General features: G+C 45.7%; 1 protein-coding gene across 5 annotated transcripts; it reads right to left on the bottom strand.

The window, feature by feature from the left end:
• Nucleotides 1-37,201: 37,201 nt before the first annotated feature.
• bnc2 (basonuclin zinc finger protein 2) lies at nt 37,202-143,916 on the bottom strand. Of its 5 annotated transcripts, XM_061274620.1 has the most exons (7): nt 100,864-101,108; nt 100,232-100,576; nt 69,285-69,387; nt 67,940-68,175; nt 45,051-47,428; nt 41,446-41,519; nt 40,384-40,524 (listed from the first exon to the last, which is right to left on the bottom strand). In XM_061274620.1, the coding sequence occupies exons 1-6, from the start codon at nt 100,864-100,866 to the stop codon at nt 41,489-41,491; spliced, it is 3,096 nt and encodes a 1,031-aa protein (XP_061130604.1). In that variant the 5' UTR covers nt 100,867-101,108; the 3' UTR covers nt 40,384-40,524; nt 41,446-41,488. The 5 variants fall into 5 exon arrangements, with proteins under 5 accessions (XP_061130601.1, XP_061130598.1, XP_061130602.1 ...); XM_061274617.1 differs by lacking the exons at nt 41,446-41,519; nt 100,864-101,108 and adding an exon at nt 143,397-143,916 and having other exon boundaries at nt 37,202-40,524; XM_061274614.1 differs by lacking the exon at nt 41,446-41,519 and having other exon boundaries at nt 37,202-40,524.
• Nucleotides 143,917-144,179: the final 263 nt, after the last annotated feature.

Raw genomic sequence — 144,179 nt, 5'->3', positions numbered from 1 at the left:
GCCAAAGTCAACAGATGAGCTGGTCTGAACTGGCTCGCTGTGTGTTCAGATTGTAAATTGTGCTGGTGATGATTAGAGAACTCCAGCACAGGATGTCGACTCTTAAAACTGTCCAGAGAAAATAATTTTCTACCATGTTCAGGAAAGCTTTTTATTTTTTTTAACCTACCCCCCCTCCTCCTCCTCATCCGTCGTTAATTTGAACATCATGTGGACGGAGTCGGTGTGTAAATTGGTGTAAAGCCTCCAGAGTAGGAAAGAAACAAAAGCCAGACAATGAAAGCGGTTTTGAGAGTTTCATCTTGCAAGTGCAATACAATACACCAAAAAAAAAAAAAAAAAGAAATTACAGCGGCACCTTGACGTATGAGTGGCCTGACTTGCAAGCAAAAATGTGAGCGAACCCAACTCCCCAAAAAAAGCAGCATTTTGAACAGATCGGGAACAAAAAGCAAAAGAGACCTGTTAAATGCGACTCACAGTTTTAAACCAAACTACCATTCACAATCGTGTTTCTCAAACAAGCACATAACGTAGCATTTGGAAAGTTTGCTAGCATCAAATGGCAGGCGACGCTAATTGCATTCTTTGTAGCTTTTGTCTTTGCTTCTTTCTCCGTGGCCCTTCTATTGCACACGCTTGTTCATACACCCACAAGTATCCCGTTTATGTGCACATCTGTGATCGCTTTGCCTTATTTGTGTATGTTTGAGCAGAGGAAAGTCTTCCACTTGCTGCGCGCAGTGTTAATGTGTGCATAATCAGCGTTATCTCCCCTTTTGTCATTATTATTCCAGTGTAGCTGTCAGAAGCGAGAAAGATCAATGAGGCCGCGTGTGGAGGATAGGCAGAGCTTGATGGGATGATTTATTCTCGTTCCGCCGTTACCTCCCACTCGCCGGGTCATGATGTCATCACCCCGAAACGCACGACTCTGACCACTCGGAAGATTTGTTTGTCCAGAGAAACAAACTAACAAAGATGGATGACTGTTGATATGTTTTTGCAGCTCTGGCACGTTTTAAAAATTTTTTTCTTTTTGGCGTGAAAAATAGGCACCAGTAATCCAAACTGGACACGAGTTGTTGGGCCAGCTGGCACTTTGGAGTTTCACATTCTTGTTCCCCTGCTGCGTCTCCTCGACTTTGGTGGCCGGGAATGTGTTCGCCACGACCGAGACCCCTCACCACATCCGCCTACCTCGTTTAGATTTATTCCCCCTTGTTCAAAACATGAAGCACTTTGTAGGATTAAAAGTTAAAAATTTTCATTGGGGTATTTGGTAAATATTGGAAACTTTCTGTGGAAAGTTTGGGAATTGTTGTGAAATTATTTGGTTAGGTTTGAGTTCCCTTTCGTACGTGTTTCTGTGGGGACTAATTTTGTGACGGACAGGTCAGCCATTTTTAAAGTTTTGGCATCATTTGGAAATGTTTGTTTAGACAGGCAAAAATGCAGGTCACATGCAAAGCAGGTAAGAAATGTTTGGCTTTTTGCTTTAGTGTGTTGTTAAAAGCGTTTGTTTATACTTTAAAGTGGTTTGTGTGTGTTTGTTGCTGAGCATATAGTCATGTGAATATTTTGTGTCGTTTGTAACATTTTATTATAAATTTGATAATCTGCTTGAAGTTCAAAAAGGAATTGCTGTAAATTATGCCAAATTGCTCTGAGTTGTCAGATGAACAGTGATACTGTTTGTTTAAATTTGTTTATTGTCCTTTTAAAGCAGTTTCTACTTTATTTATGCATTTAGTTATTTAAATTTTCATTCAAGTTACTTTGTTATATTTCGTTAAACATAATGGAGTCCATAGAAAAGCATGTGAGCCCGTCATTGTAGACATTTGGACCTAAATAGGTTTTAAAACTGATCTAGATTTTGAAAAAAATAAATAAAATTGATCTGATTCACCATCTTACCATTACAATGACTATAGTTGTTTCAGGTGAAAAATATTCCCTTAGGACCGTCTCAATCTCCCTAAATGACAAAAACCAAATGATTCTGAATCATTTGGAAATGCAACATGAGGACCATCCAAGTTCTGAGTTCAACATTCCAATCAATATGTTAATAATGAAACCTAGTCCTCTCGAGTCATGTGGCGCGTTTTGAGCCGTAGGAAAGCAGACATGACTCCTCGCAGCAATTTAACATTGTGGTACAGCAGTGGAGTTGAGGGAGAGCCCGAACGATGCTATTACAATGTCAACACGGGCCGTCCAAAGTATGTATTCCGACTGCGGTCCCGTGTCTGTGGGGACCGGCCGGCGTCTCGCCTTTTTCAACGTGCACGAGAGGGACTTGGAAAGAAAAAGCCAGATTTATACCTTCTACGCCCAGAATGTCCTGGAGATATATTAGGCGCGACCAGGGTGGATTTTATGAAAGTCCACTCGGGTTTCTCCGCTTCAGCATTTTGTCACCGTGAGGATATTAAGTAGCGACAACGGCAGCCATTAAAATATGACCTCGCCTCGTCCCGTTTACACACCCATACGTCTTGCTGTCTTACTCATGCTCTTGGCTAATTGTTTTCCGTGTCTGGCTAAAACGCAATCGATTTGTATTTCACAGAAAAATAATAAGGCTCAGGCAGCATTCGGGAAATCCTGCCGGCCCGTTGCAGCTAGTGTGTAAATACTAAAGTTGCAGGCATCATTTCAAAGGCCTTTTTTTTCCTTGAAGCTAAATACTTGTTTTATTCTAATGGCACTCCTGAGAACCGTCTCGCGTCTCCTGATATGAATGTAAAATGTGGAACTCTGCGTTTAATATAAAAATGGATGTAATAATATAGGAATTCCTACAAGAATCACATTTAACTATTCTTAATGATGGGCAAAACTTTTTTCCCCCCATCCTCGGAAATTAGAATTTATTCAAATTTCAACTTTCTTCTTCTCCAATACATTTTTTCAAAACAATATTTTCATCATAATATTCCAACTTAATTTTCCTAAAATCAGAAATGTTTTGTCAATAAAATGATTTATTTGTTCCGGTCTCTGGAGTCTATACCAGCTGACTTTGGACAAATGGCGGATTGCACGCCGGACTGGTTGTTGTTGGAATCAGCGGAGAACGTCTAATTTAGTAGGAGGCAACGATACGGTGTCAGCGATGCCGTGCGATAACACGGCAAATTGTATCCAGCGAGTGGTCAATATCCTCAATCGATGCTGTTCAGATTTTGACCTTGCAGCCATGAGTTGTTTCATTTCCGGCAGCATTAAGTAGAAGGGACGGAACGGGATGGTCGGGCGAGGGGAATTTTGGAAAGTGATGTTTGTTTTCTTTGCAATTGCGAGGTGGAGCTCCCAAACGCGAGGGATCCGAGGCAAATCTTTGGGGTCAAAACACTTGCAGGCAAACAAAAGAGGAGGATAGGCTAGCTGTAGTGTAATTTGGAAAGATGCACAGGGCGCACAGGTGCCATGTTTGTTAGCGGCGGGCGAGGTGTCTGTCAAACTTGGGCCGGGTTTGAAAGAATAAATGTTATCCTCAGTTCAAAATTTTTTTTTTCTAACTTTATTACACCCACAATTAAACAAGAATTAAAAGAACAACTACAAAACACAAAACGGAGAATTAATCCAGGGCAATTATTTTATAGTTTTTTTCCTAGTTGTTTTTTTAAGCGGTCTTTCCTAGTGGAATTATTTTATAGTTTTTTTTAAGTGGTCTTTCTAGTTTTTCCTAGTTTTTTTTTTAAGTGGTTATTGATAGCAGAATTGTTTAAGTTTTTTTTTTTAAGTGGTCCTTGCGTATGTGTGTGTGTACAATAGGTATTTTTTTTCCTCCTATGTCAATATGACCTGCAACATACTGGAAATTAGGAAAACAACAATTAGGCTGTCTTGTGCCCCATCTGTCAATGGAATGTAGCAAGGTGCTTCACAAAGTGAAATCAAGCAGCAGAGCAAAGGGAGAGGAGGCAAAGTGCGATGGAGATGCCAGTGGACTACACGGCGAGGAACTGAGCGCCGGGCAGGGAAAACACCGTTGCGCTGTTCGTTCGGAGACATTCTGTCAAAGTCGGGCCCGGGCCTGACACCGCAGATCACAGTTTGACGGACGGTAAGAGTAGCATACGCTGACTGGGTCCTATTAAGGTGGATGTTTTCAAAGTTTCAGCCCGGCACTGGGGAAAAAATAGGAAGGACACAGAGGGGAAGCGGAGCCTGAGTGGAGCTGACATGCTTCAAGACCCTCTTCCCCAAACGCGCTGTCGGGGGTCAAATGGTTTTTCCGTCCTTCCTTTAAGTCCTTCGCCCAACTGACTACACGTCTAATGGAGAGCTGGGAATAGCCACACTTCTTGCAGTCACAAACAAGTTCCTGGATAGCAGAGGTGTTAGTTAGTAAGTTACATATTGAAGCTTCACGTTCAAAGTTGCTGTGTGGGGAAAAGTCAAATGGAGGAGGCGATTTGAAATTCCTAGCAGGCCGAGTTGAGGCTTCATCTGAAGGAAGGCATATTTTTGTGTTGAGTATCTATCTTTAATTGAATAGAAATGAAAGAAGCCACTTGCATTGGCAGGGAAGCCAAACGACTGTGTTCACGCCCACAACGGCGCAAACACCCATAAGTCACCTCATGCGTCACCTCTACCAAACACGCACGGCGACATGTGAACAAACGCACGCAAGAGTCCACCCGAGCGGAAACCCACACAAACGTTCGAGTCGCCACGTGTCGTTTTAGTGCTCCAAGACCAGCGTGTACTTTAGGCGGGACGCCAGGCGAGACCTTTTCATAGTCCTCTCCTGGATCAATGCTCCCCTGCTGTCACAGAGCTGTGAGCAGACAGAATCAAGCATGAGAGGCACAAAAGCATTGAGAGCAACCGGAGGGAAGGAAGGGAGGGGCGCGCCAGACCACGCCACGCCACGCTCGGCTGTGTCTGCGGCGGGTCGTCAAGCGAGAGGGCCGAAAAAAGCAGACACGCCGCACCTTGACCACCTATTATGAAGCTCTTTGCCACGATGTCAAGTGAAAGCAAGTTAATTGGGTGAAGCTGTAGAGCATGCGAGGGCGGCGCTGCAAGCCTCTGGACCGCTTGACAGTTGAGTGTCAGCGGGACCCACTCAAGTGTGGCTGAGAGACAGAGCCCTGTCACCGGGCCTAAAGCGGCGCCGCTGGGGCCGTTAAAGCGGTAAGAACCCCCAGCCCCCCCCGCCCCCCCCCCCCTTCCCTTCCACTGCCCACATGCGCATGCACATGACACACACCCAATTATACTCACTCATGCCCTTTTGGTGCACGCCCACTCTTTGTCCCAAATGATTATTTTGAGACATGCAACCTAAAATTCATTCAGTTGCTTTTTTTTTCTTTTCATATTTAAGCTGTTTGAGCGGCATGGTGCTTTACATGTCTGCTTCACAATTGGAATTGCCTGGATTTGAGTTTAGGATGCATGGTGGGGAAAATTAATTGGAGAGTAAATTAGGGGTGTCCAAATTATGGGGCGGGGATCAGTTGTGGCTCGCTGCTTATTTTCTTAGCGGCCTAAGGTATATACAAAAAATAACATTTGACACGATCCAAAGTTAAAGATATAAATGAAATTGGAAAAAAACAATTGTGGCAAAATAAGAGCTCAAAAAGAAAATAACCGAGGTTGCATTTTTAAAACTAATAAATAAATACAGTAAATAATATAATTTTTTATTTTTCAATATCATTTCATCAGTTAATTTTTAACTTGTATTTATTTTGGCATTGCTGTGCAGCCATTACACAATACTAAATGACCATTCTTTTCTTTGAATGGACAAATTAGAAAAATAAATCCTTAAATTAATACTTTGCCTAATTCAAAAAGAAAAACTGCCATGTCTGTGATGTCATGCATAATGAAAACAAATTTGAGACCCCCAAATTAACGATCCTCATTCATCGTCTTGGATGGGATTATCTTGGATTTGAATCCAAACATTTCATTCCAAATACATTTAATTCATCCCCCAACATTTTGCATTTAATTGCGTGGGCTGAGATCGGACTGCCTGCTCCGTTCTGCGCAGCGCGGCAGACGATTCCACGCAATTAGCCAAATCGGCGACTGTGCCGGGACAAAGTCCTACTAACAACCTTGTCAAATGCTTTGTGCCCTTCAGAATAGAGACTGTGTTCTGGCCCATCAGTTTCATAAGGCCTACATTATGGATGGTTGAGTATGTTGAGGCACCCACGGCTGGGGGAAATCTCCTGCCTTCCTCGGCGCAAATATTCTAGCGCCGCCGGTGTGTAAACCGCCACAAACGCTAAACTCTCATCTATCATTCAATCCTCTTTAATTAGGCTGTTTTTGTCATACGGCGGGAAGGGGCGCCGTGTAGCACTTGCGAATGATACAAAAGAGATGGTCTCATTTCCATCTGAGAGCGTGATGGAGATTGAACGTGAGCTTTAGGAAGATAAATGGACTCTCCGCCAAACCCTCCCTGACATTGTCAACAACGCGGCCGTCCCCGGGGAGCCGCTTAGCGCTGAATATTTGGGGGCCTCTTTCATTAAATTCTGCTTAGGTTGGCCAGTGGCACGTCAGGTTCGGGGCTCAAGGCTCATTTGATCGTCAAGTATCTTCAAGGGGAGGAAGAGTGGGAATCAAAAGGGGTAAAATGTTCAATATCGTCCGGGAGTTTAGCTAGGAGTAAGCTAATCTGCTCAGAATCAACAGCGGCGTAGCTAGCGCTAATCTGCTCAAAATCAAGCTAGCAAGTGGTTTAGCTAAACAACTTGAGGTGTTTTAATTGGTTTGTAGAGGAGCTGAAGCCAAACACAGCTGACTTTGGGCTGGAGTTGGACTGATCAAATTGTATTTAATGGCAGCATCATTAGTTCCAGAATTTTTCTAACGCAGACCAAAAATAGGGTTTCACTTTGCTAACTGCTAGCGTTTGCTAACATTTGATCTCAGTCGTTCCCTTTTTAACCTGAAGACTCATCACTTAAAACTTGAGTCTCATCCAAACGCAATTGGATACGCTTCGAAAATCAAATTCCTCTGCTATTTCACCTATTGTTAAAATGCCAGCAACGACTGCGAACCGCTTCATGGCTCATGAAATGACGCTAACAGCTCAGTAAACTGCTTAAAGGACCATTACGTCTTCTCGCTTCCTCGGCCTTAACAGGTTGAATGTACTATCAGACAGTCAAGTTAATTGGCAATAAACATTAGGACTTGAACAATATCACAATGTGTTATTTTGATAGCCATTTCCTCTACGTTTATTTTTCAGTCTTTTCCACAAAGGGTCTCGGGGCCAATTGGTGATTTATTTTATTTGCCTATGTACAAAAATAGTAACTGTTTAAATGTGTTTAAACATTTTTTTTGAAGTCATTAAAAATGTTTCAAAATTGCCTTTAGTGTTTGTAGGGCAAGCTAGGACTGTCATTACGAATTTCAATACTCTGGTACGTTCTCCCCGGCAACATACAGCGTGTTAAAAAGGTAAGTTTGTGGGATCACTGGATTCCCCCCCCCCCCCCCCTCTAAGTTCCCTAACAAAGGGCAACAAAAAGAAGGAAGGAAATCAATAAGCCATTTTAGTCTCTATCTATCAACGCGGATTCCTCCTTGTCTGTTTTAAAGCGGGGGGGACGTGGCACTTTAATAGGATAGCGCAGGGCGGTTTGAAATGTATGCCAATGATTCCTGTCATTTCATGGCAGCCCGGCCATGGTTCACTGAGCGCCCACTTCCTCCCTGTCAGCTCCACTGGAGACAAGCATTTAGTTGCAAACTTTCAGCAGGTTGCACAAACCAGATATGATGTGACTGCTACTTCCAATCCCCATCCTTCTCCTTCATTCATGCCGCCATGCCACCGGCCGGCAGGAGAGTCTTTTCCCTCCATTTACCTGGAAATAATGGTGAATAACCAATCAAAGGGGGGCAAAAACAGTCAACCAACAGGTTACGTGAGAAGAGAAATTTGGCTTGAGACAATTTTGGGCAGATCACTGAAAATTAAAAAAATAATAATCATTGCATATGCTAAATAGTACGTTTTTTTGCATGGGATTTTACGACAGAAGTTGACTCTCCTTATTAGTCCCATCTTACTGTATTAATTCTATCATGTAAAAGTTAAGACTGTTCAATTAATTTTCAATTAAACCTGGAACGAATCATTGATCTGATTTCCAATGGGAAACTTTTTTTGGGTAAATATGAATGAAAATTGGAATTTTATTGACCATTTATTTCGTCCCGTTGGCTTTTGTTTGTAAATCATTTCACAGCTATCGATATAAGGTCATAGCTAAGCATTTGACCGACTCCCGCGTCCCAACAGCAGACCAGTTTAGTCAGCATCAAGTTAGCCCTGCTTGGCCCCAATGACAGTTTGTGCGCGTCAAGGCCACGGGCCCTGCATTTTCTGCCTTGTAGCACACCAAAGTAAAATCGCTTGTCAGGCCGAGGTGTCTGTGAGCTGACAAGATGCCCCAGTGACATTTCAGCTCGAAAGAGCAAGTGTCTTGCAACCGAGTGGTCAAATATCAGAGAATAGGTCAAGCAGGGCGGAGCGGAGTGCTATGCGGAAGGCCGCTCTCCCCGCCGAACGCCCCCTTGACTTTGACAAGTGGGACTGCTCGGGGGGTCAGCGGGGGCGCCGTTGCGACGGTACAAAGTGATGTTCTGTTGGGCATGGTCAGACACTGTGCACCTTATTGGCTTCAAAAAGGAAAAGACATTGACATTGATTAATCTTCTTAACCCCCCCCCCCCTCCCCGACACGAAGTGAGTAGTGTATGTGCTCGTAGGCGGGGTGGGGGGGGGTTATGGCAGCCCCATCAGATGGGCCACTCCAGTGGTTTGTACGGAGCATGGCCCCCTGAAATGTACTCTGGCATTCATTAGAATATCCTTGACACCTATCATGGGGGGAGTCAGCCAGGCTCGAGGGCCAGCTCCTCGTCTCTTGTGATCGCTGTCACCGCCAAAGTCTTTTCAGACCGCTTCACGTGGCGCAAAGTTGCTGCTCACTAAAATACGACAGTCGAGTAAGAACAGGTATTGTGAACTTTCCTGTTCGTCGCTTTGAAAATCCACGTTATGAAATATAGCTTAAAATCACGTCACTATATACTTCACTCGTCATACCCAAAGATGTACATTTAGAAATGAACCTAAAGGCTTAAAAAGCAGGATTACAGCGGATAACGTTCAATATATTTGATAAGAAAAACTGCGAGAATAATGTCCCATTTGTTTATTTTAATTTTATTGTCTCCAACTAGATAAGTATCCCAACATCAATTGGCAGAAAGTAGAAAAGAAATGCACCCAATACAATCAACCCCCATTCCATTGTGGCGTTTGTAAAAGTTGTAATTCCACTTTTGACCAGTAGATGGCATCAGGCGTTTTATTTGTTGACCGTAATCACAAAAGGATTACGACTGTATCTTATGTCTGAATGTGTTTGTATATTCGTAAAGTGCGATACGTGTGACATTTGAACTGCCGCAGACTTTTAAGAAGCCGCATTTTCACGCGCTTATTCCTTTCCGGCATTCAAATGAAAGCAGCCCATTTATTACGCTTCAACTTTTCCCGTCTCTCTTTGCCGATTTCCTTTTTTTTCCATTTTTGCTGCATTTTAATGCGCACGGAAAGAGAGTGAAATGGAGAAAGAGAGCGCACCCGTGTCAAAGTCCTGACAGCCATCACGGCATTACAGCGCTGCTGACATAAATATTTAACACTGAGGGGCAACCTACAGCATGTCATGTCACGGCCGTGATTAGGGTGAACGGTGACCCCCTCTCATAGTAACATGGTTTCTTGTTGGAGAGTGGCGGACAGATGGTTGGAAAGGGGAGAGGAGGGGGGGGGATTTTGGGGCGGGGGCACGTGTCAGTGCTTCATAGGTTCCTATCACAGGAAGGACAATGCTCCCTTTAACCTTCATTTCCATAAAGCCATTCCTTTGGAACAATGTTCCCCCGCTGCTCTTTCAACTCCCTACCTGCTTCGGAACTGTTGCCGATCCCTCCGCCTCTAAATCGTACACGGCCGGGGCCTGTCGGACGCATGTTTGTGTGCCATGCCCCCACCCCCAAACACCCTTAAGACCCCGATAGAGAGAGCCGTTAATCGTTGAGCCAACATCATTTGTTTGTTTATCATCGATTGGCTCAAAGATGTTTTTCCAATGTTATGTCATTGTTTGCGTGCCGTCAAGAGGGATCCCCCCCCCACCCCCTGTGAATAATTCCAACCTTAATTGGAAAGAAATCCATACGTGCAGGATCTACGTACCGAGGCATCGAGGGCTAATCGATGTCTACTTTAGCCTTCACCGTCAAAATGAGTCCAAATACCCGATTCACGCCAGCAACATTATTATTTCATAAGGAAACTGAACGGATGGTACAATTACAGGTCAAACACAGTTAAATCTCTGTTTGACAGATCCAGAATCAGATCCTTTGACCCAGCCTTTGAATTTGCACAGGTTGATTGTGAGAGGTAGGTCGGTCCAGTACTTCCCCGTAATGTCGGAACCAACGTAAACAGATTCCTTGTACCGAAGATTCTAACATGTGGGACTAAGTATCTTTGATTCCCTGCGATTGGCAGTCGACTGCTTTTCCATCGTCTGATGGCCCTTCCGGTAGATGCCACATTACACCGGCGCTGCGGTCCGGGCTCCATCTCGTCAATTCCGCGTTAAGTCACACGCATCATTTTGTGGCCTCCCTTAAGTGCATCTGTGTTTGTTAAGTGCCCCGGGTCATACCAGTGTGGCGTTAATCCAATTTGGCCTGAACATTTTGTGAGACGGAGCGGTCGCCTCGTGGTGGACGGAGAAAGGTCGGGACATACCTGGGGGAAAAAAACGGGGGCAGCGAGTCTCCCCCAGGTGGACCGAGGAAACAAATAAGAGGTCTTGAGTGCTGCTACCTGTCCCTGTGGTCATTTAGGCACACACAGTGAGACAAAAGTCGCTTGTTAAATTTTAATGGGAAGCCTTTCTAGGCCAGCTCTATTGTCTTTCCCATCAAAGACTCGGGAATACTCGGATCTCTCCAGTGGACGGTGACAATAGAGAGCCCTCTCTCGATCCGCCGTCCAGCCCACCTCTTTAGCGGGCGGGCGGAAGTGGGATGTTATTATTATTTCATGCCTCAGAAGAGTTGGCCGTTCACTTTAGGGCCCGGTCGTTGCCGTCGGAGACCGGCGCTCAAGAGTGCACACGCGATTGTTCACTCGCCGTTTTCTTACATGCCCCCCGAGCGGAAAGAGACGCGTTCGTTCAACCCTGTTTCACTTGGTAAGACAAGAAAAGCATTTAGTGCTTTGGCGCAGGTCAAAGGTGGCGGGCGGAGTAATGGGCAAGCAAACGGTGGAGTCCCATTCATGAGGTCTACCCACACACACTGGAAATAAGACAAAGCCAATTTTACCTGGAGGAATTGAGGGAGTAAGAGAAAGTACAAGTAGAGTACGAGCTTAATTTTTATTTTTAAGAGGAATGATTCGATTCGGTTCGATTTGACAGCGTATGATGATTTTTCATACATATGAAAGAACCTGTCAGTAACTGTAGAACTTCCCCCAACGATATATTGCTCCTATAAAAGACGATACCAAACGTGGATCAATTCGAGTCAGTTAAATCAAACCGATTCTCCAATTGAAATAATGTTTTTGTTACAACCCTAATATATTTACTTCTATATTTATTTATTTATTTGTATACTTTTCATATTTCACCACCGGCCATAGAGTAGAACACGTTTTGTCCTCGAGTCCCGCTCAGACTCCGGCCTTTCTTCGAGCCGCATCAAACTTTAATGATGTTTGCATCTGGCTATCTGCGAGTGCGAAAGGCATCGGGCTCATTATAGCGCCACACTCAAAACTGACTTCCCGGAATATGTGCGGACGCAATGAACGGAAATGGATTTTGCGATCAGGAAAGAAATACAATTCCAAAGTAGTACAGTCAACTTCTTTCAACGTCTTGGAGCACGTTGTCACAGCTATGGCTGAACCGACGTGTAAATATCAATGTATTTATGCATTTTCCGGTTCCAACCTTTCGCCGGCCATTTACGCCGAGACGTCTGTGGCTGTAATTAACGAAGGAAAATAGAGTGGCTCTGACCTTTGGAGCCGACTGACTGACACACAGAGACACTTACAATCTCCTAACCTTCCCAAATGTCAAAAGAAACCTAAATTCTGACACCTGTCCTCCCTCCTCGCCCGTACTTTGAGTCTCCTTATGTTTACTATCACCTTATTGATTTGTTTGCCAGGAGTCTGCGGAGCCCCATTAAATATTCACAGCTTGTTTTTCCCCCCTTTCGCCATCACTTTATTCTAAAATGCAATTTGTCTCCGTGGCTCCTCTTTATAAGCCGAGTTCAGCTTACAAGTTGTAGATACATGAAGGAAAATCCTTTCCGCCATTAATTTTTAAATCTCTATTTCTTTGGATCTCTAAATCCCCTTATCTCCTTTGGCAGTTAGCTCGTTTTGTCGAGGAGCCGAGGTTCAAATAATAGCGGGAGCCCCCCAGCCCCCCTTGCGTACTTATACGCCCGATAAGTATCACTGTCTGGAACGTGGTTCATAGGAGGGACCATCCCGTCCGGCCTCGTAATTGATTCATGGCCTCACGCTATGATTTTCCAAGTCAACTTTGCGCAAAGTTTCCCGGTATTGATTTGGTGGCGAAACTTTTTGTTTGGAGAGAGCGTTGTTAAAAACTATGGCAGCCTTTTTTTTTTTTTTTTGCCCCTTCTCTCAGTTTTAATTCCGCCTCCCCCCCCCAGCGGGGGCGTGCGCTGACGTCTTTGCTACCGTCAGAATGATTAGGTGTGGCTGAGGAGGGCAGCATCCAACCCCTCGTCTTCGCCGCCGACTAATTTCATTTGACGAGCAGAGAAGATGCGTTTGGGTTGCGTTTGAGCATTTTAACGTCGGAAAAACTTCAAAGGGTTCCCACTCATCTGCAGCGATTGCGAATGACAGACGACACAGCTCTGATGAGACGGACGGAGCCACGGAATCGCTCGTCTGAATTATCTGAAATATTTTGGCTGTATCGATCGATACGAGTGATAGGCCAATTCATTTTGCGGTATTGACGTGCCGAGATTCTCACGAGCGTATCGGCTACATAGCGTTGATGCAAAGTACGGTCAAAACGCATTTAAATTGTTGGTTGGTTGGATGTTGTCATGTGTACACAAAAGTATCTATCAAAAATCCTTTAATTTAAAAAAATATATCTATCCATTCATCCTGCCAAAATTAATGTATATGTTTTACTTCAAAATCAAAAAATCTTTTTAAAAAATCTAAATTGAGAATTTATTCTCGTCCAATTGCAAAATTCCGTTTATAAATATGAATGCAATCCTGTTGGGCGGGCCCCTCAAGATGGGCAGTAATCACTTTGTTCCTGTCGGCTGACTTCCTGCGAGAGAGAGCCAGCGCTAATCAGAAGTGGCGTCGCTCACGCGAACCTGGACTGGAAAGGAGGGGAGGGCGGGCGGAGTTGTGTCTGAGATGACACCTCACAGATTTATTACCTCCATCCCAAGATGGGAGAATCTTTCAAAAGAAGGCAAAATAAATAAAGATTACTTTCAAGTTAAGTAAACATGGCACACGCCGGGCTAAGAAATCTGAATTAAAAGACACCTTGTCCATGCTCGACTTGGATATTTTTTTTTTGATTATTTGTAAAATAAATTAATTAATAAATATTTGCTCTTACTATTGAATTGTTTTATTAATTGACATAAATCACATTTAATTATGAATACAAAAGTTGTCAGTGACATCATCTTTGCAAGTAAATTATAACAAAATAATGAATAATAATTTTTAGAGTAGATTTTTTTTCATTTTACTGTTTTCATATGCCACATCATTTATACAGTGACATTTAAAATGTTGTCTCAACTGTAAAAATAAAATAAAATGAAAAATAAACACGGCGGTAAAATACGAAAATGTTTAAAAATTTATATGTATAAAAATGAATGGTAAATTTTAAAATAAATTTGTCGGTAAGAAACTTGTATATTTAAGTTAAACAATTATTCAATCTTCTCCCAAATAATTTCTTTGGTCATTAAAGGATATTAAAGTCCATGTTAGGCCGTTTCCCCCATCGTGCCTCCCATTAAGGCTTTGACCTTTCCATGTAACTAAAGTGGCCTTTTCACCCACTCATGTTCACCTTTGACCCCCGCCTCTCAGCACAGGTTATGAATTGCGTATTGATCCCGTCTTCAAGATGGTCACCTATCGATATAGCGTTGGCTTGTGTGCCTGATCACTTGTCATAGGTTGTCATTACGACTTCCGGCCATCGTTTTTCAACCCATTGTCATGTTTTCTCCTCATTATGTTTTCCTCATACTTAATTTTGATTTGATCTACACCTCCTAATTAGCTTACTTTCATTTTATTCCAACTTTAAATTAGTTAAAAAAAAGAATCCAGTCTTTCACAGCTTCATTCAGGCATAATCAAATGGGGATGACATTTTGTAACGTCTTATAAAATATTTTTTCCTGATTAAATTCACATAACCAGATTTTCTTCCCTTGTTTACAAATATGTGAGATATGTGAGTATGTATACAGACAATTGTACAAAATTAATTTTGTGCTCAGCCAGTGAACAGTCAAGCCAGACACACACACACATGCTCACGCACACACAATTGTAGGACAGGGTGGTAAAGGTCAGCCCCATGAGTTGAGGAATGACAGGAAACAATGAACCTTCCCAGGTCCAGTAAATTAACCCGTGTCACAGGCCGCTCATTCCCACTGATCAATACTGAACACTTTGCTTTCAGAAAATGAGGGTCATCCTCCGCGGGCCGCCCACCTCCCAGGGGACGGACAGGAACGCTGATAAAACAATCACCATAAAGAGGTTCCAGCTAAAAAGGTGGGTGGATAAAGGTTCGGGTTGGAGGGGGGGGGGGATACTCGGCGTGCGGAGGCTTCCTCGTGTCAGCGCGCTCTTCGCTAAGAGCCGCTTGCCAGGGCTCTGACAGCGGCGCGGTCGATAAAGTGGATTTGAGATATAAATGTTTCCCAGAGCCCTCTCCATCACGTGAAGACACCTGCAGGGCAGTGACAGAGTCTCTGTCACCACCAGGGCAGCCGTGCTGCATCTTTAACCCTTACATATAGTTCGACTTAAACCGGTTTTGACTTTAAATGGCAATAAAAATACCCACCGTAGAATTTGAGGTCATCCAGCTAAAAAACGAGTTCAATACTTTTCACCAAAACTGAAGATGCCTTTTGGAGAGTCAAATAACATCTCCTTGGACGGAATGTCATTCCTGAAAAATAGTAAGAAATGCAAACCGAAGTCTATATCCCAACCCATACCGCTTGGCCGCGTTCCCGATTCTACAATATTAGGGAGTTGGAGGAAAGTTCAGCTGTCATTGTGACCAGACACTCACGTCCGCACTCAATCCACTCCCCCCACTCTTGTGCCTCTTGACTAACCTCGGTTTGCGGCGGCTGCAGTCTTCACCAGAGCATATTAACGGCTTAGATGAGGGGATCTGGAATCTAGTCAGGGCTGCTCCATTGGCCAGGAGAAAGTGCTTGAGCAGCAAATGCAGTGGCGACGAAGGGTAGCGCGACGAACCCCCCCCATTAGGACTCATTCTCTCTGCCGGTGACAAAGTGGCTCCAAGTCTTGATTTTCTGCTGATCCAGTGTGTGCCGGAGGCAGGGAGGGAGCCGCTGTCATCACTTACACGGGGGCCGCCGTTGGCTAATTGCAGCCGACTGTCGATGCATGCATTTGGTCCTTTCTCAGGCCTACATTATTTATCGGTGAGAAAATATGCTATTGATTTTGAGATGGCACGGCCAGATATAAGTGAAGTTGCTAAACAGCTGACAAGACACTCAGTAACTTTGATGCGAGTGTCATTGCCGTACAGTAAAACGCTCGATAGGATGTGAAATGATGTTACCGGGGCTCATTGTGATTTGCCCGCCGTCTCGGTATTGACTCTTGATTTTCCTTTTTGCTTAGCCACATTAGCCTATGAAAACTGTTTTTAGCAAAACAATAGCAAGACATATATAAACACCCTATCAAGACTTTCAAAGCATTTCGGAGTGAAAAGTAACTTTATGAAGGAATCTTTCACGATTAGCAACTCAGAGCTAGCGGCTACTCGCTGTTGCTAGCTAGCCTTCTTCTGCAATGACGCCTTGGTAGCTGAGACAGCTCAAAACAACCCAAAATGGCAAATGCGAAAACGTCAGAATATTTCGAAAAACTAAATTCTCGAATATTTCAGAGAGGAGTCACAGTTTTTACAATTGATTGAACGTTTTATTGTTTTCCCCAAGTTCACGGATGGTCCGCATCATTCCCAGGCACTTTTTTATCTTCGGTCAAAGGGGGCTGGCAGTCGTCCTTCAATTTATGTGCATTTTTCAAACCTGCCATCTCGTGCCTTTCGCTCAGGTCACATCATTGAACCGTTGCCTTGATCACCTTCCAGTGCCGTTACCTCATGACTAATAAAGACTTCAACGGTGCGCATATGAGTGCATTCGCTTCAGGGGCAACGCGGAGTTCTCCGCAGGAGTCCCGAAAACATGGCTCAAGTGGCGCCCCGCATCGCTACGATTGCCAAACGTCGCTAATGAGACGCATACATTTGCGGCGTGACACGTAATCCGGCTCCGATGCTTTCAGACATTTTAACAAGGCCGACAAGTTGCGTCAAATCAAAGCGGGAACTCTAATCGCAACTTCTACGCTTACTGTAAGAGTTGGAAGAGGAATCGCGTTGTTGCTCGGCCAAACTACCACTTTTCTTTGTCAATGTTTTGCAATCGTCCTCCAATAAAACAAGGCTGGCTTTCACAGGCGATGAGGGAGGCAAGGACTTTGTAAATCCCGCTTTGCCTCCCTTGCCGTCTTCCTATAAAGCCCTTTGCGCCTAGCATACCTGCGAACTTTGATTCCGTGTAATTGAAACAAGGCGAGAGCGGGATCCTCGCCAGCATATGGCCGCGCCTTGTAAGGTAATGTTTGCGGTGCAGAAAAAAAAAAAAAAAAAAAGCGGCTAATGAATCCAAGTCTCAGGCGCTGGCACGGCCACTCGGCTCTCAAAGTGAAAAGCGCCTCGGGATGCTGTCCCCTTTTTCCTCTCGACGCAGCTGTGAAAAGTTTCAAACGCCTGACCCCATAACATGAAACGGTGAGGGCAAACACGGCTACAATTAAAAAGCGCCGGTGAATATATTACATTGGCATCCCCGGGTCATTATCCAGTTTATTGCCATTTGTACAGTGTTTTTACGTGCGTAGGATTGCCTTATAATTGCACTGTTTGCTTGTTTTGCTCAGTGTTTCTAAACTCCGAATGTGTCGATGCCTGTGCATCAGCCCCCCCTTAGCTTCCCCCCCAAAAAATATACTTATTAGGCCAACTACAGCATGTAAAATAGATTAGTCTGTACTAAAAACTTTTTTTTACGGATTCAAAGCAACCATAACTAGGCCCTTACTCTTAGCATTTTAGCATCACTACTCTAGCGACACCAAAGCTAGCTTGCGGCTGCGCTACTAGCTATCCATCGAACCTCGTGCAAGGAGATCTTAATCCACTAACCAGACCAGAAAGCACCCTAACTGTCCTAATGCGGAGGCTCTCTGGGGGCTCTCGCAGGTACTGGTGGGCTGATTGGTGGAGATGGATGCTATCTGGTGTTGCGCGCCGCTCCGCCGGGCATTTAAACAGCATTACCGTCGGCGGCTAGGCAGAGAAGCCGGGCGGGAGGCCATTAGAAACGATGAATGATGGTCTCCTGACGAATCACTACGTGTCGTGACAAATGCGAGTTTTATGACACCGTGCGGTTGTTTGTGTCAGCGCGGATGACAGATGTAGCCACTCTTCTTTGCGTGTGGCCGGCTTGATGCATGGCTGCCCGCCCGCTCGGCGTAAAGCAATACCGTCGGCGCGGCTTTCTTTGCGTTGGTTTAACTGCTTCACTAGTTTCTCTTGATTGTGAGAAGAAAATTGGACGCGTTCAGGTTACGTCGTCCACGTGAGGTACAGGAAATAAACGCCTGCCTCAAATAAAAGTCTATTTTTGCCGTGAGTAGCTGGGATTTATTTCAAAAAAGAAATACCATTTTGTTTTTAGTATACGAGCTAACAGATCTTGGGTTTGGTTGCCGCCGCTTCTATTTTCTTCATCCAAGTGCAAGTCGATGCCGATTAGCTTGATATGATTACGCGCGGCTGGAATTGACGTTTACTCTTAAAAGCGTCAATGAAGGTTAGCTTTGTAATGCGCCGCGCTGGAGCTCATTAATAACCAATCATGCCGAAACTCCATGCCAGTAATCTAAACTTTGCGTGGGATTTTTTTATTTTTATTTTCTTTGTCATTTTTAGTCTGTTGCTCATTTCTTCTTATTTGTAGTGCTAAAAATTAAAGATCTTAATTTTTCCACTTTCAAGGGCTCGCCTATTTTCATTTATAGCAATGAAAGAAAACAAAATCGCAGACAAAAAAAAACAACCTTCCTGGCCGGCCTCTTTTCATTTCAGACCTCGGTGAACTTATCGGAGTTGAAGGAATAACGCAACGCAGTAACGTTTTTACAACGTGTAAAAGCTTTGAGGGGAGCCTTTAACTTTAATGGTCCGTGAAAAATAAAGTTTGGGACCTCTCTTTTTTTTTCCTTCCCGCCTCTCATGTCAATCACCTCATAAAATCACGTCGAAATAATAAATCGTCCTCCGTATTCTCAAATATTTTTCAAACAAAGACTCTGTTGCTATTTGCAAACAGTTGCGGCGTTTCTGTTGTCATTCATTTCAGATCTGCTTTCCATTTTTGGAGCTGGAAGTGTGGGTGACTTTTAAAATGCGCACATGAGAACAAAAGGGTCAATGTTTTGTCCATATAATGAGATCGAGCGTTGTGGTCCATTTTGTGCCCACCTAATCACACGCTCGCATAGATTGCTTGAAACCTCATCTTCCCGTTTGAAGCCCCCCCTCCTCCCTCCCTCGTGTGATCTGATTAGTGTTTTTACATGGGACGCCAGCCCGGCCCAATTACGGCGGCTTGACCACAATGTTCCAGTCGTTTGATTGGGACGGAGATTCACTGAGGTGGAATGGTAATTTCGGGCGGTTAAAGGCAGAGCCCCCCGGACACGTGGCTCCCATAATGCAGCGAGGCGGGGAACAAAGGTGGCCCAATTAGTCCCCGGCCAAGATGTCTTAGATTGCTAGCGTAGTCGTACATTAGAGCAGCGGAGGGGAATTTTTTTTTTCCTATCAGGGGCTTGTTCACTTTTTACAAGACTTTCAAGGGCCCCTAATTCATATGTGCAGAAACAAAGTGTAAATGTTAAACAAGACTGTGAAACCTTGCCTCATTGGAATTCAACAATTTGCCTATTTGGAGATTTACTTTTATCATTCTTAACTTGGTCATTTCATATATAGTATGTCTGCACAATTTTAATAACCCGAGAAACCGTTTCAATGCTTCAGTGGGTGCTGCTGTTTTGGTTAGCAACACGATACAAACAGGATCCGGAGTTAACTTTTTAAACAGGCTGCCAGTTCAGCAAACACAACCAAATTTTTTATTTTTTTTAAAAAGATGGTTGTGTATTGACTCAGCATTGTGGACTGTAGACAGTAAGAAATTGTGGCTCCAGAAGAGGGTGCCACAGATCACAGAGCAAAACATTTCAATGCTTTTCTATTTATCTGTGACGCACACACACGCGCGCGCACACACACATTTGGCCATAGTGGACTTTTCTGGCCAGTTCATAACTGCCATTTCTCCAAATACAATACAGTGTAGCATGTAATTATCATTGAGGACAGAGGAAGCAGGAAGCCTCAAATGGAAGCGGCACAATACTTGGAAAATGGGGACTGAAAATGATTTTGTCTGTAAAGAGGAGTAATTATGCTTTTATCCCCGCATCGTTCTCCTGGTTTGGTCTCTTTGTCCTCTCTGTGTGTGTAAGTGTGTGTGCGTGCGTGCGCTCCCACTCGACTCAGGTGAGTTATTTCTACATCTGGCTTGAGGTTCCTCCGAGGTTTTACATAATCAAATCAATATTGCCGTGATTCAGCCGAAGCAACGGCTGCAAGTTGTTGGCTTATGAGATACAAAAAAAAAAAAAAGAGGACAGTGAAAAGAACCAAAATAAAAGCCTTAAAAAATAAAAATTCCCGAGATATTGATTTTTCTGATGGTGCTTCTACTATCACCTATTTACGTTTGGTTGTCGCTTGTCATCCAGCCCGTAGGTCCTGTAAAAAAAAAAAATCAAAATAAATCTACGCTGATGAGTTGACTGACCGCAGCAGAATTGTAGCTAAAAGCAAATCTGACTCGTTGTGATTTAGTTGAGGAGCATCATTTCGACAAAAGTAGTCATTTGCCACCGTCTGATGACATTTATCGTCAGTGTGACTCGGCATTCCGATAAGCTCTTGCCATGAATGAAAATCAAACACTTGCTTTTAGTATCCTTTGCTCGTTTTAAAATTCACCTTCTCGGCTCGCTAGTCGAACGTTCATAAAAACTCTCCGGGCCGCCGTCCATGACAACAACATTTGAGGAGTATAAATACAGAGACGAATATGAATTTTTAATAACACCTGTGTTGGGTGGATATCAATCCATCCTCTTTGTCCCTGTAATCGGCATCTCTGCCTTCTCTCTTTGTGAGAAATTTGAGAAGAAGGGTGACAGCGTGGTCGAGAGATGGAGCACAGGGGGAGGTGACACAATGTGTGTGTGTGTGTGTGTTGTATATAGCACATATCACATCACATTGATTTGCTCCATTTGGTGGACTGAACATGAACCCAATAATCAGATCTTGCTTAAGCACGCGCTTCCTCAGTAATTGACTCTCACGTATTGATTAAGATGTTGATGTGTCCCAGTCCTGCTCCTGTACTAATGCAACAGAGAATGAGCGGGGACCCCCCCACCCCCACCCCACCCAATTCACCGCACCCACCTACTCGCACTTTGACACTCCACGCGCACACCGTCACGGACGATGCCGGAACGAGGCTGTCGTTGGCCTCCGACTAATAGATCAAGCTGTCATGCCGACGTTGCGGCGTCTCTCAGGGCCCGCGGACCAAATTAGCCAGTCAATAATTTATGTAGAAGTGAAGACACCGAAAGGCCAAAGTGAACAACGTTCAAATGGTGGTAAAAACAACATGCAGATGACTTCTTACTTCCTTGGCTACTTAACCAGTTTGTCTGGATCAGCAAGTCTGATTGCAACTAGACTAAAAACATCTGTGGCTTCATCACGTTCATGTTTGATAGTTTGCGAATATCTATTTTAGTGTCCGACATTAGTTTCCTTTCGTTTGGTATTTTCGTAGACAGGAAAAGGGTGGTTGCGTCGTTGAGTGAACACAGCCGACTTATTTCCCGGCCAATCAAAGCGGCTGAATTCATTTCCTTTAAATTCGTGAAGTTCTTGACATTGCAAAATCAGAAATAGACTCTCCACGCAGAAGATCAAAGCGTGCGGAGTCCATTTATTTTCCGACGAGCTTTGCGGCGTTTTGGTCCGCGTCGCCTTTTGCACGACCGCACACATGCATACATTGGTCGTTTCCAAGCGCGGCTCGCTCCGGGTGCTGGCGAAGAAGCGTACGGGCTCTCTTGTTTGAGATTAACCCTTCGCTCCTCGGGACCGCCGGTCCCTCGACAAGGAAGCCCGCTGCCAAAGATCTGCTCAAAGAAACTTGTTGGGCGAGGATGCGAGTGTGCTCCTCGTCGAGTATGCGTGTGGCCTTCGGGCCTCCACCGTCCCGATGGGAGGTCCGCCTGTAGCGAGGTGAACCAGCTCACCAGACCTTGCGTGTCTCTCTGGATTGGGCCCACACCTCTGTGTAGACCTGAGGGGGGGTGATTGTGAGACGCGGCCTCTCCTGGGCCTCCAATCAGCCTTCCCTGCCGTGGCCTTAGGCTCCGAAACCGTGCGATAATCTCTTGCCGCTCGCGTTCCGCAACGGCCCCGCGTGAATTCATCCTGTGACCACCTGGCACTCGCTGTTAAGAATCCGAGCGCTGTTTTTTTGCTTAGCTGTGAGGGACTGTCTTCCAAAAGCCCCCCCCTCGCTTTCCTCCTGCCTCCTCGCCTCTTCTCTTCCAGCAGAATGTTTTAACCTCTCGCAAAGACCCCGTCGTATCTGCCGTTCCGATGGCAGGAGTGGGCTTCTTCTTCACCTCGCCGGGACCTGTGTGGGAAAAAGGCCACGGCTTGCGCTATTTAAGGCTTTTTTTTTTTTTGTTGCTCTAAGACAAATTGAAATCCGTGGGGGGGGGGGCGCCAAGGAATGTGGCTGTCCGCCGTCAACAGCTGCTCGTTTCTCTCTGTGAATAATCAACGAGGTTGACCCATGGAAGCCGAGGATTGTGTAACACGCAAAATGAAAGGTCGACGGCAAAATGTGGCGTCGATTTCTCGTCTTCAAAGCCACTTTTGCGACCCCAATTACATTATGGTAATAGAAACGAGAGGCGGGCGGATGACTTGCTGTTGTCGGGCTCAATAATGCGTCTTGAATGGAAATGGTGTTTTAAGAGATACATTTTTCATCAGCCTTCCAGTCCACAATTAAATACGGGTCTCGTGCGCGCCCAGAACAGCCGGCCGGTCACACCGCACGCAAATAGCTTGTGGCTTGCAACATTAGAATTTCATATTTGTCTTTTGTTTGTGTAAGAAAGAAAGAAAAAAAAAAAACAAGTGCAAGTTTTTAGGCAAAAGTGTGCTTGGCAACGTATCAGATCCCCAATCTGTACTTTTCCATAATTGGACTTTGCCGATTATTGATTTGTGCAACCTTCTCGTTTCCTTCAAGCAAATATTTGGAAAATAACAATAAACAGACACGCTTTTTAGGTGGGTGAGACCATCGTGTTTATCATTATTTTTATTTATTTGTTTTACTCGTAGTCCCGTCCTGTAACAGCACAATTTTGAAGACAAATGCCAGGGACATACATATATTTAATGTTTAAGCACCTTTTTAAAAAAACAACAAAACCATAAAAAATATATGAAATAAAAGGACTTAGAATATATTGTATTGAAGTAAAATTAGAAATAAAAATCCAAAATACAGAAATAAAAATATAAAGTCCAAAAATGAATCTATTGATTTAAAATATTTTATTATTGAAATTTCAATCAAAATATTGCCACTATACATTACTACACCAAGTGATAAATAAGCTAAAATGCTGTAAAAAAAAATCTATATTCAATTTCACTAGCAAGATTGAGATTGATCCTGGCATTTCAGCAGGGTGTGTAGACTTTTTCTATTCACTGTACTTCCTCCAGATCAAATTAGAAATGGTGCAATTCCATTACAAATGTATTTGCCTTTTTGAGAAAATTACTGGAATACTTTTTTATTATTCACATATTACAAGACAGCAATAGGCAACTGCAACAATCAAAGCAGAGTTCTTTGTAGATGAAATATTTGACCTGCTTGCAAAAAAAAAAAAACCCCGACCGATTCAGGAAGAGAGGATTGACACGTTTGACTTTTGTAGCCTCAGCGCTAAGTCATCTAAGACAAGTTTGGAGACATCCGAAGGCCCAAGTTCCGAAATGAAATATTAATCAGAGGATTCTTTTTTTTTTTTTTTTCTTTCCCCCCTCCATGATGCCGAGCCCCCTGTCACTCTTCTCTCATCCGCAGGACGCCGTTCTTGTTAGCCGGGCAGCTAGCGGCGACGCGGCCCCCGTGGCCTTCCAAAAAAAAAAAGAAAAAAAAAAGTGAGCGTTGAAGGAGTTGCTGAGTGGGCAGGTGTCTTCATGTCAAAGCGCTCTCCCACTCCCTCGCTCTTGTTTTCCTGGACTAACTGTTTGTACGGCGCCGCCTCTGATCATGAAGGCTAACCTTAATCGCGGTGGGTGAAGCCCAGTCGTGGCGAGCTTGTCATTAAAACATCCCCCCTGGGCACTGGAGTGGGCTTGGAAATTTTGGCACTCAGGGCGATGGAAGGCGCCATCTGAGGAATCGCTCGGACGAGATGGCTTCAAAACTTTTCATCCTCGCAATGGTGCCTGATTGAACGAGGCCGCCGCGGTGCTGAACATGAAAGGGGGGCCGTGGATACATGCTGCGGTTGCGGACAACTTTGAGCGAGGAAGCAGCATCAGCCGCTTTTCTTTTTTTTTTTCCTTCTCCGCAAAGTTTCAATGACTTAAAGTAGCTGAATTCATGTAGAAAAATTGGTGCAAATGATCTAAAATGGCAAATTCATCAAAAGCCCTACAAAAACTGCCATTGAAATGGAAATTTCGTGGAATTGATCGATATAGATTTTGAAATGGAAATATTGTGGAATTAATCGATTTGAATCGCTCGCGATAAAACTCTTCTTCATTTGTCTATGTGATTGAATTATACTGCCCCCGGTGGCCAAGAAGGAGCACGCGAGCTGGAACAGATTAATGAAGTTGCCGTTCACTTCGGAGGGAAAAATAAGAATTAAGTCGAAGCTTACTTACTTACTTTTTTGTTGTTACTTCCCACCATTGCTCATTTTATTTTATTAGTTTAGTTTTGTCAACTCGCACTATTCAACAATGCTTGTGGTTTCAGGCCAGTAAGTAAAAAATAAAAAAACCTGAGTAGAAGTAAACAAAACTAAGACGGACTCGGGGCGCTGATACTTAATTGGGAAGACTGGTTTATCCCCGGGCTCGTCAAATCACCTCTGCCAGTTGACTGTGATGTGGCCAAGCGCCAGGACTGGATTGATGCCATCGCTGCTGGCGTGCGATGAACTTTGCCTGCGCTCCAGCTCGTGCGCTTTCTCCTTAACCAATCCGTTGTGCCTTCACGCTGCCCGGGACCGGAAGGACCCAAGACTTTTCCAGAGACTTACGATGAGTGATCAAAAATAAGAGTGCACATTTAAACTAATGGTACCAGTTAGACCAGAATAGAATGCGGTAATCACTCTCCAAGGTTGCGCGTATTCTCATTTAGGGTCCCCCCCCTCCTCCCCTGCTCGCCGATGCTACTACAGGCTAATAAGCTTGTCCCGTAATCACGTTAGCCGCCCTGTCGGCCCCAGCCAGGGGACCTAATTGGGACAGAGCTTCGGACAAAGTGAAAATTAATAACTTCGGCGGGGCTCCTGGCGCATTGTCTTCGCCGAGCAGCGCGGCTCAATTAGAAAGCGTGATACGATAAGGCCTGAGCAGCGCCGGGGATATGACTCAATTAAGACGGGGACTGGACTGTTGAGCGTCGATCCGAGAGGAGACGCGGGGCCATTTTTTATCCCTAAACTGCGGCTTGATGCGCCGCAGCCGTGGGTTGTTAGTCGCATTTGAACGTCTTTTGTTAAGTTCAATGAGATGGCGGTGTCTCGCAAATTCACTCGAGATGGTCTGGAAACGTTTCGCCAACATGATGTATTTTTTGCTGAGTCAGTGCTCACCAGGCTGTTTTTACTGCTGCGCCTATATGGAGGCTGATTTAGCTACCATTAAAAACTAGCGACAACGCCAGCGTTGGCTATTTGAAACAAACCTGGACGATGTTTTGATTTTAGAGGCGGTACTTCTTCACTTAAAAGTCAAATTACACGTTTGAATTACTTAATGAATGTATGTGATGTATACAGCGGACATATTATATCTGGACCACCGTATAAAGAAAAGCTAGCCTTATGCTAGCATTCTAGCATTTCCCGCTGTTTTGGAGACACAAAATAATTCAAAGTAGTCTGCAATATTGGGAAAATATCTTGCTCAGTTAAAAGCCGACAGGCAGATGCTAAACCTCCAACACTTTGGATGTTCCCCCTCTTGAAAATCTTGGAAAAGCGTCAAATGATAATTTGCGGGCTGAGGCGGAATCACTGACTTCCTTTCCGTTTTTACGACATCATCATTAACAGCCTTTGTGCTCTGCGTTTTACTTTATTATTCATCCCAAGTCGATCCGAGCGTGCGTTCCCTCTTCCTCCTTCCACATGTGCAAACCATTGCGACCACAACACGTGTAATTTAATTATCAGCTTTTTTTTTTTCGATAGTTTGTACGCGGCGCGGTACAAGCGGCCAAAGAATGCCGGAGCGCAGATGCTTTTCTGAAGTGAAGCACAATGTTCTTATCTTTTATTCAACATATTGTCCCGCCGTTTCCTCTCTGACCTGCCTCCCTTGCTACCTCCGTCTGGGCAGGTCATCTCAAAACCTGTCTTGTTTGCCTCCCCTTGTCACACGTTTTACTGGGCCATTGTTTCAACTGGGCCGCTCCTGGAGAATTGATGGCTTGCATTCGACGTAGGTTGGAAGGCTGTGTGAACATAAACATTCACTTGTTGACCCACATTAAAATACACTTCTGTCGTAGAAGTGTCAGGGTGGCCATCGGGAAATTTGGAAAACTCCCGAACGACCGATCCGATTCTGGTGTTATGTATCCTTGGGGGATGATACAGCTAAATTTGCTGATCTGAGGAATTGTTAGCTTTGGCATCTTAGGAAAGCTACATCCCATTAGCATTACCACTGCGTCACTCTACAATCGGACCCGCCAATGTTGAAGACGGTCACGGTCGAAAAGTATTTTAGGTGATTGGGAAGCTCGTAAATGTTGACCAACAGGCCCACGAGATGTTTTGGATGAGTTGGTTCTGATTATTTTTGGCAGTCGCGAATGCAAAGGACAAGTCACGGCTGGCGGGAAAGTACATTTGAGGATTTTCCGATGCCTGCGACCAAATCTGATGTTCTTTCGACTTGATCGTTCCGAGGTGAATCTTTATGGTCGACTTCTTCTCTAAACTTTCATTGTTTTGAGAAACACCCTGAACTGGTCCAATATTGCGATCGGACTGTTGACTTTTCAAGGAGTGCAAAGACCAATAATTTAGCAGTTGTCAAATTATCGAATGGGATTGGGATTTTGCGGCGCACGACGTTATCGCTTCCTCCCTCGTTCCCTTCAGGCCTTCGTTTACCGCTCTGCCGTTTTGTGTGCCAAAGCATGTTTGTCATCACTTCATGAAACAATACGGCACGTCTGCAACCTTCCTGACTTAATGCTTTGTATTGTGTAGCCGTTATTATATAACAGTGGTTAAAAAACACATCTGGCTTGGATCAGGGCGTTCTCAACGGGGAAACATTTCAAGTCAAAATTATACAATTACCAAAAGGTCACGGAGAAACGAACGCAGTGGACCCCTGCGTACGTTTAACATGAGTGAAGTCACCTATTGGATGTTATTTGGATGTAAATTGAATGATACGGAATTATATTTATTATGGTAAATGGGATTAAATGGGGATATTTTTCCTTGTGGGAAGTAGACATTTTTGGCATGTTGAAAATCATTACCAAGCCGACCTAAATGTGCTGAATGTTTTGAATCTGTTAAGTTGAATGCCCCATTAAAAATGAATGGGTCGTTTTTGGTTGAAAATGTTAAATCTTGAAAAAACTGTACATTTTTGGAAAGAGAAAAATAATAGCCTGCAAAGCCAATTTTTTTTTAGAATATATTGAAATAAATTGAGTCTGACAAATTATGGAAGAAGTTGCATGGCAAAATAATTCGCACATGCAAAAAATAAGTGTGAATGCTGAAACAAAGTGTGTGTGGCTGGCTGGGCAGAAGTGCTGGACCATAGCAAGTAAGAATGTCTTAAAGTCCTCACATCGTTTCTAAGATGATTCTGTACACATCACGGTGTAACATGAGGCAGCGGCGTCCATCGTCTCAGGCAGTACTTTCCAAGTAGCCAGACGCTGAGCAATTCAATCTTCGGGGTTACATCTGTGCGTAACCTTGTAAAGTAGTCCCTCCTGCCACCGCATTATTGTTCTCACTCGCCGCCGTTCCAAGTCTCTGCTGCCTTTCACGCAGGTAATCCGGACAAATGGGCCTTTAATGCGATCCATAGTCACGTCCGACATTCGCTCGCTTTGTCGTCACTTTGCCGCCGCTCACTTTTTTTTTTTTTTTTTAAATGGGTTCCTCCTACTTTAAAGCAGCACTTTATTGCGGCGTGTTATTTTGTCCAATCGGATTAAACGGACAATAACGAGGGATCCATTTGAACTCGATCCTTTTGCTCGAGCTTCCTCGGACAATTCCATTAGCTGTCATACTTGTCGAGAAGCCTTCGGAAGCAAACGCGTAAATTGATGCACGGTCAAGCCGGTCCAGGGCGCGAGTTGTCTTTAACTTTTTTTCCAGTGAGGCGCCAGAACAAATCAACGACAGCGCCGGCTCACCGTTAAAAGGTTTAATGTGCGATGAAAAGCAATTCTACACTCCCGCCTAAATGGGAACAAAGTCCTCCATAAAGATAGGACATGCTACGCTAGTTAGCCGCGTTAGCGGTTTCCTCTGAGCAGCATTCCACCCTCCCACGCCCCTTCTGGTGTCCCCATCCTGAAGTCATTTTTCCGCATTCAATCATGAAGCCTTAAGAAGGGTGAGGCAGGAACTTGGGCGTGCGACTCCCTGCGGTGAGCGCTCCTCTTTTGGGCGTGTTCTGTGGACCCCCCCCCCCGCTTATCCCCCCACTGCTGCCTACTGGGACTCTCTCTTGAAGCTGAAGAGTAAAAGGACACCAACGCCCTGAGCAGCCTCTCAGATTTATTGAAACTTCATGTCCCGTCTCGGTAGTTCATTTGTCAGGAGACCTAATTTACACCGGCCCTTAAGACTAATTGCAAATTTGCGAAAAAATGCTGATGTCTTAGGAAGCGAGCGGGGATTACCCCGCTCGCCCCCACAGTGTCCCTCGCCATGCATTTGCTAATGCGTTTCATCTGTGGAGCAGAAAGTCGACAGCGTTCCTGTCCTTCTGCGAGAGACCGATGCGATGTGTGCAAGAGAGCAAACGCACCAATGGGACTTCCAGTAAACAGGAAGTGGGGACAAAAAACACAAACAGTATTTACTGTTTAATTCAATTCAGGGAGCTCGGTGTCTTCTCGAAAAGCAAGCCGCAGGACACCCGACGCATTGTGGCTTGCTAGAGGACAAGCATGTGATGATGATTTAAGGGAAAAAAAACCAAACCAAAAAAACGTCCGCTTAGGCTGCTGCTGAGTTTCTTAATAAAATGCCCGTGATATGCTTTGGTCAAAAGACTCATATCGATCAAGGATAATAACATGCCATGCATATATATATATATTTTTGAATCAATTTTATTTATTCATTCATTCATTTATCTATCTATTTATTTATATTTTGTTTATTTATATTTTGTTTATTTATTTGAATTAGCCTGTTTAGAAGGAGCTATTTAAAGACAATCCTCCCAATGGCTTTTTTTTTTTTTTGTTACCATGACAACTCAAGGGTAAAGCTCTATGGTTAGTTGTAGAGCCAGCCCCAAGTCTTGAATCTTTTTATTTTTCTCCAACTTGCAGCCAGTCACAAGGAGTCATGCCTACTGGCTTGTGACAACACGCCTGTCACATGAACCTCGACGTTAAATTAAACGACATTAAAATGGCAAGAGAGCAGATTATTTGTATTTAATTACGTCCTCTGGGGGGGGGGTCGGAAAATCCCGAAACGAATCGTCTCGGACCTCAGCGGCTCGGCTGTATATTTTCACAAAGTTTCCGGGTAACTTGTGCTGTAAGCAATCTTACAAATTGTAATCATACATTTGAGTCGACGCTACAAAGCGGCTCAATAACAGAAGGCCAGATTCCTGAGGTTTTCTTCTCCAATCTTTCACAGATCTTAACACATGAGAAGAAGCGAAGGTCTGCTCCTAAAGACATATCACGCTTCCAGACCCGACCATTAAAGTTCATTTCTCGAGCCTCCAAGAATAATGTTTATATCTTTAAGAGGATGCGCGGAGTATTCGCGGCGTTGCGCATATGGAGGCGAGCCGGCCGCACAGATGTGAACGCCGAGCGCCTGCTGCTTGATTGAGTCATGCGGCTGCATATCATCTCCTCCAATCAGGAGATCTGCCCTCATCGCCGTGCTTTGCGGCTCTTTTCATATGCAACTATTTAGACACTGACAGATTCTTGTCGCGGACGACGCGGTTCTTCCTTCCTCACGTAATTATTCTCATTGGTAATTCTTACAAAATGTCCTCAAGGAAAGCAAAAAAAAAATTCATCCCTCCTGTGTCGAGGAAGCAGTTTTGGCGCATTATTTCACAGAAGAGAGCGAATGGGGGGGGAAGAAAAAAAAATCTGTTTAGCTTTAGCTTGAAGGGTCGAGCAATTATCTGATTATGAAAAACATTACATGTCAAAAAGAACAACAATATGTAATTGGCACGATGCATACGCGAGCTGCGCGGGAACAGATGTCGAGATGTCGGCGTAATGGCTTCCAGCTTGACCGCACGGTGCAGACAAAAAAAAAAAAAAAAAGGGCCTCAGACTTTAATAAAAGATCCACTGGTAGGAACAGGCGCTTCCATTTGATGGGTAAAATTCTAACGGGCTTATAAAAGATCGGAACAATGACCTTGAGGGGCTCGAGCCGTGCCAGGTTGCGGACTCCCGGGGGATTCACAACCTTAATGGGCATGCTTTGTTTCCTCCACCGGTTACGCATTTGACTATTCAGACCTCCCGTGTTCAGGTTAAGATGCCACTCCCCCGTAGTAAACACCAATTACTACTTTACGATCAATCAGAGCTTTGGCGCCATCCGGTGGTAACTTGCAGTGTTACAGCGGGCGTAAAAACGCAAAACAGGTGTGAGTATAAATCCCACGATAGAAAAAAAAAATCAAAATCGTGAATAAGCGGGGGTTGACTCCAAACGGTAAAAGAGAGCATCTGCCTACGTCTTGCCCCGATGCGGCCCTCACATAGGGAACGCATTCACCCAGGCGATGGTCCAACACCTTCACATTCCCGGATGATACGCTGTAAATATTCCCGATTGGATCGAGCACATCCCATTACTCACGTCTCATCTTCCTCCCCTTCCATCCCATCACAAGTTGCCGGCCGGATTTGATGCCCGTTGGCAGGCGGCGATGGTGGCCAAGACGGCGAGTTCAAAACCAAAGCCAGAGACGGGCTTTGGACGCGTTTCATTTTGATTTGTGTTGCAGCAGGAATGTTCGATGTTTTATGCCCTTTGTCCTCAAAGGACGGCCAAGATTTTACCTCACGGTTCAGACATGTGAGGTCCGACAAAACATGCCCCTCGCCCCCTCCCCTCCGGTGAAACCATGTGTTCTCTATGTTGTGCATGTGGCCATCAGGGGCTCTCGGATGCCTTATCGAGTCTCGCAGGTGCTAACGTAGCTTATTTTACGAAAGGAACGAGTTGTCGCTATTTGAACGTGTTTCCAAAGTGCCATCTTCAGCTCGGCACTACGATCTTTCAAATGTATCCGCAAATCAGCCCATCTGGAATCGTCAGGGCTTTGTCACGTTAAACGCCCGACCAAGACAAAAGTTCATGGCCTTTTTCGTTTTGTTTTTGGCATTAACATGCGTGCATGTTACCAGCAGGAATTTAGTATCGCATTTATTTGATCTGCTGTGTGTCTTCTTCCCAGCCGTGGTGCGATGGTGGCTGCGGTGGGATTTTGGAGTGGGTGTTTGCTCCCTTTCAACAGTCTCTCTCCACATGGCCTCCCTGTCTCCTTTGTCTTTTTATAGCCTCCTTCTGGGAGAAGGCTGCACTCTCCCCGAACGCAAGCCAAGCCAAAAACACCTCTCAGTTCCTTCGCCAGGGCCCGTCACCCAGGGAATAGCGAGCGCTATCCCTCCCTTACTCCACGCCTTCTATCATCTCCTCCACCCCAGCCCGGGCTGGACACAGAATTTTGTTTTTTTGGAGCGCAACTTTTGTTAGGTGAATCATGATGTTGCACTCGGAAAAAAAACTCAAGCGTGGGCTTTTGGGTTATTCCCGTCACCTTTCTGTCATCTTCATTTCATCGTCTTCCCTCCGCAGTTCGAAAACGGAGCCGATCCTTCTTTGCGCTATGAAATCATTTGGACACGTTTATTGAAAAAGTATGCTGACCGCTGCGTGCTCCTTACTACCTTTTTTTGACAAAATGGCCGCTTTTGCCCTCACTGTCTGGAAGGCCATTTGAGGAAATACCAACACAACTTTATTTTGAAAATCAGTCCATTCGACTAGTTTTAGTTTTTCTCGTTTATGAACGGACGTGCTCGTTTATCTTCTCGGGCCGTTGTGGCAGAGGTGGGGGGGGGGCCTGGCACGGCACAGATGTCCGCCAAGTGCTGACGGAGGAAGCGGTCCTTTGGCCGTGCTGATGCGGCCGGACGGCACAGTGAGCGGCGTGAGTTAGCATATGTTTGCGTTTGCTGTCCCTCCGCAAGCGTAATGAGCAAAAGGGGGAAGGGAGGGGCCGATGGGAAGAGCAGCTTCAAAGTCATCGGTCCTCACGGGTGCCACGGCGTCAATGGGAAGTCGGTCGGAGGAAAGACTCGGATAATGACATCGGCCCGGCATCTTTCGCGGGTTCGAGCTCCACTTTGAAGTCCCCCCTTGACGAGGGGCTTTGGATTGGCCGCAGAAGCCACACCGGTGGCTTATCAGATTTATGGAGGCTTAATGGGAGATGTTCAAGGGTGTTTGTGTGTGGAAGGAGAAGCAGGGACCAGGCAAAGAGGTCATCTCTTGAACAATTCCACCCATCCCGCTAATTTACACCACAGCACTTCCTGTTTGGTAAATCTTATTGTCCATTGTTTGTTTCGATTGACAGGTTAAAATGACCACGTCGTATTTTTTCGCGTAGAACTAAGCATTTCTACACACTAAAAAAAATAAATCCATTGTGGTCCTTGTCATGAGAGCGAATCCAACATATTTATCCAACGCCTGTAATGTCTTTTTACTTGAGAGGCAACAAGGTCAAAAATGCCGTTTTGCCCCAATGAAAGCGTCTGGCTGGATCCAATTGGTACGTTGACCACAAGCTAATGGGATGTGGAAATGTTACCTTGAAAATGTCTGCTCTTGGAGAAGAACGTGCGGAACCGCAATCTTGTCTTGTCAGATTTCCACGGCTAAGGTTTCCGACACGCACTTCAAGCTTCCCTCTAATGAGTGGAAAATCATTACCAGCTCCCGCACGACATTTTTTTTTTTCTTTTTCGTCCGCGTGTTGCACGCCTGCCTTCAGTTTCACCGGCTTGTCTTCCTTCCAAATGTTAGCAAATCTTTTTCACCTCCAGCACAAACAAACACTCGAGTATCGCCTATTGCAGCGGGTATCAAAGGCAGCATTTGTTTGCAATAAAACGCTGGCTTGAAATGGCTCCAGCGCAGATTTTTGTGCTTCAGTGGCGGGCCAACATTTTTCATGCCACAGAAAGGTGGGGGAGATACGACTCAGAGAAAGTGGAAAAGAATAGCCTGACAGATAAGGGTTGTATATTTTCTCCTGTTTCCAATGGCAGTAGTTCAAATGCTACCATGCTAACCGTCGACGTGCTAGCATATAACAGACTACTTTGGTTTAGTTTTAGCTTATCAGTGTGTTATTAGTGCGAATGTTACTCTCTAGTATGGAATCATGTGATAAAGGGTTCAATTAAGTTGGATTTAATTCAATCCAATATGACTGAATGCTAACTTGCTAACAGCCGGCAAGCTAACCTGAAGCCGCTAACATTTAGCATCATTTCAGTCGCAAAGGCTTGCTGCTGTCTTCTGTTTGGAGGCCCTTTTAAGAGCGTATCGAATTTGAGACGAGCTTCCCAGTCTCCGTAACGGATACCGACAATCGATAGGCGCATTATAAGGCTGTGACACGCTCGTCTTCGTCGCTAGTGTGACAATGGCTCTCGGCTATTCTCCCGAGAGCTCGCCTTCGGTGCCCTTCGGTGACGTTGTCCTCTTCCTCTTGTCCATTGTTTATTATACTTTGATTTTACATGTAGACACACGGCAATTTGGTGGCTCTTCCAAATGTTTTTTTCTGGCTCCAAAATGCTTGCGACACGTCCATGGGGAGTCCAACTGACTCGGACAAGCATCCGTCCCGATTCCATTTAGGGTTTAAAAATGTGAAAGCCAAGTCCCAGGTGGTGCTTTGTGAAGGAGGGAGGGGAGGAATAATTCACGGCGGATAAAAAATGAGCAGTGGGGTTTGTCCGGGTTCAAGATGCGCTGTGTCTGTTGGCAGCCCGTTGGGCCAACATTGTTTGACGTTCTAGCCCGCGTGCCTTTTTGCGAGCATTTGAGGGCTTTATGGCTCGCTGTGACTCTGCCGCCAATCGCTTCCAGATGCCGCCGGTGTGGGAACCGGCGAGCGGAGCGAGAGGAGGGGGTGGCCAGGGGGATGAAGAAGCATAACCAGGTGTGACCCATTGCAATCTGGGATGTTCTCCATGACCATTATGCGTGTGTGCGATCAGGCAATAATGGGCCGCAACGTGTTTGCAGTCTGACACCAGAAAGTCAGGACAAAACATTTGGCGACTTTTTTGGGTAGGGGGCTGGTTGCAAACTTCTTCGAGGCTCATGCCAAGGCACGGATTTCATGGATCGAGGTCTGTTGTTCAGCACGTTGGCTGCTGGCATGGGCCAGACCAACATATGGCAGCAGTCTGGGTCGGCGTTTGTGCTACCATCACCGCCCGTCAGCCCCGCGATGGCCGACGGTTTTATTTTTGGGGGCGATTGAACATTTCAAGTCCCAAAGCACCAATGATAAATGTTCATGTTTCTCCCTGTAATTACCTTCAATCTGCTCCCCCCCTCTTCCTCCATCCTTTTATTTTTCAAGAGGCCAGGGAGGAAGCGCTCTTAAAGAAAAACATGGAAATGATAATGCTCTTCCTGCTGGCTATTTGGAGGAAAGCCCGAGTCATTGTTTCTTGTTTGAGAGAACGAAACCAATTTTTCTCGGTTTACATTAGATAAATATGTGCCCAAAATTATTCATACCGTAACCAAATAATTTTTTTCCAGCAGTGCATTGCATTGGAAAATAGCAAAAGACAAATTTGATCATAACTGTAGTTTATGTAAAAAAATAAATAAAAATACATCACAGTCAATAATTTGACTTTGTGAGGGTAGACTTCCCCTTAACCTTCTCCGGCGGGCCACCATCTCCAATTCCCCCCTGTAGATGAGTTCGGGTACTCTCCCGTGTGACCGATAAGAAGACGGCAAAGAGGGTCAAACCCCAACTATAATCATAATAACAACCCAAAAAAAAATAATTCAAGCAAATGGCAGGAAACTATCTTCCCTGCTTTGCGCCCCGAAAGTTCTCCACGGCGGCGCAAGGCTATTACCCTGATAGAAATTCTCCCGGCCGCTCGGCCCAGAGTGCGAGCCGCATCTCAAGCTAATTTACAAAGATCCCGAATTATTCTCTTATCTCGGGCTTTAAAGGTTGTAAGGTTGATTAACAAGGCTCCCCGTCCTGTTTATCAGTTCGGGCGCGGGCGCGGAAAATAGCCGGCGATAAGTGCACAGGCCATTAAACATTCTATTTCCCCTAATATTTGTCGGCATCCATCTGCTTAACTGATCTGCCTTCACTTTAATTAAAAGGGATTCCCGTCTTGTCGGGGTCATTATGCGCCGGCGGATGCTAGCCGAGGAGTTTGTGATGAGTTCAGCGTTCCCTCTGTCCCAGGGTTGCCAAAGGGCTTTTTTCATTTCTCCTCTCCGGCTTAACCCCTTCATTTCCCGCCGCGCTAGCGTAGCCTCGTTGAAGCCGAGCTAACTCGTGCGCTAGCCGAACGTATGAAAGGAGGCAACGGCTTTTTTAGATGATTAGAGGCGGGAGTGGAGTGAATTTATTTTTGTTACCATCTGGCGTCTCCTCAAGCGTGTTTCTCGCCGGCGTGTTGTTGCCGCAAACTTTTCCTGCTCACCCGAGTGCGTCTCGAAACGTTGCGGGCCGCTAATGCTCTGAATTGCCCGACACTAGTTGGATCGATGCGGCTGTTTACAGTTTCTCCCTCTCATCCCTTTTGTCTTTTTTCTAATTTAGTGTTCCCAAACCACGGACAGGGTGTGTGAGTGTTGCGTGCTGCGCTTGCATCTTCGCCCTCTTCCCCGCTCTCCATCACTGTCCATTGATGTTCCCTCCGCCCCTCCTCCCCTCCCAGTTCTCCTCCTCTTTCTCCCCTCATCTCCTTCTTCCTCGCTCGTCTTTGACTTGGAAGGAGAGCTGCAAGCCTCCACACTTCTGGACAAGACTGATGGCTCGTCAATAGCATTAGCCAGCATTGCAGACCTCACTGGTGTAGAACTAAATCAATGACATCTAGCAGGGGGGGGGGGGGGGGGGGGTCAGGTCAGGTTAGGCAGGAGAAAATTAACTTAAAGTTTACTTTTCAGATGGAAAATCAAGTGTGTCGGCTCAGAGTCGTCTTTTGGATCGCACTCTGGGATGTGAATGAATACCTCGGGGATTAAATCAGTGACGGTGGACTGTATTTCTAAATTTGTCTTCTAAATTCTTGTTCTTTGTCATCTAGTTTCAATCAGTTACATTCAGTTAGTTCGGGATGGAAATTGATTGCCACGCATTAGTCACTCGATGCAGTTGTGTGTGTGTGTGTATGTGCCTGAGCGTGTGTATTTACACTGAATTAAATGTCACTGTACTATTACTCACAAATTGATTATAAGATAATTGTATATAATTGTATAATATATATATATATAGAACAAAATAATAAATAATAAAATTATATATATATATACACATATAATAAAATAATAAATAATAATAATAATTTCATATACATATATATAATAAAATATAATAACATAATAAAAAATAAATAATGAAATTTTATCTATATATATGTCGTATTTATAGTCTGAATTTGAGTCATTCTGCGGTATTTGCCACCTCCAGTGACCATCCTGCTAATTTGCAAACACCAGCAGCGGCGTTGCCTCATTCCGCTTAGCCTTTTACCAACGCTTTTAATCTAATCGTCCACTAATTGGTCAAGATAGCCTGTTCCCCGAGGACTTTTATCTTTAGGTAATTAAAGGGCCCTAGAAAAGGTGCTGAAATATCACACTTTGATTGACACCTGGCAGTGGGTGTGCATTTTGTGCAGCAACATACAAAAAGCCAAATGAGGTCCAGTGACAAAATGCCAGTGACTGATAAATCTTTAATATAAAAATTGTACAAGAATTCTGATACAAATTACAAGAGGTATTTGGACAAAATATGAATAAAATTCCATTTACATCCCAAAACCCTTATGCATTTTATGCAAAAACAAACAAACAAACTAAACATGGACAGTTATGATACAGAAACAAACAAAAAATAAGAATTGAAATTTTTGGAATGACTGAGGACCACTTTCTGCAAAAGGGAAACACATTTTTCGGTAACTTTTTGCAGTGTCGACGAGTTTTCTGAAATCACCATTTTCTTCCCGGCAAAGCACACAAAATACATCCCGCTTTGCATTGCCGCGCGGCTGTGACTCTTTTTAAGACATATACGCAGGTCCTTAAGTGTACTACCTAAAAACATTAAAGCATGATTGGCACAAAACATCAGCAATATGAATTTACAACATTTTTTATTATTGTTTTTTAAGACTGGTGACTTTTCACAGGTTCCAGTTCAAATTCAGACGGGCCTAAAAGAAAAATCACAAAAAAAAAAACCCCGAAGCATCTATACAAACCAATCTGATCTCGCGTGAGCTACATTAAGAACTTAAGCACTCGCTCAGTGACGTGACAACAGTAATGAACAGTCCTCCTCGTTCAACTGGGTGGAATTTACAGACTAAATGAAAATAATTGAATAGAAAGGATTCATTTGAGTACACATTGATTTAACGGACCGAAAATGATGTTAAAGACTCAAGCAGGTCCATTCCAACCCGTTCCACTGCCAGCCCAGTTAAAATAGATATTTGACGTCTATAGCCGTCATTGGTAGTGAATGAGTTAAAGTGGGAAAATTCAATTCAGTGGTTTTTCCGATTTGATATATATGATATCAATTGAGAGTGCTCAAATCCCGGCAAATGGGAAAGTAGTAACGAGTGATAAGGAAATACTGTGTACTGTATGTTGTGATGTAACATCCTTGTATGTTGGGCAAGAGTTGAAGTTTCAGTTGAGTTACTTTTCAAATGTTCAAGCTTACAAACCATCTTGTTATTGCTTGACAATTGCAAAAGCGATATCAACATGCTATTCCGGTGCAATATTTTTTTTAGTATGTAAGACTTTCAAGGGTAATCATGTTTTTGAAATGCTAATAGTTTTGGAATCATACTTTGCGGTATATTCGATAAATATAGGCAATTCTAAACATTTTGGGGGACTTGGTATTATTTTATTACTCGCGGTGTGTACTTACTACGAAACAAATGGGTCGGAGGCCTCGTAAATACTGTACATACGTAACACTGCATATTTCGTCCTTCTTTGTGTAGCACCAAGTCAAGAAAGACAAAAAAAAAAGACTGTTGTATAGTAGCACATGACGTTGCTCAGACACTTAAAACCAAGGAGGATTTTTTTTCTTTTCCCGAATAAAAAAAGGAAAAAAATACTGGACTTAATTAACACATCTCTACCCACCAATAAATACCCCGTTCCCTTGGCTACTTGGACCACTGGATGCAATTGTACCATAAGACGTGTGTGTGTGTATGTATGTGTGTGTTATTTTTCACAGATTTGCAACCGATGTCACAGTAAAATGATTTTTAAGACTCAAGTGCATCATATCAGTCGAATGGGGTTTTAAGTACGTTGATATAAAAAAAGAGCTTTTTAGTTTGGTCCCATTGGAAGGACAATTTTATTCCGAATCCATCGAGTGAGGACGGCTCTCGTTTGAGAATCCAGTTGATCGTACGGGAATCGTCTCATTTGTATTATTTTACATTTGGCCACGTGCAAAAAAAAAAAAAATTAAAAAAAAGACCGGCGTCTTTGTTAGTTTCGCATCAAACGACACATGGCTTCGCTCACCATTGCAAAGAAGTCCTCACTTGTATTTTATATTACACATCCCCCTTGTATAGATGCAAAGTGCAAAAAACTGAAACGTAGACTAATAAAGCTCATAAACATGTAAGGGGAAAACAAAAAAAAATCAAAAAACAGAATATCAGTGTAGGAGCCTCAAAGAGCATGCCGGCCACCTTGGAATATCTAACAAAGTAATTCACATGATTTTTTGATTTTTTTTTTTCCCGCCCATAGTGATAAAATGACTCAAGATAGTTTGGATGCTACCTCTTTCTTGCCTATAGCTGGAAGTATTGTACTGGACTGTAACATAAAACCATAAGCAAGAGAAGCCCCCCCCAAAAAAAATCATCACGAGTCTTTTACACCAAAAAGCCTCTTTCGGGGACGTTATTTACAAATGAAGCTGTCATGCTTGGTCCCTCCGTTTCAAGAGGGGGTTCATTTAAAAGCTATCATTACACAAATACAACAAGTTTTTTTTTTTTCCTCAATACTATCTTGTCTGCAGGCAAGGTCACAAATAAGAGGTTTGATAGATTCTTTGGAGAGAAAACCGGAGGGGAGGGGCGGGTTCATGAAACTCCAACGAACAAAACGAGTTTTTTTTCCGATCACGAAGCAGGAAGTCCTCGCCGAAAGTTGTTTGTTTTTTTTCGGTGGTGGGCGGCGCTGGAGGAGGAGGAGGATTTTAGCCTATGAGTGTAGCGAAGGGCATGTTCTTGTGCAGGTTGGGGTTCTGCGAGTGTCTGTTGCGGCTGCGTACGGAGCTGAAGACCATGTTGCAGCCGGCCACCTTGCATTTGTGCATCTCGCGCAGGTGCACCGTCTTGTAGTGCACGCGCAGCGTCCCCTTGTTGCTGTACATTTTCTGGCAAATGTTGCACACGATCCCGCCCCCGCCGCCGTTCTCCGACGAGAGGCGGTACGGGGACTCCGAGCGCGCCAGTCCGCTCTTTTCCCCGCTCTCGTCCTGGCGGCCGCCACGGCAGCCCTCCCCTTCGCTGTTGCCCTCGTCGTCATCCTCCTCGTCCTCCTCCAGGTCGTCCAATAGGATGCCTTCGTCGCTGCCCTCGTCCGACTCGTGCGAGGAGTGGATGCTGCCGCCGGATTGGACGATGGACGCGGTGCTCAGGTCCAGGACCACGTAGTCGTCCGGCCCTCCTCGGGGGAAGCCGCCGAGGTGGTGGTGGTGGTGGTTGTTCTTTAGGTCTTGATGGAGAGGGTGCCGAGGGTACTCGTTGCCCGTGGGGGAACGCTCGCCTCGCATCAGGGCGGCGGGGCCGAGGCCTCGGAAAGCCATCCCGCCCATGGGGTCCAAAGCCATGTGGTGGTGGTGCCCGGCGTAAATCTTGGCCAGTAACTCGGCTCCAAAGTCCTTGGGCAGTGGCGTGAGTTGGGGGTCCAGGACAATGTCGTCCAGCTCTTTGGTCAGCAGTTTGCGGTGCAGGTTAATGTTGGAGCTGTGCCTGACGCGAAGAAACAAAAACAAACCGCAATGAGTATCAATCGTCCACGTTGGGCAGTTCAATTCCTCAAATGTCCTCCGCTTTAAACCCGCCATACTAAAATAGCGTAATTGCTCATCCACTACAGTAGGTGGCAGTAGCGATCTTGTCAGGAAAATGGATACAATTCAAATATTCTAGAGTAGGGAGGGGTGCAGGAAATGTTTTCTTCTGTAGCAAAAAAATAAATGAGAAGCGCTGCCTTAGGAAATAACAGATGAAAGCATCATTCCGATGTCTAAGGACGAAGGCAGCGCTTCTTAGCGTAGCGTAGCGTAGCGCAGACAGAGCGAGCGAGCGAGCGAGAACAAGAGCGCATCCTGACAGTGTTTACTGCTGTCAGCATGCCTGCAGCTTGCACGGCGCTCAAATCCAATAGACTGTGACTCAATTAAATAGTCGCGGCATATTGAATGGGAGTTTATCAATTGATTCGAGCCGCTGTAATGTGATAATCAAGGGGGAACTGGATAGCGGATTAGCACTAGGCCATGGCTCTGGCTTTAATTAAGTTCAACATTTAGATTTTTTTTTATTTTTAATACAGCGTGCTTGATATGATGATGCCGGGATGGGATTTTTTTTTTCTTTAGCATACAAAAAGCCATGCCAAGGGGTGCAAAATGCCTGAAGAAAAAAAAAAATCAATGCTTTTGCTTTGCCTTCATAGTTTGCCAGGCTTTATAAGGAGGGGGGGGCATACACTTGTCACAATACAAAAACTGCAACAGACAGAAAGCCAAGGCCCACCATAACCGAGACACCTTTACATGTAAGGGAGTTCCATGCAGGGAGGTGACAAATTAAAGTCCAAAAAAAAAGAAAAAAAATACACAGATGGGCACATACTGTATGGAGTCACAATGGATAAGTCGAGCTTACCAGCAGTGGCAGGGTTGGTGCAGTCAAAAAGGGTCCCTTTCCTTTAATTATTTACTTCCCTATCCGACATTGTCCTGCAAGAGGTAGAAATACATTCATTTGAGGGACCCTTTTCCGGGCAAGCGCGAGCCCGTCCACTCGAGCATCGTCAGCATGCCGTGAGAGTGTGGAACTGTGCCGAGCAATATGGCGCATCGAAAAAAGAGGGATGAGCGGCCGCTATCGTGTTTTAGCTTAGCGCCAAAATGAATCGGGTGTTCTTTTGAACCAAGTGGGACACCACTGTGGATCCTACGTCGGTGTTGAAAAAGCCACAAACTCTGGATTTTATTTTATTTTTATAAATGTTAAAGATGGCGATGCTGTTCGTGATGCTCGGGTAGGCGGGCCCTATTTTGGGCTTTGAAAGACAACAACACCTTCACTGCTAATAAGCTCAATGTGAGTCTGCAGTAGCCCCTTTCAAAACGTCACCATATTATGTTGAAAGGAAATCACCAAAATTATATCAACACAAGTGTCAGGGCCACACTGGTCTCTATTTTTACGAGAATGTTTTTGTTTGAAAATAAATAAATGGAAAATACAATGTTTTTCTTAATCAACATAAGGCAACATATTTTCTAGATAGGAAAAAGTAATACATTTAGTTTTCAAAATTAAAAAAAATGTTCAAAAGGAAAGTCAACTTCATTTTCGTAACGCAACACATCTTTCCCAAAATGTGACCCCGATACTAAAAATAAACGGATTAATAATTTTCCAACTACACACACACACAGAGCTACAGGAAAAAAAATCAGATATTTTCCAAAAATATTTATTTTTTTCAGAAATAAGAATCCACCTGCACAGTGCACTAATCTCCTCATTTATCAGATTTGGACTTTCTGCCCACATGTCCCACCCCCTCCATCGCTCTGATTAGCTCACTTCCAAATTCGCCTCTCTTCCTCCCGGTCATCTTCTCGTTTTTTTTTGTTTTTGGACGATGCAGAGGAGGAAGAGAACGAAGAAAGCAGGAAGGAACATTTTCACTTGTCCCGCCTCGACGTTAATCATCTTTCAAGCTCATCTTGATAGTGTCGAGTCCGACACTTGCCGCTTTGCTGTCGTTTGGGCTTTGTTCTCAGGTTTCGCCGCAAGTGGGAGGACGTGGATTTTAATGATATTTATCGTTTCCCTCTGCTGGTTTTCCCCGCCGTGCCAGCTATGATGAAGAGCTCCGACTTAAGTCTTGCGTGTGACTTGGAAATAGAACGCTCTGGATGATGTCAACCTCTTTGTGCATTCTCTTAGATCCTCACAATACATCACAAGTTGTATTTAATGAGAACTATTATAAAACGAATAATAAGGTTGCGCATCTCCCCAATAAGACGATTTGTAACTCGATACATAAAGCGGAATACGATTCAAGAACAATTCCATTCCTTTCGATTCATTGGGATTTCAATGGATTTCTATGATGCAACGGATTTCTTGTCCTTTTGCAATATGAATGAACTCAGTCGTCTAGATTTGGCATTTTCTTCAAAGAAATTTTCCGATTCAAATCGTCCCCCCCCCCTATAAGTAACATAAAAGGGAGAGCGATGAAGAACAAACAGACTGCGAAGGAGCCTTTACAGGGCCCCTCGCATCCCGTGTGGGGACTTGCGGGAGGACGAGGGGGACGAAGACGGGGTGTGCTCTCCAACATAATTAACCTTCACTCTCTCTCTCTCCGTTGCCGCGACGAGGGACCGGCCCGCCGGAACGATGCGGCGAGGAAAGAACAAGTTCAAGTACCTAAGCGAAGGCTAAAAATATGCAAAATTAAAATGAGATGAATAACTGGTGTCTACATTAATGGGTCGAATAATGATGACGCTTTGCTGCACTTAATAACACGCCGTCCTCTTCCAACTCCCCGCGGTAAATAAGGAATCCTTTTTAACTCGCCGGACGGGGCTAATATTCGGGAAAAAAATACGGTAATCCGAGCGCAAGAGTCGTCTTTGTTTCACACCGCATTGCATTAAAAACAAGATGACGATGCAGCCTAACACTTCCATATTGCAAGATTTTAAAAGGCAAGACTAACACGCAGGCCCGTGGACCTTTTCTATTCATTGCCGAGGCGAACCGGCAGAAACGAGTGCCAATTAGCTGTTATTGCCGCGCAATTGGCTGTAAATAAAATTAGCGGCGAGAAGAATGGAACCTGATTTATCTCCGTTACAAGTAATAACGGGCATTGTTATGTCAACATTTCCTAATCTCTTTGGACTTAAATGGGTTTTATGAAAACAAGCGCATCGCATTGGCGTTTTATTGCCGTCGTTACACGCAAACGTGCATTATGTCATTAGCGCGCTATCAAGGGACGGAGACGACGAGAGCCCGCATATTCCTCATCTTGTTAAAGTCTTTTGAATAATATGTCCCATATGCTCTCAGGAATTTATCCCCCACTGAGAACAGTAAAGCCATATTTTAGAGGTATAAAGATTTATTAATAAATTATTCCTTGGTAGATTTAAACAGTTTGTCGTATGAGCACACAGTGGAAAAAAATAATGTTTTTAATTCGTGTCCATTCATTTACATGACAAAATTATTTCGGAGCCCAAAAAGAGTGCCTTGATTTTTGTGTAGACGATGTTAATGTCTCTAAGTCCCCCCCAAAAAACGTAGACCATAGCAAAGTGTTAAATTGCTAAGACGATGGCAGCTATGCTAGTAGCTTGACGTCAACACCCAAAAGGTCAGTCTCTTATATTCCCCCCCAAAGATACTGCTTTGTATTCCATTCACGGGTGCGCACTCGCCTGTGGCAACAACGATGCGCCGCGCGTTCCACACACCATCGATGTGGCCCGGCCGTGCTCCCCCGTGCTGCTACCGTGGACGTACTGTATGATCTGCGGCGGGGCGGGGGACCGCTACGTGTTAACAAGCCCGGGGGTCTCTGTTCACCTTCCCCCTGACGTGCTAATAAATGCAGCGGTTTGACTAACAGCTGTCAATGCTAATGCACGCGCCTTCACCTCTGCGACAAGGCGGGAGGAGAGAGGGCAGGTAAACAAAACTGCAGCTGGAGGCTGGAGTGTTACTGTGTATGTGTGTGTGTGTGTGTGTGTGTGTGTGTGTGTGTGTGTGTGTGTGTGTGAGTCATGCTGACATCTGCCTCTTCCGAACTTGACGGGGAGCAGATGTCACGGAATTGAGCTTATTTATTCATTTATTTACATTTGAGACTAACTAGCAGCTAGCTAGCTAGCGCTATAATATGCAGGTGTATATAATAGACTTTTGAAATGAAAAACGTCTTTTCGTGGGTCACGATTCAGTCGATACGATACGTCACTGAATGGCAGGATGCGAGTATTTCATTTTTGGAGGAAGCAACAGAGCCATAACGGAGGCTGGCAAAATCTTGGGTTTCAATCAACGATTGTTTCGTAGTACGCATTAATCTTTCTGGTTATAGAATGCAAAGATTCTGAAGGCGGTTTGGTGCCAGATCTTCTGTTACGGCTCTGATGCAACAGTTTTGCGTGATAAAGACTGTTCAAGATCATACTCGTGACGATACAAGGAAGTAATTATCAAGAACTGACCTGTCTCGACTCCGCCGGGAAGGGAAGGCGGCGTTGCAGCCAGCCACAGTGCACACGTGCATCTCTTTGAGGTGGACGTTCTTGTAGTGCAGTTTCATGCTGTAGGAGCTTTTGAAGCTCTTCTTGCACACGTAGCAGATCTTGGGGTCCGGACTGGAGCACGGGTCTCCGTCAGGCGATTGGGAAGTGGGGAACTTGGGCGGGCTGGCGCCGTAGCCCATCGAAGAGATGAAGCTCCCGTGAAGGGCAGCCATGCTGGCGGCGGCAGCGGCCGCCGCCGCCATGCCTCCGTTGTAGAGGCCGTACTGGCTCATGCAGAACATGTCGTAAGTTGGGTCATTGAGTTCTTCCTTGACCTTGATGGAGTCCTGGTGAAGGGATGGCGAAAGGTGATCCTTGCCTTCAATTTCTTTCCTCAAATGGCCTTCTTCGCGGCCATCGTCGTTGTGGTCTTTGTCGCTTTTCGAGTGTTTCTGTTGTTCCTCCACATCCATCATGTCGTCCCGGTAATAGAATTTGGAGTCGGAGGTTTCTGACTCGTTCTCAAAGTCTCTTTCGTGGTCTTGGTCCTCCGAGGTGTAGCTGTCCATACAGCGTAGGTCGCCGGAGCCTCGGAGCTCACCCCTGCCATCGCTGCCAGCCCCCTCTCGGCATTCATCTTCGCTTTGTCTCATCATGCCACGCAAAGTTATGCCGGGGCTCATCTCATCTTGGGAAGGGGATTGCTGGCCGCTATCACCGCTGTGGTTCCCCGTGCCGCCGCCGTTGTTGTTGCTGTAGTTTCCGTTCATTTTGATGTGCGTGTTGTAAAGGAGCGGCGTGGAATGGTGGTGGTGGTGATTGTGGTTGATATGATCATCGTCATCCTCGTCTTTGTCTTCGTAGACATCCCCCACGTCGATCACTTCCTTCTCAATCTTCACGGGCATGCTGGATTTACGAGGCTTTTTCTTGGGCATGGGGTCAGCGGGCCCCGTCGTGGCCTCCTGATTGCCACCGGACGTGTTGACGCCGTGAGACGTGGCTCCCATTTCGGACGCGTGGATGTTATTGTGCGAAGCCACGGCCGCGGCCAGCATCTGCTGTTGCTGGTCCATCAGTGTGGTGCTGTTGGTGGTGGTGGGCAAAATGGGGCTCGTTTGCAGTGAAACCGGTGGACTCACTAGGTCCGCCTGGGAGAGTAGCGTACGATAGAACGGAGGCACAGGTTGAACTGGCTGCACAGACTTAAGAGAGGGGAACACCAATGGGCTTTGCAGCGGGGACTGAAGCATAGGATCTATTGGCGGAGTGGTGAAGCCCAGCGGTGGCCTGCCAGGGCTGGTAAGTGTGAAGCCACCGTTTTTGGTACTTGAGATGACTGGTGTACCAGAGTTGGAGTTGGCACGGATGAGGTCCTTGTCGCGATTGTTGCGCAGCATAGGCATGTGCAGCCGGGGATTCGGGTTGGCGCTGTGACGGTTGCGGCTGCGCAGGGAGCTGAAGACCATATTGCAACCCTCGATCGTACAGCGGTGTTTGATCTTCAGGTGCACCGCATTGTAGTGTATCTTAAGTGTGCCTTTGTCGTAGAAGGTCTTGCCGCAAGAGTTGCAGCACACGCGGCCTTTGCGAGGGGTGGAGGCCATGCGGCGCATGCGGTGCAATTTGGAGGAGAACGGAGTGTGACTGATGCACTTGGAGTGCTCTTCCTTGACAAAGTGGTGGTGACCCTGGTGGTCGCTCAATGTGCTGGGTTGCTGAGACTGGTTTTGGGACTGCTGCTGACCCTGCTCCCGTTGCTGCTGGCTCAGCTGCTGTTGAGCCTGCTGCAGGGACGGAGACGGCGAGATGGGCGACGCCCTGTTGCTCGACTCCGTCTTGGGTTCGATGTTGTTCATAGTGCCGAGCGGTCCGCGGCTCGGACTCTGGCCGGTACGGAAGGGCGACATGGAAATGTCCGACTCGCTTGTCTCCACCTGTTCCACTTGGTTGGGCAAGCTAGGCTCCCGAAGCCGGAGAGCGGATTGTTCCATCGGCAGCCCGTTGGGGGGCAAGCCGAGCATAGGGGCGGACACGGGGTTGATGTACTGGAAAGGTAGAAGGAAGGCTAAGCTGTTGGGGATATTCTCAAAGTGGTGAATGCTAGATGGGCTGCTGTTCTCTAAATGCGTAAGCAGTCCCGGACTGCGCGTCCTGTTGTTGCTCTCAATGAACGTCCTAATCCCGGAGTCGGTCTTGGCGGAAGGAACAGTGACTGCCTGTCCTTCCTTCTCCTGAATGGCCATCAGCTCCACGATGGATTTGGTCTCACCGAAGCGCAAAAACTGCTGCAGGGTGATGATCTCCTCTTCCCGGGACATGATGGTCCAGCGGTCCAGCACCTTGCCCGCAGCATCCTAGAAGAGACACCAGAAAGGAAAAAAAAAAAAGAAGAATTATTGATTGGCAGTTGTGACAAAAACTAGCAGCTTTTTCTGCTTTTGGCATTTCTTTTTTGCTTGGTCTTTGAAGGTTCCTTTGCTTTACAAAAAAATCCGTTCCCATGTTGGCGACATGACCCTGGATTCGTACACTCATAGTTTGTTGCTGAACTCCTTTGTCAAGGTTGTGAACTCTCGTGTCCGACTTCCTTCGTACAACACCGCACCTTGGGATCATCAAAACCGTGCGAACCAAAGGTCTAAGGGAGTTCAGAGTAGCTTTGCTATAATACGGGACATAAATACCAATTGACAAATGTGCTCATGTTTGACATTTCCAAACGGTGCATTTATCTTCTGAAATGCTTGGGAAAGGCTTGAATTTCTCCAGTGGGACTTGGATAATGTTCTAAATTGAAGATCCCATCCCTGGTTGGGAGATTATCAAGCTTTCTCATTGTCAAACAAATTGCGCAGGAAGAAAAAAAAAATGCCCGCCAAGCCTCAGCAATAGCGAGTAAAGTTCCTATCTGCGCCCTGTAACAGTTTAACAACTAATACCCGACTGATAAAAATGGTGCACACAAAGCTTCCTCTGAGAGCAGGCACAAGCGACATCAAGGGAATCAACATAAGCTTACGACAATTAGTCACATTGATATGAAAACATTTCCCGCGTTCCTAGCTGCTGGCATCTATGAAAGATAAATGGCGACCACGGCGCACCAAAAGCTGAAAAAAAAAAAAAAATCAACATCACAAAGCACAAAGGGGCCTGTAAGGAGAAACAGAAGATAAATGTTTAAAGAGAGAAAGCGAAAGAGACACTGAGGAAGAAAAAAAAAACCTGAGAAATAAGTGTGAGGGGTTTGATTTCACGCCCTCAGATATTGGAGCGAAGCGGATTCTTCTGAGACCAAACATCAATAGTCACGAGGGGATTTGTTGTTAAATATACATTAAAAAACATTTTACACTTTCATTCTGTGTGCACTCCGGTTTTTGCCCCGAGGTATGACTTTAAATTCCAGACCAAGCCACTATTATTTCAAACTGCATGGCCATCTGGGCATAAGGGGCTTCTATTGGATTTAATTGAAACAAAATAAATAGGCAGCATTATCTTTTCAATCCCTTTTTTTTTTTTCTTTCATCCAAGAGTTAGTTTTGTTTTAGTTCAAGCAAGAGGAGTCGAGAGTGAAGATAATGATTATAAAATGTCTTGACTAGAAGAGTGAACCGAATAACACTGACCTGTGTGTGCATGTCATTGCTTAAAATAATAAACATCTATCTGCAAGTATTAAAAGAAATACATTTAAAAAAAAATACTTCAACATCATCTTCAACTTCATTTGTTGCTATTAGATAAACTCAACAAGAAACTCACTCTAAAGCTACATCCTTTTCATTTTTTATATACGAAAAACTTGTTCTTAATTGCTGTGACACAGTTGGTAAACAAAACAAAATATGTCCTGACCCCACTGTGGAAAAATCCAGACCTGAAGCCACTCAGTCAAGTCCACTTCCTTGCTTTGGCTTTGCAACAAAACTGCCATTAGAAGCACTTTTTACAAGTAGGCACTCATCTCCCAATTAGCTTAATGTGGCCCTCTTCCTTTCCTTCCCCTTTCCAGGCATGCCCCACCTCTCTACCAGTAAAATCTCATCAATCGTCCGACCCTCCCCCATGTCCCCGAGCGCTATGACATATTAGTCTGTCATTACGCGTCCCAGAGTCCTATTGAACAATGCGGCTAAACCGCTGTTTGCCAGGTTAATGACTATTAGCAAATAATTACGACGGCCAAGACGACAACGGGGGGGCACCCCGCTTTATCGTCTAGACGGCCCGCCGCTGTTAGTTTATTTTATCTGCCAGCCTCCATGTCGCTTAGAATTAATCTAGCGACGGCTGTATTTATTAATCTTTCTCGACGTCTGCCGAGCATTCTTAATTCACCGCTGTCTTCGTTACGAGGTTGGGGGCCTGAATGGTGTTTAGTGGCGGGGGGTTGCTCGTGTTCACCTTGCAAATCGCTGACGACGACGATGAGCAAATGATGGCCTTGTCATGGACCGAGGCGCAACTGTCAGTTAAAACAAATCAGGCCGCTCGTGCAATTAGCGGCGGCGGGCGTCGAGCTGTGTTAAGATCCTCGGTGTGCGGCGATGTTAGGTTGCCAAGTGTGAAGGGATTAACAATATTATACGCATACGCCAGAAGTAATTACTCATCGGATTCTGTGATCGGCCATTAACCGCCGAGACTTTTGCCAGAAGAATTGGTATCGTCGTATCGGATCACGGATTGTTCCGATTTGTATTTTTCAATACATCTGACATGTTTTGGTAGCGTTTATATTTGAGGTCGAATTCATACTCTGGGGGGATCGGATCGATCGCAACTGGACTGGTCTGGTTTTAGAGGACGTTTCGGTTGTCATCTGAGGAGGCTTCGTCAGGTTACACCACAAGGCTCGGTCACGACGGCTAAGCAAGTTTTGTCGTACGAACTGATGACGTCTGCTCGACAGGCGAGAATCAAATGACCTGGTTGAAATGAATATCCGTTTTTCTTGTCCAAACTGTACAATGGCGATCAACTCTTGACTTGGCTCTGGAACGCGGGACTTGTGGTCTGTAACGTTTTCTACGAAACCCGAGAAAGATACTTGGAATTCTGAACACGTTTCCATCGGTCGTCTGGGTAGTCTCGATTGTACATGCAGGAATACAAAGAATCTCATTATGTTAAAGAGCCAGCGGACTCGGGATGACAGCACAGTTCCACCACGAGGGCGGTTGGACTGATCACGTTAGGGACGCGGCGTTCTCACAATGGCAAAGTGAAGCATGGGAACCGCATTGATTCACCAATCACCTTGGACTGGATGCGATCTCCATCCAGCCCCGAGGGAACCCACATCGATTTCCAGCCCTGCTCTCAGATCCAGTTTCTTAAAAAAAACAAAAAAAAAAACATTGCTCTATCCCTGTGTTCGTCACTTCAAGGAAGGTTAAGCAGAAGTTCCTTGTGATCTGAGAAGGTCTTGAACCTTGCCTCTTCCCTGTTTCCATATTCCCGTCCGGCTCTCTCCCCGCCCCGTCTCGGGGCCGTATGAATAATGGAGTGGATCGAGTGGCGAGCGAGTTGCCACGGGGGATGGTTTCGCACAAAGCTCACTGCCTGGAGCCATCACATCAGAGGCCAAGAGCTCCCAAGACGCCAAGCGTTCCCCCATTGGTTCCCTCGTTGCGGGTCAGAGGTGAGCGGCGAGCAAGAAGCTCTGCTTCTTCCTCTGTGATGGACCGCTGGGAAATCACTCGCTGTGTCCAGACGTGGGTGGAGGACATTTGTAAGAATCAGAGAGGTTAAAATTTGCACCGTGTGATCATGCTAAATAGCTGGTTGAAGCCACGCGCATCAGAAGCTTTTGACCTCCGCGGCTACCTTGAGTGGAAGCTGCTCTGCAACTACATTGTGCTCTTTGTCCTTTTTGTTCGACTGCTGCCAAAAAATTGGTTTCCAGATGTCTTCCATTACACAAAGAGAAAAGTTTTGTCGCCTATCAAAGATAGGTTTTCAATGCCCGTTTTCTGTGATACCAAACATACTCACGAAATTATTCTCCATTTTTCCGAGCCGGATCGTTCCGCTTGGTATAAAAATGAGGAAATTGTCAAAAAGACGGTAGTTTTCATGGCGCTGAGTCCGAGGCTACTGGACTGGATGAAAAGAAGCCACGGGGCGATTTCAATGCTCGCTGACACCGAGCGGCGGGCCTCTCCGTTCAACCTGATTTAACTCATGGCTGTGGTTAAAAATTCATGGCTGTGTGTTAGTTGTTAAGGTGCTAAAGGCACACCAATCGACTCAAGGAAGATTTATTGTCCAGTTGCAGACTGTGAAGAGAAGGAGGGGTAGATTTCACCACTGAAGGATAAGTCACGCTCTATCCTTTCCCATTATCCAGGTGGCCTCAGGTAAACTTTTTTCCCCCCGTCTCCGCTCCCACTGAGTTGTCTTTTTTCATTATCTGCAACGGAGAGTAAATCTGTCATTTTGGGGGAAATACAAAGATTTCCTAACCCCTGATTCATCTAACCCCTCTGACCCCCCCCCGCTTCATTTTTTTTATTTTTTGTTCTCGAGCCATCTTTAAAAAGTGGAAAGGACAGTCGTTTGGACACAGCCCAGCGTGGATGCAGATGGACAGCACATGGAAGCCATTTAAGGCTCCGGTGTGCAGCAAGAACAGAGCAATCCCTCAGAGTTCAGAACCTCTGCCGAAGCTCTACCGGCAACTTCCAATGGGAGCGGTGTCTGCTCTCAACTATTGATTGGCTCTTTTCACAAAGCCGTGTTAGTCCGCCTCGCCCAGCTGCTCACCCTAGACAAAACTCAGTGGACCTCGCGTCGAGCCAGGGGGAACGCCTCAGAGAATAAGAAGAGAGGTGGAATGATGGGAGCAGCCTGATGGTTGCCATATAATTGAGGATGATCCGTGTGATGTGCCGGATTCCGGCCAGGTCTGTCGCGGCGGTCTGCGAGACAGATGTGGGGGCCGCCGAGCCTGGGGGGGGAGCAACGAGGCGGCTAAGAAATGGTGGCTGACAACCTGCTTTTCTCCCCCCACTACTCTGGGATCACATCTCCTTTGTTCTGATTTCTTTTCTTTTTTTTTATTCGTCGGTTTCCGTGACTTCTGCACGAGATATTCGGCTCTGATGTTAGTCCTCGTACAAATGACTTTGTCGAAATGTTAATCGCTACACGATGCCGTTATGGCTCGCATGTCATTTTAGCAGCTTACGTCAAAGTAGTACTTCATTATGTTTCCTCATCGGTCTTTGATGACTCGCAGTGCATGGCTTTCTTATTTGTCCCAAACAAGCTACTTTTGCGTCTAAAGGACATAGAACCGGGGCCCCTCCGAAGTAAAACCCTGATACGTTTAGAGTTCTTCTGTGGAAAGCATTGGAGAGGCAAAGAGAATAAGCTAATGGACTCTTTACTTAATGTGATCAGAGCCGTTATTGACATGCTGCCAGGAAGATGCAAGACCATTAACTGGAGCCTCTCTCTCCCTTTCTCTGTGCTACTCACCCTCACCCCTCCCGTATTTCACACCCCGGCCGGCTCACATGCAAAAAGGCCACAGGGGGGGTCGCGGTGCCCCTAAGGAGCCCGTCCGTGTCTGTCACATTAACAAGACGTCGGTCTTGGTGTAAATTGTTAATAGGAAATCCTGTTTGGTTTACAGATGGGAAAACAATCCAACGGAATTGGTAAATAGCAGAACTACTCCAAGCGTTGGGGGTCAATAGTCGAAATAGACTTTCTTTCTCTGGGTGTCTTTGAAAAACCCAAATTACTGTAACGTGATTCTTATCAGATGGAGATGTTAGCTTCAGTTTCTCTAATGACCAACTCTGTTTTTAAAAAGTCTGCCTGCCACGCAGCTTGGCTCATCCATCTTGGGAGGGCGGAGGCGGCGTAACGTACACTGCGTGCTGGAATACATCAACCCCCGTGGCCGGAGCCGGCCGGTACTGTCGGCGTGTTTCATGCCATTGTACGACCGCGGCAGGAAGCGGCGCTCGGGTCTCTCTCTCGTCGCGTGTTCCCAATACGGTGATTACTAGCTGCAAAAATAAACAGCCGTACCATCTGGCGCTACGTCCTGTACGGTAACTTACACGGCGAGAAAAGCTGTGGACCATCAAAACGTACAGAACGGAGACGGCGTCACGGCAAAAACACGTGGATTGGACCTGCGTGTGTAAAGTTATCCCCGCAGAGGAATTGATTCTGATTCCGATAGTACAATAATCAAAGCGGAGGAATGCGGACGCTATCGGCTCAACGAATGAGGTCATACCATATTCGTGAAATGCAACTTCAAAGTTCAATACAACTGAACTTAAATGTTTTTGGACTGAACCCTTGGTCACATTTATGCACTTTGAACATTTCAAATTCTACACTGGACTAAAAAAAGTTTGAGAACCCCCGGTATACGTAACGCGGTTCGAACGACGGGGGTCAGTCGAGAGCGCCGAGCCGGCAGATGTTTGATCCATCCGCTGCACATCTGGCCCTCAGCACACTCAATCTATTTCACTCCACTTCTCCTTTTGAGATGTTCATTGTTCCTCACGGTCCACTAAACTCAGCATCCCCCCCCCCCTATCGCCCCCCCTTCTTTCACTCTCCCTCCGCGGCCCACAAATATTCATCTATCATCATTCATTTGAAGAGGGATTTGGATTTATATACTTTTTAAAACCGTGTTTTTAGACCGGTCGGTTACGGTGGCCTACGCGGTGGCACCAAGTGGCAGGGCGGTTAATCAAAGTGGGCGGGTCTTCAAAGCCACCAGAAACTGACGGCTCAGCTCCAACATCAGCGCGCAAAAAATAGAATTTTGACGGGTTCCAACAAAGGGGCCAGTGTGAAGTTTATCTCGAAAGGCTTATAATTCCTTCAAAATGAAATGGAAGCACTCAGTCGGCATGCGTTCATCCCCCGTCCCGTGGCGTCGTTTTCTGCTGTTTCTATTTAAAAAGTTATTTTTCTAGTCACAGTTTGCTCAGTCATACTGTTTGGGCAGTTTACCTGTCAGTTAGTATTGGCAGCACTTTTTGGCCACCCGGGTTCCAATAGTTTGGGATTTTTCGGTATCGTTCGTTTTCATTTCGCTTTGACTCATAAATGACCTGTGTCATAATTCGGTTTTAGAGCTGCTTTGTTTTATTGAAACTCATTTTTGTTTTGGTTTGATTAGATTTATTTTTATTTTTATTCACAGAATATTTGAGTGCAAAGGTCACAATCAGTAACAAAAGTCAACCATTTTAAAAAGGACTATTTGACCTCACCAAAATAAGTACATTAGGTTTGTTAAGCTAGCAACGCAAACCACCTCATTGAATCATAGCGGACACATTTGCACACGATGACGACGACTCTCCAGGCATCTTTTGGCTTCCGTGTGTGTGTGTGTAACGCTATCTTCCCTTGTTTGCGTCTAGCCTCGGTGCTGTGCAGCGTATTGCTATTGATCCTCAGTATCCTTGCGGTCTTCAGGGTTCCTGTCAGCCGACCAAGTAGCCCTGTCTGCCCTTTTGTAGCGCTACAAGCTAAACAGCCATCACAGAAATCCAATACGGGCGTATTCGACGGCGGCTAGCACCGCTAGCCTAGCGCCAGGTCCCGCGAGGCCTTCCAGTCAATGCGATGTCAGCGTAGCGTCTCACCTTGTGAACTTGTTGCCGGCTTAATATGTCACGCTAATACGTCTCGCTGTATCATCCTAAACGCAATAAGTATGGATTCGCTAATGTCTGCATCTTGTTAGAACGGAAAGGCCGGGCGGATTGGACGGGTCCGTGTGATAGTAATCGCCTCTAACAGGGTGTCTGCCTGTGGCTTAGAGGTACGACCGGGGCGGGGGGGGGGGGGGGGGTGCTTCTGGGAATTTCTAAGCAGCTCTGGGAAATTTGGCCCAGGGAAAAATAAAAGAAGCGATCGGGAGAGATAACATTAAGAGAACGATTAGGGGGGGGGATAAAATGAGGCAATAGCGCCGCTGTCTTTTGTGTATCGATCAAGGGGGCAGGTGAGAGATCTTAAATGGCTCGTACCTGGTTTGGTGTTTGCTAATTGAGTTTTGTTGTTTTGCCAACAGGAGCGGGAAGGTGGAGGGAAGTACTCGGGGAAGCAAAACAACAAATGGTAAGTGGTCAAATTTGTGGTCAAAGTTGAATATTATATTTAAAATTCAATTTAAAAACTTTGTTTCTTTTAGTGTGGACAGTTTTAAACTTTTTACATTTCCGTGATGAAGAATGAAATATGACCAAATATTACAAATCTGTAAAATGTTACATTATCATACGAGCCAATCGATTTTTATTGCCGTGAATGCCGATTGAGAAATTATTTTGAATCCCAAGCACATTCATTCATTCAGTTTGCGTCCAAATTAAAAATCACAACAATACAAACAAATCTTCCATTACTACTCCTATTTTTTTTTTCTTTTCACCGCAAACTTGTACCGTGCTGCAAGCAGCCAGCACAGAAAATGTGCCGTCTTATGAACATGCAAAGGCCACGCTTGCCATCGGCCATCCCTGCAGGCACGTGTGTGTGTGTGTTCACTTCTTTGATGCTTGTGTGTGTACGCATGTGTGCATTTGTGTGTGTATGAGAGGTGAGTGAAACAGCAGAGGAACTGTGTAATCCTCTGACATGCCTGTGGAAAAATACAAGGATCCCTCTGACAGTGGCTCAACTACAGGCCCCAGCGGCCAGTTAGTGTGTCCACATGTCCGTGCGGCATACACACACTCACACACACACACTATGCACAGTTGCCTCATTGCTAAACTATATACCGACATTCTCATGCGTCGGCACGATTCGAGCCTAGCCGGGCTGCAGTCCAGTGTTTGACGCAAACTCACCGGCGCACAGAGAAGCCTCTAACGTGGAATATAATCCCTTCAGTGATTCGTGGACCTCTCTATATTTCTTTATAATCCAACGTAAATATTCCGAGGAGATTGCAAACAGATCTGGCCATCGTCACCATCTGGCTTTGTGTGCACCTAATGAAAGAACGTGAAATATAGACGCGATATTAGCCACGCGGGATCATGTTTGTGATTAAGGGGCTAGATAAATAAAATTGACTTGACATGTTGACTTGAAGCAAACAATAGCGGCCATTTCGTCTCCTTATTGTCTAATCGCCCATCCCACTGCTTCTACAGCCGGCCCCTCTTAACCCAGCGATACTCGCTAATGGCCCACACAATGGAATTATTTACTAGCCGTAGCAGGGGGGGCAAATGGGTCAAATTGTGTGTGTGTGTGTGTGGCCCCCTCATACACTCTCACACTGAATAAAAAAAAAAAGGGGAGTAGCGGAATCGTTGAAGCATGCAGAGAGGGGACGCGGACAGGAGCGAGTGGCGCTAGCTAAAGTGAAAAATCATGCCACGGCGCCGAGGGGCCCGCCGGCATCCGCGGGGACGGGGGACTACATCCACGCTGGCACTCAAGTGCTCTTAAATACTCCCTCTTATGCTCAACCACATCCTCGCCCCCCCGCCTGCACCTATCCCCCCCCTTCCCCGTTGTCTCCCTCATCATTCGCAGGCTCTCCCGTCCAGGTACAAATGGCGATTTGCTGTACAAGCGGCACAACATGTCGGGGTCGCTAAGGTCTTGTTGTTGACAATGTGGAAAATAGATCGAGAAAAAAAATTGTTTGTTTAGAAATAACGCCCGGTTGGGCGGCGAGGTGTTCTTTTAGGAGCTTCAGGGCCTGGTAACGCGGTGGGGTAGTGGTTAGCACTTGTGACTCGCAACTGAGAAGTTAAAGCTTCTTATGTCGGGAGGGGAAAAAAAGTGGAGGGTGCTCAAGCACCTGCCCGAAATACGATATAAAATAATATATTTTGACACGTCAGAGCGAACTTAATTGCGAGAATTTTGAAAGATTTTTTTTTTTTAACGTGGCGAGGAGCTGACATTTGTCAAAGAAATCAAGCGCGCTGTCACCTCGCTGGATCCGGATGAGACGCAAGAGCAGACGGGCCTTTTCGTTGTCTCGCCTCGGGGGCCGCACGGCAGACTTTTCTGTCAAGCAAGTCGAGTGCGTGCATGTGTGTGTGTTTGCGTTGTAGATATCTTCCCCCCCCCCCCCCCCTACCTCTAATTAGCGCGCGGGAGTCCTGGGGGCAATCAGAGGTGAGGTTAATGAGAGGAGGGGAGGGGCGAGTGGTTGGTCGGGGCGGTGCCTGAGAAGATCCGAAAGAGTCTTCATTCGGCGCAAATTTTTTTTTAATTTTTTTTTACATATTACTGAAATCTATTTTATCAAACCACTTTTAGATTACACGTCATGTACATGCAACTTTGCGTGGACATACACAAATGACTCGGCATGTCAATCAAATGTTCCCAATGTTCAAAAATGGCGGTGAATGAAAATCTCAGTGCTTCAACTTGATCCGGATGCACACCAAAAGAGAACCTCATGAATTATTGCAAGTGGCCGGTGGTGACGGCAGCTTTTCCGCAAGGTCCCGTGGGGCCGCTGCCACATTTGCGCCCGTCTCTCCGGCCGTATAATGGACACGAGCGGCTCTTGCGGCTCGTGTCGCTGCAAACGCGATGTGACGCTCGTGCATTATTGAGAGCCGCGTCGCCATTAGAGACATTTATACAGTCGAATGATTCGATCAGAGCCCGGCGTGGATCCTCGATGCTGACATGTTGTTTTGCCCGATGGTTGTAGTAAATTCAGCTATTATACATTTTATGGATGGATAACATACATTTTTGGTGCTTTTTAAAAATGCTTTTTCAACCGATTTACATTTTGATTTTTTATTGTAGTGGAAAAAATATATTTTCAATGCTTTTTTTTCTTCACCAATGAGTTTGCCCATTTATTTTAAATTCCACATCTTCCTTTACACAACATATTTATTCAATAGTTTTTCAGAGTTATTTTGTAATGTGTAATATTGTTTTTCTTTTTTACCAATCGGGTTTATTAACATTATTTAAATAAAAAATTAAAAAAAACAATTATTCCACTTAATTAAAATTAAGCATAGACTTATTCTCACCTTCATTTGACTTATTTTAACTGACATTTATTTGACAACTTTTTAGGGATAGGCTCTTTTCCTATTTTTTTTATAGTTAGAATTCCTTCAATATATGTAATATACTTTTTACTTTTACCAGCTGTCAGATAAATGACATTTATTTTAAACACTCTTGATATTGACTGGTGAACTTATCGCTGTGAAATGATCGCTCTTCCCCCTCAATGTATATTTGCCGCTATTTTCCTTTAGCCACTTTTCGCCACAACAAAGCTTTCATAGCAAGATGAACACTTTTTGGCCGCGTGCATTTTCTGCCTCTAATTCACATCAAGGAGCCAAAAGAGGCAAATCATTTCCTCCCGTCATTCCTGTACCGAGCTGCCCCCCCCCCTCCCTCCCTCCCCCTCCTTGTTTTTGTATCTCTCACCCGTTAACAAAAGCGCTGCGGGCGAGCGCAGATGTAAGACATAACAACGCTTGCGAGAAGAAGGAGAAGAAGAGATGAGCGAGCGAAGATAGAAGATTAGACAAAGGGAAACAGACGGCTAATGCTGCTCACGAGCATCGCTTGTCAATTTACAGCTGCTGCTCCCTGAACCGCGCTGTATAAATTTCCAACGTGACGTCCGTTTCTACTGCTTCCAAGCCGACCAGATCTCCTCCCCAGACACGTACTTGGGAACCTGACGTCTGCGCATCGGGCCAGATGCATCTGACTTTACTTGTATTTACCCCCTTCCCCCCCCCCCCCCCCCCCCCCCCCGCCCATTGGAACGGCTATAGGCGAAGCCTTGTTTGATGTGGCCGCCGCCACATGGATGCATACATAGAGCATGTGACGGTAAATCACGGGCGTGACCGGGGTTTGAGTGAGAGTGAACAGAGACTTGAGAAGATGGAGGTGATGCAGTTGGCCATGTTTTGTAAATCGGTAAAATAATGGGGAGAAAAAATGATCGAGACTTGAAAACACGGAGGTGTTGCAGTTGGCAAAGGACAGACTGTTGGAGATGTTTTTGTAAATCCGTAAAGATTGGTAAAAAAAACCTGAATAGTAATTGGGAGAAAAAAAACCAATTCCCAAATACAGTTCAGTTGTATTTAACTTTAAAGTTCAAAACATTTTCATTCCGGATCTCCACAGTGACATGTTGTACATACCCCGCCTGCTAATTTATGCTTGCTTTTTTTTTTTTTTTTCGCCAAATAGCGCCTTTGAATATAAATTGACCTCTGTATCAAAACAGGCCCGATGACTCTTAACTCATACGACGGCGCGGAAGAATCCACAAAGAAAACAACATCGGGGCGTTTGATCCCGAGGCACACCATTGCAAAGCTCAACACCTGTTTCGACTTAGGCCGGTCAGCGCACGGTAGCGAGATTAGCCAAACATGCCCATAAAGGGAGAAGAAAGGTGGCTGCGCCTTCGCTTCTGATATCAACACAAAAGCACTCGGTGACTCCATCGCGCGTTCGAGCCGACGTGGTCGTAGCGTCGAGGAATCCACCTCAGCTCAAAGCCAAAGAATAAACGCAGAACGCTGCCTGGCAATAGCTATTTTCAGCCCGGTTGTAAAAAAAAAAAACGGATTTAAAAAGCGAAAAATGTGAGTCACACTATGACTCAATTCTGGCCCGTTTTTAACTCTGCTTTACGGCTTTGAATTGATCGTAACTATTCAATCACGCTCCACTCGCTTCGCTTTGGGGCAGTCGGCTTTCCACTTTAAAAATATTACCGCGGCAACAAGAGATAAAAGATAAAAGTTGAGATTTGCGCACACCTGAGATTCGGCCAAACTGAAATAGTGCCGTACTGACGATACTCAATCCGAGAGGTTATGTTAGATTCGTCAAACGCTGAGCGTCGTGTCGCCTTCACAGGGTGAACCCCCCCCCCCCCCCACACACACACACACACGCACAAAAAAAGCCACCGTTGCCAACTTAAAAATGCGAGAGACGACGCGATTGCTACCGCAGCGCCTCTGCCAAAGTCTTTGTCAGCTTGTCAGGGGCGTTAGCACGTTCTTTAGCTGTGATTACATTGTCAGATGGGGGGAGGAGGGGGCTGGTGTCAGGAAGTCGGCAAGGATTTTAACACCTCCGTGACAGTGGCGGCGACCCCCGCCAAACCGCTGCTGATAGCGGAAACTCTGCCCCGCGACTGGCATTACATAAACGCAACACACACACGCGTTGCCACGCGACTGCCGCCTCTGTCCGCGTAATTGCCGGCTGCCTCGACGAGCCGCTCTTATCTTTGTTTATGCGCAAGGAAGATCATCGCGATGAACGAGTGCGTGCAGGATGTGACGAGGATGCCGAATCACCGGTTGGCTCCGTGCCAGAGATTTTTCAATTGTGTCCACGCTTGGCGTCACCGAGGCCTCGCAATGCCTTCAAATGCTAACTCGCTCTCCAATTGAATTTTCTTGAATCTTCAAAAGACAAACTAAACCACACGTTTGTATTTCTAAAAGTAGAAAAATAGAATTGGATCGTCCAAATCCTCAGAATGACAATGCCTCCGATTTTTGTCGCCCCTTAATCGACATTTTTGCCGATTTTCTGACAAGAAATTTCCCAAACCACCAACTGAATCCTAATTGGCTCGTTTGTGGCTGGAAATCAGAAATTTAAAATCGATCATCTGAAACCGAATGATGTCGTCTGGATCCGAAGCTTTGAATTCCGATTCGTGCATCATCAGCTTTATTCAAGACTCGATGCGTTAACTCGTCATGCTGGGTGACCCGGCGTCACATCCTGCGTGTGTGTGTGTGTGTGCGCGCGGCACTCGGCCCGCAGGCGGCGGCGGCCTGCCAGCGACAGCTCGCCTTGCCCGGTGGTCCCCGCTCCCAGCCACTTAGCCATTTAACAAGACAGTCGTTACGAGGACCGAGCCAAGAAGCGCGCGCACCGAGCTGGTCGGCACATTTCACCCCCCCCACATTTTTTTTTAACAAGAGCCTCGCTGGCATGCACTCACGCTGCGCTAGGTACGTGTGTGTACTGGGTACCCATTTATCCATTTATTATGACTATTAGCCCCCTTTCCCCCCCCCCCCCCTTCACCTCGGCAAAATCCCGCTAATAAACAATCGGGGTAGCGCCACGCTGCGATGCCCGTAATGGGCTCCTAATTAGCCACTCCAAACACCGAGAGCGGCCGCTTCACGCCTGCTTTTCTGCACTCATCTGCACAAAGCCGGATGAATTGATTCCATTTGCACGCCACTTAATGCGCTGATTGTTTATTGGCATGGCCGCGACTCCAAAACCAAAGGGATCAAATGAAAGAAATGTCTTTAACCTTGTGAGGACTGCTGATATTAATCAACACCAACCCGTCTATATTATGTTGGTATTTAACGGCGAGGACCAGCAGGAGTTCCCACCGGGGTCATTTTCACCTTTTTAACCCGAGTCGCCTGCTGACCTCTTCCTCGAGGAAAAAAAAAAAAGTTGAGGACGCCAAATGTGTTCCACGGCGAAATAAACGTGTGAGGTCCTTCTATGTGTGTGTCACGCCCGTCCGCCTGGCTCACTTCCTTTGCAAGCTGCCTTCCCCGCTGCCTTTTATGAGCGAGAGCTTCTCCGGCATCTCACCTCGGGACACACTCGAGCGTCTAAATGTTTCCACTTGTGACACGCATTGGCTCGCGCCGTGGGATGCCTGCCCGCCAAAACGTAACCAGCCTGTGTGAGTGCCATGAATCGGCGATTCAGTTTGTGGGCGCGGGGCGGGCCGAGTCTGCAAAATGTCACGTCCACGTACTGGCGCTGTGGTTGTGACTGGCGTCACTAAACTTTAAAATGAATAAATAAATAGAAATTGCTTAATAGATTGAATCAGTCAATGTGTGGTAGCAGCACTGACAATGCGAGACGGGCGCCCCCTAGTGGTTCACAAGTTTTTCACAGGCCTAGTAAAATTCAGTTGTATTTAACTTCTTTACGATTGTTTTGAAAATTTGATTTCTGCACAATATTTACCTTTAATGCGCAGTTTAGTTTATTCCTGAAATACACGTTTTGGCTTATAAAGTTTGAACTTATTCCAGTAAAATTATTTTTTTAAAATATTTCTTCTTGTAATTTTTAGTATTTTTAGTCTCAAATATACAAAAATAATTTTTCCTTACCCACATGGGCATTATTCTCCAAATTTTGTGTTATCTAAATTGCCCAAATTCTTTTGAGAACCCATGCTAAAATGTTTATTATTATTATTATTATTTTTATTTATCATTTTATTTATTTATTTTGAAGGTTCAGTTCTCGCACCAGACCGCTACTCCACTTCCGCGCTGTTTTATATAATTTAGTGTTAACCCAATTCTCGTGGGTCCCGAATCACGTCAGGAAAAACCACGGCGGTGATTTCTGCCACACTCCCCAACGATTCCGCGCGACAATCAATGTAGGGCCAGAACCTCTCGTGCGGATCGATACCCCGCCGTGCAGCCGGACCCGTGCCCCCGCGTGTCGTCATTAGTGTCGCTGACCTTGAAATAAAATTCAATTTCCTCGGATCCCCGGGAGAAAAAAAAAAAAGCCACCGCCGGATTTCAGGACCCATTTCCAGTTTGCGGCACAGGATATTGCAGCTTAAGGAATTCGCTTTGAGGCGGTAATTATATCCGAGATTTTGTGAGGTTTCTGACAGGTGAGCGGATTTTCAATCAAGGCGTCTTTGAGAGACGAGACGGAAGGAGTCCCCGAATTTGGATACAAGGAAGTGAATTCAGTTTCAAATTCTTTAGCCTTGCCCAATAACGATAAAGCTCGTAAAAATGGCGGATGATCAATTCTGGTTTCCATGACAGGTGATGTCATCAATTTTTCAAAGACTGTATGTTAAACGGATTCATTCATCCACACTTTGCGCGATACGTTTAGCCATCAAATATTCAGAAGCTTGAAATCCGAGCGCCCGCCTCATGTTGGACACACGTGTGAAATATGCAAAAGGCGTGTAATGGATTTTTTAATTACTTAAGTGTCTCCGAGTGTCTTCCTAAGTGTCTCCGAACGCACCCAACGTAATTTGTGTCGTGACTTGAACGCGGGGAATTTTTAGTTTTGGCTAAAAAAAATAAAAAAATCACACGTGATGGCTCCAAATTAAAACGAGCCAATCAGCTTCAAGAAATGTGAGTGACGGGAAAATCGGACAAGCTGAATCCATCTTGTCCCTCAGCCAACTTTGAATCTCGCCCCTCCATTTCCTGTTCCGTTTGCCAGAAGTGATGGATGGTCCCGAACTGGAAATTGGACCGTTTGACGCTTAACGTGAACGTGAATAACATCAACGACCAATCCTTTAAGATGATAGCCGCTTTTGTATTTGCAGCCGGCGCATTCCTGCACGCTTTTTGGCTTCCGGAACCGGCAAATCTCCCTCCAATAGGATTTCACTGACCTGCATGGAGACCACAAACGAATTGTCCCGTAATCTCATTTATGTGGATTCACCTTCAGTTTGGTTTTGATCCAAATTAGAATTGGTTCAGGCGCTGGCAGAGGCAGCCCATTCCGCGTGTTCACTTCGCCAGGCCTCGCTGACTTTACGGTCCGATTGCCCCGAATCCAATATCAGGGGAATTATTCCGCAAATTCCTGCATACCATGTAACCTGCTGGTAACCTCCGTGCTCCAGCTTGAATTCATTTGGGGCTCAGATTTGGGATAGCGTGGCGCTGAGGATTTGGCGTGCGGCAGGTTTTTTTTTTTTTATGTAAGGAGCTCTAGTCGCGGATTTGCGAGCTGTGAGAAAAGTGACCAGTAAGATTCCGTCCTTCTGATATGACCGTGTCGGCACACTGGCTGTTTGTTTTTTTGGTAACGACTTGCGGCTTATCTCGAATTCTTTTTTTTTTTGGGTCTTGTAAATCAGCGCACTGAACACACAAAGTGTGTGCGTGTGGGAAGAATCACCTTGATGAAGTACTGGCAGGCCGTCACGTGGCTAACAAAGCGTGCAAGCCTTCCAGCAAAAACTGGAGCCTGACCTTCCCGCCCAAATCATAACCATATGAACAAAAGAGTTTCCACCTTAAGAGGACTCTCGCTCTCTCCCATCCATCTCCCGGCCGGCCGGCCGGCCGGGGTGAGGCATTAAGCAGTGATAACAAAAAACAGGTTGGAAGGGGAAGGGGAGGGGCGGGGATGATGTCGTGAACAAGAGGGGAACCTAAAATGGAAGTTTTAGGTGAGCGGCAGCCACTTGTGATGTCACTTCCTCCTCTCAAGACGTCTCTCCAAAGATTTGGTTAGCCAGGCCTAATTGAGATTTCTTTAGATTTTTAGTCAATTGTTCCATCAAGATTTTTCACCCTTGGCGGCAGGGCTCAGTTCCTTTTTTTCTCGAAGAACAGCGTCTGGTTTTCCGTGACACCGCCAATGCGTGTAATTACATCAACCGCATTCATGTTGCTACGCATGTACAACTTTTTTTGTGTGTGTAAGTTAGTAGACACCCTCGTGTGGAGGCATGCGGCAGTGAGTCTTGGCGGCTCGGAGTGATTCTGCGGCCGTGCGCGCCTGCTAGTTAGCATTCCGCTGGGTGTGTGCGCAATTAGGGTTAGGACTGGATGTGTGTGTGTAGTGCTGGGAGTTGTTAGCGGTTCCATCTGGGTCTCTTGGAAGCTGTGTGGAGTCAGGAAAACCGCATCTCATAAAAAGCGGAGGCAGCCCAATGTTCTACAAGGACAGAACATTACTGGGAATGTCGCTCAGGAAAAGGCTGGGACCCGAGCCCGAGCGCCGGCTCCTCTCCTCGGATTCGCCTCCCTTCCTCCCGCGCAACTGATTTTTCATCGGGTGAGGGATTAGGAAAAGGAAGACATAATAGAGAGTGTGGGAGACGGAGTGGAGGGGGAGCGCTGATGACATTTCCATCTGTGTGCGGCCAACGGTGGAGGGAGCGGCGACAGGCTTAGCCGAATGGGGGGGGGGGGGATACGGCGGCTGCATGTTGGCCCGTGAAAACAAGCGTGACAGTAGGATGACAAGGATGAAGGGTCGAGGGATGGAGCGTCGTGGTGCCAAAGTGAAAGGCAGCCATCCCAGGTTGTCCTGGGTTGAACTTTCTGGGAAGCCCTCGCTGACATATGCAAATGTGGATAAAAAAAAAAGCATAAACAAGACATTACACGCACCATTTTCCACTCATCGCATCTGCGGGGGAAAGCTCCAAAATGCATGCGGGGCCATTCAGACGAGCTCAATGAGCCAACAAGATGGATGGGGGGGTGAATGGATAGATGGAGGGATGGATGGATAGGCACTTGATACTCGCTCGTTACCCAATACTAGATAGATACTGCTGATACTAGAAGTAGATACTAAATATTAGATACTAGATAGATACTAGATTGGTACTCTATACTAGATAGGTACTCGATACTCAATCTAGCTAGGCACTCGATACTAGATAGATACTCATTACTCGATAGACATTCGATACTAGATTCTAGATAAACACTCAATACTACATAGATACTAAGTACTAGATCGATATGAGATCGGTACTCTATACTAGGCACTCGATCGGGACTCAATACTTGATACTCGTTGATAGAGATGATTGATACGGTCGATACTGAGGCTCGATGCGATAGTTAAATACTATACTAGATCATCAGATAGATCTAACAGATAAAAAGATATAATAGATACAAAGAATATACTTCAGAATTATGATCCTGAGCAAAGACCGTACGGACGTGAGTGAACAAAAGCAAACTGAAGGACCAAAAAAAAAAAGCCAATCATTTATTTTAATGGTTATTGATGCCACGTGTAATTCCTCCCCTTTTCGAATCAAACTTCCATCCAGCGAAGTCGTTAACGCTATTGATTAACTTCTGCACTATGAGCAGCCTATTACAAAGGTAAATTGGCGAGTGTACACATATTTAGTCACGCCCGCGTCCGTCCGTCCGTCCCGCCGTCTGTCTGTTTACTTTTTGTTCCGCTGCAGGCGAGGTGCACTGTGCTTAATTTCTTCACTAAATTAGCGGCTAAAAGGCCGCGGTGGCACGTGCTATTACTTAGCCGACAACAATGAGAGTTCATTCCGGCGGCGGCGCTGGCGCTGCTCATAATAATTATGCTTGCGTCTCAGAGTCACAGCCTCGTGCGTCGTTATTTGTAGCTACTGCTGAACAATAAGGGAACCACCGCTAGATGTTATCATAATGTTAGAAAACTGGACGAGGTGGTTAGGAGCCTGTTTTCCTTTTTAATTAAAAAAAACATCAGTGATTGTAAACTGATCACTTTATATTAATCACTTTTCAAAGTAAGTCCAATGGCTATAACTTTAAAAAATATATGTATGTATATATACACATATATATATATATGTATATATATAATTAGAGTTTTTTTATTATTATTTATACATACAAAGTTCTGTTTAAAAGTCAAACTATTAGGAACAGCCCTTGATATTATAGTTGGAAGAATAAATTACTTCTCTGGTTCTTCTATATCAAACAAATTTGTTTTAGGTTCATTTACCTGACATGTTTCGGCGGAATCTTCCGCCTTCATCAGAGTGTCACTCTGATGAAGGCGGAAGATTCCGCCGAAACATGTCAGGTAAATGAACCTAAAACAAATTTGTTTGATATAGAAGAACCAGAGAAGTAATTGAAAAAGAAAAAACAAGATGAACCTAGTACAACTGGAAGAATAAATGTTGGATCTGCAAGTGTTTTAAGTCACAGAAGCCGTTTCCGTGCAAACACTGCGACCCCCCCCCCACACACACACACACCTCCAATAAGACCCCCACCCTTCGAATTCACTCCTGCCATGCTGTTCCACTTATACTGGAATATTACACCACACTTGCATACAGATAAGCACATGTGAACACAACATACACACACATACACACACGCACGGTAAGAAAAGCATCTGCACATGTCCGTCCGCTGGCTGCACACTAATTCATGCAGGAACACTTTGGGTTTCAGCACCAGAACCCTTTGGTGCAATTACTGAGGAAGAAGGAGGGGAGATGTAGGTTGCTGGCGTGACATTTTTCTCTTATTATAATTATTTATTTGTTTTTTTAAAACTGTTTCTGCTCCTCTTCTCACGTAAGGGGAACAAAATGAAAGTGTGGAAATGGCCTAGGATTGTCGCCTGACATAAGTGCCACGATCCACCTTTTTGTGGCGCGCTTCAAGAAAATGGTTTAAAATTGCAACCTGTAAATACAAATATATATCTAAAATACAATGCAGCGATGCTTTAGCACTGAGGTGAGAAGAGCTTCAGCTCAAGGGGCAGGTTTTTTGTTTTAAGAGATAGATGCACCAGGCCACTCGTGGGTGAGCTTTAAAAAAAATAGTTATGTACCGTAATTTTCGGACTATAAGTCGCGTTTTCTTTTCATAGTTTGGGTGGGGGGGCGACTTATACTCAGGAGCGACATATATACATATATATGTTGTTGTTTTTTCACTTTTTTGGGCATTTTATGGCTGGTGCGACTTATACTCCGGTGCGACTTATAGTCCAAAAATTACGGTATATAAAAAAATGTGTAAAATAAAAGATTCATTGTATGTTTGATGAATTTATTTAGCATAAACTATGCAAGCATTTGATAAAATCTTGTGGCAGCTTGCTTTATTTAAACAAAAGTAGCGCTTTGGCATCGTCTTGTGGCCAAGAAACGATGTTGAGGAGCTTTCTTCAGACTATAGTGTCTTATTGCATCCTATTGCTAAGGAACTATGTCAAGGAGCTTTATTCAGACAAAAGTAGCGCTTTGCCCCCCCCCCCCCCCCCCCTGGTTTCAGTTGGCCGGGTCTGACCTGCAGTATGTAGCCACGCACGTAGTCCCTCAGGGTCCAGCCCAGTCCGTGCAGGATGTGCAGCACCTCCTCCTGCTTGAGCACGGAGAAGAGGCGGTCCAGCAGGATCTTGAGCCGCACCGGCACCGCTTGCGTGCCGTACAACATCAGGCTGCTGATGTCGAACACCACGTTGGACTGCACTATCTCCACCTGCGTCGGGTGGTACAGGTGCTGCGTGCTCAGCTTGTCCAGGGCTGAAAAAAAATAAAATAATTGACTTCGGCATCAGGAGTTATCTTCTCCACTTGCCAGGCGAGTCTTATTTAGTGTAGCGCAAATGGGGCGAGAATTGTGTTTATACATTTGTGGAATCTTTTTGAACAATATTAGCAATGTCAAGCAAAACGCGGGGCCAAAGGAAAAGAACTTGGCAGAAGCGAAAAATGTCATGATGTTGCTCTTGCCTTAGGGAAGGAGGGCGAGCAAATTGCTACAAGGTTCGGGCGCATGTAGCCTGACAGGCGTAAATCGGGGAAAACAAATTTTACGCGATACGGCGACCTCACTCAACTTTTCTGCTGTCTTGTCCGTCTTACTTTCCTCTCCTTGTTTCTTCCTCAACCTCCCCCCCCCTTCCTCCCCCCTACCTCGCCAGTCTGGGTGACACCTGGCCCGGTCTCGCTTTCTCTGATCCCGGGACTTGGGCCTCGCCTGACAACGCCTCGCCGCCAGACACGAACGTAATAAAAAATGAAGAAGTGCTTGTCAGAGTGGCTGCCAACGCTGACATGAAATGAAAAGTTGAGGGAGGGCGATGGGGGAGACGGATCGGGGTGGGGAGGGGCGGGACGCCTGACACTTCACGGGGAGAGTCTGGGAAATATTCGCCCAGGTCCTTGTGTTGATTCACCCAGAGAGCCCCTCGGCCCGCTACGGAGAGCCAAACAGGTGTTTTCTTTTATCCGGCTTTCTTCCACGCCTTTTTCTCTTTGTACTTTCTGGGTTCTTTGTTTTTGTTTTATTACACCTGTGTGGAAGAAGTGCTAAGGTGCGGCTTTTGGGCCATCCAAAATGCACAAGCAAAGCTTACGAGAAGAAAGAAGAGGAAAGTTGCCTTTTATAGCCATTTTACATTTGACTTGAACACTTCTTATCACAAATAAGAATGTTAAAACTCAAAACATATTTTTCGGGTGAAATATCCTTTCATGCAGTGGCGGTGTTAAGATGTTTTTCCTCAGGGGTGGCCACGGGGTTACCTTGGATATTTCCGGGTAAAAAATATGAGTCGGATCAAAGTATATTTTGACCTTCTTAAAGTTTAATATTAAATTTAAAATGATAATAAAAAAAGATTCCTTACCGTGAGCCACCCAGCCATGTTTGCAGTGGTCACATGTGCGCAGGTGAATCTTGCCCGGCTGGAAGCACTCACACGTGCAGTTGACCAGCGTGCAGCGAATGGCCTGCAGGGGGCAGAAGGAAATCCACATTATTACGAGAAATTGTTTGGATGGAGGCTCAATTACCCTGCTAGAGGCGCACTTGCGTTGAAAGCTCTCAGCGGCGAGGGGTTAAGTGCGAGCGCACTCGCCGCGTTCGCTCTCTAACGACGAGCCGGAAAACATCTGCTGCAGCGTACCCCGATGCGACAAACATTGTGACGGTGCAAGCTGCTATGTTTTCTATGAGTCAGCAGAATCTGGCCGCTCTGCTAAGTGACTCCTCCGGCTTATCGGAATCTTTATGAATTTACAGTCCGCCGCCGTCTGACTCACCCGAGTCGCATGTCAACGGTGGCGGGTCATAGTCCGGCGTCTGCGCGATCTGATAATCGGCATTTCACAATGTCCCGAAATGGAACGGTCGATGAGAGTGAAGGAGGAGGATCGACCTCAAATGTTGAACATCCGTCATAGTTCAGCACTTTTATGGACTTTTGCGTTCTGCTTAAACAACATCAACTCCCTTTGAGGATTTGACTGACATTGCGTAATTATGGATGGATGGATGGATGATAAATTGTGAACTTTATCTTGACTTCAGTAAAAAAAAACAAAAAAACGTTGAGTTTACATCCGCCGTGAGAAGATTGATGCCCTTTGCAAATTAGCTTCACATGCGGCGGGGCCTAACAGTAGCAGCAGATGCAAACAAACAAATGGAAATATCAAACGCACCTCGGCTGTTTACGAGCCCAGCTAGCGTCTGACAGCTGACAAGATAGTTAAGGGGCGTCTAATACGGCAATTAGAGCGTGGCACTATCTTGCGGGGCTGTGACAAGGCAAGGCAAGGCAAGGCGCCCCTCTAATTACTACGCCGGCTAGCAGTAAGCGCTCATATCTGGGCCATTAAGCAGACCGTGGTGTAAAGACACATTAAAGTAGCAAGAGGAACTAAGGGAAGAATCAAGCATTGAGGTTTGGGGGGGGCGGAGGAGCTACGTTTTTCCTTTTAGATTGACTTCGGCTTTGAGCCAGAAAGAGATGTTAAAGGCTTCACGAGTAAGGAATGACAGAGGAAGAAGTTGAAAGAATACAAATTGATTACAAGGCTCTTAATAAGGAAGCGAGCGTGTGGATGCGTCCAACCCGGCCATCGGAAACATCTGTGTTTGCTTTAACGGACAAAACAAGAGAGACAAAAGAGTAAACACCCCCCCCGTACACACCCGTCGTACGAGTCTCCTTGCGACCGACCGCCTGGGTCTGCTTTGCGCTTGGCCCGAGTTCTAACCTGGCCCGCCTTCGGTCAGGGACGAGTACCGGGCCCGGATCCCACCACTCCCCTCGCACATATTTGTCACAGAAGGTTGTGTTATCTGAGGCCAGAGTAGAAACGCAGCATTAGTCACCGTGTTAGCGTCTCGCCAGGGTTTCCTCTTTGGCTCGCAACAAGCGGACAAACGTGGGATAAAGGACAGGACAGGAGATGAGGGGGTCTGCGTGTGAGGCTTTACAGAACTTTCTGCCAAATCTGTGTTTTTCACTTTCTATTGCAAAGGACGCCAAAGAAACCGACCCGTACTACACGCTACTAAGTGTGTTAAGGTACCGGTCACAATAGTACAGGTTGGCTCGGGTGACTTCTGCGGGTTTACCGCTTTGTTGTGGTACCTGTCACAATTTAATTTAGTATCTTTAACTATACCGTTTCTTGCCACTTCTATTGTAAAAGGACAGTTAGCATTAGCAGTTAGCTAGCTTCGAACCAAAGCAGCGTGTTAGGGGTCTCGCAGCTGCAGATTACTTGTCGCAGTCAACAACTTGACTCACTCGGCGTCATTCTCAGACGTTATCTGACTCAAGTGTGTGTCTCATTTCGGGATAATGTTTAGCTGCAGGCTTGATGTTTCATGGCTGTTTTGCTCGGCCAGCAGCTCCGACCCCGGCCAACTTGTAAACACTCACGACCGGCGACGGGCTGGCCTCACCGTGACCAACGTTAGCACGACAGATGGGTGGAAGTATTGTAGCCTTCCGACAAGATGGTTCCAGGCTGGACTCTTGGCTCGGATACGCTTTGTAAACAGAGCCCGTGGCCCGGGACCAACGGCGACACATGCGAGCGAGCCCGAGCAGGAATCAGACGTCGGCCGAGACACAATGAGACCACAGAAGCAATGCTGATCTTTGACTAATAGCAGCATCCTGTTCAGCTGCACTACCGCGCTGTCGCTTTTAATGTCTGAAACGCTCGCCAGTCGGCCTTTTTTTGTTTTCTCTCTACCGCCATCTCGGCAAATCCGCACAGATGGCCCAGTACTGTTCCTTCCCGCTTTAATGGAATCCCTTTACCCGTGTTCAACACGTCGCCACAGACCGCATTTCTTATCGGGCGTGTTAAGCAAAGCCGGGCTCGTAAATGAAAACCCCGTGTGCGTGCCATGTGCGCTCCTCGTGTTTGCCCGTCCGTCGTACAACACCGGGAGCGTATCGTCCACTCGTCTCCTCGGTGTTATCTCATCCGTGGGCTTTAGCTGCTGAAAACCTAGCCAATTTCCTGACAGCAATGTGCAGCCAATGTGTGCCGGGGGAAGGCGTGGCGGCGGCGGCGGCGTTGCATGACATAAAGACGGGCCCTGGCCTCGGATTGAGACGTCAGGACCGCACAGTGTCCATATTGGAACCAGGTGACAAATAACACAAGACGCATAAAGAAAAGCTTTGTAGATTGGAGTGCAGTCATAACATACGAGGAAGCACAGAAGGAATGCTAAAGCTAATTGCCGCTTGGTTTTTATTTCCGCCTGACTTTTGGTGATGGCACCGAGATGAGGATCACATTACGTATTTATATTTTTTGACAGATCCAAATGAGGATTGTTTGGCCTTGGCGTTGGAGTTCCGCGCAGCGCTTTGATTAGAATCTGACTGTAAATAGCAATGCGGTGCGAACTAAACAAATACAGATGAAATTCTGCGACGGAGGAAAACGATAGCAGTGTTCGGGGGGGGGACGGCTTGTCCATTCAATCCCCAGCGTGCAAAAAGGCCTGTCGCTCCTGTCAGTTCTGCTTTGGAGCCCAAAGCGGCTGCCAGTCGTTGAGGCAGAGGTCCCCTGTCCTGTGTGCAGCTGCGCATCTGGGCTCTGACACGGGCCACGACGGGCCAGAGCTATGCTAATGGCAACCAAATGGGCCGTGAGTCCCCGGTGGATTGGCAAGGGAGATGGATGCATGTGTTTTTGTGTATTCATGTGCACTCCTTCCTTCCTTCCTTCACTTGGAGGCCCATACATGGAAGCAACCAGTTTGCTCGGCACACTTTTAACTAACGAGCTCTGACAAACTATGAGTCATGTGTCACTACGTATCATAGGAATATTTAGCTGTCTTACAATAATTGTTACTAAAGCGGGTACACGCATAGCAATGATCGGCCCGGATTTGAGCGGTTCTGCTCTCGTCTGATCCAAGTCGGCGAAGGGATGATAATCTCTGAAAGATCATCCAAAACGATTATCCTGTGATCCCAATCAGCTCAGAAAATGATTCAAATTGAAAATGTGTGGTCAGTGTTTCATGAAACATGAAAAGTTGACATAAAGCCACAGAAGAAAAATATTTTTTTAAAATAATAAAAATGTTATATTTTTTATTATTTCTTAAAATAATTAAATGTCTATATTTTTCTTATTTTATTAAAATAGGACCTTGAAATAAACTATTCTATATTAAATCGCAATATAGACAGAAGGATGCAATTAGATTATTTTTCAAAATATTTCAGCCTTAGTATAAAAAGAGCCGCCTCTGTCGACTGATTTATATTTGTATTGCCATTGACCCTGACTGCTGTTAATCAAAGTATCTATTCCCAAACAAAGGCAGATAATCACTCATCAGCCATATCGGTTGTTTACATTTTACCCAGAAGACATTTAGCAAACTCCAGCTAGGATGTTTTCCAATTTCGCAACATACTTCCATGCAATAAGACGCAATATGAGTCAAAGGATTATTCGTGACCAACACACACACATAGCTCCAGTGTGACGGCGACAGGAGGTCACCATCGCTAAAACTCGTCACAGTCGCCTGCAGGGTGCGATTACAAACTCGCACACTCCCACATTCCTGCTAGTGCAAACACGCACACACACACGTAAACACAACACACACAAGAATTCCTCCCCGAGTCAGCATGCAGCATCTTGAAGCAGCAGATTTGCTTTCACAGTATTCACGTACAAAAAAAGTGTTCCATGGCAAAAGACCAACAACACAAAAACAACGCAAACATCTTTAAGCTCGTTTACCTCCGCCAGCATCGCGAGCAGACGCGTTCAGGTGTGCGGCGTGCGTCGACTTCCCATGTTTACGACAATCCCGAAGAAAGTGATGAAGGGAAGATAGGAGGGGAAGGTGAGGCCCGACCAGTGGCTACATGGCGCCTGGCTCCGCGACAAAAAACACTTTGTCACTCCCAAAAGCAAGTGTGTGCGTGTCTGCTCGGTGTGTGTAAGGGAGACGGCGTGCAAAAAGGAAAAAGTCCATCTGGGTGTTTTTTTTTTTTTCTTCTTTTTTTATCAGCCTTACAAAGTTCACAAGATAGAGGGGACAAAGTGGCGGCTAGACGCCGTTCCCGAGCCACAGGGAATTATTATGCTAATGTATGACCTAGCTAACATGACGACAAGCAAAAAAAGCTACATTCAGAAGCTTAGCAGTTATTGGCGATGAAAAATTGTGACGAAGGCCAGATCGTGAGAATCATCATCATCCTCCGCTTCCGCTTACTTTCCCCCACTCTGGTCAATTGCGTGTTAACGTTTCACCGCATCCTAAAGCCGGCTTGCTAATGAATGTCGTGCCTTTTGCGGAGGGCCGGCGTTAAATCGCCTTGTAAAGTGTTCGCAGCTGTGACGCTTTGCCTCGCCTTGGCAATGGCATTGACTTGGGGGGGGAGGAACGGTGGTCGGCGAGTGGGGGGGGTACATATGTGAGTGCAGCTGGGCCAGGGGAGGAAGAGGACGAGCGAGGTGATGGTATGAAGGGATGAAGAGGAGTTGGCAAGAAAAAAAAAAAAGACCACAAGTCTCCGTGTTTCCAGCTGCTTTTCTCAGGGGCTCGGTTTCCTACCCCCCTCCTCTTCCTCGCTTGTTTTTTTTTTTTTCTTCACAAGGCCCTTCAGGTCCCAGGTTGCTTGAAGAATCACAAACACACACACACAGTCGCACTTGCAGCCTACACCCCTTGCACGCCTCACTTTGGGCCATCTTTGTTTAGACAGGGCTCAGGAGTTCCAGAAAAGCTCTCTCAGATGTGCTGAAGTAAGGGGAAAAACAAAACAAACTGACCCTCACACACACACACACACATAAACACACACACTCCAAATGTACCAACAAGTACTTTGCACTCGCACATGTGACACACACATGCTAACACACGTAAGAGCCAAAATAACATTTTGAACCGCAAAAATCACCCGAAAAGGGGCACGGAGGTAGTTTTTTTTTTTTTTTTTCCTTCAGCGTGTTGCTTCGTCGCTGTGTGTGTGTATGCGTGCGTGTCCCGATGGCTGGATCACAGCGGCGCGGTGGGCCCGGAGCATACCTCGACATGTGTTACCTCTTTGTAATATTGACTTTGTTATAGCTAGACGAGTGGGAGAGTCGGGCCAGAGAGCGGGGGCCTTGCAGTAGTGGGGCCCCCCGAGTTGGTTCGCCTGAAAACAAATACCTGAACGAACTGTGAAAATAGAAAACACAGAACCACAATGGCTTGCCAGAAAAAAGAGAGAGAGAAAAAGGGACGGAATCAAATAAACGCTAAAATTCTCACTCCCCCGACGTGACCTTTTTATTGTCGCTTGGATTGCTAATGTTTATGCATTGTCCTAAAAAAAAATTCTTATTTTGGGTGAATCGTTTATACAACAACCACGTTCTCGAAATGTTATCAACTAAATCGTTATCAGCATTTTTTTAAGAATATTTTGGGTTTGTGGATTTTGTGAATCTTGATCGGCATTTTTTTTAAGAATATTTTGTGGATTTTTTGTTTTGAAGATAAATGATTGGATGTTTATAAACCAATTGACTTTGCTGCCTTAAGCGCACGAGTCGACATCAGCTAGTCTGTTAAATATGACAATTAGCAGGTTCATTGATTGGCAATCCACATATTTTGTCACTAAATCAATAAAGAGCGGTTGAAAAGGAGGAAAAGGACCCGAATGAATCCGGACACGAAGCGGGAGCAGGCACGTTGTGTTTGTTTGCAGAAATAAAAGATTGATTATCATCTTCGTGGCGGTCCCGCGAGTGCAACTCCCATCTCGTCTCCCTGCCCGTGACTTTTGCTTACGCCTTTGAATAATAAAGGCGAGCCATTTGAATATTCCCTCTGTATTTAAAAAGGGGGGGGGGGGAGAAAAATATGTTTTTTCTTTTTTTTTAACACGATGCGGCGATATTAGGCTTGCTAATTGGGCTCTTTGGACCTTCCCAATAGAAAGGCGAAATTAATTACTTATGTCGACAAAATGTCAGACACGTCGATCTAATAAGTACATCTGTTTGCAAGCCGCCTTGTGGCTTTACTCCCTTTCGTGTGTGTGTGTGTGTGTGTGTGTGTGTGTGTCCACTAGAGTTGTGTCTAATGCAGTGCTTCTCAAATAGTGGGGCGCGCCCCCCTTGGGGGGCGCGGTGCTATTCCTGGGGGGGCGCGTGTGACCCTGGGGAACAGGCTTTTTTTTTTGGCAGTACTAGAATAAAGTGTAATTGCGCGTTTACTACAGCAGGGGGCAGTGGCGCTCTCATTGTTACTTCTGTCACGTTTGCGACAGTGCAACATTTTACGACTTACAAGACAAGTTAGGATAGTCACGGTGGGGAGGGGGGGCGCGAATAGTTTTCTTCTTGCTAGGGGGGGGCGTAACAGAAAATAATTGAGAAGCACTGGTCTAATGAAAGAGACACTCACACAAAGCTTTGACGTCCTCCTCTTCTAATATTCAAGCCGGCTTCTCGCGCTAATCAGCCACTACGGCATCGAAAGCGACTCGAGTGTGTGTGTGTGTGTGTGTTTTGCCATGCAAGCTCATTTTTTATGCTCAAACATGCCACTTTGTAATTATTTGCATGCCAGCTCGTGTTTGCGTGTCTGTCACGTGTTTTGGGGGCAGCCTTTTCCCTCGCTTTTGGCTCTTGCTCAATAAAAAGCCGTTTCAGCCCTTTTTAAAAATTTTTTATTTTTTTTTATCAAGTGCGACGAAAATGTCGACTTGCACAAGATGATGACGAGCCCTTGAAGTGGAAATTAGACTTGGCTAACTGTAAGTCAGCAAAGTCTGAAGACCGCCAGACTTATGGTCACACATCAGACCTCACCAAAATTTGCACAGCATGGTTAAAGTGGCTAAATTGTTTTTTTTCCCCTCCCGCCCTGCCTCAAAAAAATCTGTACAATCCAATCGGACACAATATTAGGTAGACATACCGAATGTCGAAATCTGTTTTAATGTTCAGTCTTGATTGACACTCTCGGAGGCATTCATTTAACGATATGTTTTCGTATTGCGGTAGCAGTTTGCAGTCAGGCTGCACGGTGACCTCGTGCTTAGCGTGTTTTCCTGCAATTCATGAAAAGGGTCGTGATTTGAATTTCAGCTGCGGCCTAGACTTTGCACTTCAGGCTGGTTCATTGAAGAGTGTAAACTGTCCATAGGTGTGAATGGGAGTATCAAGGCTATTATTGTTCTTCAGAAAAATAAAATAAAATATTAAACCACAAAAAAAAAAAAAAAAAAAAAAAACCTGAATATGTGATTCAAGAGATGGATGAATGGATTTTTAATAATGGAATAAAAACATTTTTTCTAAATGGAAAACTAAATAACTATATCATACAATTATAATAATAAACAATTTTCTTTTTTTACATTATTTTTTAATACTGTATATTTAAAAAGCTAATACGAAAAAAATGAAATATTTTGGAAAATAAATTACCGCTATCTCAGTGGGTCAAAAAATTGTGGCTTTCAACTCCAAGCAGAGTAATCAACTCTCTGACGCTGTCAATGAAAACACGCAGGCATGATTTACCTTCCTGCATGCTGCTGGGGCGCCGCCCCCGAGGGTCCCGGCCCCGCCGCAGGGCGGCGAGCGACAGCTTGCGCAGTGATGCTCCAGCGATAGGCATCATCGGCCTCACTGCAGACTAATTGGTCCGCCGCTCCTCTGAGTGGCCTCGCTAATTAATTAGAAAGGCAGCCGAGCTGAAATTTTTAATCAGGACATCGCCAGCAAAAGCGAGGTGCGGGGGAGGAGAGATTTTGGGGGGGGGGTGATGAGGGGTTCTGCGACACGCATCACCTCATCATCCTGTGTAATCCACCTGACACTGATCCCCCCCCACGTCGTTCTGTGAAGTGTCGTGTGTTTAGATACTCGCATGATCTGGCGGCGTGATAAGAGAGACGATTACATTTTGATTATGAAGAAGCGGGAATAGCCCAATCGTCAAAGTACAGCCTGATCAAGCATCAAAATTAATGGTCGTGTTTTATTCCGTTAAATACTCTTACTGACACATCAATTATTTTATGACAGGATTGGGTGTAGCAAGGCTAATGAAAAACAGTCACACAATCTTACTGTAAGAATTATACGCTTCTTAGAAAAACAGTCGCTCGGTTTCAAGTTGTTTGAGTGACAGGAGGTCGGGGGAAAAGAATACTTTTGGGACAAAGTCTGTTAGCGGAATTATGGCTAACATGCTAAAATGATCAGCTAGACCAGTGCTTCTCAAATAGTGGGGCGCGCCCCCCTTGGGGGGCGCGGTGCTATTCCTGGGGGGGCGCGTGTGACCCTGGGGAACAGGCTTTTTTTTTGGCAGTACTAGAATAAAGTGTAATTGCGCGTTTACTACAGCAGGGGGCAGTGGCGCTCTCATTGTTACTTCTGTCACGTTTGCGACAGTGCAACATTTTACGACTTACAAGACAAGTTAGGATAGTCACGGTGGGGAGGGGGGGCGCGAATAGTTTTCTTCTTGCTAGGGGGGGGGCGTAACAGAAAATAATTGAGAAGCACTGAGCTAGACACACGGCTATCTGAAAACGAAGAAAACATGTCTAAATGACATGTAGCCATAGCAAGCTAACATCGCGCTAACAGGTTTCTTTTTGTCAAAGAAAACCAATTCACATGTAAGTGATCGATCCCAAAGTATATCGCATTGTGTAATAGTTGACAAAAACCTGGTAGAGAATTCATAAACTGTTATAACAAGCAACACCTCTCCATTGTTCCGCTCCAATCAACCCGCCCGTCTTATCGTCCAAAACAAACACACGCCGCCATTTTTTATGGCTTTGTTTCACAGGTCGTTAGGCGAAAGGAGGAAGATTAGTTTTCCAGACGGCCGCATTATTATTGTAACGTTATGACGATCATCTTCATTAGGGCTGTGGTCGTTGGCGTGGCGAAACTAGGCGACCTATTCATGTAACGTATGTTTTAGAAGCCATTTCCGCCTTTGATGGTCTACTCCAAAGAATCACTGGGGTGGCTTCTCCGGCTCGACTTATTTGATGGGCATGAAAGAAAAGCTAATGAAGCAGCGGCGCCGCTCCCGGGCCGGGTCCTCGCAAGACAGCTTTGCCGTGCAGCTGCACATATGCTCCCGAGGCAGGAAGATACGCGCCCTGTCGCCGGGCTAATTAGCATGTGTTAGCTGGTGAGAGAGCGCCAGAGAGCGAGAGGGGCGGCCTTGTGTGATGTGTACTGAAGTGGAGTAAAACACTGGGGCAAGGACTGCACTAATGGCCCATTTCCTCCCAGCGGGGGCCCCTCCCTGACGCCTGCGCACGCGCTGGCATCGGGGCAGCCACGGGGCGCCCGCCGGGCTGCCAAGGCGCCAGCGGGGGCAAAGGTACGCCGGCGACCGGCTTGGTCGTCGTCGTTCTAACACACTGCACTGAGCTTTGTCACGTAACGGCGGGTGACAGCGACACGCTAATGCATGCTAATGCGTTCACCGGCCTGTTAAAAGCAAAACAAGTAGCAAAAGTGGGCCAGCTTTTATACACAGTACATTAAATTGAAAATGGTCAATAGTGACAAATACTTTTTATTCTAAAAATGAACAAAAAACTGGAAGCTAAAATACCAGTGAAAATTTCCAGATATTTACTCCGGGAAATTTCCGGCCCTTTGGTAAACCGACTTGTGCGAGTGGATTATTTACAGGAGTGCCGGCAGCTTGCTTGGCACTCGGTTAGCAAGTGGCGAGTGTATCTCTGTCAGCGCGAGTAAACAAACAGTGGCGACATGCATTTGACAGAGCAAATGGCGCCGCCGCGCACACACAAACACACGTCGACGCATGCACAAGGGACAGTGGGTGGAAAAAAGAAGACGAGACATAGGGGGGGGGGGGCATCCATATTTATGGGGCCTTTCTAGCGTTTGTCCCCAGGCCAAATTGTGTGACTACACTCAGCTAATGTCAGAGCAGCACTTAAAGCAGCATGTCAGGGCCAGCGGGGAATACACGGGATGGAACACACTTTTTTTTCTTTTTTTTTTACACAAACAAAAAGACGCTCTCGTGTTGTTTGCTTGGACAATCCTTCGGTGACGCCAACAGACACATTGTAGTTGAGATTTTTCTTTTTTTGCCTTGTAGATGTCGGCAGTGTGACGTTCAGGCTGTGAGGCAACGAATGAGGAAAAAATACAGTAATTTATTGTTAGTAAAAATCCTGGATTATTTTTTGCTGTTTATTTTAGGGGGGGTCGTGTGGCGCCAATTTTCTGTATGATTTTAGAAGATGGGGACCCATGTTGGTGTGACACGAGGGGCGACATTGGCATGGAGGTGTTCATCTATACTGGTCTGGAATGGCCTAATTAACTTTGGTCACCTGTTGTGTTGATCAAGTGTCGCTTTGGCCCGGTGCAATTACGTGTCCACCGAGGCTATGGAGGCTTAGTTTCCCACCGAGGGCCTTTGATTTGACGACGCGGGTTCCGCCATCCATATATGAGCAGTCGGGGAAGACACTTTGCAATCGAGGCGAGACCACCACCTTCGCTCTCACATGATTAGGCGTGACCGTATTTGGGCGGAAAATATCTGTGTGGTGTAAAATTAGAACCCGCCCAAAAAAATCCACTGTACTTAAGTCCCTCCCACTTTCATTTCTTCCAGTGCCAGATGCTAATAAGGCGGCTAATTCTATTAGGACTGTTTCCAAATCTAAAAAAAAGAGAGTGAATGGAGAAGGGGATAAAAAAAAAATCTCCTGGAAGGGGCTTACAAAAGAGCCGAGTTGTTAGCAAAAGACTCTGATCCGAGGCTGGCGACTACATCGAGGTCTCTGAAGTGTCTGTCACCCTGATCCAACCAGGCGAGAGCGCTTTGTAGCTTCCGCTCCGTCGGCCGGCCTCGCCGAGGAGGAAGAGCGGTCTCGCCGCGCCTGTAGCTGCAGGTGACAGCCATTTTCTTTTTTCTTGTCAAATCCTGATCCAGCCTCGACATGAAAAAGCTCCCCTTCCGCGGACTTCCTTCCTTCCTCTCCGTCGGCCTCAAAGGCTTAGATAGCGAGCAAACGAGACGCTGGCTTTCACTCGCCCGCCGCCACCTCCCGACTCTGGTTTATAGATCTGAGTATGCTCTCAGGAGGAAAATACAAGTCAAGCCATTGTCATTTCAAACGGCCCCGATAAGCAGACACCGAGCTGCCCACTGACAACTCTGGGGAACCGGCCTTGGCTTTGACTGTTAGCTCCTCTCTCGCTCACTTCCTCAGTCTTTCTTCCTCTCAAACGTATCCCCGTTGGAGACCCGGTTGTTTGGAACTGCCGGGAGGAGGGGGGGGAAAGAGGAAGAGGAGCCAAGGTCGGCTTTCTCCGCATGACAGTTCCCTGCCTCTCGACAAGAAGGGAAATCAATACTTTTGTGGCGCTGGGCTCTGTGGAACGGCAACACTGTCCAGACGCATCCTTGAACGACAATCGTGTTCTGAGAGAGCCACAAAAAGTCTTCAACGTAAGTCAGGTGATTCATTTCATGATTTGCCACGATAAGTGGATTTCTGTCAAAGTTGAGGTTCTGACCATTTTCCCCTGAATCTGTCTCAGAAGAAAAATAGCAACAAAAAAAAAAACCCCTCAAGGTTTCTGACTTTTACCCCAAATGAGGTTTTTGGGTTGTAGGCTCTTTGAGACTCTTTAGTGAATTATCTTGATACCGAATCAGCTGGAATAACCAAATGAGAAGAAGCGCAATTGAAAACAAATGAATGTAAATTTGGCTAAAAGGATTTTGCAAATGTGGGCGATGCTAATTGCCTGCGAGTAGAAGCCACTCTTTGGCACCGAGCTGAGCCGGGGGCCGCTCGTTTTCAAGACGGCGCTAAAGCCTATTATGCCTCTGTATGCTTTTTTTTTTTCGCCGGGCAGATGGACGCCGCGAGAAGGAAAAGCGCGTGCGGTCGTTCGTCCCATACCGATTGTTAAGCCGGCGTGCACGAGGCCAATTACCACTGGCGTCCTTCGGCAGTCAAAGCGACTAAAACTGCTTCCGCCCCTACGGAGGGGGGTTGGGGGGGGGGGCACAATCGACCGACGTCCCCTCGGCCCTCTGCGGGACGCGCTGAGCGTGTGCAGGAGGGTCTCCATCGACATTATCTCCCTCGCTTGCCTCGCTTCAGCCGGCGTCAGGAAAAGGCATCAAATGAAACAGCCACTTTAATGAATTAGATATTGAGCTGTTCATTAAAAAAAATCAAAGTCAGCAGGCCAGACACGATGTGGAGTGTAACCCGGGGATGAACGCTTCTTGTTTAGCGGGCTCATAAAGCGATCTGATGACTTTACCGAATGTTGGCCAGAAATGTTTCATGTTCACGAATTAGGTGACTCGGCTGTATTTTTCCTGGCCGGTTGCACTTTAGCGGGGCGACTTCTTGACGTTACACGGAGAGTGGAAGAGTAACGTGATACGTGCGCGCAGGAAGATATCTGTTTTGCTTGGACGGACTTGCGGGTCGGGCTTAAAATCCCGCAAGCCGCTCCCACGACTTTGGCCTTAGGAAGCCTTCTGACAGACGAGAATGATCCGAATCAAATCAAATGGACGGCAATCAGACGGTGGAAGGCAAACAAAGCGGGATGAAACTATTTGTGGTTTATGGTTTATCAATGAGGAATGGGATTCGGTTGCCGCATCTTGAGGTGTCTTGGCAGCACTGGCGGAGCTAAAGGATGGGCTTGCGGGGGCACTGCCTCCCCCCCCAAGTCAGCTCATTTACATTTGGGTGTTTTTCGCTTTTTTTTTTCCCCCCCCTAAAGAACATATGAATGCTTATCAGCATTTTCTGACGATTTTTGGGGTTATAAATAAAATAAATAGCCTTGCCTCTCCATGCCACCGAGGATCAAAATCGAATTCCAACTGGGCGTTTACATGAGCTCAAATCTGCTCGCCTGCTTATTTCTCTTTGTTTAAACATTTTAGGTCACATTTCTGTTCCTCAACCAAAGGAATGTGTTCAAATACCCACTCCAATATTGACAAGACTGAGGCAAAATTCCACAAGCCCAACATCCTCCCTGCCATCTCTTAGATTACTTTTGCCCCCCCCCCCCTCCAAAAAAAAGTAGCCAAAAAGAGGGGACCACATGAGCATTGCACATCTGTACACATCTGTACAGTGTCAGCGGCCTGCCGGGCTTGCCAGTGATCAAATAACGAAAAACCAGCACAGCGGAAATAAGTCGTCTGGAGCTCGGGATGGAAAAAGCCCACTTGTCGTCTCCCGGGGAAGAACGAGGAAATCTCAAACAAGAACCCAAAACCCACTCTTGAGCGTCGTTTGTTACAAAGCGCTGAGCTTCGGCGCGAAAAGGTGGCCTTTTTTTTTTTTTTTTTTTTTTTACCTCGGACACGCAGGGTGACCCTTTGCGGAGTTTCACCCCAGCCGCCTCCCACCATGTAGCTCTGCTCGCATCCCAGAAGCCTCCGGGGTGGAATGGCGGCGTGCCAGTAGCTGTTGCTGTTGTTGGCAGCCGCTATCCTCCGTGGCCTCACTACTTACTTGTGTTGGGGCATAACATGATACACGCAAAAGGCCGAGCGGAGTGCAGCCGCACGCACATACACAAATGGCGTGCCGTGCGTGCGTGAGCCTCAACACACGTAATTATGCACAAAATCACTCGGCTCGCCACTCATCCAGAGACGAGCCGCGGCCTCAAAGGAAACAAGGCGGGTTAGAAAAGCCCCGGCGTATCCTTGACGGCTTCATCTGGTTCCAGTTTGGTGCAGATGCTCGCTCGGCTTTTTATTGCAGCGCTTCTTGTGTTTCATGGCAGATTTAGTTGGCGGTTTCGCCGTTGCTTGCTCCAATGGTGGCGCGGCTCCTTGTAAACGGCGGCCTGACCAATAAGGCACATTGTTAGCCTGACCCGTTGAAACACATAAACGGCCGCATTGTCGACGCGTGAGTGTGTGTTTGCGTATGTGTGTGTGGAGTGACCCAGCGTTAATGCCTTGACCAGGTAATTGTCCTGTTTGCCGCTGTTGGACGATTATTGTGTGTGACGCAAATTTGAGAAAACAATCCTCTGTATTTCACTTGAGTGTTTGAAAAAATCACTTGATGTATATATATTTTTCACGGGTGCCCATTGGCCCCTCCCCTAAACTCACAGAGGACTAAGGACCTCTCAGCCGCAAGTGGAAACCAGCTCGGCAACATGTGGAATGACGTAAAACTCACTTCTATAAGAATGAAGAATGCTGATTTCAACAAGACAAAAAATGAGGAGGTATAATGTGTGCATTCATATCAGGAAATTTGCTTCCTACACGCTTTCTTGAAGTTAAATGAAGCATTAGTGATTGCACGTTGCCGAAACGTAAAGATAGAAATTTAAGAGGCAGCTTTAAACCTTAATCCAAATACTCCACACACACATTTCACCACTGTGTGTGTGTGTGATTTCGTAGCGGGGCGCTGAGTGGCGCTTAACTGGCTCGTTGATGGCTTAAATGATTTCATCACTATCAACGACGGCGACCTCCCTCCCCGCGTCGCTCCGCCAGATGCTCGGGGACTCGCTCGAAACTCAATCCGACTGTTACTTTGAATCGTACGGCTGAGATCTGTAGCGACCGGATTTTTTTTTTGTCCTTTCTCATCCTTCCGCTTGATAGTTGACTCGTCGTGGAGATGGCATTAGCGTTCTGATGTTAGCGTAGCTTCTATTAAGTGCTGTTACAAAAAGGATTCCCACCTTAATGACATCATAGTCACAAACTCGCCCCCCCCCCTGCCATTTATTGCAGCCCAATCACAGGCGGATGTTTCCACTGTGTGACCTGGCGCTTATTTACAGCCCGATGACTAATCAACATGTGTTTTCACTGCGCAGGTACTCCGGTGTCAGCCATTTGGACTTAATACAATAACTGATTGCCTTTAATCACAGCCAAATGTGACTTTATTTTTTCTTGCTCATAAGTAACGCTGAATCACTTCCACATACCTGAAAGTCAAAGAATATTGATTTTACAAGGCTCATTAAGAAAGTCACTTTGAGAGTGAACTTGAGCGTAGACACTATGCGTGTGTGTTTTGGGATGTTTGCATGCACGGTTCTAATTTTCCCAGAGCCTCATTGATTCCGATGCTGCCGTCTCCCCGAGAAACAAGAGGGAGGATTATGCGCTCGCAGATATTAGGCCATTCATTTCGCAAGCTTACATGTGAAAATATTGACGCTTCCCAGACGCGCCCGACGAGACCCTCACCGTTCCGGTCGTCGGCCTTGGAGAAATAAATTTACGCCGCATTGATATGCTATCGATTTGATAGTTGCGACGAGGGATTTCGCAAGTAAGCTAATGTATTGGATTTTGATTTCATTATTTAAGTCCCCAATTGATAGGACTATTCTAGTATTATGATAAAAGTCTATTTTGGAATCCATTTGGCCCAGCTAAGCTACTGTAAAATCCCCTATCTTAGCTTAGCCTGTTAGCATCTAGCTAACAGTTAAACAGCTCCACGCAACTCCGAGAGATACTTTTTCTGACAATGATAAAACAAGACGGACTAGCAGGGGTGTGATTTATAGATTTAACCCCCAGGTGATGTACTGCCCCCTATTGGCTTGGAATGCGGTTATAAATCTGGTGTCATGAACTCATTCCTTGCCAGGTGTGTAGCTTTATCTTTTTCATATGGGAGGATCTAAAAAAAAAAAAGCCTTGTATTGATTTTATTGAGTTCATCGCTGCATAAACATGAGTGGGATTGAAAACACACACAGATACACGCTAAGAAAACATGCTTCCAGTGAAAGGGAACTCGCGTCCTAGCATAGCGGACATGGGCTAGGCAGTCTGGAAGGGAACAAAAGAAGCGGGTGAGAGTGCAAAGGTTGTCACACATTCGTCGCCGAAGACGGAGGGTGGAGGAAGGTGGTGGAGGGTGTCAGTGGTGGTGGTGGGGGATTGTGTAGGGGATTTTGCGTTCCAGCCCTCTCACATCTGTTATTCGTTTGTCCCGAGCTGGGAGGAAAATAGCAGGAAGCGTTCTGGCGGTGGCGCAAGATGAAAAGACAAGAAAATTGAATAAAAAAACATGTGTCGCGCATACGCCGCCGCTGATTGGACGCGTCCCGCAGAATTATGTACCCTCCAGGGGGGTCGTTGCCAGCTTACACAAACACACACACACACACAAGATTCCTCTCATTCATAAAAAGAGCTTGGCACATTTTCCAAATGGCTTCACATCACACTGTTGTGTCCGTCCAAACCTCGAGAATAAAGTTAAATAAACCTGGAGAATAAAAGTTTAAGAAGGTCCCTAACCGTTTTATAACCACAACATCAGTGCTAATTTCTCTTAGCCGATGTATGAAGTTTCACACCGTAAGCTAGCATTAAGATAGCATACTTTGCTTCATGAAATAGTTTGATTGAACGTTTGTGTAAACAACTTGAAGCAAGCATGCTGGGCTTCTAATTCTGAGATTTTCTTTATGGTAAATTGGACAGGTAAGAAGCATGTCCTGCTGTCCACAGTTTAATTAGTACTTCCCATTGAGTGTGACCAATAAATTGGCTCATTTAGCATCGTTGACATACGTAATGGCGCTGTTCCATGGCCTGGATTAAGACAAGCTTTACTTTTGACGATGCGTGTGCTGTGCCCGCATGTTTAATTACACTTCAGCCTGGCTTTGAGGCAAAAGCAAACAGTGCTATAATTACCGGAAACACCTGCTTTAATTTTTCATGGAAATCTACCCAGCGTCTGTGTGTTCATATATATTCAAAAGAATATTTGTTGCAAATAACGTTCAGGTCTAATTTCACCTTTGCAGGGTCTCATTTCGAGAGACATCAAATTGTTGTTTCAGCCCCCACCCCTTGTTTACTTTTGAACAAACACACCTTTGAAATATTTATAGTCGCCTGTTACTGGGCCAAGGAGACAAAGGCCTATTAAAAATGAGCAACATGCCATTTCCATTCTTGTTTGGTAGTTCATTATCATAATAGTTAGTATTCAACCACAAAAGATTCTGGCTTTGACTGCGGTTGTCATTAGTTTAGCTAGCTAGCTCGTTATGTCGCCGTATTCCACGTATGTATGCGCTGAAATCGATTTTGTTGTTTGTTGATTATTTTCACCCGCCGCAGCTTGAATTTGGGGAAGCCCGGCGGGTCAGTGATCCAACAGATTAGGCGGATGGGGCAACGCAGTGAAAAAAAGATGCCTGATGTGTCGTGTGTGTGTGTGTCTTGATGGAGGTCTGTGCTCTACTGACAAGCATAGTTTCACTTTATTGGATCAACTCTTGCCGTGTCAGCATCATCAGCGACAAGAACATACGCACTCGACGGCAATATGCTAACACGCTATAAGCCCCTGACAGATCCACACACACACGTTTTGTGTGTGTGTGTGGGGGGGGGGGATACTTGGAGCCTCTCACATGCTTTGCTGCTCTTTGATATGCGCCACTCATTAAAAATAGATGGTGAGCAATCATTACAGGCATCGGAATTAATCTAATTAACCCGGCGCGCTAGTTCTCTGCAAACAGAGAAGCCACCCGGCCCTCGGCGGGCCGTAAGCGCTACCTCGCTACCGCTGTGTACTTGTCTCGGGTAAGAAGGAGGCAGTGCGGGGTCCGGGGTGGGGTGGGGTTGAGATAATCCGCCTTGTTTTATTAATACGCGCAAACAAGATTTAGCTCCTCAAAGCAAACAAATGATGGTGAGAGGAACAAGAGGATGGCGGCGGTGGGGGACAAAGAGCAACATGGAGGGAAAGCCAGCAAGCGGAGATGAATTATTTAAGCCATTGTGGGCTTGATACGCATTGAAAAGTGCGGCTACTCGCAGTCAAACCCACTCAGGGATTGTAGGGGGGGGTCTTTTCCCTCTCTCGACACAATCATGGAAAATACCTTAATTGATTTGGCGTTTTGGACAATCCCAAACAGCGTGAGGAAGGAAGGCTCCTTTTGATATGAAATCACTAGCCCCTTTCGAACTCACAGCTCAGTCTTGACACGGGGAAATAAAGAAATCTTGCGTGTCACACGGCTAAATCTGTAAAGCCCTTTTCCGTCGTCACTTCGGCTCAAAGGGCTTCTGAGTATTTTACATTACGAAGTGCAAACTGCCCTTTTTATGTTCACTGCGATGTGCTGCCAGGGCCTTTTGTCTCACAAGTCCTCATTCAGCACAGTTGCAGATGCTCAGTGATGCGCGAGTGGAACGGACCAAAAAAAAAAACAAGCGTTCATGAAGGCATGTGTGAGTTGAACGCTTAAGAATTCTCGTCAGGAGACAATTTCAGAATTGTCTCGCCCTCGTTGCTCGGAACGTAAAAGCTAATCTGCGAAACAGGGGGAAAGTGTATTTCTTGGATTGGGCCCGCGCTCCAATTACACGGACATTCTTGGCACGGCTCATTGCGCGCGGCTAACACGGTACGTACCCTAGCCAAAGAACTTTTCGGGACACTTATCAGAACTTGTGACACTGAACTATTTGCAAAACACACAGAAAAAGGTTTGTTTTCTTGGCAGGCTCTTCGGAGCGTGTCTTTGTTCCTCCTCTCCCTCGCACTCCTCACTTGCGGACGGGAGGTGAAGGAATGAGGGAGGCAGAGTGGTAACACGCGGTACCATGAGGAGCCCGAGGCTGGCTCTCCCCCCCCCCCCTCCCTCACGGGGCGAGCGCTCAACCGGCCGGCAACACCGCAGCGCAAAACGCAATCGAATAATATTATTATGCGTTATTTTCAAATCATGCCAACGGTTTACTTGGAGTATGAAAAGGCTGGCAGCTGTGGTTTCTGAACCAGGTGACGCATAAATGAAAATAACTTTTTAACGGGGTGTGGCGCATAAAAAATGAGTTTGTAGATTTTTTTTTTTTCCTTCTTAATCTTTTTCTTGTGCTTAAATTCATCTTTAATATCTTTCGTAAGGTTTGTGAGAGCCAAATCACGATTGTAGGTGCATAGTTCGTCAAGTTTCTTATGTCCAAATATAATTTATGGCTTTAAATATTCATTCTAGTCATTTTCATCTTTGTTATTTCGAGCGTTTTTTTTTTTTTTTTATCTTCAAGGGTTGCGGCGCATAGAAGAATCTGGTGGCTTCTGGTTTGTGTACTCACACACACGTACTACACACAAACAAACACACGTCTTGTCTCACTTCCTTCCTCGCTCGCTGTCGGCGCGGCACGCTCTGCATGCGTCCCGCTCTGCATGCGTCCCGCTCTGCATGCGTCCCGTCATATCTCCTCCAGCGCTTGATTGTCCCAACTCGCGACGTCTCTTCCTGCCACCGGCCGCAGTTTAGAGGAAGTGAAACCCTCCTAAGTGACTTGTCACTACGCATCAGCCTCAGGCCGAGGCGGCCGAGGCGGCGGAGGCCCCCCCACCCCCCCCCCTCTTCATCCCCCCGCTATCTTCTTCCTTCAATCCCTCCCTCCCTCCATCCCACTTTCTGCCTTCCTCTTGCAGAGATTCCCCACTTCTGCTTTCTCTCCATGTTGTGTCTTGCCCCCCCCCCCTCCCCCCATTACCACTGCGGTCACTCTCTCTACTCCCCCCCCCTTTTTTTTCTTTCTGTCTATCGTCAAGCCACAGTCACAACATCACAAGCTGCTCTCCGCTCACTCCTTGTTCCCCCGACTCGACTGGAAAGCAGGCGATGAGTGACTTTAGAAAGGTACACACACACACTCGCTCAGTCGCCATATGTACAGTAGGGCTTAAGCCTTGGTGACCTTCGAGTTGACCTTAAAATGTCACAACTCGGTGATGCATGCGTCACTCTTTCAGTAAGTCATGTCTAAAAATTTCCTTAAGTCCCATTGAAAAGGTACCTGTAGCCCCCCCCCCCCCCCCCCCCCCCCCCCCCCCTCTCCATTGCCTAATGGCTTCATCTTTCAAGACTTAGATGAAGACGCTGGCTAAGTGAAGCAAAAAGCTGAGGTGGGGAAAATAAAAGGGCGATATGTCATTAGCGAGCGAGCGGATTGCGTGTTTGTTTTGGTCAGCGCCAGGCGTGTTTGCTGACGTTCCCTTAGCCAGAACGGACGCTTTATGGAGCGTTTCATTAGCGCCGCCAACAGATCAGGCAGCCATCAATCTATCATCCCTTCACCAATCATGTGCGGCCGGGGGCTGGACTTAAGCGAGGTCAGGAGGGGGATCGAGTTGTCTGGCAGAGATGGACACTCGGCTGGGAAACGGAGGGGAGGGGGAGGGGGTCGCTCACTCATCACTTGGATGTCGTCCGAGTGTGTGTATGTGTGCGGTTGTGCGTGCGTGTCTGCGCGAAACCAGTAAAGGGTCAGGCTTTGGTCACCAGATGGTAAATGTTTGGGCTGGACCACAGCAAGCAAGTAAGCAGGGGGACTGTCATTACTCCCCTTGAATCTCTCTTTTCGGCCTCACACGGTCGATCATAGCCAACGCACGCACAACGTGAGCGATGGGTGATAATGGAGCTAGCAAAAGACCGCTCGGTCCCGGACTCCAACACGGCAGAGCGATGACTTCCGTACCTTGCGTAATCTTTTCTTGTTAAATAATTGTGATTTTTATTTTATTTTTTGCGTGCACGTCCGTGTACAATGACAGCACCAATTTTGCATTTTAAATACATAAATAAATAGATTTTTAAAAAAAAGAATAAATAAAGTTCGTTTGCTAACATTGTTCTTTTTACATTCTTTCAAAACAAAAAAAAATTCATTTCGGCATTCAACAGTGCTCAATTGCACTTGTTAACGACAACTCCTGTTACCATGACGACTGGGCGGAGCTAGCAAGTGGCTGGCTACCTGTTGGAAAATATTATTTTCACTCATGGAGGCAGCACTTCACACTAATAGTCCAATTTTTCCGAGACCACTTCCAAGTCCATTCGGTACCGAACCGGACTGTTCTGCTGGCACGGTACTTGATCTGGTTGAGGTTTTACATAGCGAGAACTGCGCAGGAACTTGTCACCGTGTGTGGCCTTACAATGCGCAGGCGGCTCGGAATATAAACCCCGCTCTTCGTGCGCTTATTAAAAAGCAATCCCCCTTCGCTACACACGCATAGTGCTTCCCTTTCACTCTCCAAATCAGCGACATAACAATGTCGGCTGGCCCGTGTTACGCGCGGGGGCCGCCGAAGGGAGCAGCTGGACCCGGAAAAAGGGGGATTTGGGCCAGGACAACCCAGGGGAGAGGGCGTTTTTGAGTCGACAAATCAAGACATGAGCGATGGACAAGATGGTGAAAATAGAGATGAAGAGTCAGTAAAAAGCAGAGGGAGGAGGGGGCGAGGGGGAAAAAAAGTAGTCCCGGCAGCCGCGACGCCAATTCAGCACTTTAACAAATCGATGCCCCTCGAGGAGCACCGTCGGCACCCTCGCAAAGTGCGAGCGTGCGCGCGTGTGCGCTGATGGTGTCTGTGTGAGGTCGCAAGTCCGCATTAAGGCCCGATAATGTGTTAATTTATAACTCCAGCAGCCCGCAAGCCGGCCTTATCCATCTGTGTCAGCCGCTAGGCCCGGCGTATTCATCATCCCGAGCCCAGAAATGAGCGCTCCGCTGAGATTAAGCCACTCGCTGGCGCAATTTCTCCTTCCTTTCTTTCTTCATCTATCGCATCCTTCCACGCCACCGCTGCCGTTTTCGCCGCTCTCGGGTCAGGGTGATCAATTAAGCCCTGTCAGAGGCCACTAGCGCCACCACCCTGCAGACATCACCATCTACCCACCCGCGCTTGGGCTCACCCCCTCCCCTACCTCCGCCCCGCTGTACGGGTGGCGCCGATCATGACGATCGCCGGCTGAATTGACTTTTATGAACTCGTACTGTGTTATTGACATAACAGATTGTGGCGCGAAACAATGCAAACGTGTGTGCAAAAATGGGCTTCGTTTAAGGGGGCCCCTGACGTGCATAAATCTGCCACGCTCAGCTCCGTCTGTCATAACACGTCTGGAGTTGTAATTACCGCCACCAAGGATATTTTCACGGCGCTTGTATTTTTGACAGTAAAGCGGGGGACACACTTTGTGACTTTCATCATTGGAACTCGTACGTTGGACCGGGTCAGCCCGTGAATAAAAAAAAAAATGGCTTTCAAGATAATGCATCAAAAATGAACGTTTGGAACTGCTCGAAAAGATACACACAACCTTATTAAAGTTGCAGCATGAAATGAATACCAAGTCGTAATTTATAAAGAAATGTCTCAAAAAACGGACCCAATTTGAGAGGAAAAAGAAATTCAAAATTGCCACAATGTGTTTCGATTAGCATTATGTCTTCCAAAATCGAATTGTTAGCCTATTTCGTGATCTAGTCTTTGCAAACCCGCCGCAGAATTTCCTGGCGTGTGCCCGTCACGGCGAGTGTTTGTCGGCTTTGTGCAGGTGGCTCGAAGCGAGCGGCAGCACAGTTCTAATAGCACACAAGGGGGAGGAAGTGATCAATACTCACACTCTCAATTCAATTCCACCGCATCACCATCAGTGCACACAAACACGGCCGAGCGTGTCCGCGTAAGCAGACTTGATGCGAGATAGCATTGCCGAGGGGGGGGGGGCACATGTCGAGTGTTCATTTTTCTACGCGTCCGTCCGTCCGAGCCGGAGTGGCGGAAAACGGCGGCGGTCACAAGGAGTGAGACGAGAGAAAGACAAGCTGGGAATTCTACCTTTAAAGTGTGCATCAGGAGCGGAGAAAGGGAATCTGCCCATTAAGACTAAGTGGATATCTATTAGATCACCGAGGTAAAGGAGGTGGACATTTACCATCAGTGCAACGCGCAACTCGGACCCTGGAGTGTTTTATTAGGCTCGGACAACTTTCTTGCAAACTTCATGAAGGGTGGCGGTTGCCGCCATGTTAATTTGACATATGCATTCTGATGATAGTCCAAAAAATGGCGACCTTGTGACATTTTCAACTCCAGGCCTGACGTGCATATTCCGCACGTTTTTTTTTTTTTTTTTTTCCTGCACGGTTGGCGCGTATGCGTACTGTGTCTCCTTTGGGAGCCGTGTGTGGAAGACATGTGTGCCTGGGACGTCACCTCGCTAAGAGTGAAGGCCATTAAAAGACCATCATGAGTCACCGCCCAGTCCTGTGAGATCAAACAAACCCTTTGGCCTCTCTCTGTCTCTCTCTCTCTACGCTGCCCTTACGTCTTCACCAACTAAGTCCCCCCCCCCCCCTCCCCAAACACACTTGTGCTTATCACTGCGGTACAGTTAATCCTTCCTCCTCCCCGCCATCGTTGCGTCCCTCTGGGGGGGGGGAGTGCAAAAAGGGGGGGCTCCGCTGAAGGCTAACAAGGAGGGGGCACGTTTGCCACTTATGCTTGCGACACATAATATGGAGCAGCAATCAACTTTGGCTCATCCCTGGGACCCACACTGCAGGGAAATGGTGGGCGGCTTGTACAGAAAGGAGCGGGGGCGGGGGTGGGGCTAAATTAACACTTGACATTCAATACGGTCAGGTCCTTAATTGGCCGGGGCCTTCCTGAGAAGGCAATTTTCTATTCCCCAAACTGCGCCATGTGCCTGTGTCATCTGAGTGTGTGTGTGTGTGTGCGTAAAAAGATTTTGTGTGTGCCTGTGAAAAGATTTTGTGGGCCCGTGCGTATGTGTGTAAGTATGTGCTTGAGACGACAGACGCACACTCGAAGTCCGAAGCAATCGTAGCTCGATTTAGGGTCATCAAGCTCCACAGAATCCCGATAAGGATCCGAATTTTTCACGTCATTTCACGGCCGACCCGACCATCGCTGCCTGAAAGCGACAAGCAAATAGCCGTCATGCCTGTGATGCGCCAAATTGCCATGAAGGCAGTGTGAAAGGGGCTTAAGGGTGTTTGCATAAATCTACCAGGGTGCACTTGTGGGGGGGGACCCCCCGTCCCCCCATCCCTGACTCTAATGAGGCCAAATGAATTAGCCCGACCCCTCCCATTCCCACTCCCCCCCCCTCTCCTTGCTCCTGGTATACACGTGCACACCTCAATGTTGAACCACTTTCAACCACTTCCTGTTCCTATTTTTTCTTTTTTTTTCTTTCCAGCCTGCCCAGACTCACTTTTGCACTTCCCCGCAGCTCGACTTACACTTGATGTTATTACAGCTTTCAACCTGAGAGGTATTAGGCTTCCTTGAACAGATCTGACAGCATTTACAACACGGGGCGAGTCGACGCCTCTAATCGCCTCTGTGACTTCAGCCTATTACCAATTGATTCCCCCTAACAGACCCCCGACCCCCTCCCTCGCTTTCTCGCCCGTGTCATAATGCCGTTCTTAAGTGTCATTCCGCTGCGGAAAGCCGCCGCTTGTTTTGCCGGCCATTCTTATCGATGTCAGCGCTTTAAATCACGGGCCAAACGTTGATCTTTAGCCTCCTGGCCTCCTTTCAAGCCGCGGCGAATTTACGAGGCACCGGCAGAGGAACGAAATACCTGACGAGAGGTCGACCTTTTTTTTTTTTTTTTTTTTTTTTACAAAGCCTCATCAACGTGGAAAACAAAAGTGTTTTTCTTGTTGATGTTTTTGGGGAAGGAGAAACATATCAAATAGATTAAAAGGCATGAAATATTAAAAGTCGCGCTCGTCACGAGCTGCGGCCGTCCACTTTACCGCTGAGTGTTTCCCGACAATGGAAGAGGCAGGTCGAGCCATTTACTGAGAAAACATCAACAGCAAGTGTGTGTGTGTGTGCGAACAAAACACCTTCGCCTTCCTTTTAACACACATACAAAATTTCCCATTTAGAGCCAGACAAGATTTTTCACTTTGCCCCGTTGTTCCGTCGCACAATAAATGTCACGAGACGGGTGGGTGGGGGTCCACCGGTGCCCCCCCCCCTCACCTCTCTGAGGGAGACATGTGACAACACATGTGGCCCACACACACAAAACCCCCAAAAAAGTCACCCGGCTCGGAAAACACGAGCCGCGGGACGCCGACGCGGCCGCATTTAACAGCGGCCATTAAACCTTATTAATCCAGCAGCGCAAACAAATGCTTACACATGTAACAAAACCAAAAAGTAGCTAATGAGACGCCATGTGTGCCCCAAAAAAAAAAAAAAACTAGTTTGTGTATAAAGGTTATCTTCGCCTTTGGGAGGGAATATGTGTGTTGGCAACGTGCCGACCACGGCCTGTACCACTAGCCTCCCTTCTCCAGAACCTCCCTTCCACAAAAAAAAAAAAAATAATAATAATCCTCTTTGGGCCTCTGGCCATCACATCTCCATTGCAAGTTTAAAAAAAAAAAAACAGGACAGAGAAAATGTTCAATTTTGATAATTCACGTGTAAAAAGCAGCGGGAACAAACGGTCGCAAAAATGCCCGTCATTACCCCCACGACCGTAAACACGCGCCGTAATGATGATGATTTTGAGCGATAATGATAATAGCAATCCAGCCCGAGTGCTTTTTTTTTTTCTCTTCGACAATAGCGGTGGCATTAGTCACACGGACAACAAGACAAATGAAAGCTTCTCTGCTTTGAGAGCTCTCTTGCCACTCCTGATGGGGCAAATTGGCAGATGGGGAGAAGGGGAGGGGGGGAGTCCTCTAAGACACACGAAATAATAATAATAAAAAAAAAGAGCAAACGATTTGCCCGTCACACTGGCATCGCTCCAGAGGAGAACAAAAAAAAAAAAATCAGGAGTTGAGGAATAACAGGAAAAGGGAGAAGCCGGCGTGAAAGTCGGGCCCGGCCCGGGTTCCTGTCACTTAGCGCGGGTCACGAGCCGTGTCACTTTCGTCTCAGACGTGCGCTCACGCCGACGCGGGAACGTTTCCTCTCGAAAAAATATCCCCCCCCCCCCCTCCCATCCCCGGTCGCGGAGTGCATGTTGACTTGCTGGCACTGTAAATTCACACATACCTCCGTGTGTGTGTGCGCGTGTGTGTGTTTGTGAGGCTCATTAGACCGCAGCAGGGTGGTGACATCCTGAGCGACACACGCACTTTCTCCTCACATGGGCGACTTGTTTCGCCGCGGGAAACTAGCCAAAAGCGACATAGCAACTCTGAAGTTAAGTTCCAAATAAAATCCTGATGAATCCCTTTAAAGGTATGTGAGTTGCCTTTGCAATTGGAAAAGCGATTTTTTTAACAACGCTAGCTAACCCGATGTCGTACGAAAGAACAAGTAGCCGTATTCTCTCGAAAAATAGTTTTCTCCATTGAGTGTTCAATCACCCCAATGATGCCGCCCGGCAAAGAAGGAAAGAAGATAAATATTCATTGACAGAGACTCTCCACACTTCACTTGAGAGACAGCTCCACGTGAATGGATCTGATCTGATTGTATTTATTGTTTTGTACAGCTTGGCGGTAGCTCATCGTGGCATTTAAAAAAAAATAATAATAATACATATGCGAGTTTGCTGTCCATTTCTTGGCCCCAATTCCATCATAGCCTTTCCGCATCGTTTACCAAATTCATTTGTGGTTGATGTGTTTTGTCAACATGGCTGTTTCCAGATGGCGGGCCTTCAGAAAAAAACAACAACGGACCAAATGGTAACGCCACACGTGATCCGAACCATGCCTTGGGTCGTGCCGATAATATATGACAATGCGCATCCCTAAAATTCCTTACCAGGCTTATCTGCGATGACCCGGATTAGCAAACTGGATGTCAAGGTAAGGTTTGGAGTTGAGGGTTTCTGACACAAAGGTTTAAAAAAAACGCCCACGCTGGATTGCCAACACAATCTGATATTTATGTCAGGACGAGTGAAGGATGCATTTGAACCCGGCCATTCCGTTCTCGATCCCAATAAAAACCGCCCGGGGAAAAAGCCTGAAAAACAATCAAGCCACAAATGCTCCCAATATAAAATAGAACACACATGTTAAACATGCCATTAAATGTGTGTGTCAGCGCTCTGGCAACAATAACACAAACCGAGCCGCCGCCGTCGTTGCCGCACTAATGGACCTCCATTTTTTTTTATACACCATTTCGAGGCCACTGTTTAACTGCAGCGTCGATTGAGCCTCTCTTCTGTTAAGATTGAGCCGGATCGAGGAAAGGATGACAGTGATAGACAGAAGAAGAAGAAGAAGAAGAAGAAGAAGAAAGTCAGCAAAGGGAAGGAAAGCAGTTTTTCTTGCAAAAATCTCCGCTTTCACCTCGCCGCTCTCCTCCAGCCAAGGCCGGCCAAGAGACACTTCACCTCGCACCCGCACACACATGGAGTCCCGGCCAACACACACACACACACACACTCAACCATAAACTCCTCGTGCACGCTCGCCTCGACTGTACACAACCACTCCAGCAACTGGCACAAGAGTATTTAGCCACCCACTCAGAAAAAGAAATGGCAACACACACAAACTGGGTGTCAGCGTACACGCACACGCACAGTTGGAGACACACACTTGACACCATATCGACATCCCATATGCTCGTGTTCAACGACCCATCAAAGTCAGATATGGAAATAATAACACACACGCGCACGCACACAATCAGTGTGGCTCATTCCGCACATGTGCATTAAATCTCTGCCGCTCACTGCCGAAGATGCATCGGCAGCACATATGCAACACACTCACACACACATTGTGAGTGTATCAATGTGTTAATCGTCACATTATCGCTTCCTGAGCTGCTCCAACGAGATTAATGTTATCATCTTGAAGGCATTTCCGAGATGGGGGAGACATGACAATGTGTAGAGAGATTGAAATTTGACCTGATTGTTTGAAAATAAATACAAATAAAAAAAATTGGTAGTCTGACACATTTACAAAATTGTGGTTGGTTTTCTAATGAAGATGTAAAAAGGGAAAATAATTAAAAAGCTTTTCCAAACTAACAAATTAGACTGCCTGTAGAAATAAGAATGATTTTAAAATGTATCTATCGTTATCGAAGAACTCGCCGTTATTTTCATCAGACTGATTTTTGCTTTCCACAATATTCCTTTAGAAAAAAGCATTTCTTTTCTAAATAACATGGCAGCAAGCATTAAAATTAAAACTGAAAATGCTTTTCCAAGATTTTCACTAATTACAACACGCTATTTTTAATTTATAATGAAAAAAATCTGCTGTATAAAACTATATTAATTGATCATTTTGCATTCAAAATTATATTTTTATTACCCTCTTAACTATTGATTTTTCTGTTAATCATTTTTGCATTTCAAACTGCTATATCTTAATGATATTAAATGCAGAGATGAATACGCGAAGTTCTGCTTGGGAAAAAAGAAAAAAAAAAAGCGGGGTTGCTATTTAAGTCATAAAGTGGGGGAAGAGGGCGTGGGCCGGTTGAAACAGTACCTCGTCCAGGTCTCGGCCCATAGTCGACCTGACGCACTTGATAGGAAGCCGCGTTACAGACCCCTTGCAAGGAGAGACTCTTTTTAGAGATGAAGCATGCACGCGCAACTCACACTCACACGCGGGCGAGCACAAGAGCGTGTTTTCTTTTTACGGTGGTGCTCACATTGCGGCAGAGGCGGCCTGCGGCTTTGCGCAAAAGCGCAGCAGCGCGGTGCTTAATGGAGTCAAATAGATAAATAAATTTAAAAAAAAAAAAATAGGCGCTTGGTTGTAAACTTTGCGAGGGTCGATTTTTCGTAACCATTTAACGACCGCGGCAAGGGAAAATAATCGATCCTCTTCATTTAAATGTTTGTCTTTGCCTTCTTCCCTCCGTCAAATAATTATTTCCTCTGTTTTATGAAACGTATTTTTTTGCCTTTTCTGAATGCATTCGAAGCCGATCTATTGATCCCAGTCACGCTGTTGACTTCTTAACGAGGCTCTTGTGCGGTCTTTTATTTTTAGAGACGTCAACATGTTTACATTTTCTTTCAAGCATAAATAACGACTGTCAATTTAAATGGACATAAATTAAAGCCCTTTAAGAAATGTTCTCATTCTCACCCCCCAGAAAAAAAAAACACATCAATAACGTTCCAAAATGTATGTTTTATTAAATAATTCCAATAAAGAAGCTGTTTAAAAATGTGTCGTTAAAGTTTGCTCATCTTTTCGTACACCATACTCATTTTTGCCACGAATAAATTGCCTTAAATAATAATTGTCATTTGTTCAACTTGTTTTTTCTTCCACACACTTGTGAACAAACGAAACATTTTCTCCTCTTTTGAATGTAACCGCCGTTTATTTAAAATGCCATTTCCCTCAAAATTCCACACTTTGCATCTCTTAGAAAAATGATTTAAGGTCTTTGTGGACACCCAAAACGCATCATTTTCTCCCCCAGGCCCTTTTTTCTCTCCCCCCCCCCGCCCCCCAACATATTTGTCAACAGGCGGCCACGGCACCCTCGGGTGCTGCCCCACACGAAGTCCTTATTCTCTCATGAGAAGATGACGCAAAAGGAGGAAGAAGATTAATTGCGACAAAACAATCAGTCAGCAAAAAGATTGAGAACGCGGATTCGGTGCAGGTGCCCAATCCACCTGACCCCCTCATCCACACGCAGCCACATTTGCGTAAAACACACCACTTCAGCTTTATAAAATGTCAAATACGCTTAATTAAAAATAAATCACCTAAAGATGCTTTCAAATGTAAACCTCGTTGCAGCTCGAAACTTTCTCCCACTTTTGCGCCTCACATGCTTGTTGCGCAACCGTGCCTGGTACCGAGAGCCTCGCAGGTCCCGCAATGATGGACTGCAAGCCAACAAGCATCCTCTATCTTTACTGTCTCCCCCTCACACACACACACGCACACTCTGACACACACGCATGCACGCCCGCACACAACCAGCGCGCCGAATCTTGACTGAGCCTCCCGAAACTTCATTTAAAAACCCAATCGAAATAAAACAAACTACAGACTATATCACCGATTAATGAAGTAGAAACGATTAAGTCGGGCGAGAGGCAAAAATATCGGATGCCTCTTCACACCGCTTCCATCCTCCGACCACCCGGGGATCGCTCGCGCTCCTCTGCGCTTACGTCTCCGCGCCGAGGGCTCCTTGCCTCGGCCACGGGAAGTCAAATGACACGCTTCCAGGGATGGAAGTTTTTGCAAAAGCCATGACATTTAAAAGCAACCTTGTAATCCATCACTTTGCGTGGATTTTACACGAGAGATATTATTTGAGAGACGCAGCAGTTGTTAAATAACACACAGCAGCAATTGAAAGTTTGACAATACACTGTCCCCCTCGTTGGGACCACCGCAATGTACAAGATGAGGAAGTGGAGAGAGGGGGGGGGGGGACCAAGAGTTGATCCTTCATACCTGCTGGGACATTCTGTAGAGGAGGTTGCCGTCAGCGGTCTGCTGCTGCCATGTCCCCATGAAGCCCGGCTGCTCAGCACTAGGCGGTCTGGTGCTGAACTGCATGGAGCTCTCGCCCGCTCCCCCGGCGCCCGCACCACCGCTGCTACGACTGGAGGGCTCTCTGTCGGGGCCGGCGGCGGCTCCGTGCTCAGCCTTGGCCGCTGCAGGCTGAGGAAGAGGCGGCGTGCTGCTGCTGGGCGGCTCCGGGTCACTGCCGGTGGTCGTGCTGGTGGTGGCGGCGGCGGCGGGCTCCTGTGGGGCTGTGTGGCGCTCACTGCTGCCTCTCACATCTGCCTCCTTGGACTTGATGGGGGGGGGGGGGGGGGAGAAAGGGAGGGGGGGAGAAAAGTAAGTGAAGGTGGGTTCTTTTGGGGTTGCCCTCCCTCTTTTGGCGAGGGGGGGGGGGGAGTTGGGAGATAAGTGCGGCCAATTTGCAACGGGGCCTTGAGTTGGAGTTGATGAGGACGCGAAATGGGGACAATAAACAAAACGGGAGGGGGCGGCGGCGGCTCACTTTCTGAACGCACGCGTACACCGCAAAAATAAAAGTAGCATCAAGAGTGCAGAAGAAGCAACACAAAGCGTCTTACCATCAACTCAGTGTGTGTCCCAGCAACGTGAAGATGAGTGGGAGCGCGCCACGAGCTTCCTCTCTCTCGCTCTCTTTCTCTAAGATCTCTCTCTCCCTTTCTCCCCTTTGCTTTCCTGTTCTGTCCGCCTCCTTCTACTCTCTCCGTAGTCCGCCGAGGAAGTGGACACAGCGCTTCAGCCCGACTCGTGTTCGTGTCTGCGCGCGCGCGTGTGTGGGTGTGTCGGTTTGTGCGTGTGCGCTCCGGACTGATGCTCAATGACATCGCGCCACACGCTCTCTCTCTCTCTCGCTCTCTCTCTTACGCACGCACGCACACACACCTCCTCAGCCCGGGGTAAAGGAGGCGGGGGCAAAGTGAAGGGGTGGAGGGGTTGTTGGGGGGGGGGGGGGGGGGTCCTGCTGCCTCATTACCATGTTTGCTGCGAGCGACACGCGCGCGCGCACAAACGGGACCGTTCCGACACACACGGTCATGTCCTCTTAAAAAAAAAAAAAAAGGTTGTTTGAAAAATATCACTGTAGAAAATAGAGCTTATGTGATAAAATGGGGGATTTCCCCCCAAATAGGCCAGTTTGATGAAACACACTTCTGAAATAACAAATTGACACAAATTACTTTTATTATTATTATTAAATTACTTTTAATAATGGCCTGGCTGATTTAATCAGCCAGTATTGGCGCTTTTAAAATGGTCAATTAGCTGATTTAATTTTTTTTTTTTTTCAATTTTCTTTTTTTTTTCACACTACATTATACAGAGAATTGGGAAAAATAAAACTCAATGTTTGCCTCTCGAAAAGTTAAACAAAAACTGAAGGCCAAAGTCTCGTAAAATAGTCCAAAACGCTTCTGCCAGTTATTTTATTGGTCGTAAACTTTTGAAATGAATCGGCTAATGAATCGGTGATCGGAATTTTACATACAGATATGAAATATCATTTTGACACTATTTACATTAAAATTTGTACTACAACATGCTTTTTTAAATTTTTTTAAACAATGCCCTTTTCGCACTTGAATGTGTGTCGTTAGTCCCCAAAACAGAAATTTGCAAATTAAATAGTAGGACAGAAAAAAAGGACTCAATAGACTTGTTCTACCGACCAAAATCCGCCGCCTTTGTTTGACTTTCTGCGACTCTAATGAGAGACTAATGGAACGCAGGCAGGCTGCCACCAGCACACACACACACACAGGGGCAGACACACGCCCCCCCCCCCCCCCCCCCCCCGCAGAGGCTCACGAATTTTAATTAAGAAAAAAATGAGGAAGAGGTTCCATTTTAGCCAAATTGGTCCCCACAGTAGCAGCAGTCAGAAAGTGTGGGGTGGGGGGGGGCCGTGTTGAGCAGACACACACATACACACACACCACCATAGCATAGATTTACGCAACCTAGAGTGGGTCACATCTTCAACAATGAAGCCACCCCATCTGCTGCTCCTCCTTCTGATCTTCTTTCAAATTGCATCTTGTCAGCCTCGTGCTGCCTGCCTTGTTGAGCTCAAAGTTGTAATGCACAGAACTCGTCTTAATCAGATGAAATGACAATACGGAGATCCACTCTTTCTCCATCATGTCTCGGAAATGCACTTTTTTTTTCTTCTTCTTCTATTCAAGTGGCACTCTTGCAGCATCCGGTTAATAGCTGTCATTTGTGCACTCGACTCGGATGCTGTTAATGGCCTGGATGACAAAAAGAAAGAAACGATCGGGCAAGTTTGCAAGGGAAATGACAAAAGATGCTGTGGCAAGTTGTAAAGACAAAAAAAAAAAAATGGTGCCACCATCAACCCCACCCACCCTCAGGGAAAAGGTCCATGACGAAGACCATATAATTAACTCGAGGCTCAGCTACGGATCAATTACCAGACAAGCAAGTGATAGGCGAATCAATGCAAGATCATCAGCCTCGTTATCACTGTTGCAACTCATTAGAGGAAAAGTGAGGTAGAGAGAGAGGCAGATGATATGCGGGGGGGGGTTGGTCGGTGGCTTCTGTTCTTTTTTTTTTTTGATAAGGGGGGGGTGGCAGCGTAAAGCCCGTAAAGACAGACCGCAGCCGGCCGGCTCTGCGGCAACAGCCACCGAGGCTTGTACGGATCAATAGAAGAGTGGCTGTGAGGTTAAAACTCTGCCGCGGCATCCTTATTCCCCAGACACAAACGCACTCTGACATGACAACAAGGCATCTAGAAAAAGCCAAAAGTTTCGTCTAATTGTGAGTTCTTTGGAATAAGTTTGAAAAAAAGAATTGTCAAATTATGCTTAGTTGAAAAGTAATAAACACAAACTGGTTCTTTGCAATGGCCCGGGGCTGCTACTGTCCGTCTGCGACCTTTTACCTCATATTTCCGTTAATACATTTTAGTAAGTGAATTAGTTAATTCAAAGTGCTGTGACTTAGCTTGAGCGCCCAATGGAGCTAAACGGGAGCACATGGCTAAGGACTGCTAGCGTCAGTGACATTTCGCTAACGGTGCGACACAATTGTCGTTAGCTTGAATGCTAACTGTACTCAAATCGTAGTTGCAAATGCTTTTGACCTTTAACAAATATTTTCGCCACCTTGTTCAGCATGTTCATGTTTTAGCTCGTTTGTAGCCGTGTTCTTTAGCTACAGAGAGCTCCCATGACTTGGCGGACAACATGGCTTTACGTCGCTGACCTTTACCTAAAACTGTATTTTTATAATGGAGTCTACACAGTTTTTATTATTTTTTTTATTGATTACTATTGTCTGTGACTTTTAACAAACAGTCAAATATCCTCAGGAAAACCCATATTAATTAGCTTAAGTGATACTAAGTGTTAGCACATGGCTCAGGGCTGCTATTGTCTTTAACCTTTGGTTAATTTTTTTGCTTGTACACATGCAAAGTTAGTTAGCCAATAAGAAGCTGTATTCCTAAACTCAAGCGCTGCCTTGACCTAAGAGGGAGCACAAGGCTCAGGGCTGGCACTGTCGCTGACCTGATTTATGCCTTACGGGGATGTTCACACGCGCATAAATCTGCAGAGTGCATGTGTCCATGTGACAAGGCATGGCGTGTCGATCAGATGGTATCGAGATAGAAGTGTCACTGTTTGCCGACAGAGCCACAGGACATCACATGAGAGTAGCTCGCTTGTGATCGCGGGCAAAGGGGAGAGAGCGGCGGGGGCACCCAAAGGTCTCCACGTAATGAGACGCAACCACATGATCGCCGGGTGTCACTCGTCAAGGCGCCCGCCCCTTCGCTAAATAAGCGCTACTACTGCTAACGACGACATTTGGCATACAGTGTTTTGTTTGTCCGTACGGTCGATATAGAAAGTCTGCACACCCTCGTTAAAATGCCAGGATTTAGTGATATTAAAAAAAAAACATGCACGCCATAATTAAAAACTAGAATAGAAGTTATTTCAATAAAATGAGTGGGAAGAATGAAGAAAGGAATATAGGCACCTGAAATACTGTTGTTGCGAAAGTGTGCACACCCTCGAGCGTGCGTTTATAATAAACCAATCACTTTCAAATTTGTGTAAAATGTGAATTAGCCACTATTTCAAATATCTCCGATGAAAGTTTAGCTGTTGTATTTGCCTCTTCCTGACAAAAAGCAAATGGATGATTGGGAATGTTTCCATAACTTTAGTCTAGCCTTCAAAATTGAAATGGACTTTGAAAGGAAAAAGGTTTAAGATGTTCTCCAACTTTTTGGTGGATATAAGACGTGATAATGAGGATGAAGACAATGTTGAGGTGGGAGAAGCAAAGTTGGAGTTCCATCACTTGCCTAATGACCGGGGCGCATCCTCCCCGTTGGTTCTTCCTTTTCCTCACACTTGGGTAATTCTCCTCTAATCATCTCCACCCTCATTTAGTTCCCTCTGAGCTCTCCCTCTCGCCTCACCTCATCAGACAGGCCTCCACCTCATCGCCGCATCGCCTCCATCCCCTCACTTCTGTCCTCTCCCGCTGACCCCCCCCCCCCCCCCCCCCCAGTCACAGGGCCTTGTGTCTCTACCTGCCAGCCTCCCTGACAGCCCCCGTCCCCCTTGCCGCTCCCCCTTGAGAGGAGACCGCCTGACCATCCGGAACGCTGCCGTGGCAACCCCTGCCAGCGCCCCCTATTTCACACCCCTCTTCCCTCCCTCCCTCCCTCACTCCCTCCCGCCCCACCTTCAGCTTGATCCCCCCCCGAAACCGCAGCGAGTTTGACAAAGTGCTTTTTTGCACTTCTTCTCTTTGTCTCTCATTATTTTGTTTCAAACTTTTTTTTTTTCTTTGACCTTCTTCTGCTCTTACGTCAGTCCAAAACGAGGTACGCCAGCCACTGTTTTACCGGAAACCGATTGAGTGGGTTGCAACTTCGAATTTATGCCGACTGCGGCGTTTTACACTATGAGTCTTTGTGACTACGAGTGTGTGTGTGTGTGTGTGTGTGTGTGCAGATGTGTCCCGAGTGAAGGATTGGGGGGAGTGTGGGCAACCAGCTGTGCGTGCGCTCCGTGGCGAGCTGGTGAAGTAATGGGAACCACACATTTAATACGAGCCCCAAACTTATTGTGAGTAACAGGGATGTCCGCGACTGCTTTTGATACGGCCAACAGAAATGACCTCACGTAAGCTGGGAGACATTCCAAAAGATCTGTGCACCATCTGAAAAAAAAAAATGAAGAAGGAGGCGAACATGTGGATCACATTAGCAGGCCGAGTATTTATTTACGGCGCACACGACAAGGAACATAACCGCTGACAACACAACAAACACTGGTGACTCGACGATGCCTCAATAAAATTTAATGTCACGCAGACGATCCCGACGTAGTAAAGAAAAAAACGATCACTGTTTGATTTATGATGAGTGAAATAAAGAGAGAGGCGTTAAGCTTTCGAAGGATTGTTTCATTTAGATTTGCATCCTAGTCGGTTTCTCGCACAACAAAGCGCAAGTAGAAGTGATACTCTGTAAACAAATACAGCGCAGCTCATCCTCTGGCTTCGGCCTTTTGATCTTGGAACTGTTTACATTGTTAAAAGTTTTTTATTGTACCGAATAGATCATTTGGACTTATTGGATAATTTCCGAAGTTGAGGAAATCCTGAATGTCAAAGTGGAACACAAAATTACCCCAAAAATTCAAATAAAAAAATGACATAATAATACAAAAATGATGTAAGATAAAAATGAGACAAGCCCAAAAATGCCAATGACTAAAAATAGTCCAATAATCTTCGCACGTGCCATAGCTTTAAAATAAAAGTTACTCTATAGGCTCATATTGTATCATCAAGTCCAAGAAAAAAACTCAGTGAGTGTCGAAAGGGGGGGGAAGAAAAAAAAAGCAGAAATAATAAAGGCCCCGCCATCAGGTTTCAATTACAAGCGTGAGAGTGCGGGTTAAGTGAACATCAAGTGGTATTAAAATATATCGAAGGTCACTGGCATTGAGAGCCTTTGTTGAAAGCTCTCACGTATTCAAGCACGCTGCCGCCGAGCTGCGTTATTTGATTAGCGCATATGTAGCTGCAGATTTGCCATGACGGCTTTTAGTTTGACACGCGTCTGGGAACCACTTCCACACAGGACAACGTATTTGTATAAAATGAGCGACAGGAGGAAATGTAGAACCTGAATTTGAAGACAAAATGTGCAAGATAAACAATAATATATAGCAAAGCGAGTGGCGGTTAGCTTGTTTTTATGCTAGCTCGAAATGTTGCTTGACAGTTCCCATCCATCCCAAACCTAATTTTTGCCCCCGACGAGTAAAGTAAACAATAAAAAATAGCAAACCGAGTGCCCGTTAGCTTCTTTTTATGCTAACTAAAAATGCTACTTCACGGTTCCCATCCATCCCGAAGCTCATTTTTGTTTTTCGTTCTGCCTGTCCTCATTTTAGCGTCCGTCCTCCGTCTGGTCTTGTTCCATCAGCCCCGAAGAGGCAGACCGATGGCCTCGGCATCCCCAGAGGCGACAGACATAAAGGGGCTGTGAATGGATGGATGGATGCATGGTGAAGGGGACGAAACCGGCGGCTAAATTATTAAGTGACACTCCGCTTCACTTTGAGACACACACACACACATGCGGCGAGAGGGTAAAAGCATTAGAACATTTAGCCCCCTGAATGCACCCGACAACTCCACTACATGCTAACTCCCGTCAAAATCATCAAACTGGGCCCGAGGCTCTTAAAATTTTTACGCTACGGCTTGAAGGGACGTTGCGGAGCCTCAAAGGCTTTCCGAGAGTGAGTGGCCCTGTCATCGCGGCCATCGTCGCCGATAAATAAGTAACGACGCTAAGCGGCATCGCCGCCGAGTTGACGGCGCCAAGTCACTGTGAACATCGGCGAGCCGACGTGCGGGTGTGTGCGGGTGCCTTCTGACAGCTTCCGAGGGAGGGGTGAGGGTGGGGGGCCGTTGGTCGAATGTGCTAAAGTGGGCTTTTGTTCACTTAGGTTGCACCTGGCCTTGATTTCCTGAGGACAAGGTTGGAGCACACCAAGGCCGAGCTCTTCTTTAATTGGCCACATCAGGAGACTTGGATGATGGGCCATTTGGCTCGCTTTGGACTCCTGCTACAATGTTACGAGTCGGGAACAAGGGCACAGGTAAAACCACGTTATTCAATATGATCCTTTTAAATGCGCGCCTACAGCGGATGCTAGGCTAAGCTAAACTTTTTCAAAAGGGTAGCGCATTGGTTTTGAAGCTGCTTCAACTTTCTAAACGCAAACAAAACAACAAAGGGTAATTCATCGGAAAAAAAACACCTTAAATAAATCGGCAAATCGATTGGACCGTTTTTAAATGCAACAAGGTCCAAAAAATCAGCACAATTAGGATTTCAATCATTTTATCAATCGGTTGCTAATGTAATCAATGTTAATTAGAGCTGTTTCTCTCGACGCAGTAATAGGTAAATAAAACGTTTTGATCACAATAACACAAGTGAGTTCATGTATGAGAAAATAGGACACAGTGGCACTGTGAAAACCATTTGCCTGCCAGTGGTTGCCCTTCATTTTATGTGTGCGTGTTCGTGTGTGTAGCTTCGCCGTCTAATTGCAAGCGGAGACTCCTTTAATTAACACACAGTGAGGCTCCCGGGGGTGCGAGTGGGCACGGCGCATTTGTGACGAGTTCCTTCGCAGCCAACCTGCGGGACGCGCGAGCCTAATCAGAGCCTTTTAAGTCGTGCCATGTTCGCGCCAGAGGATTCACCCAAGACGCACTCTTTATTTTCATTTTTTTTTTTTAGTCGGGAGAAACGAGACAAGCAAGGAGGTCTGTTCTGGTCTTCAGAACAAAACAAGAAAGGCCTTAAAATTGAAAAAGCACTTTGAAATTACGGTTGTGTTCTTGGCAAAAAAAAAGGGATCCATTAAGGTTATCATCTCCAGCCTAAATGCTACGTCCACAGTGACGACAAGTTTGAAACTTTTTTGCAAATTTGTCCTTTTTTCCAGCTATCCCCAACTCGCTTCCCCATCTTCATTTATGCTTTAAATATAAGCCAAGCTTCTTTTTCTTTTACGATTCCTGCCAATTTGGACAGGTGCCCCACCGTCAAAGACGGATTACACCACGCCGTATATCAAAGCCAATCAATCTTGCACCCCTGGAAGGCATCACTCGCCCCAATGAATAATTACGGTTTTCCAAATAGGAAGTAGCCGTGCCAAAGTGTTGCCATCGCCGCCATTTTGGGAGGGGGGGGGGCATGTTGTGTGGTCCAAAAAGAGAGGAAGAAGACACAAAATATTACTAAAATACCAAAACTTATACAAATACTTTTTCTAGTATTTGCTTTCTTCGGATCTCTGATTGGCTTCAACGGTCTCACACGTCAGAGCGCCACCTGTTGCTTCAACATGAGTGCTTGACACCATGTGAATACCATTTTATTGGGATTAATTAGCAAATAGCCTCATTGTGGTTAAAATTCCATTCCTGTGTTTCTCCACTTTGAACAGTGGACATGTGTTGCCCTGTAGCTGAGGGCGCACAAACGCAAATAAAGCAGATTGGACAGAGAGAAAGTACAGTACACAGTCCTTAATCCCGCACATGATGCATTTATGTGTGCAGGGGGGGGAAAAGAAATATCGATATGAAATTCTCCCACGCACGAGAGCAGATGGAGGAAGTGGCGGCGAAGGAAGGGAGGGAAAGCAGCGGGCGGAACAGCGGGGCGGGCTGTGCTGAAAGCTGGAGCGTGTCGTTTCAAAAAGTGGCTGACTCAGCGATGGCCATTGGTGGCGCCGCGATGCAGTCAAGTATCGGGCAAACACTTTTAACACGCGCACAGAGACACACAAGTTGACCCACGTTTGACTTGTTTATTTTATTGACTTTATTCTTTTTAGAACCGAATCCAGGTGTTTACATTATATCTGGATCGTTACGATAGCTAGCTAGCTAGCTCTAGATAGCTAGCTCTAAATAGCTAGGTAGCTAGGGAGATAGATGGAATCTTTTTTAGAGGAACAAATGAATCACCACCACCCTCATAAAAGTACATTATTGAGTAATAGCTGCTGATTTTTTTACACCATCCAGATAGGAATCTCCAATTACAAATGTCTTGTAACTTCAAGAGGAAGTCAACATTTTTACGAGAAGCACGCAACAGATGATTTTCAGCCAGGCTCGGGAGGGAGCGAGAGAGCTGAGAGAAAGTGGAAAGAAAGCACAAGCGAGGGAGACATAACTGCAAATGACTCAAGCCAGCGGGGAAATTCCTTAGACAGCACAACTAGCAGCGAAGGCTAAACACAGCCGCCGCGTCTGGGTGTTGGCAGACACAAAACACAGCCACGGTCCCGGAGCCTCAAACGCTCTTTCTAAAAGCCTCGGCGACCTTTATCGACGTACGCCATCGGCCTTATCTGTACGATACGCTCATGAGTGCTAGCGTACCGCTTCAGATGGAACTTTCAAAGCAACGCTATGTCGCTGTTGTTTTGTTAACCGAAACACGTTCAAATCCTTTCCCAACACTGTTTGATCGGCTAGGACATCGCATGTTTTCGTTTTCCTCGCGGATATCACGTGTCCAAATACGACGTCAACATCAGTTGACAGCAGGTGGCAGTGCAGGACAAAATGGCCGCCCCTGAGACGGATCAAAACGGTGGATTTTGCTGCTTATTTCTTCTTCCTTGGCCTTTGCAGTGTGTTTGAAATGACAGCTTGAGGGACGTCTGTCTTGATGGCGTTTCAGACTCCATCGTTTGTTCGATGTGTTTTTCTTACACGGAGCTTGGGGGTGGGCGACTTTGGCGGTTTCGCTTGCTACAGTATTTCTGCTCCTGGCGGCTCTTTGAAGTAAGCAATTATTGGTCATTAAAAGTCACTTCTCGTTGACTCTTGACCTTGGCTGCTTGTTTGAAATAACACACACGCTCCGCACTCCGCGCTCCCCGGCCTCTTTTTGTCTCGCTAAATTGCGCTCAAGCAGTTCTGTCAGATGACGCCTTATTTATTTGCCCCAAAGCAGAAGCTGAAGCCTTCTGCTTCAATTTTCCCACCAGCCAGTCCAGTTGCCCACTGCCAGTAACTTATTTTGCTGGGGACAGAGCGGTCCTAATGGCACGGCAGGAATTCGTAAACAGAGACGAGGGAGCAAACCAAGGTTACGGAGGGGGTGCGGGCACGCTCCCAAACGCAGGCGGGCGGCGATGCGGCCGGCCGCAATCTGGGGTCCTTCTGCTGACGAACCACTCTAGGACTCACACGAAGGGAATGTTTGGCCTTGCCACGCGCCAAATTCTGCGGGAGGCACAAAGTGTTTGAAGATGGCAAAACCTCGATGAGTGAACTCTGGGCATTCATTATTTTTGTCCATTTGGGCTTGCCATCCTTACTGTTTACTGCTTAGAAGGCGGGGCTTTACCTGGTGGGTGATGTGGGCGTCAGCCAATGAGAGTGAAGAGTTGACTAGCTGTTACCCGGGTAACCTTTGCGGCTCATTTTCGGCCAGTTTTAGGCGTCATTTTGTTTGATTGCTAATTTAAAACTTTGTGATGATGCTAAATAGCCTAAAATGATTTCCGCATTGCGTGTGGGCAAATTTTGATGATTAAAAACAAAAATTAACAACTCAGAACTTGACCTAACGTGTTGAACGCAAAGGTGCACCCCAGTGTCCCGAATGTATCCCCTAGCTATCAAGACCTTGGGTGTGATCACGACAGCTTTATCTTTGTGTCGGATGAAACAAAACATCTTGCGACATCACTTTTGCCGCCCTGCCAAAATCCACAAAACTCAAGTCAACACGGGACCGTGCTCCCTCATGAGCACAAATAGCTGTACCCTACGATTGCCCCCCCCCGAAGGAACAGCATTTTACCTTGCCCCCTTTTCTTGGGACTCATGTGAAAGTAATTAAGTCCAGAAAGAGAGTGAAAGTGAGAAAGACGGGGAGGGGTTGGCGGAGGGGGATAGTGCATTCCGTTTGGCCCAAAGTGAGCGACTCTGTGGGTGTCTGAGGGCTGCGTGTAATTGCTTCCATATAGGACCCATCTATGGTCACACACGTATACTCTTTGCCATGCATTCATTCGAAGCCACCGTTCCAGAATGTCAATAAAGTAAAAGTCGGAGTGACTCAGAGCAGCTGCGCCAGGCAGACAAGACAGGTTGTTACCTGCACGAGGGCGTCACATCGCCGTCCAAAAGTAATGACGTGATTGCGCTTGGCTAAGTGTCCCTGAAATCAATGAAGCTCGGCACAGCTGCATGTTGGACCACATCATGAGGAAGCGAAAAGCACACCGCCATTAGGGCGTCAGCTTTAACAAACAAATATCGTTATCAATGTCTCCATGTTGGCTCTTGGATTTAAGATCAAGCCCAAAGAAAGTCATAATATTTAGAAAAGGCACAACATTAGTCCGTTTTTGGATTTGTGTTAGTTTTTTGATGGATTAAAATATGGCGTTGATATAAAATAACTCGTATTAAGTAGACTTATAATACTGCATCCATGTGAAAAAGGCAGAAAAATCATAGATGTATTTTTTCCCTGTGGGTGGACGTAGCCAGGAGGGCTGCCAGAAAATATCAACGGGTGGAATTGGCCACCCCTGGTCACCACGTAGCTCCGCCCCTGGTGACAGTTCGTTTTAGTTTTATAATTTGAAAATATAGTCATGTTTTATTCATTCGCCATTTTGAAGCACTCTTGTTTTATTTTATTTCTTGAATAAAAATGTTTTGGTTTTAGATAATTTGTTAGTTTTGGTTAACTATAAATAACCTTGGTTCTAGTGGCTAAGCATGTCATTTGTAACTGGAATATAATTAGGATTTTGTGACATTCTCCCAATAATGCCAAATCTACATTTATCTACATTTATTTTTTTTTGTATTCAAATGTGTCTTCTAAAGGGTTTGAGCAGCTGTTCATTCACCAAACCAAAGCATTCCCCAACAAGCCCAGGAATTTCAAGGAGTGTTTCTTTTTATCGGTCCACCCGTGCCCTAAGCTAGGTAAAATTAGGTGCTGTCTTTTTGTCGCATGACTCGGCACGACTCAGGTAACGGTAATCCCTCCCTGCAAGCTACACTGCTACAGCAAATGGAGCGAGGAGAAGGCAAAGACGAGAACCAGACAAGTACCTTTGGAAAAAAAAAAAAAAAAAACGTGAAACGTTCAGAGCAGGTTGACACCAGCTGGCACAGAGAAACGTCAGATGCTGTCATCACTTTTTCTTGAACGCAAATGTGTTGACGGTGGCGCTAGCATGAATTAATGCAAAACACATTTTATTTATCTACTTTTAACTTACTTCACAGTCTTTTAAACGTTCAATATGACTACTTTGAATTATCATGAGTCGGATTACAACTTTGCATCTTCTTTCACATTTGCCAAATACGAGTAATGATTAGCATTAGAGACTGCTAGCTCAAATTTGTGCCTTCCGTTTGAGGACCCAAAAGACATCGACCGCTCTCACACATGCGAAACCCAGTAGTGAAAAGAAACAAATCCATCTCCATTCATGCTACCAAATATGGCTCGTTTCACGATAAACGTTTCACCTTACAGTGACCCGCAGACACGCATAGTCGTCTTCAACTTAGCTGCTCAAAGCAAAATTTGTGGCACTTTTGCAATGTAAAACACACTCCTCCTTTAACCGTATTCCCCACTCGTAAATTACCTTCCTGTTTATAGATGTCATAAAAAGAGCCGACGAGGGTGACGGCACATAAAGAACGCGACGAAAAACGCCTTTACTCGAAATGAATCATTTAAAAAGCCGCAGCTGAGCGGGAGTCGTTTTGAAATCACTTTTGAGCGTTTTAGCAGGTGTAAACGGTCACTGCGACACACAAAAGCAGGAGCGAGTAAATCATCAAATAAAATCTTGGCTCTTTAGTGGAGTTCAAATAGCAGACGCGACTCAACCGAGTGGCCATGCAGTAGCGTTTATGTGAGCGACCCGGCATGTTAGCACGCTAGGCCAACCGGGTCCTGGGGCCCCACCACTTTTCAGATACTAAAATGAACGGACGTAACTCACAAAGACCCCCCCCACACACACACTATGAACCCACCCACCCACCAGGCCAAGCTCCCACCTGAGCACTTATTTTAAATGACTAGCTATCAAATCAAAGGCATGTGCAAAACATGCTAACAGGATAGCTGTGAGTGCGCGCTAGCCATAGCTAGCCAACGATTGGGTTAGCAAAATAACGCATTTCTAAGTGTGTATTCCTTTCAAACACGCAAGCTTGAAGCCCACCTTGACGGCCCATTAGAACCACATTTTCAATCTTCCCCTTGTCACCCGACACACATGGCGTGGGCCGCCGCCTCATTCAAGCCCAACCCACATGGGACGACTCCGCCAAGATTGGTGAGCTCCCAGAGTACGACGCCGAGCGTTTTTGTGTGTGTGGAGCGCATAAACACGCGTGTCCGTCCTGGCGGAGTGGCTGTCACCGTATCAGCCAGATAAGGCGTCGTTCGCCAGCCGTTGCCGGTAATGATGCTGGGACCTCTGAGGCGAGTAGAGGGGAGGTGCTGTTTCCTGCTGATCTCATCACAACACGGTGGCACAACAATATCGCAACATGCACACACGGGCAAACACTAATAAACAGAACTACTGGTGGGACTGGACCTCCAAAGATGTGGATAATATATAAAAATATATATGTATATATATAGTGAAAAAATAGGACTTAATTTGAAATATACCGTAATTTTTGGACTATAAGTTGCACCGGAGTATACGTCGCACCAGCCATAAAATGCCCAAAAAAGTGAAAAAAAAACATATATATGTATATGTCGCTCCTGAGTATAAGTCGCCCCCCCACCCAAACTATGAAAAAAAAACGCGACTTATAGTCCGAAAATTACGGTAATCAAATAATAATAATTAAAATAATGACAAAAAACTTTATGCAATAATATTAATAAACATTTTTAAATTATTATTATTATTATTGTTAACTAAGCCTTTTTAATAATAGTTTGTGTTGCACTTAAGGTGCAGTTCAGGATGGATGGATGGATGGATGGATGGATGGATGGATGGATGGATGGATGGATGGATGGATGGATGGATGGATGGATGGATGGATGGATGGATGGATGGATGGATGGATGGATGGATGGATAAAATTAATTCCACCTATTCTAGTGTTAAGCACACAACACAAGAATGCCAAAAAATGACGAAAAAAAATCATGTAAATGAATTTTCGTAACTGTCGTGGAAGCAAATACCAACCAAAGATATCAAAACTAAAGTGGATGAAAAGGCCAAAAGGCAACCTAATTTGGATTTGTTCACCATAACATGGAAGAATGATGTAAGAAACGCGCCCTGATTTTCAGGACAAACGCTCTTCTCGTCAACCATTGAACCGTGGAAAAACAGAAGTGGGTGGTTCCTGAGGCGCCCTACTTGGCAGCATCCACATGTTTGGCAGGCACTCCAAGGAGATAGAAAAGCAGCTTCAAAACCGACACGTATCAAATCTTACATTCCGGCGGCGGAAAAGAAAAAACAACCGAAAGCTAGCGACACAATGCAATTCACGCATGGAAATTGGAACTGCAGAAGGTCGTATATTCTCCAGCGTGTGTTTCCTCGCGTTAGGCCTGACAAAGAGGATGTGGTGAGAAGTCGGAGGAATGATACAACACAAAGCTCCGGTGTCCCGTTCCTAACCCGAAACCGCCGCTGTTTCCGCGTGTCGTCTCGGAGAGGTTTTGCGGTGCAAACTGCAGCCTGGCCTCCGTCGGACCACCGCTACGCACGGCCGGCCAAAGAGTGAAGCCGCCGCCAGTAGATGGAGCGTGCGTGTGTTTGTGGAGCTTGCTGGCCTCGCCGCGATCGAAGATGGGGGCGGGGCGACTGTCAATCGGCGTTAGCGCCAAACGGTTGGGAAAAACATTCTGACAAAATATTTCTTTCAAGGCCTTCTTTGAGTAGATGCTACAAGCTACCAAAGTGCTGCGTGAGGACACAACTTGTACAGTTGCTAAACAACTTTCAGTCGGAACTGGCCATTTGTGTGTGTGGATGTGTGTCAGTGTGTGTGTGTGTGTGTGTGTGTGTGTGTGTGTGTGTGTGTGCGTGTGTGTGTGTGTGTAACAAAGTGCCTCCATCAGAAAGTGACACTCTGACTGAGTAGCAGTATGTGTGATAATGTTTTCCATTAACCTGAGATGAGGTGGAAGACCCACAAGACCCTTCATTCATCGCCATCCCTTGCTCTCACACACATCCTTTTTTTTGTGTGTTATTGGGGACCCTAATTGTGACACTAGCTGCTTTTCATTGCCTAGACATAAGCAAAACAGGTCAGGCCGGTACACAAAAACATTCGGCGCGATCCAACCATTAGTTGCTGGCGCTGTGATCCGCCAGGTGTGATAAAAGCGACCCCTCCGAGTAACTTGGCGAGGTGCCGAGAAGGGAGTTAAAGAAACGCGGAGGGCAGCAAAGGAGACGACGCGTGCGAGGGAAAAAAAAAAAAAACTCACTTTGACGGCACAATGGCGCGCCGAGAAGCTTTGACGAGGTGCAGGGAGCGGACGCGAGCGCCGGTGGCTCCAGTGAAAGCATGTCACGTCCTAATGAATGGGGGAACGAATAAGAAGTGCAGGTAGCGATTATTGTCGAGAGGCCATTAAGGGCCAGGAGGGTGGCTTCTTTAGACTGCCGCAGCAGCTAATGGACAACATCCTGTCTTCATCTCCACGCCGCATATTGTGTTGCAACTGGGGAGGGGGTGTTGGGGACATTTTTATTTTTAAAAACATGGTTTTATGTCTTGAAGATATTACTTTTACCATCCACCTTGTACAGCTTTGCCCCCCATTCACCCAACCCTGAGTTAACCAGCCTTCATCCATCTAAAGAAAAGAAATTTGTTGCTAGCGTTAGCAAGCCAAGTTACTACATAAATTGCATTTAAAGTGCATTGCGGTTAGATGCGTGCATTTAAAAAGATTTGCTTAAAGCACTGTACGACAAATAGAACATCTGATTTTTTTTCAGGGTCAATACCGATTAGTTAGAAGCCGATAACTGAAATTTTGAGCTGATATTAATTTTCGGGAAAAGTGAAAATACTCGCCCCCACGTTTTTTAAAATTCAGCTGTCCATTCTTAACGTTTTTTTAAATATATCTTTAAGAATACTTTTTTGCAAAATGTTGAAGTATTTTTCTTTAATCTTAGACAATAGTCATTTTTAAATTCTCATGAAAAGGTCAGGTTAGCTCAGCGCTAGCTAGTTAGTACGAGAGAAGACAGACAAATTCAAAACTTTACTGAATGTGAATTCCAACATTCTTAACCAACTTCTTCAATTCCACTTTCACTTAGCAAAACGTTTTCGCAGCGTACACACGGTGTGCCTAATTCTGTAAATCTTCACCTCTTTTATCGACCTGTCACGTCAGCAACTTAATAATCACAGGTAAGGCAAAGAGCTGTTAAAAAAAAAAATCACGCCATGTGCATATGTTTGCGAGAGCATTTCAAGATTTTATCGATGCCGCGCACACACGTGGCGCATCCGTTGAAATGACACGCCACTTATTAGCATTTCATTGCCATGGGTGCCGCTGCTCTTTGCCTTGGGCATTGCTCTTGGCATCATCCAGCATCACACAAACACACACACACACGTATAACTTAAGAAGTGCGAGGGGAAAGAAAGACGATACTTGATGCTGTGTGTGCGTCACTGAAAGAGGCGTGCGTACATGTTGGCGCCTGTCCGCCTGGTGTCATTAAGAAATTTCCAAATAAACTTACCTTTTATGAAGAAGCAACAGGAGCCACATGGAAGAGAAAGAAGAGACAAGAAAAATTAAAATTGATCCTTCAGAATCATTCGGTTTGCGTTGATTTAGCACATATTGAAGGGATGAAAAGGAGCGCAGTACTTGGTTGCAACCAGCAGAGGCGCTGTCTAGTGAGGCATCATTAGTTTTCTATCTAAACTAGTACAGATATGCTTTCTTTTGTTACGAAGCATTTGTCAGTTTTTTAAGTAAACCACAAGTTAATCGTTTTTATAAGATTGTCTCGACTAGCCGTATTTTTGGCACAAATATTTTTAATAACACAAAAGGAATGATCTATAGTAAGATGCCATTTTTTTATTTCGTTGTCGACACATTTGCTATGATGACAATCTGAGGTCATATGGCGGTAGCAAAGGGTTAACAGAGCAGAGGCGCATGTTTTTTTTGGGGGGGGGGAGACAACCTCGCTTCAAATGAGCTGTGCACCCGCTCTTGTGGCGGTAATGGGAAAATTGCAGCGGAGAGGAAGGACACACGCAATTAGAATCTGGCGAGTGGCTCTGTGGTGGGTGGGTGGGCAGTAGGAAGGAGGAGGTAGAGTGAAGGGGGGGGGCGCTCAACAAGAAGACAGTACCCCCCCCCTCTCCTGCGCCCCTCAGGACGTGAAGTGATTTATCCGAAAGCTGGCTCTTTGTGCACTCGCGGGCGCTGAGCATTCCTCGCCGGGTGACAGCGGCCCAGATGTCAATCAAATTAGCGGCCATTTGCGGCTGATTTGCCCGTGTCATTGGCAATAACGCCTGGGCGCATCTGACGGGCGAGCGCAGAGGAGTCACTCCGTGGCAGCCCCTTTCTCCGTGAATGTCATCGGCCCACTTATTGCGCGTTCCGCCGGGACGGAAGTGAAGAAGGAGGAGGAGATCCTCGCTTCCGCCGAGTGGCTCGGGAGGGCATGCAAATGGACTGCCCGCGTCTAGGGAAAGCTTGCCTCGTCTTTTAATGGAATTGGGGGCAAAACTCATTTTGCGCCATAGAAGAGGATAATAACATCGCTGTGTGTATTCATATTTTGTGTGTGTGTGTACACGTTTTAATTTCAAATTTTCACAATAAAAAGAATGTTCGCTAGTTTCCACCAACGGCACATTTTCAATGACATGGTAGCAGACACAGCTAATTCGAGTTCATACCAGAAAATACAAAATGGTGGCTTTTTGCTGAAAGTGAGCCTTTCATAAGACCAAATCGTTTGATTGTCACTATGATTTTTCTTCCATGATTGATCGGCCATTCTCGAGCACCCCCAACCTTCTTTTTTAACGTCCGCGCTATGTATGGTAATGAAGTGAATAGGTGCATGTTAGCACGCGTCGCTACCGCTGTCATTAACATAACAGGGGCAAGGCTTGATGAGCAGTGGGACGTGGCGTCACGCAGTTGTCATGTCTTGTCCCAGCGAGGCGAAAAATGTGGATGTTTTGGCACACACACACACGGAGGCAACGGAAGGGTGGGGCCTGTCACTGCTCAGTCACCGACTCCCTCCATTTAATGCTGGTCCTGTCACAACAAGACAGGAGCAGCATGAAGCACATCACCTCAAGGCACCACACCTCGGCCATCTTGACTGACTGTCTCACAGCACAAACACGCAGGCACACAATGTCACCGCGGATCAATATGACCTCCGGTGACCCCTCGCGACCCCCAGTGTCGAGCTCTACAATGCAATGGGCAGAAAGTAACTGTTGTAAAAAAAAAAACATCTTGTGGTGTGCAAGTGCGAATGTATAAAAAGTTGACTAAAACTAAAACAGTTTTTCCTTATTAACAGCTTCGTCGTCTCTGATCTTGTGATTCTACTGTCACGTGGTCCCTGAGGTGAGTCAACGTTTGTATATATTGTCATATCATGCTATAATATTATATTGCATTAAAGTACATTGCATTACATGACAAAGTTCTGTAGTTAAATTATTATTTGGATTTTATTATTTCACCTTAAATGACCATTTTCACCTTATTTTGTTTGAAAAAATACTATAAAAATCCCATTATTAATTTGATCATAGTTACATTATTTTATATTATCCCTGACTCACAAAGTTGATTTTTTTGTGAAATTTAAATGTCAAGTCAGGTTTCTCCATTCCACTTTTTGCTAATCTTGGGGTTGTTGTACCTTTTCCAAAAATGATTTTCTTCCGGCTTCTGTTTGTCCAAAATGGCTTTCAGGGGGTAATAGCACCTCCTGTCATTACCAAACAATATCAAAAATAATAACGTGAACTGTTAGCAGCAACGTACCTCCACGCAAATGACGTCACGCATGAACTCCGCTCCACTCCTCCATTATCAAGCCCATATATCCTCAGCACGCTACTACGCAGCCGAGCCATAAATTAGCTTCCATGTGTGTCCATTTTGGCTTTGATTAGTGTGGAGTGAGCGAGACAATGTGATCGTGATAGCGCATGGAGGAGAAGACGAAGGAGGTAAAGAAGTACAGTTAATGTCAGGATGTGCCCCATAATGACTCGTGTAAGCTCTGCTGGGAGCTTCTTCTCGCGCCAGCTCCGCGGAGGCTAGCTTGATTGGGGATAATTGGCTAGCCTTCACTAGCGGTTAGCATCCAGGCGTGGAGATAGAGGAGGGCACAGGAGAGGGCACGGGGGCTCAAGACACATGCTACAGTATGGACACACACACACACACACACACACACACACACACACACTTTGGGAGAGACAAATTCATCCCGACACACAAGACAGTCAAATTATCTCAAAGTTCAAAGTAATATCTTCATTGTGCTTTAAAAAGAATGAAATACGCCCTTTTTTTATGTGAATCTTGCGAAACTTCAGCTCAATCTGCATCGTGAATTCCGTCGCAACATATTGAAGAAAAAAAAAGTCTTAAAATCAGCGATTGAAATGAATTGTTTACGTTTTTTAACTAATACCTCAACAGTTGGTCTATCAAAGCCGTGCGTTACCTTGTCATACATTTCAGGCTCGCATCTTAAAAGTGCTCTGTAGCAACTTGCCAGTGTGATTCATGTGCCATCTTGATCAAATAATAAAAATAGTCATAAAAGCATGTAAGAGAAAATTGGTGCTTTATTCGTCAGAGTGTGGCCCACCTCAAACCCCCTCCGACTCTTCCCACGGCGACTGTTTTAGCGCCCGTGTTACAAGTGGCCTGCATGTTACTGCATTTTTTTTTGGGTTGTTTTTTTTCTGGCTGACCCGCCGTGCTCTGCTGAGTCACCGCTTGGCTGCTCGCAACATGCGCACCGTCGCCAGGGCTGCAGGGCGCAACAAGCTTCAGTGGGAGAACACTTGGCACAAGAGTGGGCCTGCGGGTGGGTGGGTGTCTTGGGGTAAAGTGGGTGGCTCTCTCTCTCTCTCGCTCTCTCGAAGCCATTGTAGTTACAGGAGCGTGTGTGCTTTTTACGAGCGCTTCTTCCTTCCCATCTCGTCGCAGACGCTGATTAATGGACGCTGGAGGAGGCCATCTCGAGAAATGCAACTTTGCACGGCAATTAAACATTTGCTGGGCCGGGCGCAAAACGACGCATCTCGTTCCATCCATTTGCGTAATGCCGCGTATGCTAACGTGGCGTGTTTTGGGCCGCAATTAATGCGCTCTGTGCACGCCGGAAGATTAGGTACACTGCGGCTAATCGTTAGCCGAATAGCTTGTTTGAGAGAATCCAGTTGCGTTGATTCAACCTTTGGAGTTAACAATGACTTGGGGGAGTAAGAATTGACACCAATCTAATTTAAAAGAAATATTTTTCATTGATATTGTAACTATAAATTTAGAAAGACTTAGCTAATTTAGCTAAGGCTAAAATATTTGAGCTCCAGAGATGGGTGGATGTTTGGGGGGCTATAGCCCCCTCTATGAAGCCCCAGTTAAGCTCATCTAGGATTTTATTTGATATTCTAAAATATATTTCTGAATTGTTTTCTCAGCCCCCTCTCTGTATCGGCCCCACTTTAGCCGAGGGATGGAAACAAAGTCCTGGAATCCTCCCTGCTGAGATCTTATTAAAAATGCTTCCTCTTTTTTTTATCTCCAAAACTACACTGCATCATATCAAGAGCCATTTCTAATATTTTGAGTCAGCTCAATATCCAAAGGTGTCCCAATTTTTGAGTTTGTCTAGCCTTCCACCGAAATGGCCCTCGAAAGAATGAAATGTCCCCCGAGCGCACAATGACTTGAGGGAATCCCCCTCGGACGTGTCGCTCTCCTTGTTTGGACGACCCTCCATTATAAGCGCGACCTTGCAGACGAGGCGTAATCAGCAGAGTTCACACGGGGGCTTCCTTTTAGCCGGCACGCACGCCACGCGGCTTCACCAATCAGCGAGGGAGTCGTCCAATCACCACACCCGAGAGGACGCTGTTGCTATTCAATGGCAGGAAATTCCTTTGTCACTACCTGCTAAGATGGGGAAGCCAAAATGGACTTGCTTTTCTCTTGAATTTGTTAGACAGTGTGCCTTGTTATATTGAGTGGTTTTTTTTCTTTTGTTTTTTAAAGTGAGTCATGATTTGAGACACTTGAGGTTTACTGTCCAATTTTTAAAGAGTTAATGTTTTAATTGTCATTATATTTCCCTTATGCTGTAATGTGTTAAAAAAAGAAAAGAAAAAAAAACATTTTTGCCGATTTTAAAAGAGCTAATATCATCCGATTAATTGACTAGGCTCTATTTTAAATACCGTATTTTCCGGACTATAAGGCACGCCTAAAAGTGCGCCTTATATATGGACCAAATTCCTAAATTTAAACTGGCCCAAAGCATTGTGTCATGAAATCAATCATAAGTGGCCCGCTGAAGACTATGAATCATGAATCAAAAAGACTATGGATCATTATTTTGCTATTATAAAGTCATTTGTTGCATCTGAAGTTGAAATAAAAAAGATAAAATGGAGAATGATTTGATTTGGATTAAAAATCTGACATGATGCATTAATGATGCGCCTTATAGTCCGGTGCGCCTTATATAAGGACAAAGTTTTCAAATGAGCCATTTATTGAAGGTGCCCCTTATAGTCCGGTGCGCCTTAAAGTCTGGAAAATACGGTATATTTCAATTAAATTAAAGTTCTATCACAATTATATGATCTCTCTATCGCAGATTTTAAACTCGGGAACATATTGCGTGTGATAAACGGGAGTTGGCCGCAACTCATATTGTCACACACGCACACATACGTGCACATACACAAATCTGCAGCCAGATGTCCATGGGAAGGGAGGCCAGTATGCCCTTATTACTCAAGCGCACACACACACACACACACACACACACACACACACAGTGCTTAGTGTCAGTAAGCAGGGGAGTGTCCCTGCGCAGGAATGCAAGGGATGATAAGTTCTTGGAGGTGTCAGGGGAAGAGCGGCGCGCCGTTACAGCCAGACACCTAACAACAACTCCACGCCGCTTCCGACTCCTTGGCTGACCACTTTATCGCTCCCCTCCCGTTTTTTTCTTTATCCTTTCCACCCATCTTGACTTCCTGCGCCATCTATTTGTCCCGCACAACGTTTTCTGTCACTCCATTTAAAGAGCGGCCGCATGTGTTCCCGTTAATGCCCACCTCGTGTCTGCTTCGGATGCAGAAGGTAACGTTAGAGAGAGGAACGTCTTGTGCTTTATTTATTCATCACGCGTTCTACGAGGGGATTTTGCCGCGTTGAAAGCGGCTGGCGGTAGCATGAAAGCGTTGAGTCATGCTAATAAATGCTCGTGAATAAAAGCAGATGCCAGAACTTTCCCCGTTCGCGTGGAGGCGCACAAGTGGAGATGAAGGAGCTGTTTGTGTTTGCAGGTCGCTATGATAGCGACCTGGGTTTGAAGCACAAATGGATTTTTTAGATGGGAATTACTCATTGATATAAATATGTTCTTTCAAGCGTTCTTACAAACAACCAATCAGTCATGTGATATTCGCAAGCCGTCATCGTGGAGAGCGACAGGGAGAGGCTCGGGATGTGCCGACCTTTGCGCAACCTCTCGCCTCACCCGGCTGCACCCTCGCCCTGAGTCAACGCTTGGCGGCCGGACGAGACGTCGGCCGGGTTAGCCGCAAATCCCCTCGCGCCGAAGCCATTATCATTTTGAAGAATAGACAAGCGGCAGTCATAGGAAATCCCTCCGAGCGCCGCGTCCAAGATGACGACGAGAAGGCGCCGCCTGTCAACAGACGTCCTCGTGTGTAATAACAGCGCGGGAGCCAGAGGGTGACTGAAGCATCCATTTTAACCCGTCACGACTTAAGTGGCTGGAATGGGAGTTAAGGCAGCGAGCGACGCGGGGTGACGAGTGGATGTGGGGGTAATTGTCCGGACCAGGTGGAGTGCTTCCCAACAAGGAGGAGGTTGCGGAGGAGACACGCTCGGGCGAGCAGGAGGACGCACGGGCGGGTTTATCATCGACGACAACAGACCCTCCAAATCGGCGGTCAACCCCCGCCGTTCAGTGCGGCCCCATTGAACATGTCACGGCCAAATGAGGGGGTTGGTCCGGAACGACTGTCAACGCCTGACGTATGGGGGCAGGAGTGACGGGATGGAGGAAACCAAGACGGAATGTGGAGTTGAAGAAGCTTTGGGATTAAGTCCAGGTGCCTTTGAGACAACCTTGTGACCAAGAAACCGAATCAGCACACTTTTATTTTTCTAACAATAACCCACCATTAGAAATGATCAAATGACTCATTTCTGTTGACTTTTTATTAGTTGTGTTTTTTTTTATGGCTTATTTTTGGATTTTGGATTTTTATAGGAATAAATTAGAGTGAGCATTCAATTTTTTTTCCTAAAAATGCCCCCGTCATCGGAATATATACAGTCCAGATGTGCCCAACATCCCTCGCCTCGTCCGCTGACAGGCATCACCCGTCGTCAGCGGCTGTTAAATGACTCACGACCTGCAATATGATGTTTCACCTTTCTGAGGCGCTAGACTTTAGTCCACCATCTGGAGTGCTCAAGAGAAAACACACTTCAGTCTTCGGGCCCTGATCAATAATATGATTGCCTTCCGATGCCTCCCTCTAGCTTCTTGGTGCCTGCAACTCCAATGACACACACACACATGTTCCCATCCACAACTTCCTGTGTGTATCCATAAATCACATCCCTCACAAGACAAAGAATGTGACACTGAAAGCAGGCAGGGAGAAGTCTTGTGAACTCGGCCTGATCACTACCAAAAGCGCCTTGAGGAACGGGTGAGGGGTGATGACAAAGATGGAATACCCCCACCACACACACTCAAATCCGCCCCCCCCCCCCCCCCCCTCCGTCTAATGCAGGTAAAGATTGTGCAGTGCAGGACACATATGAGGCCCTCCCTCCTGAGGCGGCGCTGGGGAACATTCCTCCGGCTTTGACTCCTCCACTCTGGGCATTAATCCCCTACAGCTGTGCCCCCCCATCCACCACCCCCTTTGCCTCCCCCCCTCCCCACTCTGCTTGGCCTTTGCAGCCCTCGTAATACATTTTTCACAAACAAGTGACATGTGTTCAACAGGCCACTTCAGGTCCAAGGACGCACACAAACCCCATAGACACACACACATCCAAACAAACAAGAAGACGGAGAAGGCCCTCTGGCTGTGCCCCGGAGCTTCTGGCGCGGAGAGCGAGGCAGGACCTCAGGACAGGCCGACACCACTCCTCCGCCTTCCCTTTGGAGACGCACGGCAGCTCCTCCCTTCAAATTTAATAGCCAGACGCACAAGCGCGGAATAATTTACAAGAGGGCCCCTGCGAAACATCAATTATGGAGGAAATATAGGCGATGGAGACGTACAGCGCTTCAGCAATATGGGGAGTCCTTCCTCAATGATAAGTTGCCCTTTGAGGAGGAATCTGCCTGTTAAGATGATTTTGATGGCGAGAAGATGTATCCGAAAAAATTCAGGATTTACACAACTTGCGATTAGACCTAAATATGTGTACAGTTGTACAATGTAGCACTGGAAGAAAAAATCTCAAGTAGCACAAATTGATTGTCAAAAATGTGATGATGGACTTGATTTGACATTTTGATGATTGCCGAACTGAGGACAATCGGGTCAATCGCGTTCCTAAATTTGGTGTGCGGCATCTAAAACGAACAAACATTTGTGTGTGTATGTCACCGGGAAGACATTTGACATGTTTACGTGGCCTCTGCTCATCCGTGCTACTGACACCCATAGCAGTGTGTACGTGTTTGTGCGTGTGTCCAAACTGAGGAATGTGCTTCGGATGTTTTGTCACCCCCCCACCTCAACACACATGGACACACAAACACGCACACACAAACATAAGTGTTCACACACTGTGACGGACAGGAGCAGAGTTAATAAGCCATGTCCCGGGAGACGCTGCTGTATGTGTGTGTGTGTGTGTGTGTCACAGAGGCTCATAGGAGTAAATTAAAACACACTTTAATAAAGTGACCAGAGGCGAGGCCTGTAGGACACTCGCTTCAACAAACACACACACACACAGACTCCTGGGACAGGATGGAGAGGTCTCCTCGTGAAAGGAATGTGGCTAGATGGGAGGGGGGGGCAGCAGCGGAGCGGTCCGCAGGGGAGACGGGCGGAGTGGATGGGGGAGGAAAAGCCAGGCCGAGGTGGATCAGGGCCGACGGGCCCCTTTGTGTTTCCATTCCGACCAGGTGTGTCTCAACACACGTAGACTGACACTGCTGCTCCTCCCCACTGATAAGAACATTTTGAAGTATTCAGAATTCCATTAACGAAATTTTAGTGTCACCAAGTTCAAGTGATATTCCATAAATTCAGTTTGATAACTTTTTTAAAAATCTTCCTTTGTCCTTCTCAAGGAATGAGTGATGCAAAAAAATAATAATTTTTTTTTCATCACATCAGTCCAAATAAAAAGCAAAATCCACACCAGCTTTATAGTCAAGCAAATTTCCACGAATGCCTCTTAAATGTCTTAATTTGCTATGCGAGGCAAAACTAGCGAGCGCACCTCCCACTCGCCCATCCTGTCCCCGCTCCAGGACATTCTAATGGTCCGTTTCCTTACGCACACACATGTGCACGCACACATATGGGCTGTGTCCAAGTGCTGGGGACTTCCACTAACATAGCTGCCAAGACTTCCAACGAAGCGATAGCACTGCACACACACACACACAAGCACACCCCTTCCCCTTTGATTAATGCCAGTAGGTCATCTCAGTTGTGAGGGTGCGGCGTGGGGAGGGGGTCAGGTGAAGGGAACCCATGGTTGTGTCCTCCACCCTGTTTTTTTTTTTTTTTTGGTGGTAGGAGTTTGTCCCCACTGCAGCTGTGGAAGCGTTCGAGGCGAGGAGGGAGTCCTTCTGGGTTGGGGGAGGTGTGTGTGTGGGGGGGTGAAAATCCCCCAGGAGAAGTGAGGGGAATTCTTCTCTCCAATTTGTTATGGGAAGAAGACGGAGAAGAAAGGGACAGGAGGACATGCCTGTGTGTGTGTTGTGGGGTGTGTGTGTGTGTTGTGGGGGGTGTGGCGGGGGGATGTCTGCTCAGGTGCTGGACGCGTTCCTCCCAAGGCAAGATGCCAGATAGAAAGTCAAGATCTAAAACAACCTTACACATGTGTGAGCAGCCATTTGGCAAAAAAAAAAAAGATTTGAGTTGTAGACAGAAGTGTCAACTCCTCTTTTACAAGTTATTTAAAAAAAACAACTAAACTAATCTTAAACTTTCCTGGAATAAAGTGGAAGATATATCCATAATCCATAGGAAGAAAAAAATAAAGTATATAATATTGCCATAATGGTGAACCAGACCTAACTCTTGCTGTTTTCGAGCTAGCAACATTGCTAACGCTACTTTCAAAGTTGTGTAGCGCTTGTCTCAACGTTGCAGTCAACAGAATTATTTTACGTTAGCTCAAATTAATCACGTGCTAACATGACGCTAACCACCTTTGCTAAAACCATAGTGACAAATGACCTTTGACCAATCCTAGTCAGGCTATCATGAATGCTAATGCTACTTGTTAACGTAACGTTAACTTGTTACTTGTCGTGCTTCCAACGTGAATCTCGTAAGTCGGTTCAACTTTGCCGCCGTAGGAGGAGCAAAAACAAACAAAGCCAAAAGGCCTCATTGTTGCGTATTGTTGCTTTAAAGCGGGCTCTCACACGTCGCACTTTTATGTGAACGCACGCACGGCCATGTGTGTTTATAATGGGACGCTTCCCTACTGTGCGTGTATTCAAATGGGACTTGGCAGCGCACGCAAATACCTCCACCCGAGACCTCTAAACATACACAGACCGCAAGTTACAACATTGTGCGTGTGTGTGCATGTGTGTGTGGGTCGCACGATTGCAATAATAAGTAATGGCTGCTTATCAAGCCAATGTGTTTCTACTTTCCTAATCTGCATCATTTATTACGGGCGAAAAGCAGAAAAGGGAACGCAGCCACGGTCAATATTATGTCTTGGCGCGGCCACCTGAACGTACGAGCTCGTGAATGCTTTTTACCAAAATATGTTTTATTGAAGGAGGGTTCCAAAAAAAAAACCTTCTCAAGGTGAAATAAAATTGACTTGCTTTATAGTGAAATGTGAGAGCTGATACAGAAGATGGAACGTAAATAGTGAGAACTGTTTTTTCCTCGACAAACACGCAAATATACGGTATTTCCTCAGTTTCTAGGAGGTGTTTATTTACGCAAATGAGTATAGCAGCAGGCATATATTAGGGGTAAGGTGGTTTTATTTTATTTTCTCGTATAGTGGCCTAGGGGTGATTGATTTACTCAAATGTAACCATGTATCTTTCGGGGGAGGGCATTTATTTGGCTGACGAAAACAGAGAAAAGGAAATTGTGGGCAAACTTTATAGCGCTGACATGTGATGAGGAGTACAGTGTGTGTGTGTGTGTCTGTGTATAAGATAGGAGTGTTTAAGGAGCCTGGGGTCTCTGAAGGATTAATGGTGGCAGGCCAAGCAGGGTAATCAGGACAGCGGATAAGTCCTGGTCATCCAGGCGTTGAGCTGAATAAACATGAGAGCCCCGTGATATCTCCTACACACACACACACACAGAAATAATCGCACACGTGCACGTACGGCAACCGGATCTAGAGGGAGCCAGGCTCGTTCCAGAGGATGATGCCAATCAGGAGACACACGCATACACAAAAGACTTCAAACTCTGGACATTTCATTAGGTACACCTCACTTTCAAAAATGTGAAAGTTTTTGTATGAAATGAATCCTAATATACTGTAATGGAGTCTAGCAGTCCTTTTTTTTTGTCGTAAAATCCCAAAATGTTTTGTTCTCATAACGAGATGATCCAACGCCTCATTTGACATTGTAACATTTTTGTCGTAAAATGACAATTATATCCTTTTTTGTCCTCGTGGGTTCTGCAAGTCCCAGTAAGTGTCACTTGTTGGGCTGCTGTGATCTTTCAAGGCGACCATTTTGCTGAGTGTCACAAACTTTGAGTAATTGTAGCGTTTCTCCTTGACTTCATCGGCCAGCAGTTTTTACCGCACACGACGGCGGCCGCTTTCTACCGCAAGTCCGGTGAGATAAAATAACTTTGTAGCGTCGCAAAAAGATCCGGCTTATGTGAGAATGGCCGTGCTTTTGGTGGCGGAGGGCCAAGCGTAGGTATGCGGCCCCGCCGACGCCATCTGCGTCTTGCGGCTTTGTTCTCACAAGCGTTTAACTCACAACTTTACAAGGGTTGTGTTGTTACCGCTGAAGATTGTGACTTTTTCCTATAGCAGGAAAACCTTCAACTTATAAAATAAGTTGTAAGAAGCATGTGGTTTTTTTCCTCTCTCTCTCTCTCTCTCTCTCTCTCTCATTATATTACATTTGTGTGGTAAGCATTTTTATCACAGTAACAAATTTGATTTACTGGAGCTTTCTTAAGTTGTTTTTCTAGTTCGAAATGGGTGCCTGCGCTGTTGTGGGAGTGAACTTTTTTTGTCATGGCATTAATACTAATTTAATTAATTTTTTTAACTGATTAATTTATTGTTGTTTGGTATTTCTGGTAAGATTCTGTTAATTTTGTGACTATTATAAAAATAAATAAAAAATCTTCCTGTTAAAAATGACTTAAAACTTTTGTCTCGTAAATTTAAAACTAGATCCAAATTCAATAATAAATAAATTGTGGACATTTCAAAATGAAGGCCTTATGGACGCCATCTGCGTATGTGTGCGTGTGTAACCAGGAGCGAACGCTTTGTGCCAAAATGGCAGCGACGAGGTGGGAGAGCGGGACATTCCTGCGAGATGACAAGCCGTCACAGTCACACAGCGGCGCAGGAATGCTGAGAAAACAGACAGAGTGGGGAGGGAGGGAGGGAGGGGGGGAGGATGAGCGGTGGGCAACGGAGAGGAAAGAGTGTCACTTCATCAGACCTCGTAGTCACGGGTTTCCAAAAAAAGGGGGGAGGGATGACTCTAATTAGTTCGTGCGCACCGGGAAGGGATGGAGACTCAAAGTAGATGGGAGACGTCTGACTCCCCCCCCCCCATACCCGACGCCCCCATCTTTCCACCCTCCTTGCTGGTCCAATTTCTGTCATGCGACTGAAAAAGCGCCGGAGGGGCGAGAGAAAAAAAAAAAAAGCAAGAGGTGGGGGAAAAAAAATCCAGGAACAAATCTGTGTGTGCGTGCTTCAACTTTCGAGGTGAGCCTGCCGTTAACGACAAAGCGGGGGCCGTCGGGGAGGGGGGGGTACAGGAATGCGCCTGGTGGCAGCAAGTGTGAACACTTGCGAATATGCGCTCCAGATGTGTCGGCCTGTCACGCCGCGAGTAAACAGCCGCGCTGATGGACAGCTCGGGACTGGATGGCCCCACCGGCTTTTGCCCCTCGGGAGATGGCCCGGAGGAGGAGGGGGGAGTCTCACCCAGAGGACATGTGTATTCACACTTTTTTTCTCACGACGTTGCGACGATTCTCGGGATAGGATGACTTTTTGAAGATCACAACTTTTTTTTTTCTACAAAAGTACAGGGTCCATCATTTTTGGTAGCCTGATGGCCCTGGGCCAGCATGATATTGTCAGGCTACCTTACAGATACCAATCCTGGTAATCTTATACATTTTTATTCTCATAAAATGAGATAATTTGATCAACTTTTTTCATCTTAAAACTATGACTAGATACTCTTATTGGAGGGCCGTGGAGTGAGGGACTGGAGCCAAAAGCAGGACACCCCGAGGACCCGTGCATCCTGGCAGTCTGGACACAGACGAGAGAGACACTGGGAGAGGAAACGAGAGAAGGGTCGAAAGAAGTTAAGAAGAAAAAAAAAAAAAAGTCCAAGGAGGGGAGGACTGGGCCCGATTGTTCCCTTCTGTCCCTCCTCCGTGTGGCCTCTGAGGGGGCTCCTTGCAACCTCAGCAAATTTCCGTCTGGCACGGAGTTGCGAGCTCCTGGGAGCAAACTGAAACATGAACTGCAAGAGGAGGGGACGCCAGGCAGCGAAGGGGGGGGGGGGGGGACTCGGCGTCTTGGAGAAGTTGCCAGCAGGCGGTCCACCAGCGCTGATCTGACACATGTACTCGGGACTTGTTTATTAAACCTCGGTGAGGTTTTACCCAAAAGGTTTTTTAGGACTCGGCGACGAAAAGCGCCAACGTGTCGAGATCATGCGATTAGGCGGCGGTGACACTTTAAGCTGAATAAACACGAGCAGCAAGCAAAAGGCAATGTGCAGCGCACGTGAAAGGTATAGCGTGCCCCGTGTTTTTCCAACTGCTCCCGTGTTTTTTTAGCTGCGCCGGACGGGAGCGCTCCCGCAGAGTGAGAGTGATTGGATGACGGGGCGCGCCGCAGGTCAGGTGACCCAGAAGGTGTCACGGGTCTTCAAAACCTCCCGCCGTTCAGCTCGGATTCGCTCGCTACCATTATCGACGGAAATCGGATGAAGCATCCGTCCGTTTCGATCCGTTGGTATTTTAGACTACAGTTTCTTCGATAATTAACGGCATTACTTTCCAGTTCTTAAGAAGAAGAATTGAGGAGTTGCCATAGCAGCTAAACTCTCCATCGCTGACCTCCTCCTGTTTTCTTTCTTGAGGCAGTTGAGCCTCTTTAAAATCCTCCAAGAGCTCACTTGGACAATGTTTCAAACACTGAGCAATGTTTTTAATCAAAAACTACAAATCTGATCTAGTACTAGAAGTAATTCTTTTTTATCGAGGTGTTCCAAAACGACCACAGTTGCTCTGCTTGATGTGAGGAGGGGGGGGGGACACACATTTGAGTCGTGTCAGGTGCTATCGGCAAGCGAGATACGGATGCAGCTAGCGGCGAGCGGGACTTCCGAACAAACGCAGCGACGCTCAGCAATCCATTTGTGATGTATTGAATAAAAAAAAAATGTCGGGCCACAGTGGCGGCTTTGGGAAAACCATTTCCTTGAGCATCTGTTCTGTGTGTATCTTTTCATCAAACTAGTGACTGGTGGGCTAAATAAATAACAGACTCCGACAAGCTTTTTATGGTCCTGCTACTGCTTTGATAGTGCTCAACTACTAAAAGAACTTTGCTTGCCTGAGACTTGCTCAATCAATGCCAGCTAGAAAGTGGAAGCCATTTTTTTTTTTATTCAAACAGTCCATTGTGTAATGGAATTACACTAAAAATGTAATCCAGGCTTTTGTTTTCAATATGTAAACTTGTTACCTTCCTAGTTAGAAGGTTAAGGCAAAGCAGCCTGAGGACGACACCTAAGCTAAAATCTGGGAAGGCGACCCGTGTAACGCTTTAGCTAGCACGTATTAGCGTTCGTAATCAGATCAAAATAAGAGCGAGGAAAAGTACGGAAGCTTAACTTGGATGGCCTTTAATCGTCTGCGAGACGTAACCTTGTTCTCTGATTACCCCGGCTACCTGACCAATAAAGTGAATTGCGGTCAAGACGCGACGTCTAATTAGCTTCATTACCAGCTTTAGGAAGGGGATTAGCAGATATGAATCATAAACGGCTAACGAGTCGCTAGAGAAGCGGCTTTTTTCCTATCAAACGGGGTTTCCGCAAGCGGCAAGCCGCGCGACCTGTTGTTATCTGCTAGGAGATGGAAAAAAAAAAGCTAATTAAAAGACAAATGACGTAAAGTCTCTTCCGAGCCCGCCAGTACAACTCCTCCAGTGCTCTTGGTTTCTCTTGGACCTCTATTTAACTAATTTAGAACCAATGTCCACTGAAAACGTCACTTTATACGGTAATTTTAAAGTCTATTAGCATGGTCGTTTCCGGCTTTGTTGCGCTCGTCATAGCTAATCAGGCTAAAAAGCGGCCATGTTGGACTTTACGATCAAAAGTGATATGACGATTTTCTTCCCTGCCTACATGGCAGCCATGTTGGCAGGGAAGAAAATCCCATGAAAGGAAAGGCAGCACGGTTAGCTTAATTAGCATCTCCATTGACACTGGAAAAAAAAGCAAGTCGTATTGACCTATTTTTATTTATCGGCTGTTGCTTTTACTGGAGCGAGTAGCATACACGTCTCTCGACGACGCTATTTTGGTACGTTACAAAGATGTTTGTTTGTTTGTACAATACAATACAACTTGACCGAATATTGTCCCTCAGACGTAGAAGTAAGCGAGTTTCCCCTCTCACATGACCTCCAACCGCACTGACAAATGATTAGGCGGCTGAAAGCGTCTCATTATGAGTATTTACGAGAGAGTTCGCCAGCCGGAGTAATGACAGCTTTAGTTCCAAAGTGCTACTCTCTCTTTTCCTCTCGCTTTTTCGAGCCCCCCTCAACACACGCACACATCCTCATCTCTCGCACAGTTTCCGACATGCAGACACACAACAGAAAGTGTGTTGACAGATGGGAACAATAAGAATGTTTTTCTTACTTTGAACCACTATTTTCTGCTCGCTAGTTCCGTGCGTGTGCGTGTTTGTGTGTTTTTGTCGAGCACGCTATAGACTGTATGTTTATCTTTGCAGGAGCGTACTCCATATAGGAGGCCCTTAAGAATGACATAAGAGATGCTTGACTGTCTTTTTTTATAGCAGTAAGGCTTCTAATGTGTGTGTGTGTGTGTGTGTCTTCAGACAGTTTTTCCCATAGGAAATTATGGAAATCTGTTCTATGACAAAACTGACTTCCCGCTGTCAAGTTTACAGGCCATGTGAAAATGGCCATGTGTAAAAATAATTAAATAAAAATAATGATTTGTTTGCTAATGACAGGCAGAACCATTTAATGCTCTTACATTGCAAAAGGTACAAAATTAGTACTATTAAAAAAATGTTTTGTTAAGTTTTTTCCGTTCATTAAGGTATCGGGTTGTCATTGACGCTGCCGATACCGGTCACCGATACTTAAATGGATTACTGGACCGCCAATATTTATATATTTTTTTCCCCCCGTTACGAAGGAGGATCTTTGTGAGCGTGGTTGGTTGAAATCAAGTTTTGGTCACAAATAAATACCTTTCACCATGTTCATATATATTTGTATTTATTTTATATATCTGTACACACAATCCGACAATCCAGGAGAGTAAAGCGATATCTTATTAGATTAGATCTTCTTGCCTCAGGGGCCAGAAGGCGATGAGTTATTTGACCAAACGCGCAAACCAATAAGAGGCCATCGATTAGAAAGGATGAGCACCTTATTGGAGACACAGGTGGCTGCGTAGAGATTAAAAACAAAAGTGAAACAAAGAAATCACAAGTTTGAACTTTCTTTCTTTATGATCCTTTCAAATCAGCTGTGAGCCATTCAATGTCGCCAATGCCGCGCTTTTCAACTTCTACGGCCAATTCGTCATTCCCGACGGCATTTCCCCGCCATGTTGTCGCCGTTTACGGCTCTTTGTAGAAACATGCGGTTCATGTTACTGTGATGTAAATGCTGATGTCGACTGTATCGCTCAAAAAAAATAAATAAAACAAAATCGTTGGCAAGGCTGGCTCATTACGGTCCACATTTAACATTGGCGGGGAGGCGGCGTGATGTTTGCGTTGTAAATACGACACGAGCGGCAGCTATAATATGAATTGGCTGCAACTGGATACTGGTGACTGGGGGGCAAATGGATCTAATGGTACTCTTAATGCCGGCCTTGAATAATGAGGCCTTTGTCTAATAAAACTGGAAAGCCTCCAAATACCTATAGGGACCCGGGCCGGTTAGAGCAATAACAGTCTATCAAAAGAGAAAGCAAAGTCATTACTTAGAGGCTAATAAATACAAGCTCCATGCTGGAGGGGGGGGGGGACGGAAAAGGAGGAAGACGGACAGGGACGAAAAGAAAGAGAGAAAAAGTAGTGACATGATTCATCCCTTTTTCCTTGAAGCAGGAAAGGGGGAATATCATTCAGTTCATTATTTCAAGTTTTTTTTACACTTCTCAATACTGTAGCATATCCATTAAGCTAATCCTTATTTATATTTGAAGGATTTAAAGCAGGGGTCACCAAACTACGGCCCGCGGGCCGGATACGGCCCGCGGGACCGTTTAATCTGGCCCGCCAACCCTGAACAAATTGTATTATTAAATTTTTTTTTTTGGTCATTTTGCCTGCAATGACTGCGTTTCCCCAGTAGATGGGGAAGCGCTCGCCTGCGCATTTACTACCGGAAGCCGTGTCAGAAAGCTCGGTGCACACTCACAAGTGCGTGTACGGACATGGCGCACTCGCGCTCTATTTGTATCAGTCCCGAATTTAGAGCGTGGGCTGTGACGACAGCATTCTTGTAATTTGCGCGCTGAGCTTTCAGATGCAGTTTTGCGCTAAAGCCACCCACAAACCTTCCCCTGGAATCCTTCCGTTAAAATGTCGCCCAAGTAAAGCAGTGCCGAGCGTTTAAAAGAGTTGCCAATTTGGCTCGACGTACGCGACGTGACGTTCAGCCACATGAACGTCAACATCTACCCGTCACAGATCGAGGTAAACGGACCAACACCTCGGATCTCGCCTAAGAATTGCCACAACAAATTTTACTCCAGACTATGACGCACTATCAAACTTTAACAAAAAAGACAGCAGTGTCTACAAGCCTACTGGAACCTACAAAAGGATTATAAGGAAGGAACACAAGAACTTTAAGAGACTGCTCATATGTGTCAGAGAGGTTCTGCTCTGACAACTGAGCTGAACTTTTATCTGTTAAGATTGTGCATGGCACAACAGAAAGTTAATGTTCCATGTTTTTTTTTCTATGAAGAACCCAGAGAGAGTTATTTAGTTATTTATTTCCTGTTTTTTCTGTGAAGAACTCAGAGAGGGTTTAGTTATTATTTATTTCATTAATAGTGTTATTATTTGTTTCCTGACTTTTTTTCTGTAAAGAACCTGGAAAGGGTTATTAAATAACCGTTATTTGGTTATGTGTGGCTTTCTGGAAAACAATAATTTTTTTAAGCTCCCCTACGATCGGCACACTTTTTCTGTTACAAACTGCCACCGGCCCGCCATCAGAGAAGGGAAAGGTTATGTGGCCCTCACAGGAAAAAGTTTGGGGACCCCTGATTTAAAGCATTGTTTTATTGATTACCATGTAAAATGAGGTCTGAGATTTTACATATAAAGTGCCATGAAAAATTATTTGCCCCCTTCTAAAATGATGATTATTATTGTTTAATGTTTAAGATCAGCAAACAAATGTAAACAGAAAAAAAATAACCTACTGTAAATAAACATAAAATGTTTCAAATAAAAAGAGATTTCTATTGAAAGACGACCTGAATTCATTTAAGAATGAATATAGAATAAAAAAAGGCATTTTCAATTGGTCATCTTTGTCAATGGGAAACAAATTTGCCGCTTTTTGTGTGTCTTTGCCATTTCGGCACACAATTCCCCGTGGAGGATATCTTCAAGATTTGAGTATAACCGTGCTGAGCGAATCTCCACACAGCGTGCTAAACGTGAATGAAGGCAGCCTTGGAATAGTTTGAAAAGATTTAAGCGCACAAATAAAGAGGGATGGACCTTGATCACCATCCAGGCGACAAGCACGACGAGAAAAAAAGTTAACTTGTTTTTCTTCGTGTTTTAAGATTGAACTATTTGACGCGTAGCCTCGTAATTGCTTTGCGAAATGAAGTGGAGCTATGCAAGGCCCGCCAAACAAAGAGCACAATCAAAGCCAGCCACCGACGGTGGCCAAGGGCACGGCGGCGGCGGCGGCGCTCGTACAACACTGTCCCTTATTCAACGTGGAGAGGAGAATTTTTCAAATGAGGGTCAAGCTTCAAATTGTTTGGGAACATTTGGAAGTGCTGATTGAAAAGGAAGAAAGGTGCACTTTGGTTTTTGCATCAACAGAAAATAAATGATCATCAGTGACACTCACCCTTTGTTTGGGCAGTAAAGAAAAAAAAAATACATTTGAAGATCTTCACGAACTTCAGAAAATGCTCCTCAGTTGAAAATTGGTACAAATGACAAATTGTATTTTAAAATTTAACTCGTGTTATTCTCAGGATCGCACATGCGATACTTTTTTTCGGTGCAGATTTTAGTCATCCTGGCGTTGACAAAGGTCCACAGGAAAGAGAAAACAAAAAAAAAACAGACGGAGCCAGTAAGTAGTGTTCCAGCATGGTGATACGCTGCTCGGCAAGGAACTGTCAGATGCTCAAAGCGTTGTCATGGTGAGCCAGCCACTAATTGTGCCGCCATAATTCTCACCTCTCAACAAAGCAAACGCCAGAAAAACTCTCAATTTGTGGTTTGGAGTTGGAAAAATATTGTTAGTGTGGCCAGTCCTGGAACTTTTCAGACGAGTAATCACCACAGTGAGACCCACGCGCCTCATTCAATATACTTTACAAGACGACCACGTTATCGTTCACAGCCAAATGAAGGCCTTAAGCATTTTTACAGCAACGATGGGATGGGAGAAAGAGAGACGCTAGCGACGGAAGTAGGAGGAGGTGATGGGAGTGTCCGTATGTCCCCAAGGGGTTTCCGAATCCCTTGCTGACCATTATAAAAAAAAAAAAAACGACACAAACCGCTTTCAGGTTTCTGTCAACGGTTGGCTTTCCCGCCCGTTAAAGTCAAGAGGAGAGATGGGCGGCCATTTTGATCCCGCGGTCCCTCCTAACGGGCCGTTTCGTCCTTCCTATTGAGTTGCCGGGGTAGAAGGAGGCCAGAGGAATCTAATAAGTGTGACAGTGGGGCTTTTTTGGCATTGTTCCTGAAGCTGTGCAGACTGTCTGCTAGCTCTAATGAAAGGTTAAATGAATAGGACAAAGTGACAGGAGGTACAATAAAGGAACATGGAAGAGGACAGAATGTGTGTGTGTGGTGGTTTTTGCGTGACGGCTCTATGAAGAAGTCCGTTGAAGAATGGTTCAATCTTTATCTGGGCTTATCTCCGATTGTTCAGCTTTGGCTCTTTAATGCAAATCTTTTTTTAATTGAAATCGATTCAAATTAGAAGGTATCTTTCTTACTCCTCGTTTCCGATCCACAATTTTGGCAGTGTTGCTAGTTAACGGTTTACTAATAAACACGTTGCCCTGCGAAACGTTCCGTATAATTTTCCGCTCAAACCTTACAAGGAGGCTTAATGCGTAAAGCAGATGTGTGTGCATGCCACGCCGCGTACGTTGACACAGATGGTCAGAAAGAATTCCACCGCGGGGACCTTTGATAAACGTTAAGGTCATCAAGCAGCAGAGCGACGAAAGGGGCAGAGGGCGGAGTTCGCGTCAGACGCATGTTCCGTCTTGTGCCTGCGCCTGCCTTGGCGGAATGCAGAGTCACATGAAAGAGGCCCTATTCCTCCCCGCCTGCCGCTTTGGGAGACTTGTCTCTTGTGTCCTCCTCAAAAGCGCCACTGTCCCCCCTCCAGCCGGCACGCTACCTGTCAGCAGAATTCCCCCCGCAGCTCTAAAAACATCAGCGACGCCACAACCCCCACCCCCCCCCTGCCCTCAGCAACGAAAGCCGCTCTTTTCAAACTGGTCACTGTCGCGTAACTCCGAAACTAATGTATATAATGCTGTGTTGAAACATAATGTGATCAATAGGGGTGTAAAAAAAATGGTTTAAATCAGTTTTGAAATAAAAGATGTGTGCAGAGATGCAGCACATATATATATATATATTATATATTATATATATATATATTTATTTAAATATATTTATATATATATCTACTATATATTTATATGTATATATATTATTTCTTTATATTTGTAGAAATAGACTAACGTCTATTTATTTTAATATATTTATTTTAATATATTTATATATATATAATATATATATTTATATATACTATATATTTATATATATATTTATATATATATATATATATATTATTTCTTTATATTTGTAGAAATAGACTAACGTCTATACAAGCTATTGAGGACACAACACAAATAATAATAATAACTCAGGAGGAATCAAATTCCCAACTAAAGTCAGGGTACAAAAAAAAAAGGCTTTGCCAAGGCTGAATGTTAAAAAAAACATGATTGCTTCATTGAAGATCCGATGATTGTCAGTGTAAACCTTGTGAAGCTCTAAAGAAGGCCGACCAACATGTTTCTGTTTAGTATTTAAAGATGGGAACATGTTAGAGTATACAAGCATTACATGAGTTTCCATTACATTATCACAAACAAAGCTGGTGAGATTCCTTCATCATTAAGTATGTCCGCACAATGTAAGGGATTTTTCTGGGGGGGCTTCTGAAACTGAAATATTCATGAGGCATGATTAAGAGAAATATTAACTTTTTTAATTGTAAAGTTTTTTTTTGCATATTTCAAAAAGCTCTCTTAGGACTATTAGTTGTAGTAGTTGTCTTTTATTTCGGCTGAGGGCCGCTACAAGACAGACTGTGGGCCACAAATGGCCCCCTGGCCATATATTGGACACCACTGATCTAAATTGCACATAGGTGAATGGTTGTCCATCATGTACTTCAAATGGCTGGCCAGTTTCCTTCTCTCAGCAAAAATCCAACACAGAAATTGTCCGAAAAAGTGAACGTGTTGGCGAGAAAGTTTGTTTGTCCAAGCCTACTCGTCACCGGGGGGGGGTGTACACTTTCTCCATCCTTTGCTGTGTATATAAACAGGTTCTAAATGAGAATATTCTAGAGTGAGCCACTTTGCAGGAAAAGTAACTTTTGTCTCCTCCACACCCCCCATTCCAAAGTCAACATGCTACGTCTCGGTCCTCAGGAATTTTTCATGAGCCACCACTTATCTTGTCATATCACATTTCTCACGCCAGCTTTTCGCCAGAGAACAGAAAAGACACCTCGAGGGCAAATGATTCTCTTTTAATCAAATCAACCCCGCGTGGCCCGAGGTGATCTTTTTTTCCTGAGCGCTTTCGTTTCGCAGGCACGCTGATGAGTAAACATGGAAAGAACCTGCGGAGAAAGTCAAAAAAGAAACAAAAGAAAGTTGTTGGAGTTTCCAGCGAGTGGCTTTTATGGCTGTAGGGAACCATAAAAAGTCAACGACACCACGTAAGCGCCAATGTCCCAACTGAACCGTTTCGCTCCCGTTTGTGAGAAAACGCCTTTTCCGAGAGTCACTTTGACTTACGGTCTGCTCGGCAACGTATGGATTGCCATTCAAACGCAATTTCAGCTGGACTGTTGCCACGCCGACACAGGGAAATCTTTTTTTTCCCCGCACTAACTCATTAGATATGGATAAACCCAATTAAAGCAGCAGTTGTTTTTTTTCTACACCCCCCCATAGTTCTAAAGTGTAATTAATGTTTCAAAGACAAAAATTAAATATTCAGAAAATTGTTTTTTCTTTTTTAAATGTACGCAGGGGGCAGGTTTGACCAGGCGTTGGTAATTTTGTAGACATGCACAAGCCGTCGTTTTAAAACACCGTTGTGCGCCGTTGTGGGTGTGAACACGGAAATCTCTGGCAAATAATGAAAGCCATTTTGGAATCTATTCTCAAGCCCAATTGATAAAAAAAAAAAATAAATTAGCGATCCCGAAGTACAGCTAAAAATGTCAAGAATCGCAAATGTATCTTTGAAGCTCGCCTTGCTAATAATTCACTAAATGCACATTAATGAAGCGCGCCGATTTTTCTTTCTCTTGGTCCTTCCTTTCTCGGGAAATTGTATTTGGATTAAAAATGAAGGAGAAGGAAAAAAAAGGAGCGTGTGTAAGTACAAGTTTCAGGTTCCAGTTTAAACACATCTTGATTGTAATCTGATTAAAGACAGCCAACAGAAAGAGGCAAAGGCTATCTATCTTTTAGCGGATTTCAAGTCCCGCAGATAAAAATCTATGTGATAAGGCAAGAGTAAAAACATGCTAAATGCTGCTGTCATAACAGCCGTTAAGCCCGTTGATCAGCGGCCATTGTTTATTTAAGGTAGCGAAGAGTTTTAAAATGTATTCGCAGGAAATTAAAGTCTAAGTGAGGAGGGAGGATTCAATTTCTTACGCCGTGCCGCCGAGACAGCGAGAAGTCTAATTATATCTATTAGGTGTTTATTGTTTCGGATTATTAACGTCTCGCCCCTTGCTTTCTTAAAATTAGGAACCCGGGCCGCGCAATTTGTTTTCTGTCCTCCGCCTCGGCTGCAGTCTCGGTGTCTTGTTTCCAACATTTTTTTCCATCTCGAGCCTCCACAGGTGTGTGACCCTCGCCCCACTCCGCTCCCTTTTCACAATATTACCTTTTCTGTCATGGCCAAGACGCACGGCGGGCCACCTGAGACATTACTGGGGCCAAAAGGGTGCAGCGGCGACCCTCCCCTGGATGGAGAAATACGCCGCAAGAATGTTGCTTTGAAATCACTGTCTGGATAAAGTTCCTCTAAAATAAATGTCTTCTCTTTTTTTCTTTCCTCTTCCTTCCCCGCGTGTCTCACATACTTCGTATTCATCCGTGCATTGCTGAGGTTTTAACTTTGCAGCAGGAACATGGAAGTGATTATCCTTCCCAATTCTAAAACGATGCTAATGGTAATGAGTTGTAAAAAATAATAATTTGTTAAAAAGCATTGAATAGCGTGGGGGGGGGGGGCTTTTTGGGGAATCAATGTTCATACAGCCATTGGACACTTGAATGGTCTTGCCCATGTACCTTGAGATGTGCTAAGCTAACGCATGCGATCGGTTAAAGCGATGCTAATCGGAATTACTTCTCGACCACGCGGTAAAAGCAACTGTTTTAAGTCGTAAAAGTCCGATTATGTTTCGTAGCCCAACTAGAGAAGCTTTGTAATCGTAAAGGTGAGTTGGGTCGTACCATGTTGGCCTGGGGCGTAGGGGTGTTTGGCTTAGCTTGCTGTGTTTTATATCATAGTTGATTTAAATCATGATATATATTTCAGAAAGGGAGGGGGGGGGTCATCTATCATGGAGTCATTGGGTCTACGTTTTAATCGTACACATCATGAATTTGAGTATTGGCGTCCATGTTTTTAAGCCCCTGCTTGGTCTGACTTCTATTTTCCGTTGATGTGGTCATCCAAAACATTCGTTTTAATAAGTCTCCCAGCATTATTTTTATTTCTCACGCCATTCTATTTCAAACAAAGGGAAATGTGATGTGGCACTCGGCGGCGGAGGCGGAATGGAGAGGATGGAGTGTTCTGGTCTCGGCCGGTAATCAGAGGAAGCCAGCAGGAGGTAGAGGGTAGGGTTGATGGGGTCGGAGCAGAGCACCTCTAAGCAGCCTTTCTCTTCATTAGCAGCCTCTCTAAGGGGCAGCGGCGGACAGGGTCTTCACCGGCCCACCTGTCCAGGAGATTATTGAACCGACTAACCGGCGGCTCTGCACACACACTTCTCTCCCCTCTCATGATTCCCCAAGTACCACAAGAATCACGACTGGGCTGACAACCTCTGCGTTTTTTTTTGGCCTTCCAATTCTCATCGCCACGTGATTAGCTGAAGAGGAGCATCTATTTTTATTTGCTGTGCATGCTAACGGCATCGCCGTATCTTCATAAAAATTTGGTCAAAGCGCAAAATGGAGGCGGGGCGTTAACTCACACCAAATTCGGACCAGAATCAAATTATTAGACAAGATGGAGAAAGCGAGCGGTCGCGGCCTCGTCCTGATGGCCAATCGCATTGCTCTGATGTCATCTCTTCCAGCCAATGACGGCATATTTTGGGACGCTTCTTAAAACTTCACACACCTTTGTCATTTATCTCCACTTAGCAAAGAGAGCCCCAGGGCAACTCTTGTGATCTTAATCCTTTGCTCTCGTTCAATGCCAATACCTGTACAAGTGAAGGAGCTTTGTTCTGTGGTCAAGAAAAAGTGAAACACACACACACATGCACATGCATGCCTTCTGCATTTCCAGTGAAGAGAGCAGCACCAAGGTAAAAGAAAGGAAATGACACCCCTGGAATGTAAATTGGCATTCTTCACCAAAAACGCAGACCTCCAGAACATCTCTGACCCACACACACACAAAAGCCAGGCCAAAAATATCAAACACACACACACACACATTGATGAATGTGTCAAGGTACTTTGGCGGCGCTTTCAAGCGAGGGTCATCCATCTTGCACTGTTTCGTTATTTCTGCTCTCTCCTTCCTTTTCACCGAAATGTGGACATGGCATATGTGTGTGTTACCTTTTGTGTGAACTCGATGCGCGCTCCTTTTATAATCCTGATGAGGTTGTAAAATATTGTCTTCACCTTTTATGTGCCTTTTCGATCAAATGAATAAATATTTAAGAGCGGCTGCTTCGGGAAGCCCCCCAAAACCAACAAAATGTGTCATTTGCAGGATAGATGAGGACACAGATGAGGGCTGAAGGAATTTTAGGCCTTATCATAATCCAGAAAATGCAACAAAATGAATGTGCATGGCTTATTGGTGACATTTTGAAGTCGATTGGCCAGTGTGGAAGTGTTTTAGAACATCCATAAATCACTTTGCCGGTGGCTTTAAGTGGATTACGTGACACTTACTGTGTCAATGTCAGTTTTGATCTTTTACATGTTAAAATATAGTTACAGTTTAATACGGATTAATTTAGGGGTTGTATTTTTGGTAGTATTTTTATTGACAAACCTCACTGATAAATGATTATGTGAAGAAAAAAAGAAAAGTGGCAGAAAAAAAAGGACAAACGCACGCATCTGCTGTGATGCGTTCACGTGCCATCGGATAAACCAAGTAAAACCCAGTGTCATCTCCTGATTCTGTAACAAGGATAAGCTTAATGGGGAAAACAAAAAATCGTAATTACCATGGCTGCATGTCGCATCTGACAGAACTGTCGAACTCCTTTGGCGCCTTGGCAAACTTTGCGTCCTCCCGCACACGAAAAGTCTGCTTTCGCCCTCAAGCGGGGAACTTTCTCCTCGTCGCTGCTGCTCGCCGCGTGCCGTGAATCGGCGCTCGATTAGAAAACTTGAACTTGATAGTCGTAGGTGATTCTTTAGGGGGGGGGGCTTCGGAACCGGCTTGCGAGTTGGGGGTCTGCAGCCAACTACGCGTCACGCAGGATAGTCGAACGCGCAATCACGACGTCGCCTTCTTTTTCTTCGTCCTTTTTTCCCTTTCCTTTTCTGACTTTGCCTTCAAATGAGACAAGCCGACAAGCTGAAAGTGTCTGTCCTACCTTGAGGAAAAGCTAGGAGAGAAAAGAAATACGCCTCCCCGGCCCCCACGCATGCACAGACACACGCACGCACGCACTCCCCTGGATGGTTGTCCGTCTGCGCAGCCCTGCAGCGAAGGTGTCTGCAAGCTTCTTTGCGCTCCCCGTGTGACTTGGCTTGCTTATTTGATGACTTGATTTGTGGCATGCACGGACGAAGTATGGCGTCTTTATGCAGAAACATAAAAAAAAAAAAGACACTTTTTAGAAACAGCTCTCAACTGCAATAATGGACGTCGTTAAATGAATATCCCGGTAAATAATACCCCGATCATTTTTCTCAGCGTTGATCACACAAGAAGTTTGCTTCACATTGTGGAATTATATCAAACTTTTGCAAATATTTCGCCCCCCCCCCCCCCTTATCAC

This window comes from Syngnathus typhle, linkage group LG3 (genome assembly GCF_033458585.1).
Source record: "Syngnathus typhle isolate RoL2023-S1 ecotype Sweden linkage group LG3, RoL_Styp_1.0, whole genome shotgun sequence".
In the NCBI taxonomy this organism is placed as follows: domain Eukaryota; kingdom Metazoa; phylum Chordata; class Actinopteri; order Syngnathiformes; family Syngnathidae; genus Syngnathus; species Syngnathus typhle.
Note: the sequence above shows the minus strand (reverse complement) of the source record. Positions and strands in the feature narration are given on the sequence as shown.

What these genes read in the sequence shown, in the direction of transcription:
- bnc2 (XM_061274617.1), bottom strand. An exon ending in ACATGGCTGGGTGGCTCACG is followed by an intron (nt 68,176 to 69,284) that starts GTAAGGAATCTT and finishes ATTTTTTTTCAG; the next exon opens with CCCTGGACAAGCTGAGCACG. An exon ending in TGCGTGGCTACATACTGCAG is followed by an intron (nt 47,429 to 67,939) that starts GTCAGACCCGGC and finishes TGTCTCTTCTAG; the next exon opens with GATGCTGCGGGCAAGGTGCT.